Raw genomic sequence first — 144,179 nt, 5'->3', positions numbered from 1 at the left:
ATCCTTTTGTCTCTTTTTTCTTTTGCCCTACCCAGGTACGTGGGGAGTTTCTTGCCTTTTGGGAAGTCTGAGGTCTTCTGCCAGCGTTCAGTGGGTGTTCTATAGGAGCAGTTCCACGTGTAGATGTATTTCTGATGTACTTGTGGGGAGGAAGGTGATCTCTGTGTCTAACTCTTCCGCCATCTTCTCCTCGATTCGCCTCATTTATTTTTGAAGGATTTTTTCCTGCTAATTGTTGAATTCTAGGTTGGCAGTCTTTTAGCTCTTTACATTATTTCACTGTCTGCTAATATATTATTAATCCTCTAATTTATATGCATGTTTATAGCAGTCATTTTCAAATCCATGTCTGTTAGTTCCAACAAGTGAACCATCTGTAGGTCTACTTCTATTATTTAGTTTTTTTCCTTATCAGTCACATTTTTATTTGTCACATTTTGATCCTTCATATCTCAATTTTTAAGCATATTTTGGACATGTGTATGAAAACTATGAAAACTGAGTTAGTATTATTTTTGTCTCAGAGAGGGCTTACCCATTCTTTGTTATGCAGATAAAGTGGGGGACTGATTATTCAATAAATAATTGATCTGGGTCAGGGCTGGTTTGGAGTTTTAATTAGAATGGATATATTTTTTTTTCATTTCAAATTTCATGAGTGTTAGACATGTCAGAGTTTACTTCGGGCATCTTCCATGATTTGGGCTTCTAAGCTTCAAGAGACTATAGAAAATTTTATTTTGCCTTTTCAGTTCAGTCCTTCCACCTTCCTCACTAGCCTAGCCCTTAGAAAGATTTTCATGGGTGAAAGTGGCTCTATGTTTGAAACTCCTGCAGATTCCAGCTCATATGTCCAGCCCATGCAGACATAAGAAGCTCTGCTGGTCTCTTTTTATCCAGCAGAATTCTTCCATCAAGCGTGATCGTCACCCTGTGCTCCGACTCAGTAAATTTCCCCAAGGTGGAAAACATCCCCCAATCTCTGCTCACCTAAGAAACCCTCACTGAAATTTAATTTTTGTAAACGTCTTTGCTTTCACAACTCTTTTTTTTTTGGCCATGCCACGCAGCTTGTGGGATCTCAGTTTTCTGACCAGGAATTGAACCCAGGCCACTAGGCCACCAGGGAAATCCCTCTTTTATGTCTTTTAAGGATGTCACTTTTGTAATTTATTTGATTTTCCTTGCTTTTATGAGGTGAGCAATGATCTGTCACTGCTTTCTACATGCTAACCTAAAGTGCAAGCCCCCTGTCTTGCATTTTAAGTGGTTTTGAGAATGGAAATCATATGATGAGCTTGGAAAAATAGAAAGTGTGGGAGGCAAAAGAGTGTCACCCCTCCCCATAAGCAAAACCGTTATCCCTATCCCTGCAACCTGTGTACATATTCAGTTACATGGCAAGAGATTTTGCAGATGTGATTAAGTACCTTGAGATGGGAGATTATTCTAGATTACTTGAGTGGGTCCAATGTAATCACAGGTATCCTTAATCGTGGAAGAGGGAGGCAGAAGAGGAGGTTGGGGTGATAAGATCTGAGACATACTCAACCCACCATTGTTGGCTTTGAAGATGAGGAAGACGGCCATGAGCTAAGAAATGCAGGTGGCGGGCTTCCCTGGTGGTGCAGTGGTGGGAGTCCACCTGCCGATGCAGGAGACGCGGGTTCGTGCCCCGGTCCGGGAGGGTCCCACGTGCCGCGGAGCGGCTGGGCCCGTGAGCCATGGCCGCTGGGCCTGCGCGTCCGGGGCCTGCGCGTCCGGAGCCTGTGCTCCGCGGCGGGGTGGCCGCAGCAGTGAGAGGCCCGCATACCGCAAAAAAAAAAAAAAAAAAAAAAAAAAAAAAAAGAAATGCAGGTGGCCTCTGGAAGAAACAGATTCTTCCCTAAATCCTTCAGAAAGGAGCACAGCCCTGCTGACACCTCGATTTTATCCCAGTGAGCCCTTGCTGGACTTCCAGGATACAGCAAGCACTGTAGAATAAGAACGGTACTCTTCTATGCCACTAAGTTTTTGATAATTTGTTAAGGCAGCAATAGGAGTCCATTACAGTAAGATAGGAGCCCAGGACCCTGATGACAGTCTTCCCTAGACCACCTAACCCTGGACTTCTTTTACAGGAGAGAGAAATCATCTTCTGTTTTGAGCCACTGGCGTTTAGGATACTCTGTGTCAAACAACTAAAGCTAATCCTAACTGAACAGTGGCCTCCTTCTCCAATCCAACCCGCTGTATCACTGACTCTACAGTCATGCTCTGAGACTTAGCATCATCTTCCATTCAGACTCTCAAAAATTTCACTCTCCGTGCACTCTCATGTTATTCCAGTTTTGTCTATTCAACTTATGACACTACACCTGTTATTCAACTGCAGTGTGACTTCCAGTCCACTGAATAATTGACTTTTCCCCCATCCACAGGCCTCTTCTTTCTTTACGTCCCTTTCTATACAGCTTGACTTCAACATACAGACTTCTTAATCGCCTCACAATATCTTAACTTTTTGCCATTATTTTCTGTTATTCCTTGGTAAAACCCCAACCATTGCTGAGTCCAAACTTCCCTGTTTGATCTGGGGCTCCAGAACATAGCTAGAGAAAAAAATCATACCTTAACAGATCGGGGCGTGGGGTATGTGTGTGTGTGTGTGTGTGTGTGTGTGTGTGTGTGTGTGTGTGTGTGTTTGTGTTTGTGCCCATTTCTGTGGTCCAGAGCTGCATATCTATCTACCACTGTAGCATCTCCACTTCGATGTCTCCAGGTCACTCATACTCAAAATGCCCAAATTGAATTTGAATATGTATCCCACAGACCTGCTTCTCTGCTATTGTTTCCTATATTAGTAACCAGTACAACCGTCCACCCAACTGTTTATCTAGACGCCTGGGATTTAGTTACCTTGACACCTCCCTTTTCCTTCGTAACTAATCAGTTCACCAAATGCTGTTGATTCTACTTTCTAATTATCTTTTGCACATATCCATATATTCCCCTCCTTATTGCAAAACCTTTAGTCAAAGATTTCCACATCCTTTGCCCATGTTTCTGCTGTAGCCACTATTTCGTATCTCAGTATCTCCTCTTGCCACCCAACTGCAACCACTATTTACCCAGAACCTAGGTGGTTTTCCTTAACTTCTTATTACCAAAAAATTAAATATGGAGAAAATCAAACAGAATAAGAAAATAAAATTAAAACCATATATACAACACACAGGTGTATATGTATGTCATACTTTGAAATTTCCAGAAGAAAAATTACAGACATCATGCTGTTTGGTCTCTAATTACATCTCCACATAACATCTCCAAAAAAATAAGGATATGCTCTTACATAACCACAATGCTATTTTCACACCTAAGAAAATGAAAAATAATACCCTAATATAATTTAGTCGCAAGTCTATAGTAAAGTTTCCCATATGGTCTCTAAAATTTCTGTTATAGCTGCTCCTTATGAAGCCAAGGAACAAATCAAGGCTCATACTTTGCATTTGATTATTATGTCTCTTAACATTCTAAAAAAATCTAGAATGCTTTCCCCCATTTCCCCCCCACAGCCCACATACACCTTTTCTGTGATGTTGAATTTCTAAAGAAAATAGACCAGTTGTGTAGTATAATGTTCCACATTCTAGATTTTCCTGTTTCCTCACGGGGATGATTTTTTAATGCAAATTCCATCTGCAGCACTCTCGCTCCAGTGGTTCCCAATTTCTCTCAAGAGGAAGTCCTTAAAACTTGGTGAAGTCTGCAGAACCCACAGTGACCTGGCTCAGGCCTTCTTCCTCCCCCATCCCAACCCCCACCCTGGCCTTGTTCCCCTCTCTTCCTGTTTTTTCTTTTCCAGACCCTCTGGCTTCCTCTCTCTTTTTTGGCAAATGCACGTGTCCTTCCATCCTCACTAAACCAAACCTCATTTCTCTGCCTAGAAAACTCTTACCACCCTTTACCTGCTTGGTTTCTATTCATACTTTGGGTCCCAAATTAAATAGTACTTCTTCAGACAAATCCGTTTTGACCCACCAAATGAGGATACACCTTCCTTTTTACGTGTTCTTAGAAATCTCAGAAGTTTCCCTCAGTGGCACTTAGCACAGTTTCGTTTAATTTTATGTTACTAATGTTTTCACGACTATGTCCCTCAGCAGACTGTATATTCGACCAGGGCTGTTCCTAGCTCGTTACCTCTGTAACCTCAGCATTCATCACTGAGCTTAGCTCGTAGTAGCTAATCAAAAATACGAGCAAGCATGGCACAGGGATATCGGCTTGGTGCTTTGTGACCGCCTGGAGGGGTGGGATAGGGAGGGTGGGAGGGGGGGAGACGCAAGAGGGAAGACATATGGGAACATATGTATCTGTATAACTGATTCACTTTGTTATAAAGCAGAAACTAACACACCATTCATTGTAAAGCAATTATACCCCAATAAAGATGTTTAAAAGAAAAAAAAAATACGAGCAAGTTTTTACTCTCTCTATGCCTAAGTTACTTTGCCTGTAAAACGTGACTAATAATAATAACGACAATATTTGCATTACAGGCTTTTAAGCAACAAATAAGATAAATCCTGTAAAGCCTTTGACTCAGTACCTGGCAAATCAAAAGAGGCAAGGAACAGAAATTCATGATAATGAATTTAGTAATTCTGAAAAAATGCCATTTTTCAGAATTACTAGAGGTTGAATATGTAGATATCATTTCCTTGTGTACATGAACAATTTGTAATTTAATAGAATGTTTACAATCTCTTACTCAAAGTTGCCCTTCAACTAAAACGCGTATTTCAGTGTCTCTTGTTTGATAGGCTCGGCTGTCACACACTCTTTCTTTGGTCAGTGTTTCAGAAGAAATACCTGTAATTTGTGTTAGGAGAATAAGATAGAGACAGGAGAGTAGGAGATGGTTTTCCATGGCACAATTTAATTAATTTGTGTATTTATTTGATTGCCAGGAGCATTGTTTTCATGGCCGTTCATCACTGATTGTATTAATTGATTATTTTGACACGTAGTTGACTTACCTTTTGGAGAAAAAGAATACATTTCAAACTTAATTTCCCACTGTGTCAAAACCTCTTTCAAACCTGGGCGCACAGGGACAAATTATCTACTTCTGAAGAGAGACATGCTCTATGGTACAGAATTGCTTCCCTTGCTTTGTCCCCTCCTCAGATCACAGTTTTGTAAGTAGCCTGATGCTATCGCTTGGCACCAGGGTACAGAATCCCAAACACATGGAACAGTTAAAAACTAACTCCCATTAATGATTTCATTGCCTCAACTCCATTTGTAATGTAAATCCTTCAGAGGTGCTTTCTATTCTTAGAAGAAAAGTCTCAAGCTGGAGGGTGCGTCACCTTCGCAATCAGCACCCTTTTAGCTTCTAATGTGGACCATCTGGTAGTTGAAGAGGTTACAGTGTTATAGAAATGTCATTACAGAATTTCTGTATGTTCACATGTATCATCTGTCACGTAATTGTTTGTTTTACAGCCCATACCTATAATGGGCTAAGTGGGGACTATTTATATCAGTTAACAATGAGTGCCTTTAATTAGTATTTCATGCAACTGGAACATGTTAAGAAAGCTGACACAAATCTGGCTGGGTTGGGAGATTCCATGTGAATTTCATTATGGAATTGCTAGGATATTACAGTTGCACAGGTACCAAGGTTTCTTCAGCTGTCAGAAATGCTAAGTTCAACACGTGTGAAAATGACAAACCCTCACATTGGGTCTCAGCTGATGGACAGGCAGAATTTGTCCACTTTGTACCCATACCCCAAATTCCTCACGATAGCTCACCCAGGGACCTGTGTAGACATGCAGATGATATATCAGAGAGCCTGTGCAAACCTTGGGGAAGAATGCCGGGAAAAGGAACAATGGGCAAAGGCTTCGTGGTCCAAATGCTTAATGCTAAGTGAGAGGTTGGCAGTTGGATCAAGTATTTTTGTTAACTGGTGCAAATGGTTTCATTTTCCCCATTCTCACCTTTAGACACTTTTATTGATTCAAAGACATCTCTTCAATATCCTAGCTGCACTAAAGCAAAACTGGCTTTAGTAGACAATGAAGACATAGTTACATGTCTAGACCCATAAGAAAGCATCTCCAGTTAAAATATTGAAGATAGTCATGTCAGCAAACCATCCTTTAATTCCTTTGAAAACGGATCCCCACCTATGACTACAATAGAGGCTGGCAGTCCATTCTGAACAACCTCTGAGCAACTCCACGTGATGGGCCCTCTCTCTCTTCTAGGTTTTTGTAAGGTATGCACAGTATATTCAGTCTGTCATCTTGGTTTACAGAATCAGACAACATTTTCACATGTTGACCTCAACTTCAGAAAGAATACTAATTGCTTTGTCAAACCAAAATGAAGTTTTTAAACAGTGAAGTTTTATAATTTTGTTGTGTGATTTATTACCTGGTGGAAAAACAATCCTGTATTTTTGACAATGTAGTCAGTGTTACAGAAGTTACTAATAGCGTTTACAATGTTTTCTGTGAAATCTTTAAAATACTGTTTAGTAACGATTTAGGGAAGTTCTGGTGGCTATATCTTGCCGTCAGAGGCTGTTTGTGTATCTTTGCTTGATACCCCGGATCACCAAACATCTCTTTCCATCACAGAAAATCCTGGAATCTGAACCACTGGGAAATTACTAGCAGGTCTCTGCTTCTTGTTACCTATGTTAACCCAAAGTGCATAGATTAGTACCGTAGTTACTGTTGAACAGGCATCACTCTTGCCTGACAACAAACTTCAGGAAGGCTTACTTGTCACATTCCTCCTCAGTTTCATTTCCTTGTGGCAGTAAGAGGACAAACACTTAGTGCGCATGTTCTTACCATGTCTTTGGCCGTGATTGTCTCTCTGCAAGTATTTTGCTATGGAGTTTATTCATTCCCAGAGAAAACCATCAGCTTCTCTGTCTATGTGAATAGCTGGATCTTTATGTGTAACTGTATCTACTGCCACATCTACCGGGTCGACATTGTCTACATGCACATAGTTATAACTGATCTCTGACCACACATTCACTTGGGTTCTTTATAGGTCCCAGAACTTTAACTGTATCTCACGTAAGCAATAGATAGTTGCTTGTGCGTTTTAAATACAACCAGCAACTTCCTTTTTCTTACAGAAGTCTTGTCCCAATTATATTTGCTATTGAATTTGAATGATGGTTTTCATCTTTCAATGTTCTGTATTTGTGTATGGCACGATTATTATATTTCTCTTTTTACCTAAATAGTATCCATAGTAACTTTACACTTTCCATTTCAGTTGAAATCAGGTGTGAATATAACCTTCCTTTATTTTTGTATTTTTAAAATATCTTTAGTATTAGCACTTTAACACAGATGCTCTAAGTATTTCCTCTATTGAGTCATACTGAAAGGTTAAGTCAGTTTTGAAGTGCTATTAAGGGGATGTATAGCATCTTGCTTGCCTCCAAGTCAGGATACAGAATGTAGAAAAAAACAAGATGAAAATAAAAGAATATATTCAAGGTCTGTACTGAGCTTTTGGAGGCTCTGGGGTCACTTTAAGTCCCTACTGCTCATAAGAGTCTCTGCAGGGTTCATCTATCCTCACAGGAAATAAGACCAGGTTTGCAGTCTGCACAGGATGTTATCTGAGTTTTATTGGGTTTCTGGGGACATCAAAATAAATGCCGCTGTCAAACTTGCTGACTAGATGCATGGAAGACAATCCAAATGAGGGAGAGGGAGCAAATAGTAACATCTCTGAGCTGGGAGTTCCTGTTCCAGTGGAGGAAAGCCCTTACTGGACAAGTGGACATTGGATTCAGATGGGAGCAGGAGGCAGAAATGGAGGCTCATCCAGGAAGCAGGTCCAAACCACTAAACTGAGTGGCTTACGGGAGATGAAAAGGGAGATGAGATATACAGTGGGGGCTATGGCTTAGGAAGATGAGTGAGGCAGGCTAGGAATTAGCTCTGCTGCTACACTGAAATGGTCTTCTGACCACCTGAGTCCATTGTACCAAGCTAGCATCTTTACTGTATGCCAACCCAACTCAATGAGAAAAATTATCAGGATGGTTTGTTGGGAATCCTTAGGCAAACTAGAGGATCATGGTACCATGAAATGGCCTTCAATAACTATTTGCTGAATTGAGTTTTACTCCATTACTAAGTTCTAACCAAATAAACTATCCTGGGAGAATGCTGATCAGGACAAAAATATATGTCTAAAAAGAATTTATAATAATTATGATGGCACACAGGATTAACAGATCTTCTATCTGATATGTCATCTGTATCAATAGAGTTCATCTGTATTAATAGATAATAGATATCCACATTCTAATTTAATTCTGGAATCACTAAGAGTTGGATAATGGCCAAGTCTGTCTTATGTGTAAGTCAAGAAGGGATTAGGTTATGGCTAATCCCTTCAAAGTCTCTTACTGAATAAAAAAAATTGAGCCAGGAAGAGTTGAAATGCTATGAAGATAAAACCACTGTAACTTGTCTCTTTTGCTTGGGTTTGCAAGTGTGCATACACGTCAACTAAGTCAAATTGGAAGGAAGACGTTGCAGTAGCTACCAATAAAATCCTCTGCCCCAGATAGCCACTAGAAATACAGTAGCTTGTAAACTAAATACGCTTAAAGTAGCGGAAAGCTATGACAACCAATGTATTATATGAGGTTGTGTGATTAAATCTAACTGTGTGGATTCAATTATAATTGCAGATGTAGGAGCCGGTACCTTGGCAGACAGACTTGCTAAGCTCAACTTGCAAAACAGAGTAACAAAAGCTGGGACCACACCATGAAAAGTCTCTCTATTTGATAGTGTGCTGCCCCAGGAGAACAGTTGTTGGGAGGTGGACAGGGTCTAGAACAGATTAGAATATGGTTAGATGTAACGATTAAATGATTCCTTGTATAGTTAAAGGAGTGCATAACAAATACTTGAAAGGCTGAGTACAGCAATTTCAATACGTCAGTGCCATGCAGCTTAGTTATTCGTGTGCTGCCTTAGGACAGCAGAGCTCACCAACCCGCTGGAATAATTTATGACACTCCTGAGGGCAGGGAGGTGGGGGGATGCGTGTGTGCCGGCGTTGATAAACTGATTCTTGGATGGTATGCCCTCTTTTGACTGGTAAAGCCAGGGACCAGTTTGGGTTATCGAAAAATTGGTTTACTTATTTGAAATCCAAAAAAGGCCAAATAAGTTAAATAGGCTATCAGTGCAGCACCATTAAAAGTCATTTTGTTTCTTGAAGTGTCAGTAGGCCACGGCTAACAGATTTTGAGTGCTTACTATGTGCCAGGCATTGAGTTAAATATTTTACATTTTCAATTCATTTATTTCTTTCATCAACCTTAAGAAGTAGACACTGTTATTATGTATTTAATTTTGTAGATGAAGAAAATGAGGCTTAAAAAAATTAACTTCCACAAGGTCACACAGCTAGTCAGGCAGAGTCAGGGCTCAAATCTAGGTCTATGAGACTCAAGTCTGGGTTCCTTCCTACACTCCTTTGCTTCCCAGTAGGGATCTAAACAGTTTACCTAGATAGTCCAACAACCATGAAATTATAGAAAAAATTCATACAAAAAATATGGTGGACAGAATGATGGCCCCCAAAGATATCCACATTCTAATTCCCAGAACCTGTGAATATGTTTCCTTACATGGCAAAAAGAACTTTGCAGGTGTAACTAAATTAAGGATCTTGATATGAGGAGATTATGCTGTATTATCTGGGTGGACCCAGAGTGTAATTACCAGGGTCTTTATAACAGGGAAGCAAAAGCTTCAAAGTCAGAAATAGGAAATGTAAACACAAAACCAACGGCTGGAGTGATGGCTTTGAAGACAGAGGAAGGGGCCATGAGCTAAGGAATATAGGTGGCCTCTAGGATCTGAAAAAGGGAAAGAAAGAAGTGGGTTCTCTCCTGAAACCTCCAGAAGGAATGTAGCCCTGTGGACACCTTGATCTTAGGCAAGTGAGACCCATGTTGAACTTTCTAATCTATATATAGAATACAGGAATGAATGTGTGTGGCTGTAAACCTCTAAATTGATGGTAGTTACACCAGCAATAGGAAGCCAATACAGGAAACTTCACTGCTGTTAAAATGTCAAAGAGTTCCATAGAACAAAGTCCAGGCTAAGTTTATGCTAATGACATTTTAGTACTGATGCATTGAGAAGAATACTCTTGGACTTCATATCCTCTGAGAAGTAGGTCAGATAGTACACAATCAAAGATCATAGCTTACCATCGCCACATGTGCCTTCCTCTGGGTTGTAGAGATTGATGTGACCAGGACAAATAAATGACTGCTGAGCCAGTCCTGTGCCCTAACCTGGAACTCTAGCTCAATCAACTCTTTCCCCACGTGGACTCAGTGATGATAATTACCAGCTCATGAAGTAATGGGGATGGTGTAGGTGTAGGATAGAACTCAGCACACTGTGTTCTGAGATGCTTTGTTATCTAAAGAATTCAGTAAATTTCACACGTATAAATAATAACCAGCTACAAGATATAATGAAGGAGAAAACCCATCTATAATAACAGCAAAAAATACGAAATACTTAGAAATAGATTTGGGAAGAAGTGTTCAAATCATGTATTTAAAAAGCTGTAATAGCGCCTGAAAGATACAAAAGTAGTCTTGAGTAAATGGAGAGATATTGCTTGTTTTTGCTCAGAACATCTCGATGGCATCAAGATTTTAGTTCTTTCTAAATTAATCTATAAAATGGATGTAATCCCAATCAGCCTTGTCTAGAACTAGGCAAGTTGATACCAAAATTTGTGTGAAAAAACACACATGCAAAATAACTAGGAAAGCAGTGAAAAGGAAGAGTTATGAGAGGGGACTAGCCCTCCAGATATCTAAACATATTACAAAACCTTGATAATTAAAGCAGTATGGTAATTGTGCATGAATAGACATAAAAATCAATGGCAAGAATAGAAAGTCCAGAAACAAATGGAACCACGTATGCTACGTATTGTAATCTAGAATATGATAATGGTGGTTCCTGGGATCACTGGGGCAAAGGTGAACTTTTTATATCATGTTGTTGGGAAAATTGGAGAGTCATTTATAAAAACGTAAAACCAGATCCATTTTCACCGTATACACGAGTAGTTTCAAATGAATCAGAAACCTAAATGTAAAAAAATGAAACTATACAAGTATAGACAAAAACATGGGAGAATTCTTTTATAACTTGGGTGTAGTGTTTCCATACTGTGCTTTTGTTTATCCTTTTACTTTTAATATTTCTGTAATCTGTTTTAGAGGCTTCTTTTGTATGCAATATATGTTTGGATTTAGTTTTTGTGACCCAATCTATAAAACTTTAATAGATTATTTTATTTACATGTATTAGTATAATATAAATATAATATACATACACACACATATATTTGTTTGTTTTAATTCTGTTATCTTATGTTTCTAGTTTTTGATGCTTCCATGAAATCCATTACCTCAGTTGGCTATGGCATAGATTCAGTTGTTCTGTATTTGTTTTTCTTCACAGATAATGTGACTTCCAGTCCATAGACTCAGTATTTCCTCAGTCCTTTGAATTTTTTATGTATTAGGACTTCAGTATATTGTTTTATTTATGGGATTCTTCACTTCAGAGACTCCAGTCATCTTTAGGTCAGACCATACCACCCCATTACTAATTGCTTTAGTATCTTTTGTTTTGTTTTGTTTTGTTTTTCTTTTTCTTTTTTATTTTTTTAAACATCTTTATTGCGGTATAATTGCTTTACAATGGTGTGTTAGTTTCTGCTTTATAACAAAGTGAATCAGCTATACATATACATATGTTCCCATATGTCTTCCCTCTTGCGTCTCCCTCCCTCCCACGCTCCCCATCCCACCCCTCCAGGCTGTCACAAAGCACCGAGGTAATATCCCTGTGCCTTGCGGCTGCTTCCCCCTAGCTATCTACCTTACTACATTTGTTAGTGTGTATATGTCCATGACTCTCTCTCGCCCTGTCAAAACTCACCCTTCCCCCTCCCCATATCCTCAAGTCCGTTCTCCAGTAGGTCTGCGTCTTTATTCCTGTCTTACCCCTAGGTTCTTCATGACATTTTTCCCCCTTAAATTCCATATATATGTGTTAGCATACGGTATTTGTCTTTTTCTTTCTGACTTACTTCACTCTGTATGACAGACTCTAGGTCTATCCATCTCATTACAAATAGCTCAATTTCATTTCTTTTTAAGGCTGAGTAATATTCCATTGTATATATGTGCCACATCTTCTTTATCCATTCATCCGATGATGGGCGCTTAGGTTGTTTCCATCTCCGGGCTATTGTAAATAGAGCTGCAATGAACATTTTGGTACATGACTCTTTTTGAATTTTGGTTTTCTCAGGGTATATGCCCAGTAGTGGGATTTGCTTTAGTATCTTAATCCTTTTTCCCCCTCCATATTCATTAAGATTATTTCAATCCTTTCCTATGTGCCAGCAATTCAGTTTTAAGTAGTCAACTCTGTTACAGTCTGTTTCTAATTAATTATATTTTCTGTGATATAGAATATATAATTAATTAGTGTCAAGTGGTGTTTTGGTCCTTGGTTTGTTTTAGCTCTAAAAACTCCCTTTTCATCTCATTGTGTTGTTTGAACATCTCATCTCTGAGATCATCTTGACTGTATCTTTTGTCTTTCTTTTGCGTGTGGTGTCCCTTTTTTCTCTCATCTATTAGCATCAACTTATCCTCATCTATTTCTACAGTGTATTTGCAAGCTTCTTCCAACCTTTCTCAGGCTTAAAGTGGGCATCTCTTTCTAGCCCTTTTTTTCATTTTTATTGATGCAATGTGAGTAAACCCCCTTCAAGTCCCTTTCCATCTTGGCTGAGAATTGTCTTTGTCCTTGAAGGTACAGTCCAGATGGGGTTTTCTGTATCCAAAGACCAGAGGAGGGAGAAAGGGGGCCAGCCGTTTGAGAAAAGCCTCAGCCAGGACTATCTGTAGCCTTGGTTTGCAGTTGATGCTATTCTCTCATCTTGGATTTTGTTAAACTATCCAACAAATCCCACAGATAATTTTATATAGGAATATCCTCCCAGTGTTGTTTTAGCCATTAAGCGTTTCAATGCTCCTTGTAAAAGGTTGAAGCATGAAATTATTATTTGTATCCAAAGGACAAATAGAAAACTGAAAGATCAAAAGTAATGGTTTGTTAATGGATGTCTGGAAAATGTCACATGATGCCAAATGTTTTCATTGTTAAATTTGATATTAGTAAAAATAATCCTTGAAAGGAATTGTGTGTTCAATTTTCTTGTTTTGTAAGAATTCCTGAGCTTGTGTGATGCTTGTGAATTAATCATTATAATTTTTAAATGCAATAAACTACCTGAAACAAAAATAGTTTTAAAAGGAAAATTATGAAGGAATTTCCAAAAAATGTATGGGCAACATTTATATTTAATAGGGCATGTGGGTGAATTTTAATACATTTGTTATACTGAGGTGGAGATTCCAAAAATAAGAGTGTCTAGGAACTATAGGCATCATAAATGTCCCAGTATTCTTGGGCCGCAGATGTTTTCTCACTTCCAAGGGCCCTGGATCCTCTGCTTCAGAGAGTTGCCTGGCATCATTCTCTTACCCAACTTCACCTTTCTGGTGCCAGCAGTCATTTCAACATCTTCCCAAGCAAAGCAGGGAAAAGAGATGGTCAGTGTGGTTGTGGTGGATCCATGTCATATTTATGGTGGCCCTGAATCTTTAGAAAGTCTCTCTCGTAGTTTGGTATTTTTCCCACATTATGGGTCCTGCCTCCCCAAGGTAGGAGCTAAAAACTAATTTTTCTAGTCTTCATGCAGCCAGGGCACAGGAATGGGACCCCAATTGCCGTCGATTGTACTCACCACCCAGGCTGCAAGAATGAGAGATGGACTTGTTCTTGAAATCCGTTTTTGCCCCATCTTTTGCATGCTGGTGAAGAGGAAGTCCAGTGTGGAATCTCTTCCTGCACTGGGAGGCTAGTAGAGCCCAGTGGAGACACAAGGCTTTCAGATGCAGTGATGGCAGAGGTCCTAGCAACAGCATCCCTGGTGCAGGGTCTGTGGGGTGCCCCACAGCACCTGGACACAGAGGTGATGAAATTCCCGTTGCAAGTTCTTCTGTGATGTGCCTGGGTGTCGTTCTAGGCTACAAAGCAGCTGGTCTGATTCTCTGGCTCTCCTAGAGTTGCTGTGGGTTTCCTTTAGGAAAGAATGTTTGTCCTTAAACTAGCCAGAGTGACTGGCTGCACTTGGCTTTGGTGCCTATGATAAGAGACCCAGTGTGGTGAGGAGAAGCACCTCCAGGTTCTCCATGTGCCACTTTCCCTATCGGCTGCCGCGAATCTACTTTCCCTTTATATTCTCTTTGGTTAAAATTATTCATTGCTCTAGGCAATTGGATCTGGGCGAGGGCTGTCAGATGTAGAAAATAAAAATACAGGCTGCACCGTGGATTATATGATTCAATTATATGAAATGTCCAGCTAGGCAAGTGTATAGAGACAAAACATAGATCAATGGTACAAAATGTAGATGAGTTTTTGCCTCGGGCTGGGTGCATGGATGTCAAGTAACTGCTAATAGGTACTCGTTTCCTTTTGGAGCGATGACAGTGGTCAAAACAGGGACTATGGTAATAATTGTATAACTGTGAATATACTAAAAACCCTTAAATTTTATAGTTTAATTGGTGAATTTCATGTCATATGAATTATTACTCAATAAAAAATAAAAAAAATTAAGGCACCTAGTTAAATTTGAATTTCAGATAAACAAAAAATATTTTTAGTATGTCCTATATAAGATTTGGAATACACTAAAAACATTTTGTGTTTATCTGAAATTCCCATTTAACTGGTATCCTGTATTTTCTGTGGCAAACCTATTGTAGATGTTGATGATGTCCTTGCTTTCCTCTCCACTTCAGGTAAGGATCACCAGAATGGCAAACCCCAGAAAATGTTTTATTTAGTTTTTATGTTTTTTTAAAAAATGTCAGGCTCTTAGCTGCACCATACAAAACCATGTAGACGCTTGGAAACTTACGTCTTAATCTTTCAGTGGCCTCTAGTCTTCCTTTCTATGATTGTTGTAATTCTCTGAAAATATCTGGTTTAAGCATACTCATCTTTTTTTTTGCATCTCCATATTCCTCAGTGTTACTGTATGTAGGGCTGAAGAAAATTATGTTAGAGAAAATGTGCAGTTAACTTACAAAAAGTGACTAGTTACTATCAATCAGAATATTTTCTCAAGAAAACTTCCTTTCTATAAAATTAGCAATCTTTTTTTTTTAAATAAATTTATTTATTTATTTATTTATTTAATTTTGGCTGCGTTGGGTCTTCGTTGCTGTGCATGGGCTCTCTCTAGTTGCGGCGAGTGGGGGCTACTCTTTGTTGAGGCGCGTAGGCTTCAGTAGTTGCGGCACGTGGGCTCAGTAGTTGTGGCTCGCAGGCTCACTAATTGTGGCGCACGGGCCTAGTTGCTCCGTGGCATGTGGGATCCTTCCAAACCAGGGGTAGAACCCATGTCCCTTGCATTGGCAGGCAGATTCTTAACCACTGCACCACCGGAGAAGTCCCCAAATTAGCAATCTTTATGTATGAAGTAGGGAACAATTGCAGTGATACTTCAATTACAGAATGAAAATCCTTCAGTGGAGGTCCATGAGGCAGTTGCAAAGGTCCACCCACGTTCAGGGGGAGGGGACACAGGCTCCACTTCTTGATGGAGAAGTGACAAGGTCCTATTGTACAAAAGAGCGTGTGGGATGGGAGATATTTTTGTGGCCATCTTTGGAAAACACAAGCTGACACAATATATTTAGTCATCAGTCTTTTAATAGAAGGCCAAATCTTTTTAGTTAAAATATGGGTTCACTAATTGGAATTCCTATTGTTTCACTTAGATAAACCGTGCCAATGCATGGCCTAAGGTTTTAACTTAGACAAAAGAGTTAACTGTGTTAGGTGATGGATGTGTCAATTAGCTTGATTGTGGAAATCATTTCACAATGTATGTGTATATCACATCATCCTGTTATACACTTTATACAATTTTATTTGTCAATTATTCCTCAATAAACCTGGAAAAATGAGAATCACTAAATTTTTTTCCTAGAACTAGATGAGTTGATTATAAAATTCATTTGGGGGAATAAATAAGGAAGAATGTAAGGAAACCCCTAAAAAAAAGAAGCAATGCAGGAAGTTAGCCTACTAAATATTTGAAACATATTATGCAGTATAACACTGGTGCATGAATAGGCAGACCAGTAGAAAGACATTAAAACTCCAGAAATTTTTTTTTTAATTTAGTATATGATAGAGGTGGCATCTCAAATTGGGGAGGGGAAGGATGGATTCTTTAATAAGTGGTGGTGAGAAAACTGGATAGTGACATGGTTAGAGATAAAATTGGATATATTCCTTACCCCGTATGCTAGGATAAATTATCAGGATAATATTTAAAATGACCAGGTATTTAAAATGTAAAAAAATTTTTAAATGAAACCATGATAAGCACTAAAAGGAGAGAGGGTAAATTCCTTATATTATGTCCATGGGGAAAACTTTGCTAGTGATGACTCAAAATCCAACAGCAATAAGGAAAAAAATTAGTTTGATTACTTAAAATTTTAAAAAATAATTTGCTTGACAATAATAAGAAAAGTAAAAAAGACAGTAAACAAATATTGGCCACATATCACACAAGGATTATATACTTAATGCTAGGGTTCAACCATGCAAAACTCTTCACTTGTCAATGTTCAAAAATGGCAATTTTATATTGATTAACATAATATAGAAAGAACAGCTGAAAGAGAAAATTAAAAATTTAACAACCCTATAGAAAAATCGTCTAGAAGTATGAGCACACAGTTCACAGAAAAGAAATACAAATGGTTCGTAACCCATACGGAAAAATGTTTAACCTCACTCATTGTAAGAAAATGCATACTCAAGCTACAGGGAAATATGCCATTTCTCACGTATTATATTGGCCAAAATCCCAATTACTGACAACATACGCAGTTGTTGAGGCTGGGGAGATTGGCACTCTCATGTTGTTGTTGATGGGGATGTAAATTAGCCCCACGGAGAGGAGGAATTGGTAATATCCAGCATGATTACATGTGCATGAAACCTTTGATTCAGCAATCCTACTTCTAGGGACACTTGGGAGGGAGTTCATTATACTTTTCGGTTTGCTTTTGAATGCGTTTAACATTTTCCATAATTAAAGATTGGTGAAAATTACAAATGAAAACAGGAAATGAAGGGTGTTCATTAAACTGGTCACCTGGTTAAAAGGATGTCAGTTAAGAGACCTTCCACTCCATTGTACTGCAGAGCCATCTGGATTTGCAGCTTCATGACAAATATACTTTGACAGGGTTCTTAACAAGCTAAGAGTAAAGAGGGACGCCAATATGTACTTTTGATTACTGGAATAGAAACTAGGGTGGTGGATATCAGTGTCTGCAGTTGAAGAAGGGGCAGGCCAGTTTGGTGGGTAGAAGAGATCCTGCTGGCTCTGTCACCAAAACCATCTAGGCAATGTCCAAATGCAAGCCTTTTGCATCCACACTGGCTTTTTAAAATTTTTTTGTTTATTTTTGGCTGCGTTGGGTCTTCGTTGCTGCTCGCGGGCTTTTCTCTAGTTGCGGCGAGCGGGGGCTACTCTTCGTTGCGGTGCACGGGCTTCTCATTGCGGTGGCTTCTCTTGTTGCAGAGCATGGGCTCTAGGCACGCGGGCTTCAGTAGTTGTGGCTCACGGGCTCTAGAGCACAGGCTCAGTAGTTGTGTTGCACGGGCTTAGTTGCTCCTCAGCACATGGGATCTTCCCGGACCAGGGCGTGAACCTGTGTCCCCTGCATTGGCAGGCGGATTCTTAACCACTGCGCCACCAGGGAAGTCCCCACACTTGCCTTTTTAATGCAAATTCAGTTATAAGGAAAACAAAAGAGAATCCACTAAAACAGAGAAAACGGGTAAGAGCATATTTATGTGCCTCTGCTACGAGTAGACAAGCAGACCTCTGTGATTGGGAACAAATCACAGCTGTGGATCTCCATTTTATCTCCTGTAAAGCAAGGGGTTTGGTTAACATGGCGTCTAAGGGTCCTTTCAACTGTAACATCTGCAAATTCCATGCAGCTGCATCTCTAGAGGCTTGCCTCCAATGCATTAGCACTTGGCAGCTACAGCAAAGAGGGACTTGGGATGCCTACTGTTGAGACAATATTGGGTGACATGCTGTCCCTACCTAGACCCTCAGTCATTGCTCTGACCAGCTTTGATAGTCTGCCCCAACTTAGAAGTTGCCCCACTCTTGAGCTCTGCTCAGCATTTCTTTTTATGAAGACCATTTGAATGTTTCTGTTATACATCTTGGTTGCCATGCAAACTTGGCTCGCAGAAGCCTGAAACAAACCCCAAACACCTCCTTACATGCTTGCTTTATGACATTTTATTTGAATGCCAATATAACAAGTTTATAGTAAATGGAGGATATAGCAGGAGACTAAAATAACACTGTAGTCTTTGAACACTCTAATCTGAGCTTAATAATTTTAAGATTCTTAGACATTTGTAACTCAACCTATGGGCATAATCTAGTAGTAATGGTACTTGGGTAAAGATGTTATGCTCAAAAAGATTGTACTGGATCAAATAACACAGTGGTTCCAAAGGAAACTAAATCTTTTTAAAACCCTCAAACATCAGTTTAAACTGTTAACTTTAATTTTATTTTAAATTCATGTTAAAGTAATTGCATCAAGCTGGGATTAGGTACCGTCTCTAACTCTCCTTCTACAGAGTTAACTGTTTCATGTATTAGAAATACAAATATAGTTATTTGAAAGGGGGAGGAGGTGAAAAATAAGCTAGAGGTTTCTGCCTACTGTGGTTTTGCATAAGCAGTACCTGTAGATGCTTCGCCCCCAGCCTGGACATCAGTCATCCATCTCTCCATCTGTTGGAAGACAAAGCATTCCTCTGAGCAAATTACCTAGTGGAGAGACCACAGAACAGTTCTCAAGTCCTTGAGCAAAGGGACATTTTGGCCAGTACCTTGCTCATTAAGAACGTGAATGTTCAAAGTTGGTTTGATGATGCTTTTAAGGCAACAACTCTTTGAAGGTGCAGCCTTTGGAGTAGAGGGAACACTGGGCAGGGAATCACCCAGACCAGGATTCCAGGGCCAGCTCAGCCTGTCACTAGCATTCCAACTTTAGAAAATTTCTCTCTCTTGGTTTCAGTATTCTAAATTATAAACTTAGAGAGTTAATAAAATCTCAAGAGTCCCATCAAAGCCTAATGTTCTGGGATTTTTCATTTAGCAAAGCTCTTTGGATGGGAGCAGCAAGAAGGGAACCAACCACAGGGAGTGCTGTAGAGTGTTATTTCATTTCTTTTTGTTTTCCTGTGACCACAAACTCAGCCACATCAAGAAGGGGCCAGGAAATGCCCAAGTGCACTGATGTGGGCAATCTCAGGCTGTTGTGGGGCAGTATCCATGTCATTATGTGGGGAAAATAGGGAAGCAAGGAAGGCCTTTAATTCAGCTTTTTTCTTGACAAAACAGTACTCCAAATTCCCATCCATAGTGGGGCACTGCACTGTCAGGAAGGGCTAGGACCCTCTAGCAGAGGACTGCTGCTGAGGTCATCAGAGCCTCCTAAGAGCAGACCGTCCAGCAAGAAGAGTGTGTGCAGGCCAGCTTCAGGATGGACTCACTGAGGTCAGCTCTGAGTGGACAGAGGGCGGCCAATAGAGAGTGAGGTCAGGACTGTAGGAGACCAGTCAGGGCTGATGGTCAAGGGACAGCCTGAGTCAGAATAGAGGGACACTTTCTAACATTGGCCATTTGGGATCAGAGTCCCATTCTTCCCCATGCATGTCATCCCACTGCCCAGTGACACAGTGTAGACATGATCCTGCTCCCAGAAGGGGGTTCAGAACACGATGTTTATACCCCATCGTTCCAAGTTCTTAGTAACGTCCACCTGCGCTGATCAAAGATCACTCCTCAGAAACCAAGTGTCTATGACTCCATTCAGAAGAATTTCCACATGACTTCCTTTTAAGCTCTTAAAATTTAAGTGCCCAGATGTGATTTTGGAGGCACTGAGTTACTCTGAGACTTATGCTTCACACAGAATCCAAAGTCTTTGATTTTCTGTTTTTGAACATGAACATAAAGATTTCACTTGGTAACTTCCCAAGCTGAGGGCCCTCAACTTCATTTTTCCAAATAATTTTTCTTCTGCTAAGTACAGAGCAGAGTCACCTGTAGAGTAGCTTCAATACTTAATTTTTTCAATGTATAATATCTAAAAGGCATGGAATAGAAGTCTCATCTCAATGTCCTTGTTTTGATTAGGGATTTAAAAATACAGCCATGTCAAAAATAAGATGAAAAAATTAAAGATATATGGTCATGATAATTTTTAAAATGGCATATATGCCATGTATCTACACATTTTTCCTTACTTCAGCAGGAAAAATGTAAAATTATTAAAATTAGGGTTTGTTTAGATTAATACTCAATATAATCAAGTGTAGTCATGTATTTTGGTTAAACTCTTCTTCCTTTGCTAAAATAGGTAATACTTATCTCACAAATTATGTATTTGAATTTCTTATGAGCTTGTTTGAATTTCTGCTCCTGGTGTAGCGATCCAGGTTTAGACACTATTCTGTATGAATCACTGTGATGAGATGTGAGACCTCATTTAAGGAAGGATTGCTTTTGCGATGCGTTTGTGGACTTGTTTAATTTTACTCCTTATTGTAGAAATTAGCTGTTTTAGGGTCTTTAAATATTTTATACACCCTCGATAGAATAGAGTTCTAGACTATTCTAAAAGAAGGAAACTATTCTTCCTTAAAGAGCACAACAGATATTTCAGGAAACCATGCTCTTGAGACCTAGGGGCATTGTCTGTGAATTACTCAGCATTTAGTCAGCTCAGCCTTGGGTGGATGGGGTGTGTGTGTTCGGGGGGGTGGGGCGGGGAAGGAAGGTATGGTTGCGGGGGGCAGTTCTTGCCCTAAGAGAACTTTAAGTCCAATTGAGAAAATAAGAATCAATCAAGAAATAGTAAAAATTAGAAGAATTACTTGTGTTTGGGATACAAAACATCCCCAGAAGTAACCCCTGCTCCTACCCAGTCTTCACTATACCTACACTGATTGATATCATTCTTGTTAAAGGGTGAGACAGGGTATTCTCTGTTTCTCGAGGCCCTAAAAGACCAGTTTTACATTTTCCCTCATTTTCTTCTACCTGTTAACACTTTCCAGGAGATAAAACAAACAGGGGATGGAGTTGTGATAGTTAATTTTATGTGTGAATGTGACTGGGCTACAGGATGCCCAGACATTTGACCAAACAGTATTCTGGTGTATCTGTGAGGCTATTTCTGGATGAGATTAACGTTTGAATCCTTAGGCTGAGTAAAGCAGATTGCTCTCCCCAGTGTGGGTAGGCCTCATCTGGTTAGGTGAAGACTTGACTAGAAGAGAAAGGCTGAGTAAGAGGGAACTCCTCCTGCTTTGACCATTTGAGTTGCGACATTGGTCTTTTCCTGCCTTCAAACTTGAACTGAAACATTGACTCTTCGTGGGTCTCCAGCCTGCCAGCTTTCAGACTAGCACTTATGCCATGTGTGCTCTGGTTCTCAGACCTTTGGACTGAAACTATACATCAGGTGTCTTGAGTCTTCACCTTGCCAACTGCAGATCTTGGGACTTCTCAGCCTCCATAATCCTGTGAGTCAATTTCTTGTAATAAACCTCTTTTCAGGTAAATAGATGATAAAGATGATGATGATGATGATAGGCAGCTAGGTAGATAGATGGATACATACATAGATACATAGAGATAGATGCATAGGTACATAGATACATAGAGATAGATAGATAGTCTGGAGAACCCTAACACAGGGGTCTTACCCTTTAGTTTATTAATGTCCAAAGCTCATTACAGGTATTTGTCCAAAAAGAACAAAATTAGAGCGACAGAAGGGTATCTTTCTCTGCAAACAGCCAGCCAATCCCAGTGTGAACTGAGCTTTACCGCCTCTGTCTCCCTCATTCTTTCCTGAGCTGTTGCTACCCTGGGTCTCCAACTCTAACCTCCTAGAGAATGTGACTGTTCCTCCCTCTGTGAGCGCACAGGCTGGTGTCAGGTGTTGTCTGCGGCCTCCCCAAGTGCTGCGCAGACCCCATCTCTCTGCCATCTGGGAGTGGTCTGAAGTTCTTCAAAGGCATCCTCTGCCTGATTTTGACAAGCATTTGCTCTTCTCCTACCCTTTGAGGTCCCATACTGTCCCCATTCTATCCTAGGTTCCCTCTATGTTCTCCACTTCACTTGAGACACTTTGCCCAAACAGTTCTCCTGGCTACGCCAGCTGGCACCCCAACCAGCCTTTTGGTATCTTCACCAACAAACCCCTCCCAGTAGATAACATCCTTCCTGGGGACCCTAGGCTCCTCAGGCCTTTGAGGATTTCCCTCAGGGTTCAGTTCATGGGTTCAGGAAGCCAGGGGCTCTCAGCCAGTGGCGTACAGCCCCCAGAAGAAATGCAAGCCTCGGGCACTGGTTTTGCACAACGATCAAGAAGTACAACCACTTATGGAGGAACTGTCAATTACAACAGAAATGAGTCCCACCAGTTGCAAGAATATACCTGGTCAACCAGGGTGGATCTAGGTTTGGAAAAGCCTGAAGCTTATGGGATTTGGGTTGCCCTCCTTAAAAGGAAGAATTCAAAATTACAAAAACAAAATTAGGTATGAAAGTGAATATCTATTTAGAAAGAGAAAAGAAATCACAAAAAATCATATATTTTAAAGAACTGACAAATATCATGTACATCACAAAATCCTAAATCATAACTTAACATTTTTAATAATTAATTACCTAATACACCTCTGTAATGGATTGTCCCTACACTTTTGGCTATAATCTCCTTGATGACCATTTCATGTAAAAATAAAATTGGGTATAGAGAGAATTAAAAGATAACTTAGTCTTTTCCTCCAGTATGATTGATCAAAATTTATTTTTTACCATTTTTAGTTTCAGGAACTTTATTTCAGTTTTATAATTTGTTATTGGTAATGTAAATTTTTTAAGATTTAGGAAAACCTCTATCAGGTATCTCATATAAGCGTGAGTACAGTTGAAAGAATTTCCTATAGACTACCTGCCAGCTCCATCCATGTTTTTTTTTCCCCCCCTCTACTCACATACTTCTGGTGGGGGCACCTCGGAACACATGCATGTCCCTGTATCACCTCCGATCTTCACCTTCAAGGTCATTTTGCAAGGTGAGTGTAGGAGTCTTCCTGGAAGCCATGCTTACATGAAGGAAAGGATGACTGAAGGAAAGTCAGAGTAGAAAGAAAAGGCAGTCTTAAGTAATCTCAGTTAGTATCTTACTTTTTCAGAATGTACAAAATCACATAACAATATTGTGCATTGTTAGAGGCCTGCCAGGGTCTTGGAAAGGACCCGGACAAGTAAGGGGATCTGAAGCTTAGCTTTGTCAGTTTCACAGGAAAGCCCTCCAGTGAAGTGAGGCCTCAGGTCCTTGCTCTCAGGCTTCTTATTATTTATTCCTTATTTGCCATCTGCATCCCTGAGTCTGATGTCACCTCCTTGAACTCCCAAGACCAAGCCTGGTGCTCCCCTGTATCCTCCAATAGCACCCTGTACTCCCCCTTTTTATAATACCTACCACTCTGCATTTCCATGCCTGTCTACCTGTCTGTCTTCCCCAGTAGATTGGAAACTCTAGTAAGGACAAGGACTGTGCCTTCTCCACCACTGCCTCTCTGGTGCCTTTCACAGTGTATGGTACTCAGTGATGCTTGTTAAGTTAACTGTACTGGAATCAGCAATTGCTGTGGTTGCTCCTAGGGTTTGGCCACCGTATGGATGATCCGTCCTTTGGTTTCAGGCCCCCTTAATGAATGCTTTGTCAGTGATACTCATTGAATTCAAACTTGGCCTCCATCTCTGGAATTCATTCTTCCCAAATTTGTTTGGCCTTTTGCAACCGGACTTTGCCTCCTGCTGCCACCTTCCTCCTGAAGGCAGCCAGGGTCTATGAAATAAAAGCATCGACATCCCTTCCTTTCCAATCACCACCTTAGCTCTCATACACTCTGTAGTCTCCGCCACGTTTTCACACACATGTCAAAGAGATCCTCCCCATAAAACTGGAGACACGGCATGACAGGTGTTATTTTGTCCCATCTCCTAAAAGAGGAGGAAGCAGGAGGAGGAAAAGAATAAAGGGGAGAAGGAAAAGGATGAGGGAAAGAAAATATAGGAGGAGGAGGAAGAAGAAGGAGCAGTGGGGGAGGAGGGAGACGAGAGGAGGTTAGGGGAGAAATACTCAGAAATGTGAAGTGATTTAGCCAACGTCACAAAGGGACCTGGAACCGGTATGTGAGCTTTATAAACCCTAGTCCAGGGCTCTTTACACTAAACTCTTTTTTAAGACAATGCCATGAAGCACTACACTGGGAGCCATTCATCTTTGGAGCTTTAAGAGAGAGTCCTAGAGGCCAGAATGGTTGATGAAGCTTTTTAGAGGAGGTGGGATTTAAACTGAGCCTTAAAGTTTGGAGAGGGTCTGCAAAGGACACATTCCTGGGGAAGCAGGGACAGCAAACACTTGGGGACCGTCAGAGCGCCCACTGGGTGTTGTCTGCACCCAGTACTCACAATCATATCAGCAGAGCAAACTAGCCAGTGTGCAAAGTGCACTTTGGAGTAACAGGTTGTCTGAACTGTGTGTGACTTGTCTTTGCACAGAAACAGTGAGTAATAGTGCAGGGCATGCTAGTCATGAAGTGGGGTGATGACGAGCGATGAATATGCAGGTTGCTCGTTGCCCTTGACCCTTGCTTTCCTTTACATGTCAGTCCACAGCAGTCGCCTGCCTGCATATTTTAAAGGAAGATGGAGAAACACAATCTGCAAGGACAGTTGAGGCCCCCACGGGAGCATAGAATTGCCTCGAAGTACAAGGGCTCATGAACATTTTACATCCCCTTTGGAAATCCTCCTAAACTCTCTGCCTCACTGGTTTCCTGGTACAAGATCTAATAAATCTGTACACTCAGCTTAAACTTAGTGCCAGGCCTCATAATGGAATGATTACATGTGTTTTGTGTGTCAGAGACCTGACAGAAAGATTATACAGCACAGTGAAGCAATCGTTGGGGTTTTGGCAGGGGAAGAAGGAGATAAACATGTGTCCAGGGGAGAAAAATGGCAGCTCACGGATTTGCTGCATCGATGTCATTCAATCATTCAGCAAAAATGTATTAAGTTTAGGTCAACACACATTTATCAAGTCCCTCCTATGTGACAGGCATTATGTTACGTCCTGTGAGTACAGAGGTGCACAAGACACATCATTTATCCTTGGAGCTTATAGAGAAGACCATCAGAAGAGACAGGCATCTAAGAAGCGATTTCAGTATAATGTGGTAGGTGCAGCGCTAGGGGCTGGGACAGGGCACGGTGGTAGTAGAGAAGGAGGGGACTTAGCTCAGCCTGCAGTATTAGAGGAAGCTTCTGCAGGAGGAGGCTGGAGGGATAAGTTGGGTGAAGGGGGCAAGAACTCCAAGCAGAGGAAAACGTGAACAGAAATATCCGGTGACATGTCTGAGTTTGGAAGGCGTGGGGGATGGATGTAAAGGGACTCGGTAGAAGAAGTTTCATGTTACTAGAGTGGAAATAAAAAGACTGATATGTGCTGTGAGGGATTCAAAGATGAAGTATAGGCAGTTCTATCAAGGAACTTAGCATTTGATCAGATTGACATGTTAAGGATGCATTTAAAGTTATAGCAATATAAGATCCCAATGTAAGAGATACCAAGCCCAATAAGAAGTGATCAAGTGCCAAAAGTGAGTCAGAGAATTACATGGAATGGGTTTGTAAGAGAGCAGAGACACTCGCTGTGGGGGAAGGGTTCAAGGAGATGGTGATACTTGAGCAGAAGAGAGGATAATCCATGAGGAGTTTGAAAAGAAGGAGAATGTTATTCCAAGCGAAGAGAATACCTTCATCAAAGACTCAGAAACAGCGCTGATTCCAGTCATTTTAGGATTGCATAGAAAATGAGACCACGGTGTGAAAAAAATTTCAAAATAAAGTCTTTGCATATAAAGCCTTTTAAGTGGGACAGGTCACTTCCCTAGATTGGGCTAGGAAGGGAGCATGGAGATAGCCACTCATGGGCTAATTTGTAGAATTACAAGATGGAGGTTGCATGAGCAATGCTTTTGTAGCTCCAGTACTAAGCTGTGTTCTGGAAGCCCCCCTTTAAAGCCAATGGGAATGCTTGTTCCAAAGTAGAGATGACAAATATGGCTCTAGATCAAAGAGGAACAATAGAAATCTGCATTAGAAGCCTAATATATGCATGAGCTTCAAGCCCTTGCCATGTGGCCTGTCAAAGGGGACAACTGTGTCTCCAGTGGTCTCACGGAAACCAAGACAATTGTGTTTGGGACAAACGCTAAACAAGATAAGATGGCAGGGAAACTAGTATAAATCAGGATAGTCTAGGCAAACTGGGACATGGGGTCCCTGTAATGACCAGTCTTGCAGGGAAAACAGAAATCATGTGAGGCATTTCAACAGAGAGAATTTAATAGAGAAAATGGCTTCAGTGGGCAGGGGTGTCTATGAAAGCACAGTGGGAACAGCACAGGGACGCCAAGGGAAAAGGGGGAGGATACAAAGGCAAAGGTTGGGGTTCTCAGGAGGACGGACCCTGTAGAGCTGGGGCTCAGCCCTCTGGGGAAGCAGCACTTCCCTTCTGCTTCTGGAAGACTCAGGAGCTCAGAAGGGGAAGTCCATGGGGCAGGGGCTCAGCTATCTGAGGGGAGGGCACTTCATGGGGCCTGATGAGGCTGGTGCTGGGAGCGCTGGATGAAGCTGGAAACTGGAACCACCCGTGATGCTGAGTGAGGTGCAGCCCTAGAGCAGCACTGAAAGCAGTGAGCAAACTGCCTGCCAGTCAGTACCCACCCTCGCCCCGCCCCTACCTATTCACAGCATCGAACAGCTGGGAGAGGGAAGCTGTAGTTCACAGGGTCCCAGCCCCAGCTTCACAGAGCAGAGTGTGGAAAGGTGGGCTGGAACTGAGCACAAGTGGTATAATAACTGGCACAGGCTTGGAAACAGTCCTGATTTTTGAGGTGGGAATTCTCCTAAAAGACATCTCAGCTCAAGAAGTGATGAAATCATAATCTGGTCCCAGCAGAAGAAGGAGATAACAATTGTTATTCCCTTTGTACCAGGAGCTTTACAAATATTGGTTCATTAATCACAACAATCCCATAGAACAGGTGTTCATCCTGTTTTTACAGATGAAGTGTCAAGCGATTAAGCGGCTTTGCCCAGAACAAATAACTTGTAAGAGGCAAGGTCGGGACTAGAAATCAGTTCTATGTGATCCCAAAGCCCAGTTCTTTCTGTGGTGGGAGCTGTTCCTTCACAGGACTTAGGCCCAGGATCCTGGCTGGGGGCCAGCGGCTGGACCACTCCTGGAGACTGTGGACCAAACGAACTCTGCCACCACTGACCTCCTGAAAGCTCAGGCCCAGGAGGTCGTCCATCCTTTGAGTGCACATCTCGCCAGATTCTAGCAACACCAACATGATTTCCTCTTGCCCAGAGCTGGCCTCACTCCCATCTGGAGGAGCCAGAACCTTGAATGAGCCCGCCACCTCTTGGAGGAAGCCTCACGACGCAGCCACCCTTAGCTCCCTTGTGTGGTGCCCGGAGAGTGTCTGTGTGCCTGTCCACGTATGTGCCTGTCATATAAATTCAGCTTTACCCAGCAGGATGACATTCTTGGATAATAGGCTCTTCAGCTCGAGAGCCAAAAACTGCAAAGGCAAGCGTTATTTTTTTGGCTGAGTCAAGTCCCCAGTCTTTGCTCAAGATGGAAGCAAATTGGGCCTGTATTTTCTGGAAACGCTGATGCCGAGATGGGACCTTGTTGAGGAATTCACCAAGGCCCAAGGGAACTGAGAAGATAAATGCTACCAGGCGGCTGCAACTTGAGCGAAGTTCAAAAACAATAGCATGTCAACTTAAGATCATAGAAGGCTATGGCGAGGGTGACAGAAAACAGGGGAAACGACTTGGTCCTGAGACAAACGAGGACGTGGATAATGGGTGATGGCACTACAAACGCTGCTTTGAAAGGAAGCCGGAAGGGAAGGAGGCAGAGTCAGCTCTCCCCACCCAGGGATTCCAGCTCATCCCCGAGGGGGAGGGAGGTGCGGTGGTGGTTTGGCATCCTGCCTGCCCAAACGCCTCGGTGCCAGCCTCCACTGTGCTCTCCGGAGCGGCTCAGGAGGGCCAGGTATGGGTTTCTCCTGTCACGCCAGTGTTTTTGCAGAGAGGGCTTTGGGGTCTTTTGGGAAGTGACTTAGCTGGAGCCACACGTCTGCCAGCATGACAGCTGTTACCACTTATACCAGGAACATCTGGCCTGAAGATTGCAGTAAAAGTGACACTTGTCTACAGAGAGAAAATGTTGAAGTATACATTTTGGACATGAAGAAATAAGTAATGACATTTAATGTTTTCATAAAGCTGCTACATCATGAGCAGCAATCATCCAAACCCCAGGCCCAGGCATCCACGGGGGCATCTTTATACCGCAGCGTGCCTGCGGGGTTTGTAGAGGGCCTCTTACCCAGAACACCATTCCCTCATACGGGCTTTGTCCTCTGAAGACATAGGACAAAGGGAGACCCTCGTAAGACCCCCTCCTTTCAAGACTTAACTCACAGGAAGGGGGAGCAGGGAGCAAAGTGTAAGGAGCCCCCCCTCCAGATGTCAGGAAATCTAGCTCCGGGTTGCAGTTGTGTCACCGGGTAAATCGTATCTGGAGGTTCAGATTTCTCGTCTGTGAAATGGAGGTGTCAAAGATGATATGTTTAAGGTTCCTCCAAGAGTTTATCCTCTGTGCTTTTTGGAATAGAGGCAATTCTACCATTTCTATGCCAATCCCGTAGGTTACACATGATTCTTTCCAGACCCTGCTCTTAAAACGCACAGTTCCCTTGATGTGGTGATTCTTGCAACCCCTCCAATCTCAGAAGAAGAGAGAAAGTCGAACAGGGCCAGTGTGAAAGCCCTGGGCTCCTGGAGAAGAAGACAGCACGTGGAGTGGGAGACCAGACCGCCAGCACGGCCCGACGTCCGCACGTGGCCCTGCGGATGCTCCCAGCACAGCTGGCCCCGGGCCACTGCGCCTCAACTCCGGCGTCCTCTGTGTTGGATTTCAAAGAGGGGAGTTGAAGAGAAGATGAAGCACACTTGCTGAGACCGGGTTCCTTTTTGTTGGTAGCGTTGATGAGGAGGGTACAATAACTACGCTGAGTTTGGCAGAGATGTGGGATAATCAAACAGGAAGGCGTATTTAAGAACTTGGTGATTTGTAAGCGGTCAGCCCTTTGCATAATTTTAACATGCAGTCACTTATCACGAATGCCTTTTGAATTCAAAAATGTTACCTGTGCCAGACTGACCCAAGAGCAATGCACTATTAATGTACAAATATCCCGATTAATATGTACGTCACTGTGTAAGCTCGTGCCTCGCCAGAGAAGATCCCAGGAGCCCCTTCTTATTTTCTCTTCTACTGGGAGGAGGGAGGCAGGTACTACTGCTCCCCAAACACCGTTAGGCTCTTCTACATCGCTCATCCCCCATCTCCTAAAGCAGACTCTGAAGCCTACCCTTTCTTACGGAACGCCTGTGCCCTGCGTACTCTTCTCAGTGGATTCTCGGCTCAGTCAGTCTAACCTCTGGAGCCAGGAGAGGAGAAGAAAGGAAAGGCCAGGGTCAGGTTGCTGGCTAGTCCACAGTGCTCACTCTTGGGCCAAAGCAGAGTTTATGGGTCCCTGGGTCACATTATAGTTGGGTGATGCGGTTTTTCTAAGCTTTAGTCTGTGGGCCTTTGATTTTGTACATCTAGCAGCTTCTAGATGTCTATTCTAGAAGCTGAGATTAAATCCTGTGTTTAGGGCTAAGACCCTGAGCAGGGCTAGAGCCTGGGCCTGGGGATCAGAATGGGGTCTGCAGCTTCCAAGTCAGTAGGTCTGAGGCAGGGCCTGAGCTTCTGCATTTCTAACAAGTTCCAGGTGAGGCCGATGCCACCAGCAGACACACTTTGAGCACTGCCGAGGGAGGCTGCCTTCATTATGAACTTGGGCTTTGGAATCAGATGCTTGCGGGGTTAAGTCATGGCTCCAGACTTACCTAGCTACGTGACTTTGGGACAAGTAATGTGATATTTCTAAGCCAAATCTGCTCAGACAGAAAGTGAGAATAATCATCTTGCTGACCTCTTGGGTTTGGTGTGAGGACTCGGGCCGATCACGCAGGAGTGCAGGGCCCGCGCGCTCAGGAGAGGAGAGGACCCTGGGAAGAACTGTGTGTGGCTCTGCCCTCAGAGGTTTCAGCCCATTTCCACTTCCAGGACTGCACTCGTGAGCCTCGGCCCAGCCACAGGGAGGCCCCTGACCTCACGTCTCTGTTAATAAAACAGGGGTGACAGGAATAATGCCGCTCTCCTGGAGGCGTCGCACAACAGCTCCTTAAATCACTCCGAGGGTGTTAGTGATTGAAATCACTGTCCTTTCCATCAAGCCAGGGGCCCTGGGAAATCAGTATAGACACGAGGAAATCAGTATAGACACTTTCAAAGAGATGTTTACATTACCTCATCTATACACCATAGGTGACTAAAATTGATCGTACTCATCTGGAACCCTTTACACTGCTTTTAAAATTAATAAGACATGTAAAGTGGCATGTTTATTAAGAGGCATGTAAATAGACATGTTTTTACCAAAACAAAATTGGAAAGTGCTGTCAAAATAAAAACATAAAAAATTCCCTTTTGGCCGGCACCAAATGTCATGACCCCAGTAACAGGGGAATAATCAGCCATCCTAGGGTTTCCGTTCAGCTGTCTACACTGCTTATGTGTGAATAACCACCCGTCAAACCTATTACAAGATCCGGGATGTGCAGGGTGTGTGGGCAAACCCAATCTCACCATGTAGCCCATTTAGCACCTTCCTCCTTCTCGAAGCTTCCAGTAACACTCATATAATGAACTATGGATTGAAAAACAAGAGAGGCCCACCAGGTTAGATGTTAGAGGCCTCTGTTCCCTCCCTTTACCCCAAATGTGATCAGCTTCCCAACACAGAAGCTAATTCCCACGTGCCTGAACCTACACATCCCTGTGGCCTCTGTTTGACCTAACTTCCGAGGGCAGCTTTGCTGGCTGGTTCCCTCCAGGGCCTCTGTATTCCCAAGGGAGTTCTGCAGAAATGACTTTTTTTCCTCTGCCGGCAGCCTCCTATATGGTGTGGGTGGAGGAAACCCAAGCCCCGCCCCCATTTCACTCATCGTCCCCTGGCACAAAGTGGATCCTACAGTTTTGGAACCGAGAGGCTTTTGATGATTATCCAGTCCAGACCTCTTCTCTTACAGAAAAGGAAAAGATAAAGAAGAAACACCTACTCAACTGCTTTAATGAAGAGCCTTTTCTTTGACTTTGGATAAATTTTCAATCCTCAGAATCCTCCTTAGCAAAACCCAGATACCACGGGGCAGAATCATTCTTTACCAACAGCTCTCACCCTGCATGGGCTCGAAAGACCACCGGCATCTGAATCATCTGTGGAGCTTTTAAAACAAGCAGACTCTCAGGGCCCCCTGCCAACCTCCTAAATCAGAAACTCTGAGGACAGGGCCTGGGGATCTGCATTGTGAAGACCCTCGGGGTGATGCTGTGGCTGGGATTTTGGAAAGCACTTTCTTAAACCATTAACCTGCTAACTGTCAGTTACCACTCCAGCAAGGATTAGCTGAGGACCAGCTCTTAAGCTGAGCTGAGGGGTGTTTGTGGGCCCTCCCTTTCCTCAGTGGGTGGCCTTTGTACCCAGTGGCTTGAGATGGAAATGCCCTGAGGTTCTCCACGCTCCCCTGCACTTTGCTGCCCATGCAGGACCCTGGGCATTGAGAACCCAGCTTTTTCCATTCATGTGGGCCCCGTGGCCTTCTGCAGCTCCCCCTGGCTGTCTTCTCACAATATTAAGAAAGCACAAGCCCCTCTACCCTACATGGCTTATCCTTTTTAAGATAAATCTCCTGAAATGTTTGTGACAGACAGAATTTTTGGCAAACCAAGCCATGATTCCAGAAATTCTTTATCTGGAAGACATTGATAGTCATGCTCTAGTTTTAAGTTTTCTCTCCATTCCCTTATCGTTGACATGTGATATGCAAACGAATACCCAAGTATACCGAAAGCACCCAACCATTAGTCATTTTGAAGTGAAAAATCCTGTGCTAATATATGTCCCTGTTTTGTATTTTGTATTTGCTCAGAGTGTTTCAGCAAATGCTCTTCTCTTCAGAGGAGAGGTTCTCATGTAGGGGATTGGAGACATGACCAGCAAATGGATTTGCCTGGAGTCACCTGGGAATAAGGGAGCTATGGTGAGACTGGCATTTTAAGTGCCAGCTGAGACCAGGGAGGAAGGGCACCTGGCCCTTGATGGCGGCTGAAATAGGGAGTGTGGTTTCCTGCTCTGTGCAGGTGTTCAGCTGTACTATGACGTGGCTCAGGTCCACGAATACCACTCCTCCTCCCGAGCCGAACTTCATAGAAATCACAGAAACGAAGGTTCTTCTAGCAGAGGGGTTGGTCCTTTCCTAGCTTGCTGGTTACTCTGGATTTTCCCAAGGGGCAAATATTACGGAGCATCTTCAATTCCAATCTCTCAGCCCACCTCACACCTACCTCCTCAATGCCAGTGCTTGGGTCGCAGTCACACCTGCTGGATGGACACCACTCTTAGAGCTGCATCTGGATGCCTTCCAAGTTCCACGGGTGGTTGCTTCTCTCCCGGTTGGGCCACCACTTCGGGGACCCAGGACTTCTTCAGTGTGACAGTCTGAATGCAGGAAGACCCCAGTCATAAACACTAAAGAGGCAGAAGCCCCCATCCCCTTCTATCCAGTCAGTATCGTTATTCATGCATGCGGGAGGCACCCCAGGGCTTCACATCACATAGGGAGCACCGGTGGCCTTAGTAGTTCTTTGGAATGTCTAAGTCAGGTCCCTTCCCTTTTCCACTCCTCATTGCAAGCACAGAATAAGGAAGTGGGAAACCCTACCTCTTGCTGGAGCAGAGAGTGATGGGTGGCAGGAAGCAGAGCCCTCCTCCGACAGCCTGGAGCACGGGCAGGGAGCCTGTCTTTCCCTCGGCCCTAGCTTGTTTCCTCTGCACATGATCTCAAGCCTTTGCTGCAAAGGGTGCTGTAAGAGTCTTGGAATAATTGGTCTTGGAAAGCAATTTCAGCCTCTGTTTTCTTCCTTATTAGAAATTGTGCAATTGCAGCTCTAAACTTCCCAGGGTGCCTGCAACGAGTTTTATAAGGAAGTTGGATAGAGGCCTGTGAGAGCAGCACAGCCGAAGCCCCCAAGGATCTCCTACACCCTGTCTTCTTCTGTCTGCAAAAGACAGACCAAAGAGCATGTTAACAGGTATAGTTTTAGGACTTCTCCCTTCCGGTCTCTACCCTGAAAGCCGGAGCTTTGATAACAAGGAAGAGAGAGCATCAAAGACCCAGCTTTGCTGAACTTGTAAAACGGAAAGTAGAATGGTAGTCACCAGGGGCTGGGCGCTGGGGATTGGGGGAATTGTGGAGATGGTGAGGGCACAAACTTGCAACTCGTAGGTAAGTTCTGGATGCACAGCATAGTGATCATAGTCAGCAATACTGTATTATAAACTGCAGAGTTGCTAAGAAACTAGATGAGAATCGTTCTCACCACAAAAAAAGCGATTATAATCATGTGAAGTGACAGAGGCGTGAGCTAGCTAGCACTATGGTGGTGGTAATCATATTGCAATATATAAATGTATCAAACCAATGTCAATTACATCTCAATAAAATTTAAAACAACTTTTTTTTTTCTTTTTTAAGTTGCAGCTTTGATGCCAAGGAGTAGAGAGGGTCCAGCTAAAATATCCTGTAGGGAATTCCAGGAAGGGAAGGGAGCAGCAAAGGACCTGGAATCCAGTGGCCTGCCTGGGAGGAAGGTGAGGGTAGGAGGAGGCATGGCGTGTTTCAGGGAATCCGATTCGAAGAAGCAGGCTCTCCCTCTCCATTCCTTTGGTTCTTCAGAAAGCCCGACTGGGAATCGTGGGAGGGGCCCGGGTCCAGATGCTCCTCCAAGCTGGGGAGGGAGGGAGGAAGTGGACGCAAGAGCCAGAGCATCCTCATCTCCAAGGAGCTACCTAGGAGGTAGCGCTAACCCAGCTCGGAGAGTCCAGAAAACTTTCACAGTAGATCCTGGTTCATCGTTTTTCCCAGGACCAGAAACTAATGGTGGTAGAAAGTTGCCAAGGATTTCGGATTCTTAAAAACAAAACCAAACCAAAACTACACTCACAAATCTGGAGCAGGGAAAACAGAATCCGTGTTTGTTCTTTGGAAGGGCAGTGTGTAGTTTTACATGCGTAAAGGCGAATTTCGTGACTCAGAAAAAGAACATTTAAAGGAAAAAAAAACCCTCCCCGGAGACAACTGGATGTGAGACTTTTCGAGGAAGGGGCACCGGGAGATGTCACTTGCTCACCAGCAGGTGGCGCGTTTTCTTTAGGATTGCGTCCCCAAGTCTGTCGATAAAACATCGCAGCCAGACTTGCTCCGAGTTCCCTCGCCGGAAATCGCTATGCAGATAATAACCCTCCAGTGTCTGGAAATTAATTACCTCCAACGCTCATTCCTCCAGCGCCGACCGCCGCCTGTGTAGCCCGTCAACGACGTAGCGCCGCGGGTGTAGTAAGGTAATTCTGTCCGCAGGGCTTCCCCCTGACTATACGCGATTCAGTTAAAATAACTTTTTTTTTCATCATCCACAGTTTGATTAGACACTGCGTCGTTTCTAATACATTTATTTCCACCTTTGAATAAAAGGAAAATTCAGTAATCTTAGAACGTAGATCCGTCGAAAATAATTTTGACAACTCATAGTCGTACAAAAAGTAAAAACTCCCCACAATTTCTGCGCACATTTTGCATTTTATCTTCACAATTTAAGACGTGATTTTCGTTCCGTCTTACCGGCGCTAGTATGCCCAGAGTTTATGCAATTCCACATGATGTTCGTGCTTCATACATCTCATAAACTAAGGATAGACATATGCATGCATGAATTGTTTTATTTATTAAGGTGACAAATAGTTACAAGATACTTACGTGCTCATAAAGCACTTAGGAAACGGGAACTGCCTGGAAAAACAGTTCAGTTTCCCTTTCAGTTTTGATACTGTAACTTGCCTGTCGCTGTCACAATAAACACCGGCTCTTGGGTTCACCTGTGATCTATTCTCCTAAGACCCTGGCGTTGCTTGTACCTTATCAGAGCCTGTTATCTGCACAACGTGTGTGGATGTCGTGTTGCCTACCTCCCGTGCTTAAAAACTTTTCCCCAAAGCTGGATTTTGACCTGATTGATCGTAATGGTTCCAGAGGAACTATTGAGCCATTACAATCCATCATCTAAATGATTACAGAGGGATACCTAAATCTCCCGGTTATTTGAAAGCTCTGTACATGCTTAAAGGGGGGTCAAATGAGCAGACCCCCAATTGTCCACAAAGTAGTTACAGGAAAGCTTGCGTTGGAAGCAAAAGCTCACCTAGTACGAAGTAAATTTCATTTTCTAAAAAAATGAGGTCACTTTTGTGTGGTTAGGAAGTGAGGAGAGGTGGGGTTCATTTTTTATCCAAAACCCCCCCCAAGCAAAGTAAGCCACGTTCTAGTTAATTTTCTGGAAGCTGCTCAATTTTCACTCCGAAGGCAGGCTGGGGCACTGTTCCTTCCGAGTGAGCAGGGGTCCGGAGAGGGTCTGGGGATGGGGTGGGGAGACCAGCAGAGGCTGTCACCACCCCATCGTGCCCAGGAAACGCGGCGGAGGGCGGGCGGGGGCTCTCTGCGGGACTGGGCTCAGGGCGGTCCACGACCCGGCGCCACGGGCTGCCTTGGGTATCGCTTCCTGCTGGACCCCAGCGGCACTGGCGGGGAGTAACCCGGACCTGGAGGCCTGGTCGCTACTGTGGGACCATTTCCCCGAGACTGCTCCGTCCCAGACTCGGGCGCCCGCGGTTGCGCCGGGCGGGCGGTGGGTGGGCGAGCGAACCAGAAGGACCAGCGGCGGGGTTTGCGCGGGGTCTGGTCCCCCGCTGGTGCCCGCGGGTTCTAAGCGAGCAAAGCTTGCAGACACGGGGGCGGAGTGTGCGGGACGCCCAGGAATGGCATGGGTGTCCAGACAGGAGTTTCTCCACCTTCACTGAGCTCTGGGGCCATAGGGTGGTTGGGTACCCTATAGTGAGCCCGTTGACCATGTTTGAGCCATGATGTCCTTGCAAGTTTTAAACGAATTTGCCTTCGCTGTAAAGTAACTTGGTTGCCCTTACGTGTCCTGAGTCCTGCTCTGCTCAGTCTATCCAAGCTGCAGTCCAGGCGCAGCGTGGCGACCTAGCCCTAGCTTAGTGGGATCAATTTCTCTTAAATGGGGCGGGGGGAGCCCCCTTTGTTCCCGTTGCATAGAGAAGCCGAGGGGTTCTTAGCTTCCAGGGTTTCTTCCTGCGGTGGGTCCAGAGGGAACTAGGATCTGGTTGGTCTCCACTGGAGACTGAGGCCAGGGTTTGGGGGTCATCCCCTTGGGTGCTCAGATTGAGTTGGAGGACTCGATGGCAGCTAGCAAATCTTGAATTTCATTATTCCAGCTTTCTGGGGGTGTTCATTGGCCAAGACCTAGAAAGAATGGCGTTGAAGCCAGGTGTCTGAAACGGATCTGAGGCTGGGCAGTGCCAGTGTCCTGCACCTCTCTCGCGCCTTGTCCTGTCCTAGGAAGCAGCTGGAGAGGCAAAGCCTGAGATGCTGGGCAGCCCCATCTTGCCCCACACCAGCTAAGTTACAGGATTTGACCTGAGTGGGGTCGGTTTTCCAGATAACCTGGCAAAAGCAGCATTAAACAACTGGGTTGCATGGCCCTTTCTTTAGGATCCCTAAAAACTTTCTCCAAGAGCTCTTTAGGGATCCTACTACCTGGAGATTTTCTAGAAGTCTTTGAAGCAGGTTGGCCAGGGGCCCTGATTCAGGAGAAAAAGGCAAGTGAAAGATGGAGGAAGCACAGTTGCACTGGGTGGCGTTCTGAGCAAGAGATGTACACCCCAGGAGGCTCCATCCTACCTGAATGTCCTCTTCCCAGGGGCCATTTCCTAAGTGGCCTGGACAGCCAGATGGCCCACTGTGGAGGCCTCTATGGATTCTTTCACTGCTGGTAATAAAAGGTGCCAAGCTTGGTCTCCTAGGAGAGCCTGAGCCTTGCGCACACAGATTCCCTGGCCCAAGGTGGAAGCCGGTGCAGTCCAGGAATGCCCTGCTGGACTCGCCCGCCCAGCCTTCCTTGCTCTTGGCACTTGCTGCCTTGGAATCTCAGGGGACGGAGTGACCTCAGCTCCTTCTGCTCCCAAGGGGCCTCCCAGGGGGCCCCCCAAGGGCCAGAATGTCGCTCCATGCTGGAAGTTGCTAGGATTCCAGCTGCACAGACAAACTTACATGGGTCCCTTACTCTAGCACTAACCTGCAGGGGGTGAATGCAGTCCCTTGGGGCGAAGACTGCATCCCTTTTTCCTCCTCCCTGCCCAAGACAAAGTTACCTGGGGGCTGGAGGCCAGGTTCTGTTCTAAAGGCCTGGGGGTAAGACCAGGGTGTCCTCCAATTATTCCTTTTTGGGGGGCATTTCCACTACCTTTTTCCTAGGTCAGGGAACCAAGAGTCTTAAAAAAAAAAAAAAAGTCAGCTCAGACTTGCAGACTGAATCTGGACAGAGTGGCAGCTTCTTCCAGAGACACAATACCAATATGCTAGAGACCCACTGAGGCCAGGATCCAGTCTCCAGACCTCAGAGGGGTCATTCAGCAGCAGTCTTGGGGCAACCTCCAGGAGTGTAGTGGTGTGAATCTGGACTCACCCAAGCCCCAGAAACCAGCCCCTCCTCCGGACCCAGGGCTGGCTGTTCCAGAGACACGGCGGGGAGGGATCTGGGCTGGGGTCAGCTGGAGGTCAGCTCTTAGAGCCAGGCGGTGAAGAAGGTACAAGTACTCTCCTTTTTAAAGCATAAGCAGTGAAGACAGAATTTCTTGCAGCCAGAACCCTGACCCTCACTTAGATCACAAACTCCACCTGAGCCAATCCCTTGGACTCAAAGGTCCTGGAGCTGAAGAACTTCTCAGCTTGAATCGCATGCCTGTGCGGCTCATCCTCCAAGCTCTCATCCATCCTCCTAAAATAAATGAATACATGATTAGAGGGTGTGAATCCCAGAAGGTTTGGGGTCCTAGGGAAATAACTTTCTTGACTCCTTGCCCCATCCTCCGCCTCTAATCTTTCTAGCGAACTCCGTAACACAGGGTTTGGGGTCACCCGTAGGCATCGGGGTCTGGGTTACCGCTCTGGCGCTGAGCACTCTCGGGTGTCCAGGAGATGCTCCACGCCAGAAGGGATTCTGGGAGAAGAGGCTAGTCAGCAGGGGCCAAGGTGCGCTGGAGCCCAAACAAAGGCGCCAGGATCCCGACGCACCGCCCCCGCCTACCCCGACCTTGCACAGGCTGTGTCCTAGGCTCCGAGGCAGGGGACTGCGAAATGCGCGGTTTCAGCCCGGTTTCATCAGCTAGAGGTTGTTTTTCCTCTAGCGCGCCTGGGGGGACCTCGTGGGCCTAACAACGCAGAAAGGGTCGCACAGGACTGAAGAACAGGGGACGCAGCTCCCGGGAGGCCGGGGCCAAGCGAGCGCCTCTGCCACAGTCGGCTGCCCGGGTCAGCAAAACTTTCTCTCTCAGTGCGCATGCGCAGGGCAGGATGGTTAGGGGGGCAGGGGAGGGAGGGGAGGAATCCTGAGGCAAGGGGAGGGGGGAGGGGGAGAGGGGAGGAGGAGGAGGGAGGGAGGGAGGAGGGAGGGTGGTGGATTAAAATAAGTAGGCGGCTCGGTGCTAAGGGGTGAGTGAGTCGGAGCTCGGTCTCTCCCCAGTACGTTCTCAGCCGCACCGGGTTCAGACCCAACGTAGGAGCCCCGAGAGAAGTTCGCCATCCCTGGGCGGACAGGACTCCGGGGCCGCTGAGCGCTCCCGCGTGTCGGGCGCTCGGAGTCCCCGCAGCCGGAGAGGGGCCAGGACGCTGTGGAATCTAGCGCCTCTGGCTTCCCGGGTCCCCCGCAGCGGGAGCCCCAGAGACGCGCGCAGCGCCGGGACCGCAGCGGAATAAGGTAACTGCAGCCCTGGGCGCCCGGGCTCGGCGAGGGGAATGCCGACAGGACTCCCGGGTCCCCTGTCACCGATCGGCGGGTGTCTCCTCTCTCTCTATGTCCCAGAAAGAAGCTCCTCTCGCCAAGCGAAGGCTGCAGGACCATTGTGAAAGCGAGAGCAGCTGCAGTCCTGGGCGGTTGTGGGTGCTGGCTCAGGGGCTTCGCGTGAGGGGTCCTCGGCCTCTGACCCCGGGGGAATGAGGGGGCGGGTCCCCACTACTGCCCCCAGCGCGGCCGGGCTTCGCGGAATCCCAGGCGAGGTGCTCGCGGACTTCGGAAGTCAGCCTGTGGCCCCCCCCCCCCCAAGAAACCGAAGCAACTAAAGCGGGCACAGACTCTCCCGAGACGCGCGCCGAGCCCAACCTGACCTACCTTAGCTGACGAAGAAGGAAGAGGGAGCGGATGGATGGCTACAGCCGCAGGCGCCCGCGCCAGGGACAGGTGCATGCCCCCGCCGGGTCGCGCTTTCGTGAGCGTTTGTCTTTCGCCGAGTTGCGCTCAGGTACGAGGCCGGCCCGACCCGGGAGCGCAGGGCCGCGTGCCTGACGCCGCTTCGCACTTGCGCTCTGCTTTCGGGGTGTTCTCTATCCGATTATTGCTCTGTGTGGTCAAGGCCTGGAGCGTAACCCGCGACTGTCCCGGTGCAGGGGAGCACGCAGGGGGCGCGAACACTACTTCCCAATCAGAGACCCGCACGCCGCAGTAGCGGAAACACTGTGGAGCCGCGGGTGTCCTCAGTTTCGGGCTTGGAAGGGAAGGATTCGTTTGCTCCCGTGCCTGTCTCCCTTCAGGAGAGAAGGTGGGAGCCGGAGAAGAGAGGGAAAGATGTGACGGACTGCCTGCTGAACTAATTTCTCCCCCAAAATTTCTCTGATAAGAGGAATGAAAACCCACATCCAGTCGTTTTTCAGCATCTCGGCCAGTAGCGGGGTAGGCTCTTGGAGTATAGTGTAGCTGCTGAGGGTTTCTTTGTTGCCACAATTTGGTAAATTTCACCCGGGTTAAGAGCTGCGCGCTGGCTCTTGGGAACAGAAACCACGTGCAAGGCTAGTTAATCTCTCAGGTTCATGGCCTCCTAGAGAAGAGAGGGGCTGGCAAGGACGCGGGGGGCGGGGGGAACGGATAGAGGGCGACCAGTGGGTAGATGTTCTATCCGAGGTTCCAAGAAGTAATTGCGATTTCAATAGGACTGGGGAGCAGATCGCTGAGGACGCAGCAGGCGTTTAAATGCAGGGGTGATGGCCGCGTAGCTGAAGGGTTCGTTCGATCTTGTTCGTTGCGAGAATTAAACAGAAGTGTCCCGTGCTGGTCAGTCCTTTCGCCAGGGGTCCGGACGCCGGTCACCACACGTGATGGGGATTCTGTGTCAAGGATGATTTTCTGGGGCTGATGCTAGACTCCTCCAGGCGCAAGCTCATGGAGCTCGCTCTGTCCTCATTAATGCAAGCAGTTAACTCGCTCACGCTCAATTAGCCCCGAATAAACTACTTTAATAGACTCTGCACACTTCATTAATGCCCAGCATAGGGTTGGCTGCAGACCCGGGACTGGCGTTCTACCGCACGAGGGAAACAGTGTCTGCACAGCGCGGGGATCCGGGCTGGGAAGCGCGAATGGCGTTTGATGCGCGTGGTCAGCACCCTTACCCGCACCTCCAAGGTCCCGAGGTCCTAGCTCCTTGCCGAGTGGATGCCTGGCCTGGGGCCTGGGGAGAGGTGTTTTCTCTCGCTCTTAAAGATCTAAAGCCTTCACGCTGGGGTTCCGGTGTCAGGGCAACGGGAGCCAGCGGGGCCGGGCGTTTGCTCATCCTCTCTGGCGGGACAGGCGAGTGTGAGACTGTGTTTTTCTCTTAGCTGACTGCCTGAAACCGAATAGTGAATTCGGCCCATTCTTGGGACTACTAGTGTAGAGAGCCACGTTTCGAACGAATTTCGTCCCCGGGAAAAGCGTTGACGAGGGCCTGGGGAACCCTCTGCCCTCGGAATGTGGCAGAAAATAAACTGACTGCGCCCCTGAGAAAAAGAAATTGAGTGTCGGGGGAAGCGAGACTGGGCAGATAGCCCGTTAAGGTTGGCTCCCAAGAGCAGTGTCGGCTGCAGGCGCCCGCTCCCCTTACCGAGCCCAAGGGCTCTGCTCCTGGGGGTGGGCGAGGAGAGGCCAGGTTAGTACACGAGGGATTGGTGGGATCCCCGACCCTGCACGGAGCCGGTCCGGGCTCGGGTGCAGCCCAGAGCTCTGTCGCCATCGCCGGGGGTAGGCCGAGCACTAGGGGAGCAAGTGGAGGCCCGGGCGGCGCCCTGCGGGCCCCGGGGAGCCAGAGATAAGGATCTGATTTCCAGCGCAGGGAGGGGAAGGAGAGGTGACAGCAAATCAAAGAGCGCTCACCTCGCCTAACTCTGGGCAGACCTTTGAAGTCGGCGAGTCGTCTCCTTTCTCCCCCCTCCCCCTTCCCAACCCAAACAGGCTCCAGCTTTCTCTCTGGCCCAATTCGTATTTTGCTTCGCCGTGTCTCAACGCCGTAGGAGGGTCTCGGGTTGTCCCTGGCGCGACCCGTGATCGACGCAATGGAGAACACTGCTGCGGAGGCCAGGGCTCCGCCGCCGGGGTCCTCGCTCCGCACTCCCACCCGGATTTGTGCCTCCCTGAGCCCCAGGCCCAATTAATTGCTGCGGTCCGACTTGGTTTTCATTCGATTTAACCTGCGCGAGGACATCTCTGCTGGCTCTCGGTGTTTTGCTCCCTCCACCCCCAGCAGAGCCTCTTTCCTTAGGGCCCACCACACCGAGAGTGACCTTCCCCAGCTTCGAGGGGGAAGGGCTTCTAGGTCAATATTGTCCTCAGTTCTCCTGGGAACAGCACGGCACTGCCCTCACATTAAAAGCTTCCCTGTAGTGAAAGGCAGCCTGAGCCTGAGGGGCCTGGGCTGAGGGTAAGCTAGGCTTCAGAAGCTGTCTGGGTGGTTGTCAGTGTGTGCTGTGAAGGAGGGAACAGAGCAGGGGCCTGGGAAGACCAGGGATGCGGACCTGCTGCAGGTTGGAAGAAAGATCTGAGGAAGAGGAGAGGGGAAATAAGGAGTAAAGGGAGAAGGGGGAGGCAGGGGATTGAGACAGGCAAGGAGAAGCGAGTCCCAAGCACCCTGCTCCCCAGTGACTTCTTGAGATGGAGTTCGGCACTTGAGCCTCCCAGGGTCTTCTGTGTAATTCCACCTTTTTTTCTCCCTGTTTTTGCCTCCACTGGACAGACCCGAGTTAGGAGTGTCTGGGAGGCACAGACATAAAAGGTCTGTCTGCTGAGTCTAGACCTGTCCACGGAGGCTAGGGACCCTGACCAAGAGTCAAGAAGGCCAGGAGACTGCTTGTCACAGCAGCATGACTCCCCTTTGGCTTTGCTCAAGCTCCCTGGCCTTGCATTTGGAGGGTGCGTAGGCCACAGCAGCTGAGGCCCAGCCTCAATGCTCTTACTCATAGGCAAACCCATCTGCTGGGGAGGGGGTGCTCACCACACGCAAACATCCCGAGAGCCCCAAGACCCTGCCCCCCTTTCCTATGGGGTAGGGAGGGCACTGAAGCCCCCTTGTACATGACGGCAGATGTTGGACTGAGTAAATAAATGTGGCTGTTAGCGTCCTCGCTGAAACAAAGGTGATCCCCAAGGGCTGCGGAAGGGAGTCAGTCCGCAAGGAGCTGCAGAGAGGGTGGTGTCAAAAGGGCTCGTTAATAGTGGTACAGAAAAGCAACTTTGAGGTCAACGTTGAGAGTTGTAAGGAGAAACATGACATGGCTTCTAGAAGCCAAATTGATGGTCAGCTAGTAGAGCTTAATGTACAGGAGCTGGGAGATGTGCAGATTCGTGGGCGTGGGTACGTGTGCTGTCTGTGGAGCTCTGTAGGTGCGGTGTGATCCCGTGTGCGCGAGCGCTCCTCCCTGCATTTTGTTTAGTGGCACAGTACTGCTTGTCGCAGTTTATCTTTGCACCTTGTTGTCAACTCTGCTTCAGAATGTGTGAGTCTGTGTTTAGCTGTCAGCGTGCATTTCTGTATTTGTTTATCTGCACGTGAATGTGTAAGTGTGCTTCCAAGTTTCTGTTATCTTTACAGGAGAGTGTAAGTCTCTGTTGACTCAGGCTTGCCTGGATGTAAGTCTTTACAGGACAGTTGCCCTGTGCTTATGCCTTTCTCAGTGTCATGGACACTGTGGACTCATTTTAAGTTGGTCGCATTGCATAGGATTTAGTTTGGTTTCTGTATCAAGTTGTGTGTCTCTGCTGGAGGCCATTGGGAAGGAGTCCTGCAATTTTGAGGGTTCCTGTCTTCTCGGTGAGGGCAGTGAGCTCCATGGGTGGGGTCTTAGGTTCCCAGCTCTGGCTCTGGGGGACAGAGAAGGTGTGGCTGGGCTGGAACTCAGAAGGAGGGCACTTACCTTGAACTTGTCTGTTCCTCTCCCCTCCCCTCTTCTTTTCCTTGCAGATCGAGTTTGAGAACATACTGCAACTACGGCCATGGGCAGCAAAACCTTGCCAGCACCGGTGCCCATCCACCCATCTCTGCAGCTCACCAACTACTCCTTTCTTCAGGCAGTGAATGGCCTGCCCACAGTGCCCTCGGACCACCTGCCCAATCTGTATGGTTTCAGTGCGCTGCATGCCGTGCACCTGCACCAGTGGACGCTGGGCTACCCCGCGATGCATTTGCCGCGGTCCTCTTTCTCTAAAGTGCCCGGCGCCGTGTCCAGCCTGGTGGACGCGCGCTTCCAGCTGCCCGCCTTCCCCTGGTTCCCTCACGTCATCCAGCCCAAGCCTGAGATCACCGCTGGAGGCAGCGGCCCCGCGGCGCTCAAGACCAAGCCGCGCTTTGATTTTGCCAACCTGGCCTTGGCGGCCACGCAAGAAGATCCGTCCAAGCTTGGCCGGGGAGAGGGTCCCGGGTCCCCCGCCGGTGGGCTGGGCGCCCTCCTGGATGTGACCAAGCTGTCCCCAGAAAAGAAGCCCACGAGGGGACGCCTGCCTTCCAAAACCAAGAAGGAGTTCGTCTGCAAATTCTGTGGCCGCCACTTCACTAAGTCCTACAACCTCCTCATCCATGAGCGGACGCACACGGACGAGCGGCCCTACACCTGCGACATCTGCCACAAAGCCTTCCGGAGGCAAGACCACCTACGAGACCACAGGTGCGTTACTGCGGGTGGCCCAGAAGAGAGCTGCTGTCTGCTTCTGTCCCACCAGCCTCCTCCCTAATGCCGAGTTTCACGAGACCCACCCTCTACCAAGTCCAAGCCTCCTAAGTTTCTGGGATTCCCCCAAATCGGGAAGGAAACCAACAAAGCTCAGGGATGGGTTCCTGGAGCATGGGTGGAGAGAACAGGCAAGGAATAGGACCCAAGCTCCAGACAGGCACGCACAGCTTCCTCCGTCTGCAGCGCTGTGCAGTAGAAGTTTCTGCGATGATGAAAAGTGATACGTGGCACACATGACGATCAAGCGCTTGAAATGGGCAACTTAGTGTAGCTGAGAAACTAACTTCTCAGCTTTGCCTAATTTGAATTTTAATAACCACATGTGGCTGGTGATTACTGTTTGGGACAGCACAGCTCCAGCAAATTGTCCCACCCAGGGCCCTTCACTCACCTTCGGTGTTGACGCAGGCCTTATAAGGAGGCCATGCTGGCCCCTGGTTAGGAAGGCAGGGGCCGGACTAGCTGGATCTGTGCACGGCTCAGACGGAGGTGTCTCCTTCACCTCCCTACTCCATCCCCAAACTCGGCACTGCCCTGCTCCACACTAGGTACTCCCAAACCTCTTTTCTTCTGAGGGCACGCTCCTCATTGCAGTGGGAGGGGATCTTGGATAACTATTTATAATATTTATAACATTGTGTCATTTTGCAAGGATTAATTCTAGGTCTGTTTTTGCCCTCAGATATATTCACTCCAAAGAGAAGCCTTTCAAGTGTCAAGAGTGCGGGAAAGGATTCTGCCAGTCCAGGACTCTCGCTGTCCACAAGACGCTACACTCACAGGTGAAGGAGCTCAAAACCTCCAAGATCAAATGCTAAACAGAGCCTCCGGGGCACCCGGACCCTGGGTCACGCCGCCCCCTCTTCCAGAGGGACCAGAAGCCGAAGGCGACTCTGGCGGGCAGCGGGAGGGCCTCCCGGGACCTTCCCCCATCCCAAACGCGTCCCCCGGGGCCCGGGCGCACGCGGAACTCCAGAGCCCCGCCCCGGGCCGTGACCCCGGCCGCCCGGGCGGCTCCCCCAGGACGCGGCTAAACTCTTGGCCAAAAGGAGGTACTCACGTGGCGGAAGGGAAACTGCATTAAAAAAAAAAAGAACGAAAGCTTCGCGGAGCCGCAGCGGCGCCTCTCCCAGAAGTATTACTTTTTCTATTGTTATTTTATACGTTTTCTTTATTCTTTATTATTTTTTTTCTTTGAACATATAAGCTTGTAACTCTGACTGCGGAGAGAGAGGGGAGAGGAAAAGAAGTTCTGTGCTCTCTCGCAGCCTCCAACCCCTCCTCCCGCCTCCAACCCCACCCCTGGGAGCCTGCAAAAGTGTAATCCCTGTATCTGCTTCAGCCGCCGGGCCCCAGGATCGCGGGGCCGGGGAGCGCCCCTCCCAGCTCCTGCCGCGCAGCGGGCCGTGGGCTCCCGGACTCCGACGGCGGGGCGAGGGCCTCGGGCCGTGGGGCTGGAGGGGGCCCGGCCTCCGGCTCCCCGGCTCCGCTGCCCCATCACCGCGAGCGGGCAGAAGGCTAGGAGCAGGACGATGTATTGCGATTGGCACTTTATGCTGACCATCGGTAACGGACATTTATCACTGGAGTTTTTAAAAATATTAAATAAACGGTTATTTTACAGGCATTGCAGGATGGGTAATTTCCCTCCCCAAAGTAGGAAACTGGGCGGCTCCTTTCTTTGAGAGGAGCGGGGTTTCGCTGCCCAAGCCGACCTGTCCCACTTCAGCAACTTTCCCCTAATTAGCGTCAGCGGTTTGGGATGGGTGGAGCAGCGCTCCTCTCTCCCGGTGCTGGGCAACCGCGGACCCCGCCCGTATTTATTTTCTTACTTTTCTCCTCCACTTTGGCCTTAGGGTCTCAGTATCCCCAGTCCTCATCTCCGGAGGGCTCCGAGTTTACAAAGAAGCCGAGCCTGCGGCCAATACATCGGCCGTGAGAAATCCCAACATCTCCGGGTGTCGGGGTCGCTTAGGGTCCACCAAGGGAAGAGAACGTCACCCACATCCCCAACGAAAAGCCTCCCTCCTGGTCTCTTGCTGCTGCACTGGGGAGGGAAGGAAGCGCCCTCACGGACTGCCTTACGCCAGTAACCGTCCCCCGAGCCCCCATACGCGGCTACAAATACATAATCACCGCTGCCTCCCCAAAGCCCCCAAGCTACATCCCTCCCTCTGTTAGGAGCCCCCTGACACAATTCTCTGGCTGGGGCCTGTCCCCTGCCCGGATCCCGGCTCCACGCCCGCAAAGATTACTGCCGTTTTAAAGCCTCGTCAGGAATGGCGGGGGCGGGCGCCCTGGGAGGCCCGGGGAGTTTCGGAGGAGAAATCTGAGTCCGCCCTCCACAAGTTGAACCTTCCCTGGGGCGCCTAGTTTTCCCACAATTAGAGGCCAGGCAGCAGGGGGCTCTCCAGCTTGGGGCGGGGCGGGGCTCCCCCAGCTCCAGCATCCTGACCGCGCGGCGGCTCTGGCGGTGGCGCCCGCGGCCCTTCCCGAGCCGAGCGCAGCCTCTCGGGCTTCTGTGCCCGGCGCTCAGCGACCGCGGAGACAGCTGGGCCGAGCTTACCTGCAACAGGGACCACCAATCCTCGGTCTGAAAAAGTGTGCCGGGGTTGCAGGAGTTAAAACGCTCTAGCCTTTCGCTGCGCCATCCTCACCTCCTCTGGGAATGCTTCCCCGCCCTCGGCGGGCTTGAACTCGGCGGTGCGGGAACCCAACTTATCTCTGTGGCCTTGGCCGGGACGGCGTAGACGAGTCCTGCCCTCAGCATTCGGAGCCACGCTGCCCCCTGCTGGACAGGCCTGGAGGGGCGGCCGAGGAATCGGGGCACCTCGCTGTGTCCTGCCCGCAACCCCGAGTAACTTCCGCCGCAGGTCCTGTCTGCATCTGGTCTTGCCCTCCAAACCTTCTTGACCGGTCCCAGGACCCACTGAGAACGAGGGGCGGGGCGCTGACGGTTCTGGACCGGCCTATGGGATCTCCGCTAGTCAAGCAAGAGCCCAAGCCTTCTTAACCCTCGGGTCCAAAAGGACTCGCCCCAGGAGAGAGCGGAGCCCATATCCCAGAGAACTGTGACCTCTGGGCATCTGGAGGGAGGGTGAGTCAGTGGGTTTTGGGCTTCGACGGCTTGGGCCCAGGCAGCGCAGGCTGTGGTATGGGTCGCGCTTCACCTCGACTTGTGTTAGCACCCCAGGGGAGAAGCCACATCTGTTCCTTTACTCGCCCGGTTAAGTGATAGTTCCAAGATGAGGACAGGGCGTGGGTACACACACACACACACACACACACACACACACACCACTACCGAGAGCTTTGATCACCTCTGAGGACCTGAGAGAGTGCCTCACTCGGTTCCTTTACTCTTTGAGGGAGTCCATTTCTCTCAGGGATTGACTGCTGCTGCCCCCTGTCCCTCACATTGCACCACCTCCCACCTCCCCAGGACACAAAGAACCTCTGCCCCAACTCAAGGACTTAGTAAGGACTGTGAAATGGGGAGGTTTGCCAAGGAGGGTTTTCCTTTCTAGCCCACCCACCTCTGATACCATGAATCCCCGCCCCTCCATCCCCAGGCCCTGCCACGGAGAGACTTTCAGTACCGAGTATGCGTCCTTGGAAGAATGAATTCCTAAGCGCAGAGGTTTGGGGGATGGGGTGGGAGTGAGACAGGGTGCTGCCCAGAGACCTCCAGCCTGTTCTCAATGCCTCTATCATCTTGGTGGATGCAGAAACCACTTAGCAGCGTAGCTGGCTGCAGTCTATCCTCATGGCAATGATTTCATAGACTGCAGTCACAGCGACTGCAAATGGAAGGGCAAGCCTGTGTCGCGGACCACCAGACCCCACACAGGCTACAATTCCCTGATCCTACTCTGTGGGTCGCATGAAAAGGCAACGAGATGGTCAGAAATGCTGGGTGTGCTTTATTGCCTGTCCACTCTATAGGTGGCCAATTTTTTCCTGCTACACCTCTGGAAGATTCTGAACCACCCCGCAACACCCGTTTTCAGACATTAAGTTTCCTTTGGCCTCACATGCCCAGCGTGGCTCAGGCCGGTTTTCGAGAGGGAAGGAGATGAGAGTCCGGCTGGGGCCCTTCCCAAAGTTGCTAGGCCTGCGATTCGTCTGTAGCGCAGGAGGTGGGGCAGCTGCCCGGCTGGACTTCTCTAATAGGCGGGTAGAAGGCGCGAGAGACCCTCGGCGCAGCCTGGAGCTTCCTAGCGCTCGCTCTGGGAGGAGAACAGGAGCGCCCTGGGGGGAAGAACAGCCCGCTGGGTCTTCTTCCTAGAGGAAGAGTTCAGGTTCTACCCCGTCCTTCCGGAACGTAGCTAGGGGTTTGGGGCGCACGAAGGGCCTTTTTTCCCCGCCTACTTCCTTGTCTCGGGATTCAGGGCTAGTATAGGGTCCTGGGGGGAGGGAGAAACGCAGTAAGATGGTCTAGGGCTCCCGGACGGCACCTCATCTGCAAGAACGTGGGACCTGTGATATCATCCCCACCCCCTCCCCTGGAACCTTGGCGTCCGTAGAACCGGCTCAAAGGCGTCCCATCCCACCTCCCAGAACATTATGGCGCTGTGACGTCAGGGCATCCTCCCGGTGACACAGTGATGTCACACAGGCCTCTGGCAAGAGCGCAAGGGATCCGCGACGTCTACATCGGTATCTCATTTACGTACTTCCATGACGTCACAGATGGGCCACACCTGGAGCAGTGACACTATTGCTCCCACATTTCCCGGTCCCGCCCCTCAAATCCTGCCCACAGGTGAGCCAAGAACCGGTTCGTCCCCACCGACAGAATCCGCAGAACCGAAGCTTTGGCAGGTGCCGTTAGTGAAGGAGGGCGCCCAGCAGCTTCCGCCTCCGGGATCTGGTGGTTTAAAACAGTCCCCATGCCCTAGGGTTTCAAAGCACCAGCTGCCGTGGGGTACTCGCCCCGCCCACCTGGCCGCACCCGTCCGCCTCCCCGCCCATTGCGCAGGCCCGGCGCGCAGGCGCAGCCGGAGCTCAGCAGCCCGAGCGGTGGGCGCGCGGGCGCGGTGTCTCCAGGCGGTCGCGGGCTGTCGCATCCGACTTCTGTTTCCCACTTTAAGGGATCACAAACTCGGGGTAACACTGGCCCGGCGGGCACATCCAGCTGTTGGCGTATGTGAGCGCCAGAGATGCCGACGAAAAGAGGGCAGCTCCGGGTTTAATGCGGGCTGGAGACCCTTGGAGTTCCTTTGGCGTCTCGAATCCAGCGCAGCCGTGGTCCGACGGAGATCCCTGGGATTCGACCTGTCAGGGTTGGTGCGGCCGGACCCTGCCCTAGATCAGAAAGTCCCGTGCGTAGCCAGCCTTTTCGGGCAGGGTCTCTGAGGCAGAGGTCTCGAGCCCCCGGCGGGGCGGAGCTCCTAGAAGCGCAGGCTTGGTCACCCACCCTACGCGTCCAGCCCGGCTTTTGGGGCCACCTCTAGGGCCACACTGATGCTTGGGCCCAGTTTGTGTGTTTCAGATGAAAAATTCACAAGGGACATGAGATTCATATCTCATGGGGATCAAACCTCATGTCAGTGGCACAGGAGGAATTAGAAGCTGTGTTTCCTTTGAGACCTGAAGATCCAGTTCTAGGTTTTCCTGCTGCTCCCAAGCTTTGGGCAAAGTAACTACACTTCTCTGAGCCTCATAATGGTGATAATACTCTTCCCACTTACCTCATTCAGTTAATGCAGAGGTCAAAGTCATACATGTTTTCTCAGTCATTTATTAACTGCTTGAACCAAAAGCTGGACCCTAATGTGTTGCAGAACAACTTGGGCATTTTGGAAGCACCATGTAAAAGTATTATTAGAAAAGCTTCTCTCAGCCTCCTGAAGTAACCTGCCTCCCAAGCTGCCTTATTCCTAGGAGAATCTTCTTCATCTTCACTTTATCATAGCCCAGGGATCCTGAAGTGGGATGGAAGAAGGGTATCTGACCTGGACTGGTGGTCTTGAGACCTTCCGGAAAACTGGAAAGAAGACTTTTTTTTTTAACTCCATGGAGACAAATGGACTAATCAGTTCACAGATTATCATTATGTTTGGTTGAGAGAGGAAGTCTGGTGACAAAATGTAAGTGCCGCATTCACACCACTCGTTTGAGGCATATGCTTAGGGAGAAAAAAATCACCCCGGGGGCAGACTGAGGTGTGGGGCAGGGCAGGGGCCTATGTATGTGGCAGGTGTCACTGAATAAGTAGCAGGGGGTCTTTCACTCTGCAGACACCTCCCTCTGTAGTCTCCTTTGGATCTCTGCTTCCTCTGACTTGTCCTAGCCCACAGAAAAGCTGGTCACACAATACTATCACATGGACATATTTGCAGGAATGTTTGTGTCACCCCCCAGCCGCCTAAGCCCTGGCATCTGCTGCCTTTTTTTTTTTTTTTTACATTTTAAAAGATTGAACTATAGTTGATATACAATGTTGTGTTAATTTCTGCTGTATAGCAAAGTGATTCAGTTATACATATGTATACATTTTAAAAAATATTCTTTTCCACTATGGTTTGTCATAGGATATTGAATATAGTTAGTTCCCTGTGCTCTACAGTAGGACCCTGTTGTTTATCCATCCTGTATATAATAGCTTACATCTGCTACCCCCACCCTCCCACTCCATCCCTCCCCCAACCCCCTCCCCCTTGGCAACCACAAGTCTGTTCTCTGTATACGTGAGTCTGTTTCTCTTTCGTAGATAGGTTCGTTTTGTGTCATATTTTAGAGTCCACGTATGCTTGTTATCATATGGTATTTGCCTTTCTCTTCTGACTTACTTCACATAGTATGACAATCTCTAGTTGCATCCATGTTGCTGCAAATGGCATTTTTTCTTTCTTTTTTATGGCTGAGTAGTATTCCGTTGTATATATGTGCCACATCTTCTTCATCCATTCATCTGTTCTTCCATTCTTGGCCATTTTTCCTGGCCAGTGCTGGTTCCAGCTCCAGCAATAAGAATATAGAAGGACTAACCCAGAAAAGTGGGATGGTTTGAGATGGATGAAAGATGGGATGAATCGGCTGAGAGTTTTGTTTTTCCTTTCCAAACACTTAGCTGGCTCATTTAGCTCAGCAATCTCTGGGGAGGTATAAAGCATAATTAATTTATTTTTAATGATGGGTGTGATTGAACTCTTTTGCTGGGGAGATAAGATAAGGAGTTTTGTCATGACAGGTGCAGGGATGGATTGCTTTTTGTCATTCACAGCAGTGGGTACCACTTGGAGCCTGTAGGTAGGTGGTGGCATGAGATGAGAAACTTTACAGGGGACATGAAAGAAAACTAGAGGAAATGGGGTAGGAATGGCTAGATCCTTTGCCACTCCAAGGACCAGAGAGGGAAAATGAGCTTCCGGAGAATACGGGCCTTGCCTTAAATAATGAGATTTACTTGGAAGATTGGTTCACTTCTTATTGACCTGGGTCAGAAGCTGAGCGTCTTTGTGCAGTCAGAGTTCAGAATATCTTCAGTATCTCACAGCATACGTAGCTCCTCCTGTAGGTCTGCAGTAGGCCAAGAACCAGAGCAGGTGTGATGCTGTCGCTATCAGGAACAGTCTCCACGGTCTTGTCATTTGGAGAGATCATTTGACACTGAAATTTTTGTTTTTAATTTTTATTGGGGTATTTACAATGTTGTGTTAGTTTCAGGTGACACTGAAATACTTGAGCAGTTACTCTAAGGCGGGTGGGACGGCTTGAAGAGTTCTTGTCAACTGTTATAGCGATCTATGTATCATAAAATCCATCTTTTTTAATGATAAGCTTCATATCTTCTATATTTTTAATTTTTCCATTTCTTGTCTATTAATTCCTAACTCTGGTACTTAATGTGTTATAAACTCCCACCATGATGGGAGTTGTTTTCTTATTGTAGTTCTAATATATGTATTTCTCCTAAAAGTAAATATACCCCCAATATAAGCATATTTTCAACATACATATATAACCCAAAATTCGTTTGGGTCTTCACCACCACCAACATGCTTCTCACTACTCCTCAGCTGCTCGCATAAGGGGCATTAACTCCTTTAAATTTTGGATACCTTCTGGGAAAACCAGATTATCTATAAGCCCAGGCTGGTCTTGTCCGGGTTTGTCTCTCCTTGACAATCGGCAATACTCAGAGGAGACTTCTCAGTTTGATGGTGTGGACAATGGCGCAGCCTGGGGCTTTACCACTATGGGAAAAGTGTAAGGCATTGGTAGGGTTTCTCCAACCAGGAAGCCAGGCAAGCTTTTTCCCGTGACAAATGATAAGTTTTAGTTTAATTATGATAAGTATGTATTTAACTGGGCCAGGGAGGATTGGGCGTGCTGGGGGAGGGCGTGGGTTTTGATATGTTCCCTCAGCTTCCCCCTCCCAGCATTTTAAGTTAAACATTTCCAGGCATACAGAGAAATTGAATTTATAATGAATACCCAGTTACTCATCACCTAAATTTCACAATTAACATTTTACTATACTTGCTCTTTCACATATCTATCCATCAACCCATCCCTCCAACTTTTTAAAAATGAAAATCTACAAACATACCAAATAATTGAAAGAATAGTACAGGGAGCACCCTCATACCTTCCTCAGAGGGTCAACAATTGACAATGTTTTATTTGTTTCTCGCTGTCTTTCTCCTTGAACCATTTGAAAGCTAGTTTGATTATATTTCATCCCTAAATACTTCAGCACACATCTTTTAGGAATAAAGGCATTATTCTGTATAACCACAACATTGCTATCACACTGAAGAAAACTAACAATAATTTTATCTAAAAATCATCAAAAATATCCCATCTATATTAAAATTTCCCCAAACTTTCCAACCTTTTGAATTTAAAAAAATCATAATCCAATCAAAGTAGATTTTTGTTGCATATATGTCTGTAGCATCTTTTAATCTAGAACCATTTCCCATTTTAAAAAACCTTTTTATTTTGAAATAATTATAGATACACAGGTATTGCAAAGATAATACAGAGAGGTTCCATGCATCCTTCACCCATTTTCTCTCAATGGTTACGTCTTGTGTAATGATTAATGCAGTATCATAACCAGAAAAATCAATGTTGGTACAATGTGTGTATATTCTTATGCTGTTTTTCACAGACATAGCAATAGTAATGGGTAGATTCCTGTGACCACCACCACAATCAAGATATAGATTTATATCATCACCACAAAGATCTACCGGTGTCATCATTTTACCACTTTGAGTGAATATAGAAACCTTACCCCCTGTTATGGCCTGAATGTGTCACCCCCAAATCCCTGGGTTGAAATCCTAATCCCCAGTGAGATGGTATTAGGAAATGGGGCCTTTGGGAGGTAATTAGGTCATGAGGCTAGAGCCCTCATGGATGGTATTGGTGCCCTTTCAAGAAGAGTCATGAGAGAGCTTGCTTCCTTCCTGCCTGTTCTCCACCGTGTGATGACACAGCAAGAAGACAAGATGGCCATCTGTAAAACAGGAAGATAACTGTCACCAGACGCTGGATTTGCTGGCTCCTTGATCTTGGACCTCCAGCCTGTTGTTTAAGCCAACAAGTCCATGGTGTTCTGTTATAGCAGCCCAAACTAACTAAGACACCTCCTTTTAGTCTCCCTGTTTATGTCACAGTAGTCTTAAATATTTACTCTGTCTACATTGAGATGCAGGCCAAACAATGCTATGCTTTTTGCTTCGACCATCAAGCATAGTTTAGACAACTCAAGAGGAGAGGGAAGGTTTATTCTATGTAGCCACGTTTTTGCTTTTACCATTGTTCTTTCTTTCTTCCTGATGTTCCAAGTTTCCTTTTTTTTAAAATCATTTCCATTCTGTTTTGAGAACGTTTTAAAGCCATTATTTTAGAGTAGGTCTGGTGTGGAAAATCCTCTTACTTTTCCTGTATCTGAGAATTTTTAAATTTCTCCTTCATTCCTGAAAAATAATTTTGCAAGGTACAGAATTCTGGGTTAACAGTTCTTTCTTTTCAGCACTTGCAAAAGATTGTGCTAGAACCATCCAGCTTCCATGGTTCTGATGAGAAATCTGCTATCAGTTGAATTATTTCTGCCCTTTATGTAAGGTGCCATTTCTCTCTTGCTGCTTTCAAGAGATTTTCTTGGTCTTTAATTCTTTAATTGTCTGAAGTTTGATTATGATGGTTCATGGTATGGATTTCTTTGGGTTTATCCATTCGGGGTTTTGGCCAGATTTTTAAATCTACAGGTTTACAGCTTTTTCCATATTTGAAAGAATTTCAGTTATTCTTTCTTTTCCATATTTGAAAAATGTTCAGCCATAATTTCTCCAGATACTTTTTTCAACACTGTTTTCTTTCTCCTCTATTTCTTAGACTCCAATGACACAAATATTACATCTTTTGTTATCATCTCACAGCTTTTTGTGGTTCTGTTCACTTTTTTTCAGCCATTTTCTCTCTGTTGTTCAGCTCAGGTAGCTCCTATCGTCTCTTCCACTTCACTGATTCTTTCCTGTGTCCCCTCTGTTCTGCTGTTTTTAAAACGTTCAAATGATTATATTTTAAAAAATTCTAAAGTTTCCATATGGGTTTTCTTCATATATTCTATTATTTTACTGAGACTTTCAGTTGTTTCAGGGGTTCATAATTGCCCACTGAAGTATTTTTATGATGGCTGCTTTAAAATTCTTGCCTAATTCCAGCATCTGTGTCACCTTGAGGTTGATGTCTGTCGATTATCTTTTCTCTTTCAAGTGAAGATTTTCCTGGTTCTTGGTCTGACTTGTAATTTCCAATTGTACCCTTGAAATTTCTGGTATTATGTCATGAGACTCTGGATCTTATCAAAATCTATTTCAGCCTGTCTCCTCTGACTTGCTGCGCTGGTTCGGGAAGAGGGAGGTTATGCTTTGCTACCATCACGTGGGGGTGAAGGTCCTTACTACTTGGTGGAGGTGGGATTTCAAACTCCCTGCTAGGCCTCCGCTGACGCCTCCTAGGCTGGGGGGAGTGAGGCCCAAGTCCCTTCTTGTTGCTTCTGCTGGGGGTAGGTAGAAGGCCTCATTACCTCTGGGTAATGTGTAAGTCTGGCTTCCCTCTCAGCCTTCTCTGATACACCCGGGTAGGGCAGGGGGGAGCACCTTTTTATAGCCAGGCAAAGACGGAAGTCCAGGCTCCCCACTCAGTCTTTGCTGTCTGGTAATCGGTGGCTTTTTGGATATCGTGTTGCTTAAGTGAACCAATATTGGCCTTACAGAAGTATACACTGAGTGACAGATTTCTCCACAAATTTCCACTTCCTGGGATTGCTTCTCCATTTATTGTTCTAAGATGATCCTGGGTTGCCACTCTAATATATTGTGGTGTTTTACACTTCCTAATGCAAAATGATCACCCTATGTTTTGACATAAAATGCTCTGGAGTGGTACTTTATTATAAAATTACAAAACTTTTGCCTGCTCTCAAATGTTGGTATGTAGGATCTCTGTGGATAAAAACAACAATTGATATTTTTAGATTAGTTGTAACCTCTTGAGTTTTGATCCAGTAAGACTGTGTTTTATTACATTGTTTATGAAAAGAAAAAGATCTAATGTATATAGTGGCTGGGAGCATGGATTTGTTTTTTGCCCTACTCCCTTGTCTGGATTTCAGATCATAATTTTAAATATACATTTGTCCATAGAATTTTTTTTTTTTTTTTTTGCGGTACGTGGGCCTCTCACTGCTGTGGTCTCTCCAGTTGCAGAGCACAGGCTTTGGACGTGCAGGCTCAGCGGCCATGGCTCACGGGCCCAGCCGCTCCACAGCATGTGGGATCTTCCCGGACCGGGGCACGAACCCGTGTCCCCTGCATCGGCAGGCGGACTCTCAATCACTGCGCCACCAGGGAAGCCCTGTCCATAGAATTTTAAGCCTCGTTTAATTTTGCCAAATGGAATTTCAGTAATCTATCCAAATTTTCTAAAATATTAGGTTAGTTTTCTTCACTGTCAAAGTATTTCCTAAAGGGATAGGAGTTTTTTTTTCTCTTCCAAAATTGTGCCTTATAGATTTCTTACTGTTGCCTTGGTCAGGAAGAAAAATAATTATTAAAACAAAAACTTCTCTTCAGTTAATATTGTTTACTGATTAAAGTCTATGACTTGCACTAGAGAAGAGGCTAAGTGTGGACATTATACAAAATGAGATCAACAGTCTGTGCTTTTTCCAGATACAGGTGTCACAACCTGACGTTTACTTCAGTCAGTCTGTCAGATAAGCCACATAAAAGGAACTGGGAAGCAAGAGACCTTAGTCTCAGCACAAGTTCATTGCTGAACTTTGCTGTGTCACCGTAGTCAAATCCCGTAGCATCCCATGGTCTCAATTTCCTTACCTGTCAATGAGAATACAAATACTTATCGCTTCTAACTTCTACAGTTTTTGTCAGAGAAAATTTAAATTTGTGCCATAAATATAGATAATATTGCTAAAGATTATCTACCTCTTTTTATTTTTTCCTAAAAAAAGTGTCTGCAAACGCACCTAGCTTTTCAGCTGCTTCTGGTCTCGAAAATGTCTTAGAGCAAAGGGAATCAGAAAACTGCTAGGATACATTAAAAAGTTTTCAGACTTCATCTGCAGGATTGACTATGTCCACTTTTGCTAGGAGTGAGAACCAAATTTATTTCTCTCTCCTGGATACTCTGATTCTTTAGCTGTTGGGCATCTAGTTATGTCGCCCATGCGGATTAAGGCAGAAGCCTCGCACATGGTTTGTAGAACTGTGTAGCAGACGTACGTGGGTTGAAATAGTTGTAATTAGAAAGTCAATCTCACCTTTAGGAAATATGCTGAAGCATGTGGATATTCTGACTTGTCCCAGAAGGACAATAAAAGTAAACCAAATGCTCTCCAAGTAAGAACAATTATAAAAATACAAAATTTGAAATGATGAACTCAAAGGTTTGAATCATAAATATTGATTTCTAGAGAAACAGTAAAGGCAAACTCATTTCCTGTTTCAGGGGAAGAGGGCTCAGTGGTAGTTGGACCATACCAACAGTACTGCTGTCTCGAAATGGGATTTTCTGCATGAGGCCATTTGTAGGGGGCAAGAAGCCCTGTCGCCACCCTCATGGCGGACAGGATCTCTCTCCCTGCATCTCTGGACTGGTTCTTAGATGTGATAAGAAACTCACGAAACGACCTTGCAGATTTCATCTTCTATTCATAACTTCGGAGTCTGAAATAAGGGACTGAGCCAAAGCTAGGTATTACATGGACTTTAGCTGTGGATGTTAAGGTCATTTCACAATTGGCTGCAAAGCACATTTTTGACTGGTAGAAAAAATGCAAAGCAACATTTAGAGTTTTCTTTACGTGTCTAATAGTGGTTTACTTCCCTGCCATGTAGCTCACGCTGAGGAGTGCAGTAGGTACGGGCCAGGAGGCCATGGGGAGGGAGGATCCGTGAGGCTCTGCTGGTGTAGCCGCTGAGGAAGCCAGGTGCAATCATTCTGCCCTTCCCAGCTTGTAGGTTTCATTGTTTTACACAATGGGGTGATCGTCCGCCTGCTTGGCCAACAGCAGGCTCTTTGAGGTGCCCAGAAAACCCCCATGTAAATGCACAGCTAGACAGTTGTGTGTACAGCTGACTTTGTGCCTCATGCGGCCCTCGGGGCACGCTCCCCTCTGGCCCAGGAGGCTTGCCTCTAGGTTGTACAAAGAAACTGCCTTACTTGAAAGCATTCCCGTGGGCAGGGTGATTTCAGAGACACCTGTGAGAGTCTCCCTCCCTTTGAAAACAAACAGACCCCCTCACCTGCTTCCCTTCCCTTCTCCCCAGGGACCTCGAATCCCTCACTTTCTCATGAAAACCCTTCATTCCTTAGAGCTCATGTTTAGAAAGCAGGCCCAGGGGAAGGAGCTGTGATCGCTTGAGGCCTTACCATATAGAAAACCCTGTGCCGGGAGATTGACATCCAGAGATGTTATTCTTATTTTTTTTAGATGAAGAAACAGTGGCTCAGAAGTATACCTTTGCACAAGGTGACAACGTATGTCATAGAACCAGCCTTCAAACCCAGATTGTTCAGACTCCAAAGTCCCTGCACTCTCTGGGCCCTCTCCTGTCTCCCTGGAACTGAGATTTACTGAAGTTCCCACATTCCGGTTCACCTTGCCTAGAAGGACACAGAGTGCTGGGCTTTAACGCCTCCTGGAGAGGGAGAGAGCAGCTAAGCTTTGTGGGCTGAGAAAGCTTTGGGCCTCCCAAGGTGTACGGAGTCCAGGCCCAGAAATGATGACGGCTGGGGTCCTAGCTCTGGCCTCCAGGCACAAGGCAGAGACCCTGCTCCCTGGGGTGACCTGCCAAGGTGTCTCATTCAGGCTGGAGCCCCTTGTGGGAGAAGGGGGAGAGGGTATGTGTGGCTGACTCCTGCCTACACCAGGGCTCTCGTGCCCTTGTTCCATCCGGAGGGCTGCAGCTTGCCTGCGAGGGCAGTGTGGGCATAAAAGGTTCCTGTGCATTCTGTTCATTTCACCAGGTTCCTGTGCGTTTCTGTTCATTTCACTAGCTAGGGTATAAGCTGTGAGCCTGAGTAAGGGCGGGGCACCTAAGCTGGGCTTGGCAAGGGCTGATGGCAGAGCAGAGTATGAGGCCCCAGAGGGCTCTCTGGGGCTGTCCTGATGGGACGTGCCTGTAGCTTTCCACTGCCCTTCAGAGGTTCATCTTGTAGTTGGGACACTAATGATCAGTGTGGCTGACACACAGCTGGAGAAGGCAGTCGGAGTCACTCAGACTAGACCCCTCACCTTCACGGTCTGGTCCGGGGATCTCTCCCATGTGCTGCTATAGAAACCTCAACCTTCTAAGACTGTATTATGATGATCTGTTTACTTATTGGTGGCAGTTTCCTTGAAGACAGAGGCCAGTTGTGCTGGTCTCAGCACACCCCGTGTCTTTTGTGACACCTGAATGTGAGGAGATGTTCCTAGCTAAGCTGGAACCGGACAACAGCTTTGACCCAATTACAGGAATGAGGAGGATTTCATCGGGAATGGGGAACAGAAGGTAACTGGTTAACTGTGTTTATGGAAAAAGTCTCCTTCTGCTCAGTGGGGCTGTGAACGAGAACCATGTGTGTGAACTGGAGTAGGAGGCACTGACCGCGGCTGCCTGGACCCTGGCTCCAGCCGGGGAGATGGGGCTAGCTAGGGGGACTTTCCAGAAAAGGGAACAGCAAACTTGCTCTGGGACAAATCCTATAGTGCTTTTTTTTTTTTTTTTTTTTTTGTGGTACGCGCACCTCTCACTGTTGTGGCCTCTCCCGTTGCGGAGCACAGGCTCTGGACGCGCAGGCCCAGCGGCCATGGCTCACGGGCCTAGCCGCTCCGCGGCATGTGGGATCTTCCCGGACCGGGGCACAAACCCGTGTCCCCTGCATCAGCAGACAGACTCTCAACCACTGCGCCACCAGGGAATCCCCCTATCGTGCTTTCTCAGGTAAGTGTAATCTGCTAGCATGAAGGCTGTACCTATTATTTCCATTTTACCTGGTATTTAAAAAGAAACCCTTGAAAATTCAGAAGGCAAGTAAAGCAATCCTGCCAGTTTAATGAAGATGAAGCTGTAAGAGTGTCAACCGCTCGCTGAGGAGCCTGGCGGCCAGAGGGAAGGAGGGGCACGGGTGTGCTGTGACTCATCCCACGAGGCCAGGACTTTCTCTAGTTTCCTTTTAGCACGTAGGGTCTCTGAAGGGGGCGTGGGGGGCTCTCCGCTATGAAGGAACCATCCAGGAACCTCAGCCCTGTGAATTTTCCCTTCCACTTGCCTTGTTTCGTCTCTCCACGATGAGATGGGAGGAGTGACATGGCTGTCAGAAAACCCTCATCCCTCTGGGTTGGTGAATGTCTCCCTCTGGTATCTCTGAGCCGAGGGGTCCATCCTGAAGACAAGCCTCTGTCCGGTGCCCTCTGAGGCACGCAGCCTGTCTACAAAGCTAGTCAGAATGCAGGGGAGGGAGGCCTGTCTGTCCTCTCAGTAATCCGCACGTCACCGCACCTCCAAAGGCTGCTCACCCTGACAGAGGGGATGTGATGGGCGGCCTGTCAAATAGATTGTGAGTGCGTTAGCGGGATTAGCGGTGAAGGCGAATATTTCAGCCTTTCCAAAGTTCATTCACAGCCTCTGAGACCGGCCTGCTCAGCGTCTCTGTATTTTCATTCCACAACAGAGTTTAATTTATAATATTAGTATACAATGCTATCTGAGATTTCTTTTCCTTCTTACCGATAAGCCAGCTGAAATACTTTAGCAGCCCCGCAAAACCAGATGCTTCGTTCTTGGCAGGGACTGAAGTATGACTGATTTTATTTTTGCTTGTCAAAGTAATATACCCTCATTGTGGAAAAATTGCATCAGAAAAGTATAAGGGAGACATTTAAAATATTCAGTCCTTTCACCAGATATTACCTCTGATGCCATCTTGTGTCTTCATGCAGTTTTTCATCTATGCATAGATATTAATCAAAATTGCGATTATATTGGATTTGGTTTCCTTTTTTAAAAAAACAAATATATCAGCAACTTTTGCCAGTTTTCTTGCACTTTTAATGAAAACACCTGTGAAATATTTTATGTGAATGTTTTTGCAGTTCTCTATTGATGTGTAACAAATTACCACAAACTCAGCAACTTAAAGTAATACCTGTTTATTAGCACACAGTTCTGTAGCTCAGAAGTTGGGGTCTCTGCACAGGTCTCAGAAGGTCAAAAATCAAAGTGTCAGCTGGGCTAAGTTCTCCTCTGGAGGCTCTGGGGAGAATCACTTACGAGCTCATTCTTGTCATCAGGTTTCAGTTCTTCGAGATGGTACGGCTGAAGTCCTCATGTCCTTGCTGGTTGTTAGCTGGGGACTGCTCTTAGCAGCTGGAGGCCACCTGTCTTTTTTTTTTTTTTTTTTTTTAAGAAGATGTTGGGGGTAGGAGTTTATTAATTAATTAATTTATTTTTGCCGTGTTGGGTCTTTATTTCTGTGCGAGGGCTTTCTCTAGTTACGGCAAGTGGGGGCCACTCTTATCACAGTGCGTGGGCCTCTCGCTGTCTGTCGCGGCCTCTCTTGTTGCGGAGCACAGGCTCCAGATGCGCAGGCTCAGTAGTTGTGGCTCACGGGCCTAGTTGCTCCGCGGCATGTGGGATCCTCTCAGACCAGGGCTCGAACCCGTGTCCTCTGCATTAGCAGGCAGATTCTCAACCACTGTGCCACCAGGGAAGCCCCTCTCTTCCTTTGACATGTGGCTTCCTTGATCTGCAAGCCAGCAATGGTGCATTGACTCCTTATTGTGTTTTGAATCTCTGGCTTCTCTGATCAACTGAGAAAATGCTTTGCTTTTCAAGGACCCATCTGATTAGATCAGGCCCACCGGAATACTCTGTCTCAAGGTTGACTGTGTCCTATAACAAGACCTAATCAGGGGAGTCAACTTCATCATATTGATAATTGCCAGGATTATGCAGGGCATGTATCTCTACTTAACACAATATTATAATTTACTTAATAGTCTCCCTGTTTTAAAAAGCTGAGTCATATGGCCACAATTTCATAGTTATGTCTGCCAAAGCACTGGTTCCTGGATAAAAAATGAGATACATTGCCTCTTTGGAGCTTTGTTTGGGAATCCTGCTTTTGGTGAATCAGGTGTGGGAGTGGGGCTATTGCAGTCTTTTGCTGTACAGTTGGTGTATTAGTTTTCTAGGATCGCCATAACAAAGTATCATGAACTGAGTGGCTTAAAACAGTAGAAGTTTATTGTTTCACAGTTCTGGAGGCTAGAAGCCTGAAGTCAAGGCGTCAGTAGAGCTATAGTCTCTCTGAAATCTGCAGAAGAATTCCTTCTTGCCTCTTCTTGGTCCCTGGTAGTTAGCCGGCAATCCTTGGGTTTCCTTGCTTTGTAGCTGCATAACTGCAGTGTCTGCCTCCCCCATCAGTGCCATTGTTTCTGTGTGTCTGTGTCTCCACGTGGACATCTTCATAGAGGGACACCAGTCACATTGGATTAGGGGCCCACCCTACCCCAGTATAATCTCATTTTAACTTAACTAATTATATCTGTAACAATCCCATTTTAAGATAAGCTCACATTCTGAGCTTTGGGTATTAGGACTTTAGTATATTTTCGGGGGGATGGATACAATTCAACATTTAACAATTGGTATAGAACGTTAGGTGACTAGCTTAGTGGAAACTGAATGGACACCTAGAGTGGTAGGTCTTGAATCAGATGCCACAGGTGTAGTTATTTCAGCAAAGATTGGGTAAGCTGGCTAGGCTGTGGGGTAGCATGCTAGCAGGTGGTGCTGGGCCAGGTTTGACTACTAATTCCTGCGGATAGGAATATAGTGATATCAATATCCTGGGGTTAAGGCCATGCCTGAAATTTCCTGTTGTAAAATCCTTTGCCCAAGTTTTGACTAGTGGCCCCGAGGTTCAGTGAGCTGAGCGCTGTAGACAAAGGGCAGATACAGCTAAGGCTTCTCTGAGAAGTGGTCCTGGAAGCAGTGACTATGTATAATGTTGGAAAATGTATTTCCACCTCTTTTGCTTTTGCTGTTGACTTAAGTTTGCACAGATCTTTTTAGTTTGGAATGTGATTTCACAGTTTATTATCTTTTGTAATTTTCACATCCACCCTGTGAAGTTGAAATGACTATTTCTTTTTAGGTATAGTGAAATTAAGTAGTATTATATGATAACTGCCAACACAATGGAAAGTAGATAGTACTGTTTAATTTTACAGATGAGAAGCTAAGAAAGGTTAAGGGTCACTTTGTTATAAAGCAGAAACTAACACACCATTGTAAAGCAATTATACCCCAATAAAGATGTTAAAAAAAAAAAAAAAAGAAAGGTTAAGGGACTTGTCTCCTGGTGCTTGTAAGCTGTAGAACTGGGACAGGGACTCATGTCTGTGTCCTTCCTAGGCTTGTGCATTGTCCCCACGCTGTGCTACCAAGCTGACCACTGACTTGGACCTGCCCAGAGAATGTCAGCACCAGCATAGCACAGGGATGCCAGAAGTCCCACTTTCAAAAGTATTCTCTAGACTCAACACCGTGTGACCTTGGAAGCTTAGGTTAATTTTCCTTGGCTTCATTCATTCAACAATTTTTTCTTACAGTTTCTTTTTTTTTTTCCAGCTTTATTGAGATAAAATTGAAATATAACATTTTGTAAGTTTAAGGTGTGCAATGTGATTATTTGACACATGTATATATTGTGAAAATGATTACTACAGAAAGATTGGTTAACACCTCCATCAACTGACATAATTAGCTTTTGTGTGTGTGTGGTGAGAAGATTTAACTTACTCTTTTAGCATCTTTCATATATACAATACAATATTGTTAACTATAGTCACCATGCTGTGCATTAGATCCCCAGAACTTATCATAGAACTAAAGTTTGTACCTTTGACCAACATCTCCCCACTTCCCCCACCCCCAGCTCCTAACCATTCTACTCTGTTACTACGAGTTCAGCTTTTTTAGATTCCACAAATAAGTGAGATCATATGGTATTCTTTTCTTTGTATAATTTCTTTGCTTATTTCACTTAGCGTAATGCTCTCAAGTTCCATCTACGTTTTTACAAATGGCAAGATTTCCTTTTTTTTTTTTAATTTATAAATTTGATTATTTATTTATTTTTGGCTGCGTCAGGTCTTCGTTGCTGCACGCGGGCCTTCTCCAGTTGTGGTGAGCGGGGGCTCCTCTTCGTTGCGGTGTGCAGGCTTCTCATTGTGGTGGCCTCTCTTGCTGTGGAGCACGGGCTCTAGGTGCGCGGGCCTCAGCAGCCGTGGTGCACGGGCTCAGTAGTTGTGGCTCACAGGCTACGGAGCGCAGGCTCAGCAGTTGTGGCACACGGGCTTAGTCGCTCCGCGGCATGTGGGATCTTCCCAGACCAGGGCTTGAATCCGTGTCCCCTGCATTGGCGGGCGGATTCCCAACCACTGTGCCACCAGGGAAGTCCCAAGATTTCCTTTTTTTAATGACTAAATAATATTCATGTATTTACATTTTTATCTATCTATCTAATGTATGTATATATAAAGTGACATTTTACTTGTCCATTCGTCCATTGATGATCACTTAGGTTGTTTCCATCTTTGATTATTGTGCATAATGTTGCAGTGAACATGGAAGTGTAGGTATCTCTTCAAGATAGTACTTTCATTTCCTTCAGATACATATCCAGAAGTGGGATTGCTGGATCATATGGTAGTTCTATTTTTAATTTTTCAAGGAAACTCCTACTGTTTTCCATAGTGGTTGTACCAATTTACATTTTCACTAACAGTGCACAAGGGTTCCCTTTTCTCCCCATCCTAACCTACAATTGTTATCTCTTGTCTTTTGATAATAGTTGTTCTAACAGATGTGAGGTGATATCTCATTGTGGTTTTGATTTGCATTTCCCTGATGATTAGTGATGTTGAGCACCTTTCCATGAACTTGTTGACAGTTTGTACGTCTTCTTTGGAAAAATGTCTATTCAGGTCCTCTGCCCATATTTTTAATCAGACTATTTGTTTTTCTGCTATTGAGTTGTATGAGTTACTCCCCTTCATCCCTGACATTTTTTCTTTTTGATGTCACGATTTATGTCTTTTTATACTGTGTGTCCATTAACAAATTATTTTAGCAATCATCTCACTCTCTCCTGACGTGCAAAGTTTCTGCTGAGAAATCCTCTGATTAGCCTTATGGGGGTACCCTTGTACGTGAAGAATTTTTTTCTCTTGCTTCTTTTAAAATTCTTTCTTTGTCTTTGATTTTAGACAGTTTCATTATAATGTGTCTTAGAGAAGGTCTTCGGGGTTGAAGTTATTTGGAGATGTGCGAACTTCATGAACTTGGATGTCCAGATCTCTCCCCAGTGTTGGGAAGTTTCAGCCATCATTTCTTTAAATAAGCTTTTGCCCCTTTCTCCCTCTCTTCTACTTCTGGAACTCCAGTAATACATGATTTTTTATCTTATAGTTCATATAGGCTTTCTTCAATCTTTTCATTCTGTTTTCTTTGTTCTCCTCTTACTGGATAATGTAAAAAAATCTGTCTTCTACCTCACAGATTCTTTCTTCTACTTGATCCACTCTGACGTTGATGCTGTCTATTACATTTTTCATTTCATTCATTGTATTCTTCAACTCCAGAATTTCTGTGTTGTTGTTGTTTTTGATAATGATTTCTGTCTCCCTGATAAACTTCTCATTTTTTAATTGTTTTCCTGATTTCATTGAACTGTCTGTGTTTTCTTGTAGTCACTGAGCTTCCTTAAAATGACTATTTCATATTTTTTATTGGGCAGATCTCAGATCTTCATTTCTTTGAGGTTGGTGGTTACTGGAAAATTATTGTGTTTCTTTGGTGGTGTCATGTTCCCTTAATTTAAAATTTTCCTTGAGGTTTTGTATATATTTGAAGAAGCAGTCACCTCCTCCAGTCTTTACTAACTGACTTTCAGAGAGAAATACCTTCCGTTTCTCTAAATATCATCTGTGTTAGGAATTCTGAGCTTTTCTCCATCTTTTCTGATGGAACTCCTGTTCCACAGTTCTTGTTCCCTCTTGGTGGGGGAATTCTGAAGATCGCACGCCTTCTCTCAATCCTGAAAAGCCACACTTGGCGTTAGCGCGCTCCATTTTGCTTTCCGCAGGACCCTACTGATGGCTCACAGTTGTGTGTTTCCTCACAGCTCTGAAGATTGGGGCTGGCTTTCTGCATGTGTGCACTGGCTTCCTGCAAGGGCTTGCTCTTGCTGACATAGGGGCAGCTGACCACAGGGTGGGGCGAGGCTGTGGAGCATTGGGGGTGTCTGTACCAGTTGGGGGGATCTGTGGGTGAGCCCAGTGGCTCATTGGTGGGCTTCCTGACGGAATGTACAACACAGTTAGTAGGATCCATGTTATTTATTTATTTTTTTTTATGCGGTACGCGGGCCTCTCACCGCTGTGGCCTCTCCCGTTGTGGAGCACAGGCTCCGGACGCGCAGGCCCAGCGGCCACGGCTCACGGGCCCAGCCGCTCCGCGGCACGTGGGATCTTCCCGGGCCGGGGCACGAACCCGTGTCCCCTGCATTGGCAGGCGGACTCTCAACCGCTGCGCCCCCAGGGAAGCCCAAGATCCATGTTCTCTTGATGCTGCCCCAGACCCCTAGCTGCTGTTCTCCGAGCCCACGACCAGTCGTGCAGCACACCTCAGTATTCTGGGTGGGGTGGGAAACAATTGGGTGTCTTTGGTGGTGTTGTGCATAGCTGGGGAAGCTGGGTGCTCACTCACATGCTCACATTTTCCCTCATCAGAAGAATCACAGGCTGAGGAGGTCTCTCTTGGCACTGAGCTGTGCTGTCTTGGGGAGGGGTGATGGAGGTAAAATGAAACTGATCCTCTTACCCTCTTGATTGCATCCAATCTTGGAATATTTTTTTCCTCCAGCCACGTGGTGGAACTTCTCTGCTAGACTTCTGGACTTCCACGAGGGCACCCTCATCTGTAGGTGATGATTTAAGTAGAATTCTTTGAGAGGAAGGTGGTAGAAAACTCTTATGCCACTGTGCTGATGCTGTCACTCTTTTAACATTTACTTCTTGAGCACTTATATGCCAGGCTGTATTCTAGGCCCTGGAATTATAGCAACATAAGATAAAACGCTTGAGGAGTTTGTCTTCTAGAATTGCATCAGTTTCATTATTTGGAAAGTGGGGGTAAAAACAATTATATGCCTAATTAAGTTGTGAAGAAAATCATTCACGTAATGAGTTTATCCCAGTGCCAGGCACATCATAATTTGCAGTAAGTGTCAGCTATTTATCTAGCGATCACACACAGTGGGAGGTGGGTCTAAGTCTTGACTCTTTGGGAACTTCAGTGCACGTGGTGTGGGCACACTGAATAATCTGGGGGAAGGTGGAAGTTTGGATCCTCGGAAGGCACACCTTTTCCAGATCTAGGATTGAAACACAAAGCTGGAATACAGTGTTGTCTTGAGGGCAGTGGCAGGGCCTCCCAAAGAGCAAGGTTTGGGAGACATGCACCAAGTTCATCTACTCATTCAACATATGCTTCTCCACCCCAGTTGCTCAGAGCTGTGGCCAGAGGTGAAGGATTCCACACTGCAAAGGAAGAATCAGTGAGAACCAAAAGCGATGCAACACCAGTCACATTGTGTAGAGTGCATTGCTGGTCTTACATTTTGTTTTGCCTAAGTGGCCCACTGTATTATTAGATGCCTGTCTTAAATTCCTACACCTCAGTATGTGGTATTAACTCCAGTAGAAAACATGCGACCCGCCCAAAGCTAACACAGTTTAAGAAATGTAATATTTTATATGCATCACATTTTAAAAAGCTGTTTTTTGTTGAGGAATGGGGTAACCACTACCGGACATTTTACTTTGCCTTAGGGATACAACTCTGAGAGTTGGAGTTTATACTATAATTTAGCTAATCTGCTCCGATTCAGCATCTGTATTCCTTTAAGTAGCATTTAATATTACAGCAGGAAATCTTTACTGTTTTTCTATGATAAAGAAACATTACTAGACTCTACTGTATTATGTGCTCAAACTGGCTTGCCATCTCTAGTGAACTGTAGACAAAGTGGAAACAGATAGTGAGTGGAGAGGAGATGCTTGCATGACCAACCCACAAGGGTTGCATCCCACAAGGGTTATAGGTCTGCAGCATGCCTGTCGGGTCCACAGAGCAGGGCTCAGGTCTTTCTAGAGCCCCCTGAGAGGGAGAAAGTGACGTCTGTCTCTCAGGTTGGTTGTGATGCTTATATGAGATAGTATGTACAATAAACCTCATCCACTGTGGGTATTCAGCAAAAACAGTTTACTCTCCTTTTTTGTAATCTTCTGCTTTATGAATTCAGTTTTCTTGTGTATCGTTTCAAAGCAGTTATAAATTAACCCACATTAATTTCCTATTCCTAGCTGGAGGATCTGGCACACAGAAGGGATCAGTGGGAGTTTGTGGGGCGAGTTGTTTGTGGCATTTGGTGTAAAGGTGTTTCCTGTCCAGGTCCCCTGTTGGCAGCAATAGGGGAGGGTTTGGAGATTCGGTTCTGCCTCCCAGCTCTTGAGCAGCCCACATAGACAGGTTAGACATAGCTGGTTAGGCTCTTTCCAGGTAAAGCTCATGGGAGAGTTATTCCTGTCTCCATATTTGAGCTATGTAATACATATGCCCTGCCTTTAAATCTGCCTTTCAAATACCTGGTCACATTCTATGCACCTGGAACAGTACCAGAGTTTGCAAATTCAGGGAAGAACTAGATAGCCCCTACCCTTAGGAAGTCAATGATTAAGTAGCAGAGAGAGTACTATACAGACAGACAGATACACACACAGACACACATTCATGCATACATATACATATGTGCTTGTGTGTGTGTGTGTGTGTGTGTGTGTGTGTTGTGAGTATTTTGGGAGGTAGTGTTCTAAAGTAAGGGGAAGCACTCAATGTGAGAGATTCAAAGTTGTGAGTGTGGGGACCATGTTTTATATGTCACAATTAGGATCCATCGTCTGATAAGAACATAGGTCCATAGAAAGTCAAAGGAATAAGGCTTAAAGTTGAAGTAGTCCCAGAATAAGGCTGCCTCCTTAAGAGGTAGTTCTTGTTCTCAATAAATATACAGTCTAGTTAGAGAGACAGTCACGTGCACATCCCTGGATAAAAGGGAGTGCAGCTCGGTGAGATGTGTCATAGAGGCAAGAGGAGGACCCAGAGGGACCCATGGCTCCTCAGAGCTATGGGAGATGAGGAAGGAGAGGGAGAGAGTTTAGTGTCAGTGAGTGTCAAAGGGCTCCGGGAGAAGAGGGAGTGCTAGGTCTGGAAGGATGCTGTAAAAAGGCCTGGCTGCAGTCTTGTCTAAGCAGGGAGATCAAAGAGCCTTTACTAGATTTAAGGCAATGAGGCACACATCCTTGGGGAGCCAGGTGCTTCTGTGGCCAAGGACTCTGCAGCTTGTCTGGCTGGCTCTCAGTAACATGGTTGAGAACAGACATGCGGGACTGATTAGAAAACTGCTATGCTCGGGAAAAAAATGTAGACATCAGAGACATGAAAATGAAAACACACAAGCAGTTGCAAATGGAATGTGCCTATCTTTGTGGTTTACGTACCCAAAGACCTTGTGAGCAACCTGTAGATACTGCTGGGGAAAACATGTCTTCGGAGGCCCCTTCTTTCTCCCTTGTACACCGATGGCTCTCCTTGGATGGCACCTGAATGTCTTGGATGGCACCTGAATGCCTATCATAGTTTCTTTTCTGAGGTAGGACCTTCCTCTCACTGATTGTTACCAGGAAGTGAACTGATAACCCACTAAACTCGGGCTTCATCAGACTCTCAGGAGGAAATCTGTGTGTGTGTGTGTGTGTGTGTGTGTGTGTGTGTGTGTGTGTGTAAGTGTAAAACAAAGGGATGAAGGACCCACTCTGGAGACCTATTGTTGACATCTGGAAAATTACCTAAGCTTTCTGAATCTTAGATTCTTCCTTAGTAAATGGAAATAATAATCCTATCTTGACGAGTTCTTGAGAGGACTAAATATAGTAACAAATCAAATAGGTTAGTACAATGCGTGGCACATATTAGGTACTCAGTAAAACTCACCTGTTGCTATTGCTATTTTGAGGGGTACACAGTGCTCTAATATGGGTACATTCTGGGTATCGTTAGAGCAGACTTAACAGTCGTTTCGGTGGGGGTGTGGGCACAGGCAGACACATTGCTGTCCATAGTGCTGAACCATCCTTGCCTAGGGCATGGCTGTGGCTCCCAACCCCAGGCCACTGTGGATGCTGCTTAGTCTCTCCCAGGAATTCTGAGCCAGGAACGCTGAATGAAGAGACCCAGATGGTAGAGAAGCAAACTAGCAGTGGCTTTTGGATAAGTCACTGAGAAATTTCTATGGAGAGAAAAAGAGACATTTTAATCCCTTTTAGGTACTTATATGACCAAAAAAAAGAAAAACCCATCATCCTAAACTGACATAGCTGAAAATGCTGATACTAGTAAGACATGCATGCTATGTGATGGAAAGCTGTGCACGTTTTAATGTGAACGGTGAGTTTGGGTAGCTAGCAGAATCGAGAGGGGTGGAGATTGTTTAAGGGAGGCATCATTAACAACTGGGTTAAAACAACACTTTAACAGACATTTAAACATTTTGGCTCAGTAAAATATTTGTAATTTTCACAATGTCACAGAACAAATAAAACCAATATTTTATAATGTACCTTGTCAGTTTCATGTAATGTTGAAAATTTAAGCACGCTTCTGGGCGTAGTACATTTTCTTGGAGAATGGGAAGTTTTGAAGGGCAGGTGTCTCCCTCACATTCCTTCCCTGGGGTACTCTGGTGATGATTCTGGGTGTATTGTTTTCTCTGGGGCCTCTTTTTCCATTTCCCTCCGCTTCTCACAACAGTCAACAGTTGACCTGCCTCCTAATGTCTACCCGCTAGTCAATTTATCCTTTCATCCATCCATCCACTTCCAGATAGTAAGATATGCAACTATTGAACATCTACTGCATGTTACATATGCTGGTGCTTTGTTGTGTATTTTGCACCAAGAAAGTAGCTCAACTAATCTGCGTGTTATCATGGCAAACCCTGACCTTGGACCCAGCCCCTCCAGAATCCACTGGTACTGCGTTTATTCTTTCATTCAACAACACTCACTAAGCACTTATTATTAGCTAGCTACTGTTCTAGGTAGTGGGGATACAGCAAAAAATAGTGCGATCCAAGGACTGGATTACTGAAATGGGCTTTTGACTGATTCCGTTTTTGCCATCGACCTCCTGCAGTTCACTGTCAGTACAGCCAGAGGTCCTTTAAAACCTAACTTTTGTCATCATTTCTCTGCTCAGAGTCTCCCAATAGCTTCTCATCTCGTTTAGCTGGGGGGTAGTGGTAGAGGTGATGAGAAGAATTTGTATTCTCTCTCTCTGTTTTGAAGGCAGAGCCTATAGGACTCACTGACAGATCAGAAATTGGGTATGAGCTGAAGAGTGAAGTTAAGAACATCTCCATCCTTAGCAAATGGGAAGAGAGAGCTATCCGTTACTGAGCTAGAGAAGAGTGACAGGAGCAGATTTGCAAGTGAAAATTCCAAGTCATGGTTTGGACACGGGAATTTGATGTACCTATTTGACGTTTAAATGGGGAATGAGTATGCAGTTGAATACAGAAGTCTGGATGGAGTTCAAGCTGGAGATACATATTTCTGGAGTCATTAGCATGTAAAGGGCATTTAAAGGCATAAGTCTACGTGAGACTCACAGTATAGAGAAAAGTTCACAGGACTGAGTTCTGGAGCACTCATCATTTAGAAGGTGGGAAGATGAGGAGAGACAGGATGGAGACTGAGTAGGGAAAGGTGAAGAATTTGGAAGGAAACTCAATTTGGAAGTGAGTTGTATCAAGGGAAAATATACTTCAATAAGGAGGGTGGGGTGAGGGCTAAACATTGACTTCTGGAAATCACAGGAGGTCTTGATAAGAGCTGTTTTGGCGGAATAGTGGAGTAAAAAGCCTGACTAAGTTGTGTTCACAAGAGAATAAGAAGAGAGGACATGAGAAAAAGTAATGACAACTCTTAAAATAACTTGAAATATGTCAAGGTATCTCATGATTTTCAAAGGGCTAAACACGAATAAACCTTGAGTAGCTTTGTCGTCGCTGTGTTGTACTAACGTTTCCAAATACCGCATTGGTCTAAAGTGAGGAGCCATCAGGCTGTGAGTATCTCTGAAAAATAGCTGGGAAAGTGCTGAGTCAGCAAAAGGCCGCACCACCTATAGCTTCTCTAGAAGTTACTCAAGGCTTGTCATACAGAGTGACTTAAAGCAATAACAACAGCACCAGCAATAATAGCAACAGCTTGGGCTTCCCTGGTGGCGCAGTGGTTGAGAGTCCGCCAGCCGTTGCAGGGGACACGGGTTCGTGCCCCGGTCCGGGAAGATCCCACGTGCCGCAGAGCGGCTGAGCCACGGCCGCTGAGCCTGCGCGTCCGGAGCCTGTGCTCCGCAACGGGAGAGGCCACAACAGTGAGAGGCCCGCGTACCGCAAAAAATAATAATGATAATAATAGCAACAACTTGTAATAGTACATTAGAGTTCTTACTCTGTGCTGAGCATAATACTAAGTATGTGTCATGGATTGTCTTGTTTAATGCTCACAACCCAGTGAGGTCGGTATTGCTGTTACTTCTCTCTCACAGACTTGGTGGCTTATAGGCAGAGCTGTAGTCCTTTGGAATATTTAGTAAGACCCTGATTTTTATTACTTTTTAAAATATAGGCATTATTTCAAGACTTCGCCAAAGAGCAATGATGTGAAATGATTTTTTCAGAAGCGATGTAGGGAATAAGTAAAGACGGTATTCCTCAAAGACTACTATGTGGATTCCTACTTCATTTCTTACTCACGTCTTTTGGAAATAAAGGTGCCCTTTTTAATGGATGCTGCCCGGCCATTAATAGACAAAGCGTGCCGTCTTCAGGGGCCTTGTGTGACTGTGAAAGCGGCCTGTCCTTCTTGCTCTGGTCCATCTCCTCTCTGATTCCCCCTCTCTGATGCCTGTGCCTCTTCTCGCCCCATGTAGAGTGAGGGATTTGCTTCACTCAGAAGGAAGCAGAGTGCAAAGTGAGGTCACTGGTTCCCTCTAACTCCTAAGACCTTAACTTTCAGAAACATTTCAGAAATGTTTCCTAAACATTTACAAGAAACAAGAGGTATTTTGATAGGCTTATAAACTTTATTTAGTTTTAACAAATACTAAAGTTACTGGTTTACTATACCGATAGGAATTAAATGTTGTGCTATAAAATTAAAGGCCAAAATAGTTCAGATAGCTATGGCTCTAATTAAGATTTCAGTGCATGGTGGAGCGTGGGGAAAGTAACATTGCACAATCTATGGTCTATTTTTTAAAAAACAGTGTAGCTACTCAAGTTCCATTTATTTAAAAGAGCCTTTTATGAAAAACTTAGAGAACATTAGATTCATTAACAGCACTTGTAGGTTTCCATGAACAAATATGAATTGACCATGACCTCCAGAAATTAGGAGTCTGTTTGGAACCTATTAGTGTAGCAGAGTTTTGTACAGTAGCTTTAATCTTTTTCTCCTTGGATACAATTAAGTACTCAGTTTTCCCTTTTTCTTTTTTACTACCTCTTTCTCCTTAGTTTACTTGCACACACAACTACACAATTTCATATTGTATTCCCAAAGTATAATTTTCTCTTTACTCATATTTCAATATATGTTTTTGTTTGCATGATTTTATCCTGCAATAATAATAATATATTTATATTATATTTATGTATTATAATTATATATAAATATATTATTAATACATTGTTTTATATATTAATAATATATCTATATTATATTATTATTAATGGAAATGCATTTGTAGATATTGTGCATTTTCCCCCAGCTTTACCGAGGTATAACTGACAAAGTGTATATATTTAAAGTGTACAGTGTGATGATTTGATATACACATACATTGTGAAATGATTATCACATTCCAGCTAATTAACACATCCATTGCCTCACTTAGTTACGTTTTTGTTTTTTTGCTGTAAGAACACTTAAGATCTACTCTTTTAGCAGATTTCAAGTATGCAATAACTATGGTCATGCTGTACATTAGCTCTCCAGGATTTGTTCATCTTATAACTGAAAGTTTGTACCCTTTGACTAACATCTCCCCATTTACCTACCCCCCAGCCTCTGGTAACCACCATTCTACCCTCTGCTTCTATGAGTTCGACTTTCTTAGATTCCATATATAAGTGAGATCAAACAGTGTTTTTCTTTCTGTGTCTGGCTTATTTCAGTATAATGTATTACAGTTTCATCCATGTTGTTGCAAATGGTAGGATTTCCTTCTTTTTATGGCTGAATAATATTCCATTGTTTGTGTGCGTAGTGTGTATATATATGTGTGTATTGTGCGTATATATATGTATGTTGTCACACACATCACATTTCACACATACCACATTCTTTATCCATTCATCTGTTTATGGACACTTAGACTGTTTGCGTATCTTGGCTGTTGTGAATAATGAATGCTACTGTGTGTTAACACTCCTCCAAATGGTCTTACTTCACAACCCTTACTAACCCCATAGGAACAAATCGGAAGTTAAGTAAGATATTTAAGGAGGATTTTCTTTACTTTCATTCATTTTGAAGTTTTTGGAGATTAAAACAATGAAAAGCATCAAGGAAATAAACAAGCTGTGTGTGATTCTGGTTCCCCATTATGTAATCCTTAAGGAATTTTCAGGGGTTGTTAAGTGTTTGTTATGAAAATTATGAAATACATTTTATTTTAGCACCATTATTTTCTACTCCTCATTCTTTTCTCCTCTTCTTTTCCTTTTCCTCTTCTTCCTCCTCCTCTTCATCATCAGCATCATCATTATTATTTAATTAACTTATTTTAGATACGGCTATCCCACTTTTTAAGATTTACTTAGCAGGCCCCTGACTTCAAAGGGTCTTGGGTGAAAGTCTCTGCAGAGTTGTGAATGTCTTTGCTGTTTCAGCACGTTAGTGTCAGAAGTCTTTTTTGGCCCTTGATATTGATCAAACACATTTTCCACTGCATCTCACAAGCTCCCTCAAGTAAGGCTTACTATTCTGTGTGTGTGTGTGTGTGTGTGTGTGTGTGTGTGCGCGCATGTGTCTCCCTGCCCAATTCCCATTAGGAATGTGGATTTGAATCTCTTCTCTGCTACTTATTAGGTATTTGAACTTGGGTAAATCATTTAATCTTTCTGAGCATCTATTTCCTTATCTATAAAATAGGGATAATAATATCTACCTCATATATTGGTGCTGATCAAATGGGATAAATTTGACAGGAGAAAAGCTCATTGTAAACTGTGAAGTTCTATTTAATATTAATATATAAATTAGTTATAGTAATAATTTAATTGGAAAAAATTAGGGACTAGAGTTGAAGACTAGAGGTTTTTTTTTTTTACCATGACACAGACTATTTTAAGTGGTATGGTATAGTTAGACCACACTTTACATAACCATCTTCTAAATTGGGCAATTAAATTGTTTCATACTATTTGGGCCTGTAAAGAACACTACATTTGCCATGCTTATGCACAAATTATTTATCTCCACTTTTGAATATTGCTTTGGAGTTCGGCTCGAGAAGGCCAGTCACTTTCTCGCAGGGCCGCCATTGCTCTGGTCTTCTGTCTTGTCAACACTGCTGCTCTGCTCTTTGGAGAGTTCCCTTTCCCTTGTGTTCTCTCTGGATCCTAGGAGCGACTTCAGAAAGGCCTGGACAAGAGTGAGGTTGCTAAAGGATGGGCTTTGTGGTGGTTTGTTGGATGCCGAGGCTGGACTAACGATGCCCCTTTGCGCTGGGGGATATTGGTGCTGGGAAAGAGTAGGCTCTGCCTGGAGACAGGGTGGGCACCACAGAGAACAAATAGAGCGAGGGCACATCAGGTCAGGCCCTGGGTGCATGTTCCTGCCTAGAGCCCCTGTTGGGTCCCCAAAGCTCTCCCAGCTGGGCTTTATAGGATTACAACTGAATTCGCAGCTCAGTCTCCGCCAGAGAGAGCAATTCTGTCTGCAGCAACCCCTCACCCTCACGATGTGGTATCCAAAGTGAGGGGCGTGGGGAAAAGCCTCCAGGCTGCTAGCAGCTCTGCCTTTGAGTGAATGGCTTGTGAAATGTTAGAGAAGACCTGAAACCCTCCTCCCTGGGTGGATATCACCTTCTTCCTTTGGATTTTGTGAAGAACCTGATCCTCTTTGCCTGGATGGAGCCAAATAAACGGGCGTCTCCGAGGAGATGGATGGCTCAGCCATAGAAGTCCCCCAGCGACGTCTGGTTTTGATGTGTTGCTGATGGATATGATCATGCTCAGAAAAGGAGATCACTTGTGCCAGTTTGAGAGAAAGGTCATGTTTTTAATTTAACTTAATTTCCCACACCAAAGAGAATTTTCAATAGGATATTCGACTTTTGCACCTTTAATGAGACCAGATGCTCTGGGGCCTGCAGCCATGAAGAGAAAACACACTTTCTAGTTTACACTTCCACTCTGAGCCTTTTCTAAATTGGGCATGTACAGTTCCCTTAAGGGTGCCCCTCCTCACTGGGCTTTCTTTCTTTTCTTTCTTTCTTTCTTTCTTTTCTTTCTTTCTTTTTCTTTCTTTTTCTTCCTTTCTTTTCTTTCTTTCTTTTCTTTCTTTCTTTCTTTTTCTTTCTTTCTTTCCTTTTCTTCCTTTCTTTTCTTTCTTTCTTTTCTTTCTTTCTTTTCTTTCTTTCTTTCTTTCTTTTCTTTCTTTCGTTTTCTTTCTTTTCTTTCTTTCTTTCTCTCTCTCTTTCTTTCTTTCTTTCTTTCTTTCCTTCTTTTTTCCTTCTTTTTCTTTCTTTCTTTCTCACTTTTCCCCTGTTTCCATTTCTCTCTCTCTGTCTTCTTTTTTCTCTTCCCATCCTTCCTTCCTTCCTTCCTCTCTCCCTTCTGCTCCTTCTCCTCCTTAGAGTTATCGTTGATTGAACACTTAACATGGGCTAAGCAATATGCTTAGAGCTTTACAAATATATATTCAATTTCTATTTTACAGATGAAGAAACTGAGACTCCGCAAGGTTAAGTAAGGAGTCTGGAATACATGGTGTAGTAGGATGATAGGCTGAATAACATAGTCATTACAAGCTCGGATACTGAAATTAGATCCTCTGGGTTCAAGTCCAGGCTTGGCTGTTTATTTGTAGTTACTTGGGAAAATTACTTAACCTTTTAACTAAATTTACAAGTTTAAATTGTCTTAAATTTACAAGTTTAATTTTATTTTTAATGATGACAGTTAAACATACAAAAGGGCATATGTATAGTTTATAGGCTAATAAAACAAATACCTGGATACCTTTCAACTAGATTAAGAAATAGAGCATCATCCATACTTTTGAAGTCTTACATGTGTTCCTCCCCTATGCAACCCGCATCCTCACTTAACCTCCAGAGCTAACCATGATCTTGGATTTTACTTTTGTTTTTCTCTACAGGTACTATATATATACACACACACATGCCCCAATCAATAAACAATATATTGATTAGTGTTGCTTGCTTTTGTACTTCATTAAACTGAGAAATACTGTAATGTATTTTTCTTTGACTTGCTTTTTACACTTTTAACTATATTTATGAGATTTAATCATGTAGTTATAGTTCATTTATTTTCAGTCCTAAGTGGAAAGCTGTTATACGACTTCATCTCTATTTAGTCATTCTCTTCTCAGTGGGTATTTGGGTTGTTGCAGCTTTTCGGTATTACAAACAAGTCTGTTATGCACATTATTAGACTTTTTTTTCTGGGGCACATCTGCTGAAGTCTCTTTAGGGAGTAAACCTAAGAATGGGGTGACCAAAGTCATGTATGTTCAACGTTATCCTCAACTGCTTTCTACATTTGTTCTAAAGCCATTTACTGACTCTCAGACTAGAGATTTTCCATTTCTCTACTTCTTCACCAGCTCTTGGTATTGTCAGATTTTAAATCTTTTGCCAATATGGTGAGTTCAAAATATATCTTAATGTTGTTTTAACTAGCAACTTTCATTTCCAATGAAATGGAGCAACTTTACATATATTTATAATTATTTGCATTTTCTCTTAGGTAAAGTGCCTGTTTACGTTTGCTTGTTTATTTGTTTGTGCTTTTTGCCCATTTCTCCTCTTAGTCTCATCTTCCCCATCTAATGGGAGGACTATTCTGGAAGCTCTTTAATAGCCCTTACAGCTCTCTGCTGTGATTCAAAGACTGAGAGTTTGTTGCTGCTAACTCTCTGTTTTCACGTGTTGCACTCTCCTCTTTGAAACATGCTTGTATTGTATGTCTTAGGGATTGATACCAGCTCATGGCCCTGTCTCCTAGGTCAAGGACAGTATAGAATAAGTCTTCTGTAGAATAGCCCAATAAGTCTTCTGTATAATACATTGTGCACTTTAAATATATACAATTTTATTTGTAAAATAAAATTATTTTACATTATAATAATTATACCTCAATAGAGCTGGGGAAAAAAACCAAGAAGGAAAAATGTGATGTAATGGGAAATCAGAAGGTTCAACGTTTGGCCACTTATTAAGCATCAGCATTCCTCTCATATTATCAGAGGCTCAACTCAGTATAAAATTGCCAAGTGGCTGGGATGAGAACTTTTGCATCATAGGTGAATAATAGAGAATATTGCCTGATTGGGTGGCAGGTGGTGGTAGTTATAGAAGTCTCTTGAAAGCATGTTGCCTTCCTGGAGTTCCCATCTGACATCAGGTCCATGGTGTGGAGTGTCTTGCCTCTGCCTCTTGTAGGCCTTGGAACAGAGCTCAGGATCAGAGCAGAAAATTGGGCCCAGTCTTCAGATGACTGGATTATTGAACTCTCTGTCCCGAGGAGGGATGTAAATGCACTGAAAATGGTGGCAGTACTTGTGAGGGTACCTGGCTTTCCTAAGGAAGTTATAAGAGATGGTTAAAATGACTTGGGAACTAGTAGCCTCTATTTTATTTCCACAGGGCTGAGCAGCATGGAGCTGGGATGGGCAGGGAGTGTGTGTCAGTTGGCTGAAGACAGTGAACTAGAATGTTTGAAGAGCATGCACAGGTTTTGTTAACTTCATTGTTTAAAAACCCTGAAGGTTTTGTTGAATCCTGTCAAATCTGGAAATAGAAGGGTTTGGAGGCCTAGGGCATTTCTCAAGCAGCTTGCTTACCTGTCTACTATGCATTTTTCTTAACAAAGTTATATTAGTCTGGGTTCTCCAGAGAAGCAGAACCAATAGGATGTGTGTGTGTGTGTGTGTGTGTGTGTGTGTGTGTATTTACATATAAAAAGAGATTTATTATAGGTAATTGGCTTAAGTGATTATGGAGGCTGAGAAGTCCCAAGATTTGCAGTCTGCAAGCTGGAGACCCAGGAGAACTGATGGTTTAAGTTCTGAGTCTGAGTCTGAAAGCAGCGGAAGATACTGATATTCTAGCTCAGAGCCGGGCAGAGAGAGAGAATTATGTCTTACTCTGCCTTTTTTTTCTGTTCAGGTCTTCAACAGATTGGACGAGACTCAGCCACATTGGGGAGGGCCATATGCTTTACTCAGCCTACCAATTCAACTGTTAATCTTCTCCAGAAATATCCAGAAATACCCTTATAGATATATCTAGAATAATGTTTAACCAAATATCTGGGTGCCCTGTAATGCAATCAAGCTGACATGTAAAATTAAACATCACAAAAACGTTCCAACATTTAAAAGCAGGAAAAAGTGAAAATCCATGGTTCGCAGCAGTCAGATGGTAGTGAAGGTTGTGTGGGTGTTGTGTAAATTGTGACCGAGGCCTTGTTGGCCAATTTTCCCAACCACACAGTGATAGTTTACCCTCTAATTGGTGAGAGGTCTTTGCATAACTTTATATATTAACAATGTCTAATGTTTTAGGAAAATATCCTCACGCATAATCTCTGTGATTTTCCAAGACTTTCTATCAATTCTTCCCTTTGCTGGTTCTTAACTGCTACTCGCAAATGCTACACCACTTCTACCACTGAATGTCATGACCCTTTGCTACACTGCACTGGCAAGTCTGTCCTTTTTGCCTTTCTTCCCTGACCCCATGGAAAAATCAGGTTGAGTTGTTTTGGGGAATTTATTGGCCCAGAATTGGTTTTCGGTTTTGTCTGTATGCTAGATCATTGCTTCTTAACGTACCACCTGGCAAGCTCTTAATACACGGACTCCTGGGCCCTATTCCCAGATGACAGATCAGGCGCAGGGGTCATAGAATTGACATTTCTAGCAAGATACCAGGTAATGCTATTGCTGCTAGTTTGAGGACCTTAATTATGGTGGCGCTCTTCCAGATGGTACTTGCAAAGCCAGCAAATTGTTTACATATAGTGTAATGCACGATAGCCGTTTCATCGGTGTCTTTTGGTTTCCAAATACATCATTTTTTCTGATTTGAATCATTTTTCATCATTGGTTACTTCTCACTAAGTCGTTGACTCTTTGAAGACCATGTCTCACTCAGATTTTGATCCATCGTAAAGTCAGTTTATACCACGCTCAACAAGTATATGTTGATTGAATTGAAAGAGAAGGAAGAAATGATCAGTTGATGGAAGCCCACAGCACGCAGGGCTCCAGGCTCACCCCTCACACGCTTATACTGCACTTCCTCCAGACCCTGGAAATTGTGGTCTCTCTCACTTCCTGTAGCAACTCACTGGCAGCCCCGAGACCACCCTGCCTCAGGCTGAGAAGTGAGAAATTCTGAAAGCATCGAACACGGTAAATTTTCACAGCAGTTCAGCTGGAAGCTGTTGGGCACAGATGTTTCTGTAATTGTGATATGCTGGGAACATTCTCCGGGCTCCAGGCACGCAGGGCCTCAGCTTCGTTCTTCCACCTGGGTGCCCCAGTAGGCGAGTCTCACTGTATTGAGGCCGTAATGGGAACCAGGTGGCAGCAGGTATCTGCCTTAAAAGAGCTGAGCAAGACTCATGTCCCAATCTTAGTCACTCGTTCCTCGGGGAGCTGGCTTTGGTGATGGCAGACCTCTCTGCTCACTGCAAAGTGGGGTGGTTCTCAGCCCCTTGTCCAAGATGGAAGTGGAATCTCATGTTTGCTGTTGGGTGGAGCCCCAGAGGCCTTCCAGCTGCTCTTTGATAGGCTGTAAGAAAAGAATCAGGAAAAGGCTTTGATGGCATGAAGGAATATGACGCTTCCAAATGATCACTTCCATCATTTTAAAATCCACAGAAGGATTTTGAAACTTGTGACATATTCCTTCCAAACTGAATTTGCTTTTAGCATATAGTGTTCCTGCTTTTAATTAAAGATAGCTCTCATTTGCTTCAGGTTCTTCCTGCTTGTGGAAACATGAAGAAGGCTATGAATAACACAGGGGAAACATCTGCCCCTGCTTGAAATGTACCCAGCAAAACTGACAAAGGTTCAATGAACTGGGAGCATTCTTCACGATTGTTTCCAGGTGGGATAACTTTAACCTCCTCATACTGTAGCCAAAGGTGTAAAGAGGACAGGGGATGAAGGATGTAGAACTGGAGACCTAGGAAGAGGAAACAGACATTTCTTGGGAAGACCACGTGCAGTAGTTAGCTTCCTGCCCCGGTAACTCAGGCTAAGTGACTATCCTTGTGCTTACAGCTGTCAGTGTTGCTATGTAACAAATGTTCTTCCGTTTCTTTTCACAAGACACTTTCTTAACACAGCTGTTGAAAGATGTGTTTTTATAAACCCTCGTATAACCTTTATGTCTTAATTTATCACATTATCTATACAACTGTTAAAAAAAAAAAGTTTACCCTAAACAGTATTCTCAAATCTTCTAAGAACCAAGAGGAGTATTTACTTCCAGTTCTAACTTTTATGTAGAACATGTTCCATATTAAAATAGAGTTAGATCTTTCTTCTTGGTTCCCATTATTCACCATGTTGTTATTTCTTTAAAAAAGTACCTTGCTCGGCTTTTTAAATCTATAGCCTCCATATAGCTAAAACAAACAAACAAAAAAAATTCCAAGCAGGAATATCTGCTGTAACCGTAGCTCAGTGAGGTAATTGGTAAGATAAAATTAAAAGAAGCTTCTGTAAAAAGAAAAAAACAAATTAGAAGCAATAGGAAAGTTCAACAAGTTTGCTGTCAGATCAGCTTACATATATATAACATTATTTTTCATCAGCAATAATCAACTAAAAACATAGTAAGAAAAGAAGGTAACCTTCATAATATCAATAAAACCTATAAGGTATCTAGGAGTTAACTTAAGAGTACACAAGATTTCTATGGGAAAATGTTAAATTTTATTGGAGTACATGGAAGATGGTTTATTTAAATGGAGAGACATTCCTTGTTCTTATATGGAATGAGTCAATCTTATCAAGCTCTTTCTACCCAAATTAATTTACAAATTCAATACAATTTCATTTAAAATTCCAGTGAGATATCTTGAAGGACTTGATAAAAATATTCTAAAAATATATGGAAGGATTAAGATCCACGAATAGCTAAGTGAATTTTAAAAAAATAAAAAGAGGGAATATTTTTCTTGCCAGCTATTAAGACATGTTACAAAGAGTGATATTTGTGTAAGTCTCATGCTCTGCTGGGGTAGTGTAGACTGGCGCAGACATTCTGGAGGGCAATTTGGCAGTATTTGGAAGTATACTCATACTCTATGATTCAGCACAAAAGTGCTCACATAGGTCCATAGGCAAACTGAATAAGGGTGGACATTGCAGTGCTGTTTGTGGTCGAAGGCATTGGATGCGAGCCAGTGTCCATCCCTTGGGGAGTGGATCCTTAAAATGTGGGGCAGCATCTTATGGGGTACTGTGCTATAAGTCAGAAGCAATGGACTACATATGATGGGCCTTAAAATATAGTGCATAATTAAAAATCAGGAAATAGAATGAGATTACACAAAGCAATGCATATTTTATAGGGACAGAGAGAAACAAAAAGATGTGGATTAAACACACGAGAATGATTAGGGTTAGGGTTAGCATTAGAAGGGCAGTGAGTCAGAAATAGGCTTTAAAGGGGAAAAACAATAAAAGGAGAGGGTGTACAGAATAATGACGATAATGTGCCCTAAACTGAGAAGCATGATTCATTTAAAAGTTTCAATCTTAAAAAATGAAGAAGGAAAAAGTAAAAAAGTTTCCATTTAAAGATGCCAACTTCTCTGCTTTTCTGTCTTTCTAGGTGATATCAAGAAAACAGTTTGGAGCAGATCTTATTCTTTTCAGAAAAAACAACGCAATAAAAAACAACTTTTGAGGTACGACTTTACGTAAATGTAAGGCCAACCTCATGGCTTCACCAAGTCAGTCTCTCCCAGAACTGGTGGATAAGGCTAGGAGCTCCTTCCCTTAACCAGCCGCTTCTGTCCAGGGAACAATAGCTGAGCATGTGAGGGGAAAGCAGAGACCTTGGGAAGTCAGGCTGGGGACATCCTTGGCCAAACCGAATTCTTGAGTACGTTATGTGGGGTTGTTTCTCTGGAAGAAAATGCTACTGTTAGCATAGGGGTCCGGACCAGGAAGAGTGTTATCACCTCTGTGTACCCAAATATATCTACTTCTGACAGAAATCGATGTGGCAAAGACCTGGGGTTTTAGTTTTGGACAAACCTGATTCTCTACTTCTCACTTTACTTGGAGTTTGAAAGTTAGACTAGCCCCTTTGGTTTGAATAAACATTGGACTCATAGGCAATTCTAGGCCAAGGTAGAGAAACTGGATATCCTGATAATTTGGATAGAGATGTAAATGGTTAATTCGAATGTTAGGAAGAAAGGTGACAGTGTCTTGGTGAAGTGGGTAATGCCAGTTTCACAACCAGGTTCTAGTACTTCAGTAAACAATTTAGAATACCCATTATGTGCGAGGCTTCATCCTAGAAAATGAGATGGATTCACTATGACTCACACATGACTTTCCTTGAGATCATAATGAAATGATTTTTTTTTTCATATAGCAAGCAATCACGCTCCTTGGGGCTCATTGTGACGTTATTTGCCAAGTAAGGATAAGGAGTGTATTTACCTGTAGTTTATTGACCCTCAAGAGGGGTTAGCGTGACCATGCATTGCGCTGTGGATATCCTATAGGCAAATCAAGAACACTTTAGAAATAGTACAGCCATTATACCGCAGCCTCTCATTTAATTGTGGCTATTGTGGAGCTCTGTGCTTGACGTTCTGAGATGCCTAGGAAGGTCATGTGGACGGGCACTGCTTAGGTCCTGCTGTAGCACTGGGTCAGGGCAGTTGTTGGAAGAGCATCTCTGACAGAATTATCTTAACCTTCTGGGAAAGAAAGGCTTCACCTCGCAGAGACCTCTGTGGTTCTTTTTCTCTCTGGTCTGTTTGTTCTCTCCTTGCCTGTCATAACCATGTTTACGTACCACCCAACCCTTCCCATTAAAAATGACAGAGATGATGGGGCCCTAATGAATCACTCTCTAAGCATCTAAGTCACAGTAATCAATTACAGCTCCCTGTCACCAGGACAATGATCTCTGTGAATCGGTGATCTTTACGTAAGCTTGTTAAGAGATCCATTAGGAGGGGGTGTGGACTCTCTCTCCTCTTTGATATATTGTTCCAACAAGAAGCCACATGCCTGTGAGGCCCTTCACTCACAGGACTTGAACCTTTGAGTCATAGATTGGCAGTGTGGGAATTAAGAGGACCTTTGGGATTCAACAGATTCTGCCTAAGAGAAGGTATCAGCCTACGTTTAAGGGTGCTGCTTTCTTGCACATTGTAGGGAAGGCTGCAGTGTTTGGGGCTTTACTTTCTTCGTCTTCCTGAAGAATCTACCCTCTTATCTCATCTTGGCCCATATCTAATCAGGGATTAGATAGACTGACAGAGCTGTAGGGTGACTAAGGGAGTTGGCTAGCTATGGTGGTGGTAAATCACCCAGGGCAAAGGAAACATTAGGATTCTGTTTAAAGAGACCCCAGTGGGGTTGAATATAGGAAGAAAGTTCTCCAGAAATTATATTTGTGAATGGGGGCAGGCAGCTATTTTGGGAAGGGATCAAAGAACTCGGGCCTTTGATGCCCAGAGCTTCCATTAATAAAGTGGTGAGCTCACGGTATATGTGTATTCAGGGCACAGGGTTGGCGTTGGCATCTCCAAGTAGCATTGCCCTGGTGTGCCCCCTTTCTGCTTGATCTGCTGTAGAGTCTGGCATGGGTGCTGCCATCTCTCCTCTACAGACTTTTGGGAGGAAAGTGAATAGGGGATGTCTATTTGCAGAAGTCTGCATGCAGAGGAATCCCAGAAGAGCGATCACTGGAGCACAAGGGTCCTCCTTGCATTTGCCGTGTTTATAGTTAGCATCTCCTGGTCTTTGTGGCCCTCAGCCTCTACCTTCTACGGCTCTTCATTTGGGCTCTATTCTGTCCCCTGTAACAATCCCCATGGAGGCGGGAGGAACCAAGTGAGCCCCCCTTCCCTCCCTCCCCTCTCCACCTGATGAAGGCCTGCTCCTGAGACCCTCCCAGGTCTGGATCAGGTTCCCAAGACAACCACCAGGCTTCTGTGTCCCCCTCCCTCAGGTCACTCTTGCTCCATCCTCGTTCCTAGTTACTGAGTGACTAAACGGCCAGGCTTGTACACACGGCATCTCATTTAATATTTGTAACAATCCAGTGAAAGAAAATTAGTATCCCAGTTTTATAGATAAGAACATTTAGGCTCAGAAATTTTAAATAATTTCCCCGGAGTCACACAGCTAATAAGTGATACGTCTGGGGTTTTGTCTTGAGCCTGTCAAACTCTTTTTTTTTTTTTTTCTGCTTCTAAGCTATTTGATGCTATGGACTATAGGTAGTTTCCTTCTTGCATTCTTGGGTTGTTCACCAGTTCCCCACCAGGGGCCTCTTTGGCTTCTATGTCCACTCCACACAGAAAGAAACTTTTAACACAGGCCAACTGGGCCCTGTTTCCAGTCCATGAAATCAGGGGGCCAATGTTAGTAGATGTTCTTGGCTGGGGATTTTTAAACCAACGGAATCTCACCTTTAGTGATTATGCAAATTTGAATTGTTCTTCAAGATGTTTGGGCATCTTTTTGCAAATTCCAGAATAAAGCTTTCCCTTTTTCTGCCTAATTGAAGATAATCCTGTTGCAATGCAATTATTTATCATTTCCAGCAACTTGTCTCTGTGACAGGGAATTATATTTTCCTTGGAAACTGTAGAACCAAGACAAAATACTGAAATAAATTAGATGCTGCAGGTGAAAAAAAACTGCCACTGCCACTGTCATCCTCTGTTTCAAATTTTCATTCTAATACAATTAATTCCATTGTTCTTATAGTTAGTAAATGTATTAATTTACTAACTGGTTTTTAAAAAATTGTTTATGTGTTAGGGTTGCATAGCTTTCATTTTAAAAAGAGAGTTCATCCGTTAAAAATGTTTGAAAACCACTGCATAGACAGTTGCTCTGCTAGCCCTCATTTCTACTTCACTTTCACTAAGCCCATCTTTGTAGACACCCCCTACCCGCTTGCGTGTGCTCCAGTCTTCATAGTTTAGCTTTGAGCCCTGGGTTTGGGGATTTCTTTGATTCCCTTCTTGCTATTTTGAAACTTGCATGAGGTTTTCAACTTTGCAAGTCTCTCAGCATCTGCCATTTTCTCAGGTCAGGACTCTGCTTTTCAGTCCAGCCTTGCAGAAGCAGCTTCGTCCGAGGCTGATTCCTACACATGGGTCCTGAGCTGGCCCCCCATTTGGAGGTGTAGACTAGTCTAGCTCTCTGCTCATTACTATCAGAGGGGCCATCTGGGAGTCCCAGAGATGAGAGCCCGAAGTTTACATTGTCCCTGCCCACACGGCAAGTCTGCACATGGGATGAGAAGCAGGATTCTTGGCAATGGGACCTACCACTCACTGCCCAATCATTTTGGGGGCCATTTAAAACCCCAAAGTTTGCACTCTTCCAATTAAGCAGTATTGGAGGAAACACAGAGTTCCTGAGTCCATGCCATGCGATATGCTAGGCGGTTCCTTGTGCATTTTCTCTTGTTTGCTTCTGGCTTGAACTAAGTGGAATAAACAAAACAAAGAACCCATTAGAGAGCACTCGTGAGATTGGGTTGGAGAAGTTAGGTTTTATAGGGGAAGAAGTAAAGGGAAGTATTTGCCACCAGGGCAGGGATTTATTTATTCTGCTGGTGGTTCTCAGATTACACCTAAGGGCTCCGATGCCTTTGGAGAGCACTGAAGGATCCTGTGTACGTGGGTGGGAGCATTGGCACTTTGAACAGAGCCAGAGGATGGTTTCTGAAAATGTTCAGGACACCCTCATTTGCCAAAGGGCAAACAGCATGGGAAGGCATGAGCTCATAAGCTGGCTGGGAAGAAAAGGCATGATATGTACAAAGTCATTAAAGATATTAACAGCATGTAGTCATGTGTGACACAAACCTCCAGGGCCCAGGAGAATGAGAGATTCGGACAACCCAGGGGTCTAGGCAGCCACTTGGGACTAGGCTGATCTGGGCCACGTTTGATGGGATGCTTCTTCGTGTCCTCTCCTTTTCCATGTCTCATGTGCAGTCTTTGTCTCCACGGTATTTTCTGCTCCTGTAGTTACACAGAGAGGAGATCTACCCGTGTTACTTCAAGTGATGGGCGGTGGGCATAGGGGTTAGAGTGAGGGTTTCTTATAAGGGATTGAGGGGCCAAGAGGCAATGGGAGATTATAGCATTTAACCGTTCTGTGACTCAGTTTCTTCTAATGGGACTAATAATATTGACCACTCATTGGGTTTTTGTAAAAAAATAAATTAGATAATCCATGTATTGCTTAGCTCAGTGGGTGGCACTTAGTAGATCTTCAATATATGTAATTTTTATGATCACTAATAATTTCTGGCTTCTCAGAACTTCTACGTGCTGTGGGCTCCCGTGCTCCAATTCTATGTTCCCTTCAATCACTCTGTCTTGATTTCAGGACTTTCAAACTCCTTTCAATTTCACCTCTTATTGGCCTTGCTGGATTTTCTTGTTTCCAACAATGTTCTTAACAGAGACTCTGACTGTCTTAGCTCCTGTTTTTGGTTGGGCCATGTCATGTGTGCCTGGCCATTTTATTAGCAGGCTTCCATTAAGTCTGTGTCCTCTTCTGGTCCAATCATCAGGGACTACTGGCAGGAAGAAAACATACTTAGAAGGGAGTATGGACATGGCATGTTGGGTAGGTGGGTCTTGGCGTTGTGCTGTTTACCCTGCAGAGCCTAACTCTGTACAGATATCTGTCCCGTTCAGATCTATACACAATCTCATATGCCCAGTGCTGAGAGGACACACAGATGAGGAATATATAGTCCTTGTGAGATCTCTCCACTGGGGCATGGTTTGGGGTGAAGAAAACTAAAGTGCCCAGAAGACTGTAATGTATGTCAGCTTCTGAGAGCAGAGTGAGGGGACAGGCTGTAGAGGTCAGTGGTGAGAAAAGTGATCCTGGGTGAGGACTTCGGGAGTCGTGCAGGCAAATGGTAGCAAATATGCCAGGTCTGGTGCTAAATGCTTTAGTTAGTCTTTACGGTGTTCCTACAAGTACTATCACTATTTAAATTATACATATTAAGAACAGATGTGAAGACAGTTTAAGTAATCTGCTGTAGGTCATACAGTGCTCGTAAAAGCATTGGAAAAGGAGTGATTCAGACCCAGGCATGGAGGTTCCCACAACAAGAACAAGGGCACAAGGGGAAGAAATAGTTTAAGCTCATTCTGTCAGGAAAGACCCTTCAGTCTGTTCGGCTGGAGTTCAGCGTGCCTGCTGGGGAGTGTTGGGGAAAGACTGGAAAGGTGTGTTGGGAAAAGACTGCGGCGGGTCCTGAATACTGAGTAGATGGGGGTCGGGACCAGAGTCTCAGTTGCAGCCATTGGCCTGGGGCTTGCATGTTGTGGAAGTTCAGCAGATGCTCTTTGAAGTGGAAAGGGACTTAAGTGCCAGGCAGAATGGTTATTGGGTCATTTTCTTGTCTTCCATCTTGGATACCCAAGCCTTGTTCCTCGGTCCTGCTTTCCTTTTCTCTTTAGTTCCTGCTTCACATGGACACCAGAGTGATCTTCCTAAAATCTAGGCCTCTTCACATCACTTTTTTGCTCTACATCCTCCAATGGCTCCATGGAGCTCTCAGAACAAAGTTCAACTCCTTAGTCCCTCATTCAATAAACTCCCAGTCTGGACTCATCCCACATCCTTGTCCTCTTCTTGATGTTCCTGAAGCTGCTACATTGAACTGCTCACCCTTCTCTAAACAGCCCATCTGTTTTGAAGACTCTGTGTGATTGACAGGCTCTCACCCCTGTTCTGCCTGGAATGCCATCTCTTACTAGCTAGCGTTGTCTGCTAAACTCCTTAACAGGAGCTCATTTGTTAGCCTCCACGGCAACCCTGTCAAGTAGACTCTTAATTCCATTCTATAGATGAGTAAACAGATTCAGAGAGGTTAAAATGCTTATCCAGGGTCATAGAACTAGTAGGATCAGAAGCAGGATTTCAATCTGGCAGCTTGTACTCTTCCCACCATCTTATATGGTCTCCCTCCTCTATTTTTTCACTGGGTGGATTATTTCTTATTCTACCTGGATCAGATCAGATGCCTCTTCTATGGCATATTCCTTTATTACTCCCTCACCCCAAAACCCCTCTGTCAGATGAGTCACTCCACAGTTCTATAACAGCATTTATCACCTCTTATTAGAGTTATTTTTTAGAGCTCTGTGATGGACTGAATGTTTGTGTCCCTCCCAAAATTCATACATTGAAGCCCCAACCCTCAATGTGAATGTATTTGGAGATAGGGCCTTTATGGAGGTAATTAAGCTTAAATGAGATCATAAGAGTGGGGCCCTGATCCAATAGGATTAGTGTCCTTATAAGAAGAGACACCAGAGAGCTCACTCTCTTTCTCTCTGCCATGTGAAGATACAATGAGAAGGCAGCCATCTGCAAGCCAGGATGAGAATTGTTATGACTTTGTTAAATTAACTTTTGTTAAGTGGAGCACAGAGTCCTGGATGGTGAGCCACAGTTCAACAGTCATCCACAAGGGAAAGTGAAATGGAGAAATTTATTCCTTATGGGTCCTGGAGGAATTACCCAGCACATCTCAAGTGGCCATATGGGGAGGCGAAGCAGAATGCAGACAGAGGGTGGGAGGAGGACCACCTTGGGCAAATCCTTTATTAGGGACTGTGGGGTACAGGGCTTTGGGATTCCCAAGCTAGGGCTGGATTGGCTGATTCAAATGGAAAGAGCAAGGTTTGGGTGAGCCCCACAGGGATGCAATAAGGCAAACAGGCACTGGAAGGCAGGGGGACTGTAGATCACAAGGGTTGCTGGGGAAGTCCTACTGGGAACTTACATTTGCTTGTGACTCTGGGCTGCTATCTAGGGCATGTGCTTGCATGAGAAGGCTAGTGTCAGTTTAAGGTCCCCGAGGTCTGTTTGGCCAAGCAAAACGGATGCCGAGGCAGCAATTCCATGGAGTAGCTTAGCTCAGTTCTCCACAAGAGCCCTTATAAGAAAGTGCCCCTGTGGGATCTTGATCTGAGCCTTCCAGCCTCCAGAACTGTGGGGAAATTCATTTCTGTTGTTTAAGCCTCCAGTGTATGGTAGGTATTTTGTTATGGTACCTCGAGCAAACTAATAGAAGCTTTCTTTCCTGATTGGGTCTCCCTCCTGGAAAGCAAGCTACTAATTGGCAGGGGTCCTCTCTGTCAGTGTCCCTGTATTCCCAGCATCCGGTCTGGTGCTTATTGAGGGAAAGCGCAGCCCCCTGGAGGCTCTGGGAAGTTGGTGGAATCCTGCTTCACTGCACCTCGTTACCTTGGTCCCCAGGATCCCACAGCTACAAGCGACTAAGAGCCCTCCCTCCTCTCCCGCCCGGTTCACCTGTGCTCCTGAGACTCTGGGGGGCGGGGCAGCCCCTTGTGCGCGGAGCCTCCCCTGGCTGCTGATTTACTAGCTTCTTGCAGAGGGCTTGGCGGCCTGCTGTCTCCTCTGGTCCTCGTAAAGCAGCCCCCTCCCCTTCGCCCCGTGCCAGCGGCCGCCCTGCCGACGGCCTGGGCAGAATTTATGACAAGTATTCATCAGATTAGGAGGGACGGGGACACGGGACTTCTCCCACTGCGTGCAGAATGCGGTTGGACGGCATTGCAGGCCCCTCTGCCTGCCGAGCAAACCCACGCGGTAATGCTTGGCATTTTCCGACCTGAGGAGTCATTTGGAAACGTTTTGATTTGACAAGAAATAACTTTAAAAATGTTAGGGAGCTGAAGAGAAATTTAACTCTTTGGGGCCCCACTGGTGCAACCTCCTGCCAGGCTCTGGGACCTCCCAGGGGTCCGCTCACCCCGGTTTGCTCTTTACCAGGACCCTGCGGCAGCCCCCAGCTTGAGCCCAAACTCCACTTTCTCTTCCAAGAATGAAACATTCTCCCCAAGTCCTGAAAGCCGCTCATCTGCCCTCTTGCTAGTAGAGTGTCTGTGAGGCAGGGGGCCCCACAGCTGCCTCCTGTCACCCCTATCATAGTTTGACCACTTTGCTTCATAGAAAGATCTTCAAAACTTAAAAAACGTTTCACCTAACCTCTTATTTTTTGCATCCATTGATCTGCCATTTGGGGCAACAACTAAATTAGTAAAAAGATCTGCTTCGTCTTTTAGACAGCAGTTTTTCGCCAAAAAATGCTACTTCTGTAGATAGCAATGGGTCTCATTCACCAGACATTTATCAAGAGGCTGCCCTTCTGGGCACCGTAGAGGAGAGATGAGCACAGGGCTTCCATGTGCGATTGTGAAGCCGTGACCCGCGCAGCTCCAGGGAGCTCCATGCACGCGGTCCACCATCACCTGCACGGTCATAGGGGGCTGTCCTGCATGGACACTGCATGCGTCTTGCCCTTGAGACCCTCACAGGGATCTGCCAAGTCCTCTTTGCCCAGATGACCCTCCTTGGCTTTCTTTCAATGATTCCCTCTTAATCATGACTTTGAGTTTATCTGCCACCTTGTTCTTCGTCTCCTGAATACGTTCTCATCTGTCAGAGCCCTTCTGCTAGTGCGGGGCCTCCAAGTATAGCCTGATCGTATCAGAGTGATTTAGGACTATCACCTGCAGTTTGGACTTTGAACTCAGGAAGAGCTATTTGTTTAAGGTTTTGCTTTAGCGAGTGATTTCTAGAGGTCAGTAAGACTTAGAGATCATTTGACATGGATGAAAGAAAGAGATATATCTATTTTTCCTCCACATCTAGCATTAACACGTGCCATTAAAATCCTAAAAATTAGGATTTTAATAATGTATTCATGTATTTGTCTCCCTTATTAGTTTCTTCATAGGAGGGGCTACATTTTATTTTCTGCATCTTTAGAGACGGCAGAGTGCTGGGCCCAGGCAGCTGCTTGGTAGAGTGGAACAGATGACAGCTGCTGTGTTCAGGCCTCATGCTACGTGTCCTAACAGAGAAAGCATGGCTTCTGGTCTCACAGAGGCTTCGACATCATCAGTGGCCGACTAAGTGGTGCGTTTTGAGGAGTTGCCTTTGCGGGAGACCGTGCTCTGAGTAGGCTCACCATCTCATGGGATTTGCTGTGCCCCAGTGGAAGGCTTTGGCTTCTCAGCAGCATGAGTGCCCTTTTTGATCTCAACAATGACACACAAGCAGGGGAGGCAAACTTGTAGCTGTTTCTGGCAAGTCTGGATTTTTAGGGATCATTCGAGGCTGTGAGAGGAAAAGACTTTGCAGCACTCAGCTTTTGATTGAGCCCCAGTATTCCTAGGGACACCATTATCAGTTTTTTGAAGTTGTAAAGGTCTGTGGGGGGCAAGATGAAAGTGTGATTGGTCTTTCTTGGAGGCCACAAAGCCTGGTCCAGGTCACCTGCTCAAAGATATTTGTGTGGGCGCCTACGTGAAAAAATTAAAAACACGTGAAAAACTAAAACACATCAAAAATATCAGAATGAAATAATGAGACAGGAAAAGCATAGAGGCTGAGACTTTGCAGAGAAGGGAGGAAGGAGGGAGGGAAGATCAGCCCTTGAGTGAAGGAGGCGTCAGCACTGCCTGCCGGCCCTCCTTGGGGAAGGCTGACCAGGTCACTGGATCCCACAAGTGCTGTCATGATTTCTCAGTGTCAGCTACAAGCCGTAATAGCTCTCCCTCCGCCATTCCAGCTAATTCCTCCCTGGTGCTCCAGAGACCAGGAGAGCCAGGCCTGGACTTCAGCTCTCCTGACCCTCAGTCCTGTAGTTTCCCACCGCAACACGCGTGGCCGCAGTTTTCACTCATTCACTGGTGTCTATGCCATGATGTTATACAGCTCTAATCAGGTCTTCCTAATCATTGGGCCAAAGAAAGGCCACTAGACTCAACTTCAGTTTAAGACAACAAACTAAAGCAACCTCAGTTTTTGGTCGACCTCCACACCTCCCATCTCTCTGTTTTGTTCCGGAATACCTGTAACTCATCGCTATGACATTTTATAAATTTAGCTTGAGGTTGAATTCATAAAAATATTTGGAAACTACCTTAATTTTATAATTAAAGATTAAGTGGCTCATTCAGCCTTCTCTTTCTCTCCCCACAAATAGTCTAGCTGTAAAACAAATCTCTTCTGTTAAGTGGTATTTATTTAATTGCGATTTGCTGTAGAGCCGTTTAAGAGTGGGTCATTAGGTTAAAATCATTGTGCCTGTCCTCTGAGCGGAGGATGTCCTGCACTGGCTTACGTTTGGGTGTGCTTTCCCTGAAGCTGAGCTAACACAGCCGTGTTTACATTACACACATTCTCTAGTTGCTGACATTTTTTGTTTCTCCAGAAGGAAAAAGATGCAACATAAACAAATGACCTTATTTGATGTAATGCATCAGGTCATGCTGGACCAATGGTTGATACTTTCCACTTGCATTTAACTACATTTTCTTCCCATCCTTTCGAATCTTCCTCATCCCCAAATCAATATTGAAGAAGAAACCAGTAATTTCCGATGGTCTGAATCCTTCATGGCTTGTACCGAGAGTCCCTGAAGCTGAACAGAGTCTCGGGGGCTAATGACCCAGTGGGCTTCTTATGCCCAGACATAAGAAAAGCACTTGAGCCCCTGGTTTTCTCCAAATGAATAGGAGTTTGGAAACCCCCAGAGAACCTTTTCTTCTTCTTTTTTTTAAATGTGGAAATAAGGCGGAATTTACATACAATGAAAAAGGATGTACAGGGAGGGCAAAGCTCCCCACAGCCACCCCTGTCCCCCGCCCCGTCCCCCCGGAGCCTTTCCTCTAATAGTTTTTCCAAAGTCCCTCACCTTCTTCCCTCTTGGCTTTGCATTTTCTAGGCAGATGTGAGAAATGTCACCACATTTCCTAAGAGGAATGGAACAAGATAGATGGGCTCTGCCCCAGCAGGACACCTGGATGGCAGCCTTATCTAGAGCCAAAATGGGACCGCATGTGCCTGCTGTTTATTTATCCTCCTCCTGTTTGGAGACTTTCCCTGATTAATTACTTTCTAGTAATCGAGGCTGCTAACTAATGTCTCATCTGATTAACCTGTAGTGTGGCCCGGGGTCCCAGAGGGTGGGCTGGTCATCCCGCCTGGAGAATGAAGGAGGTCATTGGCCAGGGGCCCCTGGGATGCCAGTTTGGGGCTCGTTTATTTGCTCTAAGTCTTGTTTGCTATTCCTGCTGCAGTGACTGGCGACAGCTCCCCCCCAAGTCCCATCCAATCTAATTGGCCTGCTGAAACGGCAGTGAACACAAGATTTAAGAAATGTTTTCTTTGAAAACTTCTGGTCGGACAGACACTTTGAGATCATATTTCACCCTGTTTCAATTGCACACCATTCCCTGGGACTTTCAGGAGAAATACTGTAAGTGAGTCTTGCAGGAGAACTGCTGCTCTGTGGTCTGGGAGGGGGGCTGATGAGCTGGAGGCTGGAGTGGAGGCTGTACTGAGGCAGCCCGGCATCTTCAGAATCTAGAGACCCTGCCAACGTTAACACATCCGAGGAGGTATTCAGTATCAAAGTCTCTAATATTTGGCTCCATAAACACGATACCGGTTGCAAAAACAAAGCTAAGGAGCTCACGCTGATTGCTTCAATAAAAGCTGTTTCATTATGAACGTTTGGGAAATGAAGTTACCAACAGGACCAGGAGAGCTTTGGTGTCCGGTGTTCCTGCTCCCAGCATCCCACTGTTACACCACATTGTCCACTCAGCTGAAAAGCCTGACGTTGAGCAGGGCACACCCTCCGCCCTGTGGGATGCTACTTACTTGCCAGTAACACTCCGTCTTTCTGCAGTGGCAAATTTAGGGGATTGATTAGTGAAAGAATTATCAGATGTTATCAGTACCATTTACAGGCCATCCAAGGGTTACTTGGGGTGGTAGTCAAAGCTCCCAGAAGACCTGCATTTGTTTCTAGGTAGCAGGGTTCCAGGACTAGGCAAAGTAGAAGAGAATTCTGAGCAGGGAGCCAGTGGGTCATTGTGACAATACATTCTGGAGTCCTTAAATTAGTTTTCTTAATAACTGTTTAGGAAACGTGATCGTCTTAACGCTTCTGGATAATTCTTCTCTCTCTTTATGTGATTATAGCCAGTTATTTTATGTCAAGTGGAATAGGTAGAAGTATCCATGGAAAAGATTAATGAACAAAAATGAGAGTTGAATCTGTGTATGGAAGGAAAGAAATCTGGGGAGATACACATTGTCGAGGAGTGAACTCTTCCTCAAAAGTGACTTTTCCCATATATTGTTGATTATTTCTCCAAAAAACTTTTAATATTTTAAACATTTTTGGTAGAAATCTTTAAAACTTGCTCTTATTCATCTGCAGATATTGAATACAAATTGACTACCCCTGATCAGTCCTGATGAGTCCACGCTGTGATACACGGCAACATGCAGAAATTGCTGAAAGGCTCCTCCATGCACTGAAACATCATGGCAATCGCTTCGTTTCTTAAATGCAAAGCTGGGGCAGTTATAACCGCTTCGTGGTGTCGTGATGATTAACAGACACGATACATGTGAAAATAACGGAAAGAATATAACATGCAACACTAGCTATCTGTATTTTTTCTGTCTTGTGTATTTTAGTTGTTCCTATGCAGATGCTTTGGCTGCTGCCCGTAGCTGCGCAGGCTTAGCGGCCACGGCTCACGGGCCCAGCCGCTCCGCGGCATGTGGGATCTTCCCGGACCGGGGCACGAACCCGTGTCCCCTGCATCGGCAGGCGGACTCTCAACCACTGCGCCACCAGGGAAGCCCAGCTGCTTGTTTATTTTATGCTACACAATTTAGGGGAAGACTTGAGGGCTCCAATCAGAGTGATTTATACAGATTTTAGACCGCTACCTATCACTGGAGACGTTGCATGAAACAGAGAAAAGAGCATGGAATTTTTATCCAGAGAATCCTGAGTTCAAATCCTAGGTCCGTCTTTTATAAGTTATGTGTCCCCCGGCAGTATTGCTTAACGTTCCTGAGCTTATATTTCTATTCTGTAAAGTAGGAATAACAACGAGTATAACGAAAAGTTTGTGAGGTCTATATTTTGCAGGTTAGGCACCCAGAAAAATGCCTGGTGCAACTGGGCATTTGATATTTTAAGTCCTTTTTCAGGAGAATTTTCCTCTGTTAGATTAATAGCTGTGCCCTGGATGGTTTGGGATTCCTGACATTCTGAATAACTATCCAGTAATTCATGTTTATGGCCACTCGTGTGTGTGTGTGTGTGTGTGTGTGTGTGTGTGTGTGTGTGTGTGTGTGTGTTGGGTCTTTGTGTCATAAGGATGTTCTGTGCTCTTGTAATGACTGAATATGTTCTTGATTTTTATTTCTCCTTAAATAATAGAGTAATAATTCTCTTTTTTCAGTGAACGAGACAAAGACAGTAAGTCAGGAGAGATTCTGAGTGTCGGGGCCAAGTTCTTGCTTTAAATTCAGAGTTCCTGAAGAAAGTCTGGAACCTCACAGGTGGCTGGTGAGATACAGTGAAGGGGAGGGGAGTTTGTGGGAGAGGGGGAGGGAGTAGGGAACCGGTTACCCTGGTGTTTTGTTGGCTGTCCTGGAGTTAAACTTCAGGCCCTGGGGCATTCACCTGGAGAACATGTGCCAAAACTTTTCTTTTTCCCAACTTATATTCAAAAATTCAAGTGAAAGGGTAACTTTTTATGCATGGTATACAAAGTTAAAATAACACCTTAAATTCCTCTGTGTATGGGTTTGTTTTCTCTCCAAATGGTCAGAGTTACTGAAAGAAACTTAGAAAGAAGGTTATTTAAGGTTCACAAGACCCTCTGGGAAGAGCCCACTTAAACAGACCAGCCTTTGGGACTCTGAGAAAGACCAGTGTAATGTTGTTACCTGACATTAGTGAGAAAGGACCCCCACTGGTTCCCAGGAGCTGCCCGTGTTGTTGTTAACTGCAAACACCAGAGTTCCTAGGGCAAAGAAAGGAGACCAGACTGGGGATCAGGATGCCGAGCTCCTGGGCCTGCTATTTGTGTGACTTGGGATAATTCTCTCAGTCTGGTTCCTCATTTGTTTTGTAAGGCTGATAACACCAATTCCGTAGAATCAAAGGTGAAGGAGATATAAACCATCTAGGTAATGAATTGTACAAGAATTTTGCAGAGATTACGATATGCTGTACAAATGCAAGGGCTAATTCATTCTGCATAATTTAGCCACATTTAAATCCTTCCAGACTCCATATGTGGTATAATGTGTTAGAGCAATGATGGTCTTAGAGGTCATCTCCTTGAGTGCTCTGATTTTACATATAGGAAACTGAAGGAGAGAGGCAGAGAGAAAGGGACTTGCCCCCAACATAATATGGTATGTTAGTGCCAGGGCTGAAGCTGGAGCTAGGAGGTCTGTTTCCCTTTAGATGCCTCTTTAAAAACAGCGTCTCTTCTAGAGAAGGCACATAATCAATAATGGTTAAGTTCAAATGAAACAACTTTGGGTGTTATGAAGCCATGAAATTCAAGGAGAATCAGGTGGGGTGTCAAGAGAAGCAATGGTGAGGCCATGCGGCCTTTCGTGGCTTTGTCTCCAGATCATTATAAGCTCTGTCCCCTTAGGGAATAACACTCTTCACGTTTCCTTTTTCCATCTTCTAAACTCACACGTGACTGTAAGGTTTGGGGACTCTCAGCACACAGCTGGTCACCTGGTCGCTTGTAGACAGATGCATGTCTTACCTCTTTGTTTGGGAGAAGGGAGTGTGACTGAGGTCAGCACATGAGGAAGGACCGGCTTTCTAGGTGAGGGTCCTAGCCCAGGAGGGCTAGTGTACATATTATGTCTTTTTCCACAATAGCAAGGCCTCTGAAGAGCAAAGGTGGGACAATTTTCTGTTGATTGCCCTTCCTTTCACCCCAGATTTTGTTATTCATAATGGATTGTGGGGTAGGCCAGCCCCAGCCTGAGAGTCCCAGATTCAGACATCCTATGAAATGTAATCAACAGTGACCGGGCGGTCGAGCTTTTACGGGGTAGCCATTAGATATTTTGAATTTTTGATGCTTTAAATTTCACTTTACACTGAAGCTTCTCCCCTTCCTCAACTCACTAATACCTCAGGCAGGGAAGCCTTCCATTGGAGGTGGGAAACGTCTCTCCCCCCACCAATACCTGTCCCTAGTCAGCTCAGGGCCTTTAGGGCTGCAGAGGGTTTGTGGGAGAGAGTTAGGGAGCAAGAAAGGTGTGGCTTGATGGGGACTGTCATCATCAGTTATTGTTGCCCTGTGGGTCTGGTGGTAGCTCCACACTCATACTGGGGATCAACTGCTGTTCCTTTAACACAGTCAACGCCCCTTCAGACTGGCCACTTCCGACTCTAGATATCAATATTTAGCCTTGCTTGGGGTTATCTAGCTGCCCAGCTCTCAGGAGGATTCCTGGGCAGAATTTTTCATAACGTGATATATTCTGGTATCTTTATACAGGATCCTTATGGAACCCAAGGGAAACTCCAAACCCAGGCTGTTTCCAGTGCAGCCTGTCTCCTCCCTCTGCTTTTAGGGTGGCCCATCACTGCCCCGTCTGGTGGCTTTCTCCAAGCTTGCAGCCAGTGCTAGTCTCTGTGCCTTTAGACCCCAGGTCGAGCTCTCCAAACTGTAATCCTGAAGCCTCCCACAGGTAAAAGGGATGCTTTCCCTTTCTTTTCCTTGTGGAATGTGTGTAGGGGTGATGTAATTCTTAGCATTCTTGCCAAAGAAACCCTTTCTTCTTGGTCTCTTCAACCTCAAAGTTTCTCAGAGTGGATTTTGGACTAATGATTGCAAATGTGATTTCTGAAACATTTCCTTTGCAAGTCCTGCATTAGTGGGTTAGCACCTCATTTTATAATGTGTTATTAGGAAGAATCTCATTTTAACTCCTGTTACCCTTCCACTTGAGGTGCAGGCAAATCACATTGGAGCCTGCTTTGTCTGCCTTGAGGGCAGGTTTGAGGGATTTCAGAAGTGGTCACGGAAAGAAAGAAGCTTTGCAAACTCTAATATCCTGTAGAAATGTTGGGCATTACTCTTAACATTATCCTTTTTAATGTAAATCAGAAAATCCAAATGAGTAGATAAATCATGTTTCGATCCTTTCAAATAAATTTGTTGAATCTTTAGTAATACTGACTGGCATTTTTGGTCACTGAGGTGATTCATTAACAAACAGTGCTATCCGAGATCAGCCAGGTTCAAACCACGTGTCTCTCTCTTTAAAGGAGAAACTATCTTTATTAATGCCTGACTGTCCTCATGTCAGTGGAGTGGTGGCCTTTGGTTACTCAGAGGCACAGACCAAGAATATGTCACTGTAGCCTTTGGTATGAACTCTTGGTACCCCACAAAGAGGAAATATGTTTTTGCTGTTTGCGAAGGAATTCAAGACCTTTATGGTTACCAAGAACTCATAAAACCAATGAGCCATATATTCGAAAATGATCCCTCGGTCCAGTCTTCAACAAGCCAGTGTCTGCTAATCAGTTTGGGGAACACATATGAGCAACTAGGGCTTTCGAGCTGAGAGTGTGGTGCGGGGGGTGAGTGGGATTTCTCCTGAAGGCATCTTGTCTCTCTGTATGCTTTCTCTATGGAAGAACGTGAGTGTTTCAACAGGTTTATTTTATGTTTTCATATGCTGAACAACAACTACAGCAAGTAAACAAGCAAACAAAAAATAGGTAGAGCAAAAGCAGAGAATCGAACGTATGTTTCCAATCCCCAATTTTTTTGTTTTGTTTTGTTTTTTGGGTTTTTTTTGCGGTACACGGGCCTCTCACTGTTGCGGCCTCTCCCTTTGCGGGGCACAGGCTCCGGATGCGCAGGCTCAGCGGCCATGGCTCACGGGCCCAGCCGCTCCACGGCATGTGGGATCTTCCCGGACCGGGGCACGAACCCGTGTCCTCTGCGTCGGCAGGCGGACTCTCAACCACTGCGCCACCAGGGAAGCCCTCCAATCCCCAATTTTTAAAGTTTATTTGAAGTTTTAAGTTGTAACCAAACGATGCATCATAGCATTATGTACTTTCACTTTTACCTATCCCAGAGGTATAATCTCTCAGGAGGAGTGAAAAACAGAATCAGAAACTTGGGTCTTTCCTGACTTTACTAAATTATAATTTCCAGATATAATACCACGTCTTTTATTTCTTTATCTTTGCGTATATTAGCCTAGATGAGCTGATCACGAGTGTGTCTAAGTGTATGTGTGTGTGTTTGTGTGTGTATGGATATTGAGAGAGGGAGCGAGAGCATGGAGTATGGGGTTTAATTCTATTCGAAAGTTGGCACCCAGGATTTATTATGTAGCCCCCAGTGTTGGCTAAGTCTGACATTTAGTCTTTCAACAAGTATTTATTATCTCCCATGTTCCGGGAACTCTGATAGTTTCTGGGGGTACACAGTTAATTAAACCCTGTTCCCTCAAGGTGCTCACATTGGAGTTGGAACTCTTTCACTACAGTATGTGGAGCACAGAGCTTGAAAATTATTCGCTGTGATACACCTTTATTCTTTATGTGGTGCGCAAACAACGAGACAATCCTTGTTTAAATACGTTTTAGAACTTTAATTTGAAAGTGCTTTTTCCATAAAGGATTCTTGTGTGTAGAGATCATAGTTTTATGAGGAGTGGGGATTTTTCTTAGGCAGATTTTCTTTATAAATTTGTAGTCATTGATGAAGTGGCAAGAGTGGGAGATTTAGTGGGTGGCAGAGAGATCCACATAACATCTTTGGAAGTTGCTAAAATCAACACGAACAAGATGTTCACTATCGTAGCTTTCAGAATTTGGACCCATAAAGGTATTGTGCTTTTGTCTATGGACCAAGAGGCACTGATTTTTATTTTGCTATAATATTGCAGATCCCACCACTGGCAACAGAACTTATCATAGCATCCTTTTGGCAAGATAAAACAAAGTGGTTACACTTCATTCTGTAGTAGGGTTGCCCATGGATCTGGAGAAATTAACTCAGTTGATGGGAGTCTGGGGCCAATGGGACTGGGTTGCTCTTCTGATTCCCAGTTAGACATCAATCACCTTCACAGGAAAGAAAAGGGGATTCTTCTTTGCCTATGGCTGCCACATAATGCCAGCTACCAAAGCTAATCATATGATGATTAGAAGATATGGGGAGGGTGTGAAGACTTAGTTTCTCCAATCACATCTCCCAAAGGAATAGTTCAACATACATGACTTTATCAGTCCAGTTGCTAAGGTTTTGGCAAGCACTGCAGATTAATACCTACCAAAATTGAGCCCAGGTCCGTTGGCAACTTCTGTCAGTGAAGCGAGCAAGTCTGCTTCCAGGGTCTAACTTTGCCTTGATTTTTCCTGAGGTGAGAGGCCTTAGTTCCCATACTGCCAGAACTAGTTCACTCTTCAGCAGGATATGGTGCTAGTTAGTGTTTGAGTCTCCTAGGTATCCTGTGTGAACTAGACCTCTTTATGTGGAGGACAGAACGGAAGTCTGCCTAAGAAGCAGGCCTCTGGCTTCTGCTTTTCCAAATGTTACTCAGCATCGTGGACATGCTCTCAGGCATCGTCTTGGGTTGAGAAAATGACATCACCCAACCACAACCAGCTTCTTGCCAAAATCTTTCACAAAATGCACAACAAAGCAGCATTTTAAAGATGAAACATTTCTTGTTGATGGAGCAGTCGCTGAAGGTCCGAATTTTCCAGGAGACAGGAGGGTAGTGGTCTAATGGCTGCACTGAATTGAGGTCGGTGGAGAGAACTGATAGATAGTAGAGCTCTGCAAAAGGATGCAGTTGGCTGTTGGCACTGAAGAAGGAATAGGGGACAGATGAGAAGTTGGCGTGGCATGTGTCCCTAGTCAAGGCAGTTCTACGGTCCAAAGCTGGGTGCCCTGGAGAAGAGGTTGAAGGGTGGCTCGTGATCATGGAATATGCATTGACTTGGCATGGGCCAGGCCTTCTAGGGGTACAGTGGATGATGGAATAGTGTCGGCCATGCCTCACTATAACGGCTTGATATATATGTATAATAAACTTTCCTCATTTTTCCAAACTAAATCACATGCTGTGCACTAAAGAGTAAATGTCCTTAGCTCAGACCTTTTCAGTATGACTTACTTTGCAGCCATTCTTCTGTAGCTGATTATAAATTCTTATCATCTTCTAAAAAATAACAATCATGTCCACATCCTTTTGAGATCAGGGTGCATCCATGGGTATCCTTCATACTGTTCTCCAGCCTGGGCTTGATCCAAGAGCGCAAGCCACACTGACAGTGGTATTACTTAAGAATTACACTTGGCATGTGGAATCCCCCTCATTAATAGGTGTTCCCATTGCCCAGAATCTTAGCACAGGGGAATCCCCTGAAGGCTTTGGGCCCATTCTTTCTGATATGACCTCATAGATCCTGCTGTGAATCCATTGCCTTCTCCTCCTCATCTGTCTCACCGACAGGCCTGTAAATCACACACATTCAGAATGAAGGCTCTCAGGATTTGCTTGTACCAGATGTATGTTTACTCTCGCTCTCGCTCTCTGTGTCTGTGTTTGTGTGTGTTTTTAAGTAGCTTTACCATCTGGCTTAGCTGAGGCCACAGGAGAAGGGAAGAACATTATGAGGGAGCAGAGGTAAGGCATTGTCTGGAAGAGCTGTGGCCTCACAGGCAACCCCAGTTTGTCTCCTGGGCATCTGTGCACATACACATGCATGGATGTCATCAGTGTGCACTCTTGGGGCGTCCATCACTAGGTAGCCCAAAAAGAAGGTCTGAAAGTTTCTTGTCACCCTGAGGACACATTTTGCCTTTAACTCTTAAGTCCCGGTTAACCTGCCTCATTAGTACAATTGTGTTCACCTGGGGTCCAGTAGGTCACTTACTTAGCTCCTCAGCTGAGACTCAGCAGGCAGTGCTGGCTAGGCAGGAAGTCCCTGAAAAAGCATGGTGAACCAGTGTGATGAACCCCGGGCCTGAAGACGTAGCTCTCAGTGCTCACTCTAAAGGCAATGGGAAGGGTGTAGTGTTATCTTAGTATTGGGAGGCCTGGGCTTCTCGACTTTTATGTCCACGGTCCTTTGTAATCCACTGGGGAGAATGAGAAGGGACCAGTGGACATTAGGCCACTTTGGATGACACAGGTGTGTGAACTAACTCTTTTCCCCCTTCTTTCCTGACCTACCTGTGATCTTCTTGGGCATATTATGTAGGAAGACTCCAGAGGGTTAAGTGGAAAGTCCACTTTTATAGTTTAATTGCAGTTCTGGAACCTCTCCATTCTGCATTTGCTGTCACAGTTGGCATGATTAAGACCCACTAGAGACTGCCAGTGGCCCAGTGTATAGTTTCTAGTTTTTCTTGAAAGAATCTTTTTGCATATATCATGGGCAAGCTCTTCCAGCATGGTTGCCTCGTTCATTGTTCAAGTGTTCTGTCCCTTTTGAACAGATATTGCCTGAAACACAGGCCAAGCTTCAGGAAGTCAACCTGCAAATTATAGGTCAACTTCTTATTTGAACAAAGTTGTGCTTAGGAAAAGCACCATCCTTGCCCGTCTTCTGCCCAGGTACCCGTGGGGGAGAAATGGGGCCCAGTTCTCATGGGGCCCAGCCCCGCCCTACCCATTCCACCAGAGCTGAGTCTACCGTGTGCACTGGTTGAGAGGGGGGGCAGGAGTGAAGACTGTGGCTGTGTCAGTGTTAACACACACCCACACACACGTGCACGGGGGATGCCTTGTGGACTCACGTTCCAAATAACTGGACCCTTCCTCACTCCTGACCCCAGCAGGAGTTTGGGAAAGTACGTCTTCTCTTCCCTTGGACTAGGACGTTAGGAAGCAGAAAGCGCTGCTTCTGCACGGTTGATCCTCTTGGGATCAGAGCAGTGTGTGCTGTGTGGAAAGTACTCATAGCTCTGGACTTGCAGGCGTGGAGGATGACCTCAGTGACCTCGCTTATTCATCACCTACTGTACACAGAGCAGTGGGTGAAACACTGTGGGGGGCACATCGGTGTGAGGCCCGGGTCTGCCCTCCAGTGGATCAGTCTGGAGAGGACACAAGTGAAGCAGTGATGTGGCGACTGACGGGATGGATCAGTGGAGACAGCAGTTGTCAGAGGAGGTTTCAGGCGGAAACTGGGTCTGCGGGTGGTAAAGATAGGAAATAAGGGTGGTGGTTCCCGCCTTCCCGTGTGGACAGGTGATGAAGGGACATGGAGGGGGGCTGGGGTTCTCACCTGAAATCCCCACAGGCACCCAGATTTTCCAGGGAGAGTGTTCAGCTCAAGGCTACCTCCCTGCAGTGGCAGAAGGATAGAGTTTAAAGTAAACGTCCGCTGCTTCAGCTGGGTGCTCTGCCTCTGGGCCTGGAGGATTCTCGGAGATCTAAGACACAGGGGCCACTCTGGGCTGCTCGCCCTGAATGGCCACTTTTTGATCTCCTCAGGGTTTTCTTTGACCATTTAAGTGACAAAAGGGAATTTCTTGGAGGGGGAGTGGGGAGATAATTTTAGAATGAAGGGCATTAAAAAAAAGAAAGACAACTACTGCAAGATTTTGAAATCTGACAGAAGCAGATGACGTTTTCCATCCCCACCATGAAACTTTGCCCAATTTCTTGGACCTTTAAATACCACAGATAAGCTTCAGTTTCTGGCTAGGAGGAAAGGGGCTCATGCAGAGATCTGTGGAGGCTCAAAATGACACCTGTGCAGGGGCTGCCAGTGACTCTGGTATTTCAGGCCCAGATTTCCTTCTTTTCCCCTAATTATCTGGATGCTAACCCTCTATGTGTAGGATTTGGCTTCAGGACGCTGAGTTTTAAATTCCAGCTTCAACCGTTTACTGGCTGTGTGACCTTAGGTAGGTGAGTTCACCTCTCTGAGCCTTATTTGTAAAATCAGGACAATTCCATTCTAAAATCACATAGGTTTGGGGAGGCTTATTTGCTTTATGGGAGAGTATTGCAGGCTGAGTGCAGTGAGAGATGCTGGGCATATAACGTAGGGCTTGCAGCTTAATACGAAGACAGATGATCAAAGCAATAATTCTAATATGACATGAAAAGTGTGACAACGTGTTAAAAGTGATATAATAGGTGAATGTGTGTGCAGAGGTCAGTGAAGGCTGAGAGAAAAGGGTGGTGGAGGCAGAGGTAATGGGTCAGGAAGTGCTGTGTGACTGGATATTTGACCTGAGACTGGAGGGTGGGAGCCAGGGAAGCATGAGTGGGTGGGGCAAGGGCAGCCTTAAATAGACGATTCTGTCCGAGCAGCGAGGGCACGGAAATGTGGAGGCGGCCCGCGGGCTGGGAGTCATGACTGGGTGGGACTGAAGCCTGTGGCCTGTGCCAGGTGCGGGCTGGCTGAGCGGAGAGAGCGTGCTGACGAGATCCACACCGTGGAGGCAGGTCTGACACTTTGGATGGAACGAGTGTCTTCTTAGTGGCATCTCTCACAACTGGCTTTTCTGAAATAGTGCTGTGGTCCTGCCCTCAGCCACTCTCTAGCCCACTTCTCTGCTTTCTTTTCTTCAGAGCAGTTCTCACTATCTGTAATTCTTTGTCCACTTTAAAATTTAACTTTTAATTTAAATTAAGTTCTTAACTACTCTATCTTCAGTGTTGATACATATAGTTGGCGCAACCTAGACACAAGAAATATTTTTTCAAAGGATGAGTAAGCAGCAAATGATAATGCATCTGAAGACAGAATTAGCAGCAACCTGCATCACAGAATCTAAGAGATGCCCTAAGAGATGTGGCCGATTTTGTGGGTGAGGAAGGAAGAGGTCACCTGTGCGGCAGTGTCCTCCGAGGCTGGGAAACTGAACATGCCTCCCATTATTTGGGAAGGACGGAATGAGTGTCTGTGCCCCTTCTGGTTTCTGCAGAGAAGAGAGGCAGTGGCCGACTCAGAGAAGCTCAGGAATAGCAAGAAGGGATATGTCGCCTCCACGTTTCTGCCCCAGATGCAGAAGCCTTTATGATCTTGGTCATAGGATAGGTGTCTGCTTTGGGCTCCTGGTATGTTCTGAGGTTTGACACCCCCTCGGATACTCTGCCACACTGTAAAATGCATGATGTGTTGGGTAACTGTGGCTTCATAAAATGCACCCCAATTAAGCTCATTTCCATGATCATCGACAGTAGCTGCTCCTGTCACTTTTATGTTTCCCCTGAGAAAAGATTTTCTGAAGAACTCATGAGGCCATTTATGATCTCTGACTCCTCCTAAATTGTCAAGTAGTGATGAGATAAGAAGAGGAAGCGTTGGACATCTTTACTGCTCTGAGAAAGTTGGTTGCACATACTCTTGTTGAAAGCACCAGATTCAGACCATACATGCCTTTTATAACAACCATATTCCTGCAACACCGGTTAACTGAATCCTCATTTTTCTACTGACGTTTTTATTCAAAAATGCCAGACATGCATTTTCTCTGGCCCTAATGACTCTTAAAGTCAGATAGTAGAGCCTGATATTGACTCCACTTCAGTCTGGCCAGATAGCTGACGGCTTATGCATCAGTCCCAGGTGCAGGGGCAGGGAGAGGTGAGCAAAGGGACTGTGCACCCAGGCTCTAGCCACCATGAGAAGCCGTTAGACCTGAGGGGCAAGGCAAGGGAAGGGGCCAAGAGTGTTACTGGACCCTGGTGAGACCTGGGTCCCTGAGAGTGAGGCTGCAGCACAGCAGGTGGGACTAACTAGAAAGCAGCTAAAGCCGGAACTGAGATGGGATGCAGCTGGGAATCTGATGGGGAGTAAGTACACACCCCAACCTCTCTTTCTTCCTGCCCTTTGCTTTCCTGTTGGTGCCTCCCATTGACCAAAATAAAATGGAAGCTCCAAGGCATAGAGCAGAGGGAAGGGCAGAAGACTCTTGGAAGATTGTGGCCAACAGGCTAATCAACGTAGAACATGAACAGACATAAACGTACCCAGAAGGTTCTTCTTCCCAGAATCTGGCAGTGAGTTCCTTTCCGAAGTGAAGAGTCCCAAATATCTAAATAGATAAATGTCTTCTTTCAAGAAACAGGCATCAAATGCCTTCTGTGGTTAAGCTCTATATTTGGTGCTGGTGATTTTACTTTGAGTTTTCTTCAAGCGAGGTACTTCCCTATAGAGCCACCCTGGATAATTTACAAAAATAACAGTCAGTGAGTCTTCTGGGATTTCTTTTAAAAAGTCTGGCCCCAGGTTTGAGGACTGCTTTTTAACTTCTTCCTACACCTCAGCTTGGGCCAGATCTGAGCGTTGTTTTGGTGAGTGACCGAAGTCTTGCTACATCCAACCGGGTCTTGAGTACTGGCTGGATTTGCACTCAGTTGGGCCAGTCTTTGGTTATCTGTAGAGACCTCTATTCTCTAACTGGGGAATCATGTGTAATTTCTGTGACACAAAATTGGGTGAGTGGAGAGCTAGGGAAAGGTCTGGCTAGAATGTTTCTAAGCCCACCCGTGGCCTGGGTGGAGCTGCTTGACCAGCTCCAAGGAACTGACTCAGAATTTTGAAGATTCCATGTCCCGTGTTGTGTGTCTGCTTTGGGTGTTTGTCATTTTAGGTTAAATAATTTTGATGCAGTTACTGGGTATTTCACAGAAACTGCTTAACATTTCTCCATTGCTGTGCATAAGTTTCTGTAGTAATGGGTGAAGGTTTCTTCACATTGGAGAGAGATTAGCCAAGTAGGATAATCAAAAAAAAAGGTTAAGCTGGAAGAGACAAAGGGATTATTTCAACCACTCTCTCTTTTTATAGGTGGAGAAACTGAGGACCCCAGAGGGCTGGGGATGTACTCAGGGTCATACCATGAAGACAGGGACAGAGCCAGGGATACAAGGGGGCGGGTCATGCGCAGCTGAGAAGCAGGCGGGCCATGGCCAAAGGCTAAGCAGCATCGCCTTGGGGGCTCCTGCCCCGCTTCCTGGGACATTCTCACTGGCAGGTGAGGCTTCCCTAGCGCAAGCAGCCAAAGCAGTTGCTTGTGCTATTCTCACAGGTTCTTTTTTTTTTTTTTTTTTCTAAACATATTTATTGGGGTATAATTGCTTTACAATGGTGTGTTAGTTTCTGCTTTACAACAAAGTGAATCAGTTATACATATACATATGTTCCCATATGTCTTCCCTCTTGCGTCTCCCTCCCTCCCACCCTCCCTATCCCACCCTTCCAGGCAGCCACAAAGCACCGAGCTGATCTCCCTGTGCTATGCGGCTGCTTCCCACTAGCTATCTACCTTACGTTTGGTAGTGTATATATGTCCAAGCCTCTCTCTCGCTTTGTCAAAGCTCACCCTTCCCCCTCCCCATATCCTCAAGTCCGTTCTCCAGTAGGTCTGCGTCTTTATTCCTGTCTTACCCCTAGGTGCTTCATGACATTTTTTCCCCTTAAATTCCATATATATGTGTTAGCATACGGTATTTGTCTTTTTCTTTCTGACTTACTTCACTCTGAATGACAGACTCTAGGTCTATCCATCTCATTACAAATAGCTCAATTTCATTTCTTTTTAAGGCTGAGTAATATTCCATTGTATATATGTGCCACATCTTCTTTATCCATTCATCCGTTGATGGGCGCTTAGGTTGTTTCCATCTCCGGGCTATTGTAAATAGAGCTGCAATGAACATTTTGGTACATGACTCTTTTTGAATTTTGGTTTTCTCAGGGTATATGCCCAGTAGTGGGATTGCTGGGTCATATGGTAGTTCTATTTGTAGTTTTTTAAGGAACCTCCATACTGTTCTCCATAGTGGCTGAACCAATTCACATTCCCACCAGCAGTGCAAGAGTGTTCCCTTTTCTCCACACCCTCTCCAGCATTTATTGTTTCTAGATTTTTTGATGATGGCCATTCTGACTGGTGTGAGATGATGTCTCATTGTAGTTTTGATTTGCATTTCTCTAATGATTAATGATGTTGAGCATTCTTTCGTGTGTTTGTTGGCATTCTGTATATCTTCTTTGGAGAAATGTCTATTTAGGTGTTCTGCCCATTTTCGGATGGGGTTGTTTGTTTTTTTGTTATTGAGCTGCATGAGCTGCTTGTAAATTTTGGAGATTAATCCTTTGTCAGTTGCTTCATCTGCAAATATTTTCTCCCATTCTGAGGGTTGTCTTTTGGTCTTGATTATGATTTCCTTTGCTGTGCAAAAGCTTTGAAGTTTCATTAGGTCCCATTTGTTCATTTTTGTTTTTATTTCCATTACTCTAGGAGGTGGGTCAGAAAGGATCTTGCTGTGATTTATGTCATAGAGTGTTCTGCCTATGTTCTTGAGGCTTTCCTTTGCCTGTATCCTTCTCTGTGAACACTCAGAAAGAACAGAAAGCTTCTCTCATATAGTGTAGAAATCGGTGTTGGAAAATGATACAGTTTTTAAACCCTTAAAATGTGCAGAGCTTGGGACACGAGGGCCTGAGATTCATGCCTAGTTAGTCATGCTGCTGCGAGGTTTATGAACTCTGCCACCAAACTAGGATTCTTTGCTTGCAACACTGAAATAAGAGCTAATATTTAGTGGGTACTTACCACGCACGGGTCATTGTTTTAAGCAATTTACATTATTAACTAATTTAGTTTTTACAAACATCCCATGAGGTAGATACTCTTTTTATTCCTATTTTTAGATAAGGAGGTGGAGCTCAGAGGTCATGTGACTCGCTCAAGGTCAGAGTCAGTCCGTGGCCACAACAGAATTTAAATCTCAGTGTTTTGACCGCTCTGCCCGTATTCTCGACCAGGGAGCTATAGAGCCTTTCCTTTTTAGTATCACCACTGCTACATCCATGAGATGTGGTTTGTTTTCTGAGGACCTTCCATCGCAGAGCCTCAAGTATTTCTGCCTGCTTCAAAAAACAACCGGAATAAGTTTTTGCATTACTTATGACTGAGTATTCATGATGCCACAGCAGTCTCCACCTAAAAGGCCTCCAAGCCAATATACCGGCTTTCTCTGGCCCCCGAACTGGACAGCCTTATGCGGGAACAAACTGTATGTCTGAACAGCCCAGTTCAAAGTATTCTGGTTCAGTGGCACAAGTAAAGATTACTCAGTGTTCTTAGATTTCCAAGAATCTTTCCATGCGTTTTTAGGAAGAACATTATTTTGTTATTATTAAAGTTTTGAAAAACCACAGATAATAATTATAGCAAAGTGTTTTCTCACACAGCATTAATGTACAATGTTGCAAGACCACAGTGTTATTATTTACATTTTATAGCTGGAGAAACAGAGACCCAGGCTCATACTCTACAATGATATGGACAGCAATGCACTGCGAGCCCCCAGGTCCCTTCTTGACTCTGCCTCCACCTTGATGTGTGACTTTGGACATGTACTTTTCTCTCTCTGGGTCTCTTCTTACCACTTATTATATATGAGCCTAAATATGATTTCTGAGTTCTTTTCCATTTCTGAAATTCTATGACTTACTAAGATCAAAGCAAGTTGCTTGTTAATTGATGTGTTTTATAGATGACATGGTTCAAAAAAGGAGTTGAGGTGGCTTATAGGATTAAAATGCACTTAAACCAGGGTGGTTAAAAATAACAAGAGAATTGAAAATAATAAAAAGCGATGCAAAAGAGATGCTTCAGTCACCAAGACTGAGTGAGTCCCTGAGGGTCAATGTTATGTCTGGAGTCCCATAATCCAAGGATGTTGCTGCTGAAATTAACTCAAGAGACTGTGGCTTATCTGCATACATCCCGGCTTCTTAAGTTTCTTCTGCAGAGCGTTCTGCTAGTAAGCGTATGTTATTTTCAAATGAAGCAGACTTGGAAATCTGTCTTTCTGACCCACAGAACTGTAAGTCCAGAGCCTCTTGGCTGTTATGACATGAAGAGGTTTGGCAGCTCAACCAGGAGTGGACCCCAGGTCTCCTGACTTTTTCCCAGTGCTCTGTCCATGGCGGCTGCCACCTCCTCTAGTGACAATGACTGTTCGCCATATGGCAATATAGTACAGGCAGGGATTTGTGGTATATACGGTTTTTCCATAAACAGGCTCTCTCTGATTCTCTTAATCTCCTGAAGGGTAGGCAGGAAAGGTTCTATAATTCCCATAGTATAACTGAGAGAACAGGCTTAGAAATGTTGAGTATCTTTCCCAAGTTAATGGAGAACTGTACCCGCCTTGTTGACTCTTTGAGTGCCCATTTCTGGCTTTGTGCCATCGCCATGGCCGGGCTCCTGGGGACTCCAAGTGTTCTATGTAGATGTGCCAACAGTACATGTCTCAGGAGGTAAAGTCAAAGCAGCTTGTCTAAGCCCAGCCCACACATGGCCAAGTGACCATCAGGGAGAACCTTGGGAAGCAGAGGATGGGGGTCCCCAGCGTTGAACCCTGGCGCCAGATGCCAGGGCTTAAGTTTGAACTCTGTCATCTCAGACGTTGCTTTTAAGCTCTGTAAGTACATAAAACATTGTGCTATGTATTGCACAGGTCTTGGGACTGAGACTAATGATATTGTGGGAAAGCCAGAGTTTGAAGCAGGTTAAACCTCTCTGAGCACAGCAGGAGCTTTTCATCAAATTCAGCTGCAGGAAACCCTTGAACTGGACCACATTGCTACTGAACGTGTCATCAATCAATCAACAAATATTTCTTGAGACAGCAATGTGAGACTTCAATGCGATCACCTAAGTGACAAGTTAGGAGGGTAGCATGGTACAGAGCAAAGACATGGGCTTTAGAGAAATTCAGAAGTAGGTCTGAAGACGGGCCCTGTATTTTATGAGCTATATAAGCCAGACCAAATCACCCGACCTCACTAAGCCTCAGTTTATCCATCTATAAAATGGGGAAAATACCTACCTCATTAGGCTTTTGGAAAAGCACTTATTTCCTACGAATTTCCTCTCCTTTGTCTAACATTTAAAAACTATGAAGTGACAAATCATTGATAGTTGCCAGTTAATTATTCCTAGGTACTTGACATTGTACAAGACAATAGGAGGGGTAGGAAAGAGGGCGACATGGTCCCCTTTCTCCTTAGAGAGACAAGACTATCCAACAAATAAGGCAGGGTGTGGGGAGGGGAGGTGATTGAGGGTTTCTGGGCTTAGCAAGAACTTCATGGACAAGGTGGAGATGGATCTTGTTGGGTGGATGAGAGCATGAAATAATGAGGGAGACAGGGATTCCAGGTGAGAGGGACAGCTGAAGCAAAGGCTGGGATGTTTGCAGGACAGCATAAAGACTACTCTGAACAGAGTAGATAGGAAATAAGGAAAATAATGATAAACAGTGCTCAGTGGGTGAGGCAGCAAGAGAAGTTAACACATTTAGGTCTATTACACTACCTGGCACAGAATGCTGTAAGCTTTGTCAGTAGAAGAGTGATTAGGACTGGAGGCTGGAACTGTCTTCTTTTTTGTATCAAATTTCCATAAAATTTTTAGCAAAGGGCTTGATGTTTAAGGATGCTCAGTAGTTATCTGTGAAGTAATAAACAGGTGTCTATGGAAAGTCAGTCTGGCAAAGATGTGTGTGATGCTGACAACCCTTTCAAATGTAGACCTTCACACCAGACACCAAATGACCGAACTCAGCCAATGGAAGGAACTGAGAGGCCAAGTTGGATTTGCGTTTCCACATTGATTCGGGCTCACTGCAAATGACTCCGTTTATTTCATTTAGATTTTTATCTTGTGCTTTCTAGAATACAAGAAGTGTACATGCTGGTTGAAAAAATACTAACACTACAGAAAGTTCCCACTCATGCTCTCTTCTTCTGGGCTTCTGCCACTTTGAAAGCCTTCTTGTCTTCCTTATGGACCATTTCGTTGGCCTGAAAGTACATAGCATCCACTATCATATACACATGTAGTCCTTTTAATAAATTTTATTGAGGTATAATTTCCATAAAATAAAATGTACCAAATTTAAGTTTAGTGTTTCTTATGAGTTTTAACAAATATATGTACCTCTCTTCTATATGAATGAGCTCATACTGTACATACTATCCCGCAACTTGTTGAGGCATTCAGCAGTGTCATGACCATTTTTTTCATGACACTGACTTCTTTTTAAATTATTGCACAGTCCTCCGGTATGGATACCTTTAATTTATTGAACTATCTCCTTACAGATTGCTATTTATATTCCCTTCATATTTCACAATTCAAATGGAGTAATGAGATCGTTTTACACTTGTCTTTGATACATTAACAGGTATTTCTATAGACCGGATTCCTAGAAGTGGAAATTTTGGGGCAAAACCTTTAAAACTGAAAAAAAAAGAGAAATTGGAAGCATCCTTGGAGATATTGAGGGTTCAGTTCCAGACCACTGCACTATAGCAAATATTGCAATAAAGTGAGTCACACAAAGTTTTTGGCTTCCTAGTGCATATAAAAATATAGTCTATTAAGTAGACTATAGCATTATGTCTAAAAAAGTACATATATTAATTATAAAATACTGTATTGCTAAAAAATACTAACCATCATCTTAACCTTCAGTGAATTGCAATCTTTTTGCAATAATAACATGAAAGATCAGTGATCACAAGTCACCATAGCAATTATAATAATGAAAAAGTTTGAAATATTGTGAGAATTACCAAAGTGTGACACAGAGACGTGAAGCGAGCAAATGCTGTTTGGAAAAATGGCACCTATAGACTTGTTCAATTCAGGGTTGCTACAAACCTTCAATTTGTAAAAAAATGTAGTATTTGTGAAATGCAGTAAAGCAAAATGCAATGAAACGAGGTGTGCCTGTATTACAATTTAAGCTCCCATAGGGTAAGAAAATGCCCCTTTTCCAAAGTGTTCTCGATTCGAAGATTATCACACGTTACAAATTTCAACAATCGGACAGATGAAAAATAATAATATGTTACTGTTTTAATTTGCATTTCCTAAATTGCTGGAGAAGATGAGCATTTTATGTTTATGTTTATTTGCATTTCATCTGTGAATTCACTGTTCTTATATTTTGTCTTTTTTTTTAACCTGTTTTTCTTTTTCATATTGATTTGTAGGAACTCTTTATATTAGGTCTTTTTTTTCCCCTACTAAGCACTCAAGTTAACATGTTGAAGTGTATTCTAGAGCAGTGTTGCTCAAAGTTTAGTGTCCTGAAGCATCACTTGGGGATATTGGTTAAATAGAGTCTGATTCAGAGGGTCAGTGAATTGGCCTGAGAATGTGCATTCCTAACAAACTCCCAGGGGCTTCCAATGCTGCTGGTCCACATACCATACTTTGAGTAACAAAGTCTTCAGGTTTATGAGGGTTTTTTTGGGTGGGGGTAAGAGTCCATCATACTCAAGGAACAATGTGTGGCAGGTTTTTCTTCTGTTAAATAAAAGCACTAGCAATGATCTAATGAAAATGATCAGTGTGGAAAGAAGGCAACTGTAATTGTGGAAATGATTGGCGTCATAGCCTTTCTAGGGAGGTGATGGGTGCTGGTGTGGTGGGAGGTTGGCCTTTAAGGCCCACCTCTACTTACATGTAGGCCAGTTGGCTTTCCGATTCCACACTGAGAATTAAAAAAGACAGTAATCCCTGCTCAGATTATTATACAGAGCTGTTTTGAAGTTCAAAGGAGAAATATTGATATGCTTTGTGACCTGTAACAAGCTAGAACGCAGTAGGCATTGTACCTGTCCAGGCACAGCCTCTGGGAGCACATGAGCATCTAGTCTGGACAGTGTCTACAGTGAAGGCAGAGTGCTTGGCAAAGTTCTTTTTTTTTTTTTTAACATCTTTATTGGAGTATAATTGCTTTACAATGTTGTGTTATTTTCTGCTGTATAACAAAGTGAATCAGCTATATACATACGTATATCCCCATATCTCCTCCCTCTTGCGTCTCCCTATCCTCCCTATCCCACCCCTCTAGGTGGTCTCAAAGCACCGAGCTGATCTCCCTGTACTATGCAGCTGCTTCCCACTAGCTATCCATTTTACATTTGGTAGTGTATATATGTCAGTGTTACACTCTCGCTTCCTCCCAGCTTACCCTTCCCCCTCCCCGTGTCCTCAAGTCCATTCTCTACGTCTGTGTCTTAATTCCTGTCCTGCCCCTAGGTTCGTCAGAACCATTTTTCTTTTTTAAGATTCCATATATATGTGTTAGTCTTTCTGACTTACTTCACTCTGTATGACAGACTCTAGGTCCATCCACCTCACTACAGATAACTCAATTTCATTTCTTGTTATGCCTGAGTAATATTCTATTGTATACATATGCCATAACTTCTTTACCCATTCATCTGTCGATGGACACTTAGGTTGCTTCCATGTCCTGGCTATTGTAACTAGTACTGCAGTGAACACTGTGGTACATGACTCTTTGAATTATGGTTTTCTCAGAGTATATGCCCAGTAGTGGGATTGCTGGGTCGTATGGTAGTTCTACTTTTAGATTTTTAAGGAACCTCCATACTGTTCTCCATAGTGGCTGTATCAATTTACATTCCCACCAGCAGTGCAAGAGGGTTCCTTTTCTCCACACCCTCTCCAGCATTTATTATTTGTAGATATTTTGATAATGGCCATTCTGAACAGTGTGAGGTGATACCTCGTTATACTTTTGATTTGCATTTCTCTAATGATTAGTGATGTTGAGCATCCTTTTATGTGTTTCTTGGCAATCTGTATTCCTTCTTTGGAGAAATGTCTTTTTAGGTCTTCTGCCCATTTTTGGGTTGGGTTGTTTGTTTTTTTGATATCGAGCTGCATGAGCTGCTTGTATATTTTGGAGATTAATCCTCTGTCAGTTGCTTCGTTTGCAAATATTTTCTCCCATTCTGAGGGCTGTCTTTTCGTCTTTTTTTATGGTTTCCTTTCCTGTGCAAAAGCTTTTAAGTTTCATTAGGTCCCATTTGTTTATTTTTGTTTCCCTTTCTCTAGGAGGTTGGGTCAAAAGAGATCTTGCTGTGATTTATGTCATAGCATGTTCTGCCTATGTTTTCCTCTAAGAGTTTGATAGTGTCTGGCCTTATATTTAGGTCTTTAATCCATTTTGAGTTTATTTTTCTGTATGGTGTTAGGAAGTGTTCTAATTTCATTCTTTTACATGTAGCTGTCCAGTTTTCCCAGCACCACTTATTGAAGAGGCTGTCTTTTCTCCATTGTATACTCTTGCCTCCTTTATCAAAGATAAGGTGACCATATGTGGATGGGATTATCTCTGGGCTTTCTATCCTGTTCCATTGATCTATATTTCTGTTTTGGGGCCAGTACCACACTGTCTTGATTACTGTAGCTTTGTAGTATAGTCTTAAGTCAGAGAGCCTGACTCTTCCAGCTCCGTTTTTCTTTCTCAAGATTGCTTTGGCTACTTGGGGTCTTTTGTGTTTCCATACAAATTGTGAAATTTTTTGTTCTAGGTCTGTGAAAAATGCCATTGGTAGTTTGATAGGGATTGCACTGAATATGTAGATTGCTTTGGGTAGTATAGTCATTTCCACAATGTTGATTCTTCCAATTCAAGAACACGGTATATCTCTCCATCTGTTTGTATCATCTTTAATTTCTTTCATCAGTGTCTTACAGCTTTCTGCATACAGGTCTTTTGTCTCCTTAGGTATGTTTATTCCTAGGTATTTTATTCTTTTTGTTGCAGTGGTAAATGGGAGTGTTTCCTTGATTTCTCTTTCAGATTTTTCATCATTAGTGTATAGGAATGCAAGAGATTTCTGTGCGTTAATTTTGTATCCTTCTACTCTACCAAATTCATTGATTATCTCTAGTAGTTTTCTGGTAGCGTCTTTAGGATTCTCTATGTGTAGTATCATGTCTTCTGCAAACAGTGACAGCTTTACTTCTTTTCCAATTTGGATTCCTTTTATTTCTTTTTCTTCTCTGATTGCTGTGGCTAAAACTTACAAAACTATGTTGAATAATAATGGTGAGAGTGGGCAACCCTGTCTTGTTCCTGGTCTTAGAGGAAATGGTTTCAGTTTTTCACCACTGAGAATGATGTTGGCTGTGGGTTTGTCATATATGGCCGTTATTATGTTGAGGAAAGTTCCCTCTATGCCTACTTTCTGGAGAGTTTTTATCATAAATGGGTGTTGAATTTTGTTGAAAGCTTTTTCTGCATCTATTGAGAGGATCATATGGTTTTAATCCTTCAATTTGTTAATATGGTGTATCACATTGATTTGCGTATATTGAAGAAACCTTGCATTCTTGGGATAAACCCCACTTGATCATGGTGTATGATCCTTTTAATGTGCTGTTGGATTCTGTTTGCTAGTATTTTGTTGAGGATTTTTGCATCTATGTTCATCAGTGATATTGGCCTGTAGTTTTCTTTCTTTGTGACATCTTTGTCTGGTTTTGGTATCAGGGTGATGGTGGCCTTGTGGAATGAGTTTGGGAGCATCCCTCCCTCTGCTATATTTTGGAAGAGTTTGAGAAGGATAGGTGTTAGCTTTTCTCTAAATGTTTGATCCTTTGAAGCCATCAGGTACTGGGCTTTTGTTTGTTGGAAGATTTTTAATCACAGTTTCAATTTCAGTGCTTGTGACTGGTCTGTTTATATTTTCCATTTCTTCCTGGTTCAGCCTCAGAAGGTTGTGCTTTGGAAGAATTTGTCCATTTCTTCCAGGTTGTCTGTTTTTTTGGCATATAGCTGCTTGTAGTATTCTCTCATGAGATTTGTATTTCTGCGTTGTCAGTTGTTACTTCTCCTTTTTCATTTCTAATACTGATGATTTGAGTCTTCTCCCTTTTGTTCTTGATGAGTCTGGCTAGTGGTTTGTCAATTTTGTTTATATTCTCAAAGAACGAGGTTTTAGTTTTTTTTTTTGTTTCCTTCATTTCTTTTTCCTTTATTCTGATCTGATCTTTATGATTTCTTTCCTTCTGCTAACTTTGGGTTTTTTTAAAATTCTTCTTTCTCTAATTGCTTTAGGTGTAAGGTAAGGTTGTTTATTTGGGATTTTTCTTTTTTCTTGAGGTAGGATTATATTGCTATAAACTTCCCTGTTAGAAATGCTTTTGCTGCGTACCATAGGTTTTGAGTTGTCATGTTTTCATTGTCTTTTATTTCTAGGTATTTTTTGATTTCCTCAGTGATCTCTTGGTTAGTTAGTAGCGTATTGTTTAGCCTCTGTGTGTTTGTAGTTTTCTACAGTTGTTTTCCTGTAATTGATATCTAGTCTCTTAGCATTGTGGTCAGAAAAGATATATGTTACAATTTCAATTTTCTTAAATTTACCAAAGCTTGATTTGTGACCCAAGATATGGTCGATCTTGGAGAATGTTCTATGAACACTTGAGAAGAAAATGTATTCTGTTGTTTTTGGATGGAATGTCCTATAAATTTCAATTAAGTCCATCTTGTTTAATATGTCATTTAAAGCTTGTGTTTCCTTATTTATTTTCATTTTGGATGATCTGTCCATTGGTGAAAGTGGGGTGTTAAAGTCCCCTACTATTATTGTGTTACTTTCAATTTCCCCTTTTATGGCTGTTAGCATTTGCCTTATGTATTGAGTTGCTCCTGTGTTGGGTGCATAAATGTTTACAATTGTTATATCTTCTTCTTGGATTGATCCCTTGATCGTTATGTAGTGTCCCTCTTTGTCTCTTTAATAGTCTTTATTTTGAAGTCTATTTTGTCTGATATGAGAATTGCTACTCCAGCTTTCTTTTGATTTCCATTTGCATGGAGTATCTTTTTCCATCCCCTCACTTTCAATCTGTATGTGTCCCTAGGTCTGAAGTGGGTCTCTTGTAGACAGCATATGTGCAGGTCTTGTTTTTGTATCCATTCAGCCAGTCTATGTTTTTTGGTTGGAGCATTTAATCCATTTACATTCAAGGTAATTATCAATATGTATGTTCCTATTCCCATTTTCTTAATTGTTTTGGAATCATTATTGTAGGTCTTTTCCTTCTCTTGTGTTTCATGCCTAGAGAAGTTCCTTTAGCATTTGTTGTAAAGCTGGTTTGTTGGTGCTGAATTCTCTTATCTTTTGCTTATCTGTAAAGGTTTTAATTTCTCCATGGAATCTGAATGAGATCCTTGCTGTGGAGAGTAATCTTGGTTGTAGGTTATTCCCTTTCATCCCTTTAAATATGTCCTGCTACTCCCTTCTGGCTTGCAGAGTTTCTGCTGAAAGATAGCTGTTAACCTTATGGGGATTCCCTTTTATGTTTGTTGCTTTTCCCTTGCTGCTTTTAATTTTTTTTTCATTGTATTTAATTTTTGATAGTTTGATTAGTATGTATCTTGGAGTTTTCTCTTTGGGTTCATCCTGTATGGTACTCTCTGTGCTTACCGGACTTGATTGACTATTTCCTTTCCCATGTTAGGGAATTTTTCGACAATAATCTCTTCAAATATTGTCTCAGACCCTTTCTTTTCTCTTCTTCTTCTGGGACCCCTATAATTAGAATGCTGTTGCATTTAATGTTGTCCCTGGTGTCTCTGAGACTGTCCTCAATTCTTTTCATTCTTTTTTCTTTATTCTGCTCCCCGGCAGTTATTTCCACCATTTTATCTTCCAGCTCACTTATCTGTTCGTCTGCCTCAGTTATTCTGCTATTGATTCCTTCTAGAGTATTTTTAATTTCAATTATTGTGTTGTTCATCACTTTTTGTTTGCTCTTTACTTCTTCTAGATCCTTGTTAAATGTTTCTTGTGGTTTCTCCATTCCGTTTCTGAGATTTTGGATCATCTTTACTATCATTACTCTGAATTGTTTTCAGGTAGGTTGCCTATTTTGTCTTCATTTATTTGGTCTTTTAGGTGTTTACCTTGCTCCTTCATCTGTAACATTTTTTTGTCATTTCAATTGTTATTTATTTATTTTTGATGCATGGTGCTGTATTCCTGTCTCATACGTTGTTTGGCCTGAGATGTCCAGCACTGGAATTTGCAGGCAGTTGGATAGGGCCGGGTCTTGGTGCTGAGATGAGGACATCCGGGATGCCTCACTCTGATTAATATTACCTGGGGTCTGAGGTTCTCTGTTAGTCCAGTGGTTTGGACTTGGATCTCCCACCATAGGAGCTTAGGCTGGATTCTGGCCTGGGAACCAAATCCTGAAAGCTTCGTGGCATGGTTAAAAAAAAAAAAGAGAGAATGAAAGGAAAAAAGAAAGAAAAAAAGGAGCAGTACAATATCAAAGAATAAAAAACAGAATAAAATCCGAAAGATAGAAAAATGTATTATGAAAAATAAAACTATAATTGAAACAACTGCAGCAAGGTAAAATAAAACCACAACAGAAAAAAGAAAAAAAACAGGGGGGACGGGCAACAAGCCAAAAGAAGAGAACAATAACAAAGAATAAAATTAGAAAAAAAAAGATTTATTAGGAAAAGTACAAATATAAAAGAATTAACAACGAATCAAGAAGGTAAAACAGAATCCCAATCTAAAAGAGGAAGAAAGAAAAAAAAAAAAAAAAAAAGCCTTGGCTATGGGGGCGGAGTTTAGGCACAGGTGGAACTTAGGCAGGGGTGGGCTTTAGGGTGGGGTGGAGCCTAGGCGGTGGGGGGCGTGACGTTTGAGCGTGGGGCGGGGCCTAGGCTTCGAACCCATGTAGCCGGCAAAGGCCCTGGGGGCGGTGGGCCTAGGCGGGACGTTCAAGCGTGGGGCAGGGCCTCTGCTTAGGTCCTGCGCAGAAGCAGAAGCGGGGAGGCAGCACGTGGAAAGGAGGCCTGCTGGAGCATGGAGTTCCAGAGTTGGGAGGTAGGGCCCTGCGTGAGGGCGTGTGGATGGGGTTGAGGCCCGGCAAGTTGGAGGGGGTCTCCGAGTGTAGAGGTGGGGCCCTGGGTAGGGGTGTAGAGGTGGGGCTTGGCCTCTGTGCGGCAGGAGGAAGGCTCTGAGGGCAGAAGATTAGACAGGGGAGCCCAACAGGCTTCCCGGTGCCTAAGTGGACAGGGAAAGGCTGGCCACGTTCCCTTCCGTTCCTGCGCGCCCCTCCCCCACCATCTCCCCCAGGGCCTCCCCTGTCCCCGCTGGATCCCTAACCGTGGGTGGGTCCCACTGGATGTAGGAACTCCTCCCCTCCCCCAGCCCCCTCAGGGGTGCTGGTCCCCTAGGTCCGGCCTTTAGTTTTGCTCCCCCTTCCCTCCCAGTCCCTCAGGACCCTCATGGCTGGAGGGGGCCTTGGTGGGCAGAGGATTAGACCCGGGATGTCAGCAGGTTGCGGGGGGCCCAAGTGGGCAGGGGAAACCTGGCTACGCTCCCTTTTGATTCTCTGCCCTCCCAGTGGTTCCCCAATTTCCAACCCTTCAGGTGTGGGATCCCTTCCCCTCCCCCAGCTGCCCCTGGGGGGCGCCAGTCCCGTCCCACCTCCACTCCTCCTCCCCCTTCACTCCCCCCACGCCCCACATCCTACCCCGTCGCTGGAGGTTCCTCCCATCCCCTTCGGTGTCTGTGGTCCCCCACGGGTGCCGGGTAGGTGCCCTAGTTGTGCAGAGCGGCGAATTCCCCGGCCTCCTAGGACTCCTATCTTGACTCTGCCCCCCTCGGCAAACTTTTGTATCGCTCCCCAAATTCTTACTTAGACAAACTCTCTGCCTTAGAGTTTGGATCATCGTAAGTGTATCTGAATCACTTTGGACTCCAAGTTTTCAGTAGGGAACCATTTTAGGATTCCCTGAATGTTTGTCTGTGGCAAGTGTCAGGTTTTGAATTTGGCTATAGGCCATCATAGTCCAGTTATCTGGGTCACACACGTGTGTGCGTGCTCGCACGTACACACACACCCTGAGCCAAAATATAATTCCCAAGTTACCATGATAATTAGAATACAATATATGTATAATATAACACAAATACAGTACAATAAAGTGTGGGTTATTAGAGTATGGGTTGTTCCAGTTGGCTGTCTATGGCAGACAGTGGCTAGCTTTTTATCAGAAGTGCTTTCTCTTCTTCTGAAGACACAGCTAGACAGTACTCTGACTGCCTTCTTTGCAGTTAGGTGATTAGTGTATCATGAGTGGGAATCACCTGTGTCTGGGTTGAGGTTTGTAAGAAGTGGATTTAGCTTTTCCACACTCTGATGCTCTGTCTGCTGGCTGAACACAGGGGATTCCATGGTCCTAGCAGAGAGCTGAGCATATGACAGAGAGATCATGGGTCCCTGAACCTCATGTGGAAGGCCTGCCACCAGTCTGTACCATCTGTTTTGGACTTTATGTGAGCAAGTTATTTATTTATGGTGTTTGACACATAATACGTTATGGGGCTTGTTCATAGTAGTAGTTAGAGTTACCTGTACTAATGCACTCTAATTCACATAGATCATTGAGATACTTTTCAATCAATACCTAGCATAAACATTAGTGATTACACAGGACAAATAAGTAGAAGAGAAGAGGTAAGTGCCACAAGCTGATGACTATGGTTGGAGAGTCTTTGCGAGGTGGAGCATTTGACATATGGGGAAACTTCCGATTGTCCTTAATTTCAAAACTTCATTAACTTTTCATTAGTAATTGTCATGAAGCTTAGAAATGAGACAGTGAGAAACAGTTAAATGCTCCATGTGACGATCCCCCGCCCCAGCTCCCTTTAATTCCTTTCTTGCTGCTCAGGCCTGGAACAAGATGGCTATTCTTTGGAGAGTGAAAACTGAGTGAAAGTCCTGTAATGTTTCTGTTTGATGTTTTTGGCAGTGATGATGAAAATTCTAGACTGAAACGATATTGTAGGAAGTCTGGACCAATTGCCTTGCTAAAGTCGAATGGATTTCCTCTCTTTTTGCTGTCTGGATCAATTCTTGGAGGAGTTAGTCAGAGAATTTGGTCTCTCAGTTGAAGCAACATATTGTACTGATAACAGGCGAGAGCACAGTCTGATTGGGCTCCCCAGGTCTTTCCAACTCACTGCTCTTGTGAGCGTTAGAAGGGCTTTTGCAAAATAAATAGAGCTCGCTGAGGTCTGCTAAGAAGGGTTCCAGATTCTGTTGACCAAAAGTGGAATGTTTCATACGCCACAGTAAAATTTTAAAAAAAGAAAAGAAAAAGAATCATGGAATTCTGAGTTCCACCTGTTAAATTATTTGTCCTTCTAATAGAAGCGGGAATGAAAGGCGTATGTTCAACATCATTTTGGACCCGTTTTCTGTGGCGGGAAACCAAGGTAAACACATTTTTCCTGATGTAATTGTTGATGTTAGTTCAGCTCATATGATGCAGGCAGAGCTGTGTGAACCATTTTATTTGGACCCATCCTCGGCTGGAGTTGGACATGCTGGTGGGAAGCCTGGAGTCTGGAGAACCCACAGTCTGGGGGCCCCGGATTGTTTAGGGAGCACCCAGGCCCAGGAATTGCTGCTATGAAGGTGCCGTTTGGGTTCCTGGCCTCAGGCCTCATTTCTTTGCATGTGTGTTTGGGAACATTCAGCTCCTCACTTGGGTTAGACCTGGTTTCTTATTAGGATTATTTCAAAGAATTATCATTCCCCTTTTCTAGTTTTACTTAGATACATATACGTGGTTCTATTATAAGTAATAGAGTTTTTTCTTGTCATTCTCCCTTTTTCTCTTTGGCTTTCTCTTCTTTTCTCTTCTCTGCCCCTCACCCTTTGCCCCCCACCAATCTGTGTTAACAACCTGGCGTGTTTTCTTTCCCTTTTTCCTGCATGCTTGCGTACTTATATACAAACACATACGTATTTTCATTTTTTGGTGTCATTTTTAACCCTCCTTTTTTTCTACTTCTGGTTTAACAGTAGTTCCCAGGGTAGCCTCCTCAAACACAGGTAGTCTATGATATGGTTTATTTCTTCATTTGTTTTTCCCACAGTCGTGTTTTTCTTTGTTTTCTTTTTTTTGTTTTTGTTTTTGTTTTTTGGGTAATGCTATGCGAAGTCCTGTGCTGGGCATTGCAGATAGAAACGTGAACTGGATACAGACCCTGACCTCAGGGAGTTAGTGCTATTAGAGGAGAACAGAGAGGGACATCTAGAATAGCCTGGAGGGAGCAGACCCTGTGAAGACCCCTGAGCTCACTGCGTGTCTGGAAGAGCAGGTTCTATATCCCACTTTGGGATGATTCAAAACCCACATGTCTGCCCCCAGCTCGGGGTGGGAAGGAGCTCTGGCACGGGGGCAGGGGGAGTGGGGACAGAAATAGTGGGGCTCTCCTGCAGTGGGCGGGGCAATGGAGGAGGTCCTGCCCAAGGGATCTTGGACAGCTGTGAAGGTGAAAGAGGTTGGTTGGATGCGCATCGGCTGTTGCATGTGAGTTGTTTACAAGTCTGTATTTGTACCTGAGGCACCGGTAATAAGGATGATGCCTTAGCTTGTGTGGTTACTTACCATGTGTGACCTGGCCTTCCAACCAGCCTATAAATGCACAGAGAGCACAACAGTGTCTCACATTTCTTATGCTTTACCTGTGCACAGAACACAAGGCTGGTCACGGAGGCATTAATTTATTTTTATTTTACTTTATTTGTTTTTATAACAAGATAGAAAATGAATTACCACAAAATGTTTATTGATGCAATTCAAAATATAATCAGAAGAACTGAGTACTGTGATTTTGGTTTTGGTTTTGGTTTTGGGTAATATAGGTCTACTGAGAGGAATGGAATTCTTTTAGGGGGATAACGTCAAAATTAGTGTTCCCTGTCTTGGAAATGATTGCAAATGCTCTTCTGCAAAATGTATTCGGCTAAGAGGTGGTGAGCCAGATTTGGTCTGTACTCAAATGTCACCTCCTCAGAGAGGCTGTCCCAGGACATCCTCTCAAAAGGTGTGCCCCCTACTCTGCCCTCTCAATCCCCCTTATCCTCGAATTTTCTCTGTAGCATTTCTCACAATCTGAAACACTATACATTTTACTCATATATGAGCTGTCTTCCCCTTCCACGTGTAAACTTTCTGTGGACAGGGTTTTTGTCTGTCTTGTCACTGCTGGCTTCCCAGCACCTGGAACATGTCTGGCACGCGGTAGGCGCTCAGTGAACATCTGGTAGACGGTCTGGGCGGGCCTGAGGAACTGGGGGTGGGGTGGAGGTGGGATCCTAGGTTTTGTCGAGGGCGCTGGTGGGAGGACCGCCACCCGGCACCTGTCCGCTGAATCACCCAGGGCCGTGGGCTGGGACCTGGAAACTGCCTGGGGGCAGGCAGGACAGGCTTTGGAGCAGCTCACACCCGGCTCCAAACTCAGGCCTCGGAGGCATTAATGTAAATGCAGTGCTGCTGACCAGAGGAGTAAAAATAAAATTGTGAATGAACATTTACACATGAAACTACATCTCCAGTGAGCTTTTAAATGTATTTTAACATCCTAGCTTCTACATTTGTGCAGTATTTGTAGTTCACAAAACATTGTCCAATACTTCACTGGATCTTCAGAATCTTCAGAATGAACTTGGAGGCAGACATCTTTGTTAGTAACCCGGTTTTACATTAGTGCAGACACACCTGAAGTTTAAGCTTTTAATTCTTCGAGATAGCAAAGCTGCCCCTGGAAGGACCGAGGACTCAAGCTTGTTCTGCCCACTGTGACTTGCTAACTTACACAGAGGTGGCCCAGAGAATGAGGCATCTCTCATGGCCCTGATTTGGTACAGAGCCCCTTAAGCTCGTAGGACTCAGCCTGTGATCTCAGGGGAGCTAGGCTTCACTGCAGTTTGAGGGGACCCGGAAGGGACGGATGGCCCTGACACCGCATACCTGTCTGGGGTCACAGTGCCAGAAATCCCACTATTAGCAAAGCTGTCTGTTGGGTTAGACGTGGCTCGCCTCAGTCTTCTTTTTAAACCAGAGATGCCTGTAGGAGAGGAAGATACGAGGTTGAAGCCATCAATGAATATCACTGCAGTGTCGGCTGGGTTATCAGTTACTTGGGTTATCCATTACTTGGGAAAGGCCCCAACCCGAAAGTGATGTAAATTTGTTGTGTTTGCTTGCTTGTTTTAGGAAGACTTTGGAGCCTACTGTGTGATTCAGGAGAGTAGATCAGTGGGCCACACTGTGGGGAGAAGGTGCTGGGGAGAGCACAGAGGAGCTTCTCTCTCTTAGATCCTTGTGCTCCTGGCCAGGAGGTGTGAATTCCATCTGGTCCTGGGCAGCTGTTCCTCGGGGCATCCCTCAGACATCACCTCCACATTTCTGAGGCTGCCCTGGGAGGAAGCAAAGCAGGGGACTTCCTTCCTGTTAACCCTCCTGAGAAGGGTGAGGAGGGCATCAGGCAGGCGAGAGCGTCCAGCCTGGGCATGTTCTGGAGAGAAGGAAGCTGGGCGGCATGGTGCGTGGTTACTTTGTGGGAAGCAGTCATGGGCTTTTGATTTTGGAAATAGGGCAGCCTTTCGTGCTGCAGTGACGGACCCTCGGCGTGGCAAGTTCAGCCCAGAGCCAGCGCGGTGGGTATGTCTGCGGTGTCCGCGGGGCAGGGCAGCGACCCTCAGCCCGCTGTGAGTCCTATAGATACACTCGCAGGCTGCTTTTCCATTATTGCATGAAAGACAGTCATTAGTGCTGAAGTTCAAAGCCATGGTTCCCGTGTGTCCTTAACATGATACAGGTGGGCCTTCATTGGAAACACCTTCTGCTTCTCCAGCTCAGTTCTCATAGAAACAAACAATGGTGCCCTTTGCCCAAGTCGGAAGAGGAGGCTGTGAAATCCCCGTGAGCTTCCCCTGCGCGGCACGGCTTCAATCAGATCCTCCTGCAGGGGTGAGGACCCGCACACCCATCCCGAGCACAGCCTGGGCAGCGGGGCAGAGCCCCACGGGCATGGCACTCGCACAGGCCCCCTGCCGTGGCCGTGCTGATGTGGGGTGAGGGGTCAGGGCCCCAGCGCAGGTCAAAGTGCAGCTACAACTGGGAGGTCTGCTCATCTTTGCTGAGGAAACACTCTTCACGATCCGGGCTTCGAGTGATTCCCTCCTTCCCTTTCATATTAGGACTGCAGTTCAGATGTGAGGGTTCAGCGTAGAGCCTTGGAGACAGTGGAAGGAACTGAAGTGTGGAGCCTGACTGCCTGCATGTGGAAGCTCCAGCCACGTGGCTTTATGCCCGTCACTAAGCTGCTCTGCATCTTCACCTCTTCAACGGTGAAGTGCAGGTCACACCAGTGCTTACCTTATAGGGCTCTTTTGAGGGTTAAGTGAATCGATACATATAAAGGACTTAGAGTAAGGTCTGGCACTGATTAAACACTCAGCATTGGCTGTTATTACTATTAATAAAGATGTTCAAGATCTTTTTACTAGGTTTTAGGTTTTTTTTAAGAGAAGTTTTAGGTTCACAGGAAAATTGAGCGGGAGGTACAGAGATTTCTCACATACCTGTGACTCCACCCATGCACAGCCTCCTCCAGTCAACGTCCCACAACACAGTGGTGCTTTTGTTAATGACCGATGAAGCCGCATTGACACACCATTGTCACCCAAAGTCTATACTTTACGTTAGGGTTCACTCTTGGCATTGTATATTCTGTGGATTTGGACAAATGTGTAATGACAGCTATCCACGCTTATAGTATCATACAGAGTAGTTTCACTGCCCTAAAAATCCTCTGTGCTTCGCCTACTCATCTCTCCTTTCCCCTCAGCATTAGTTTTTTTTCTGTTTGTTTTTTCTTTTTGCCGCCCTGCACAGCATACAAGGACCTCTTAGTTCCCTGACCAGGGATCAAACCTGCACCCCCTGCAGTGGAAGTGCGGAGTCTCAACCACTGGACCTCCGGGGAAGCCCCTCTCCTTTCCCCTAACCCCTGGCAACTACCCGTCCTTTTACTGTATCCATGTTACTTGCCTTTTCCAGGATGTCATATAGTTAGAATCGAACAGTGTATAGCCTTTTCATATTGGCTTTTCACATGTAGTAAACGCATTTAACTTTCCTCCATGTCCTTCCATGGCTTGATAGCTCATTTCTTTTTATCGCTAAATTATATTCCATTGTCTGTATGTACCACAGTTTATCCATTCACTTACTGGCAGACATCTTGGTTTCTTCCATGTTTTGACAATTATGCATAAAGATGCTATAAACATCTGTGTGCTTGTTTTTGTACAGAGAAGCTTACATTTTTATTACATTAAACATATACTGGAATTTACATATATGGAATTTACCTCTGCCATCCCAGGATTGATATAGATCAGGATTTATATTCAAATTTCAACTCCTGACTCTTCCACAGATGTCTGATGTAGGTATCTGTGCCCAGGCTGGCAGCGATGCCATCTCTAGGGTACCCAGCTGTTGGCCTGTCCTTCACTCAGGGACAGGCCACAGGCCACACCTTACATCATATCTCACTACTCTGCATTTGTGCCCTTAATGCCAAAATCGAAAAGCTCAGGCATAGATTGTCCCTAAATCTTTACTGATGCTTCTCATACGTTTCGCCATAGCCTTGAGTTTCAGAAAAAAAAAAAAACAAAAAAACCCAAAACACCAGTATATCATTAAATGACTGCAATATAATGTTGTAGAGGGGTTACACAGAGTTTCTAAAGCATAAAGGCAACGTGCGATTGAAAGGGTGGTAAGATCGCTAAAGATAGAGAGTCGGCAGTACTGATAGGAGTGGATTTAGGAAAAAGGCAAAGTTACTGAGGGAGTAAGTAAAATTGCCAGATATTTATGACAGAATTGGCACTTTACTCTTGATTTCACACAGGTTTAAAGAACGTGAAGTGATGATTGCAAACATTCATTTTGACAAATTTGTTTCAGATGATTCATCTGGAGAGGGAAGCTACATTTAAAAAAAGTGTGCGAACAATGCTAAGCAAGAAGAGTAGGAATAAATGTTTAAAAAATTTAGAAAACAAAAGGAAAACAGTAGGACAACCTTATCACCTCAAACCAAATATATTGCATGTAAAATATATAATACTGTGTTCAAAAGTTGAAATTTGGGGAAATTGCCTATATGATGTACAAAAGCTTCCAAGAAGGGAAAAACTAGTGATAAGGATTATTTTCTACCAATTTTCCTTTTGAACTACTTATTTTCAATGAAATTATTAGTGATTTTCAGTGGAACTGCTGGGTAACCACTCAAGGGGGTAACAGTGATGTTACACCTCCTACGCCTCAGTCAGTCTTTGGGAAAATAGCTGGGACTCCCTCTGTTCACATGAGATGTGAGGCCAGCCTAACTCAGTGAACTCCTACCAGCTTTCTCCTTCACTTACTTTGACCTGGGGCTTTCTGAACTCTAATGCCTCTATCTAACAGTTAGGAATGAAGGATTTGCACCGTGAATTCTGCGGGACTCTTCTAATTCTTACCATTTCTGAGTTCAGATACAACTGTGCACCATAGATCCCAAAATACTTCCCCAAGACATAACCTTGTTTGACTGTGTTCCCTTCCCTCCTTTGGATCAGTCAAGGATCATTTTAATCATGAAACCACTAATGCCCAAGCCACCAAAAGTGACAGTCAGGATTCTGGACAGGACACAGAGAGGCTTCTGATTGTGAGCCAGAGAGGTGGCCCTGTAATTAAGGTACTAAAAATAACAAAAACTCTATCCCTACAATAATCCTATATCCTCTGATAACTCCCATGCCAAAGCATAAAGACTGAGTTGTGCCATGCTCTTTCATGCCCAGCCTTCAGGTTTCCATTTTCTGATTGTTTTAGTTTCCAAGGGTCTTTACTACAGCCAATTTTTTCTTAGTAATAACAATTTACCATTGTGGGTGTATGTGTCTTCCTATCTCTATATCTCTTTTTTCTAGGCAATGTTGAATTGTTTGTTCAAATATAATATCATTTCCCTCTCAGTGGTATGATTTAGGGCGATATGCTTGCCATCCATGGGTTGACCCACTTTATCCCTCTCTTAAAAGATGCCAAGCATATTGGGTACATGACTAACAATCACTTTTAATTTTTTTTTCTTCTTTTTATGGCAGTGGTCTTCACCTATCATTTTATGTTGCGTGCTTGTGTCTGAGGAAGGGAGAAAGGGGCGTTTGGGTCTGATGGGAGATATGATCAGTGTGGTGCTCATTTTTGCAAAGAAGGCATTGCATTTGTTTCCCTTGTATCACGTATTGAGTTGTTATTTGCCAATGATGTCCATTTATTTTACAACTGTCTTGTACAGTGAGTAGAGATCATTATCCATCTTGAACAGGTGAGAAAAGAGAGGCTTAGAGGGTTAAATGAACACATCAAGGTCTTGCCTATATATCAGTTGTAGGCATGATTCACTCACTGAATAATTTGTCCTGAAGCACCCCCTTCCCAAGAAGTACTTCCTAATGTGATATATCCTGAAGGGCAGCCTGGAGGCTGAAGTAACTCGATAGCAGATGGCAGTCTTCCAAGGAGTTGCTGGTTTCCCTAGGTCTCAAGTTCCTTACTTGTGTGAATATTAAGGCAAATTGAGTGGATATTGCAACACTGGGTTATCACTCACTTGGTAACTTGCGTGGGAAAATGTCTCCCCTGCACAGATTAATTAAGAACCAATCCTTTGGAATCCTGTGCCTTAGAGTGAATTATGGGTGGTTTCTATGAAGTTAAAGGGACAGAGACTGTTATTCATGGTTGTTAACTGGAAATGTAGAGGAGTGTAAGGGGGCGGAACAGCTGCATTTGTAAAAGCGCAGGTTGTTTTTAATTAACGCCACATCAAGCATCTGCCCACAGCATTCACCCCCAGTTCAATGATGTCTGTAGGCATTGTAGCCTGGAATTCTCCAAATTACTCCCATGTTGTGCTAGATTGAGGACTATTTGCTGGGGGCAGTTGGGGTAATAGGAACCTCATCAGTCAGCTGAGGGGATGTGGACGGCAGATTGAGGTAACAAGCTAAACTCTGATCCCAGGCTGGTTGCAGAGCCCACCTGGCAATAACCAGGGAGTAAGAATTTACTGTTTGCAACTCAGCTAACCGGTCCTCATGGCTTGGACAAACGAGTGCTTCTGGGTTCATATGGCTGGGCGGTGTGGGAGCCTAGAGCCAACGGCACCAATGATCAATCACTTCTCTTCCAGAGACCAGGAACTCACAAGGCACGGGGACATGATACCGGCTGTCTAAGCGCTGGGGCCAAGATCCTGCAGCTGCTGCTCTTGCCTCTAGGAGGATATCTCAGTTGTGCAGTGATAGTTTTACATGGACTTAAAGTAGAAAAGCGTAGTCGATGTCGATGTCAAGCAGAGGAGACTCACTTTGCATTTATCACTGAAAAGTAGAAGGTCAAAGAAAGAGGAGTCGTTAGATAACCATTATACACACAGTAAAGCTCAGTGATTCGAATCCATAGAGTGGGATCAGTCTGATTATAAAATGTCTAACAAGAAGTGCATCTTGGTTCACTTAAGGGTGCATTCAGGGTTGGATAGGTATAAGAAAAGTATATATTAAAAAGTAAACTAATTGAGTGTAAAAAGTCCTTCTCATTGCTTTAAAACGTTTATTTTTAAGTAGATAAAACATATGTCCTGCTAGCTAACTTATACTATTAATTTACTTTACAGGTAGCTAATTTAAAGATAAACTCTAGGCTGGCTTCTGCCCAAATTATCAGAAATTCCTGTTCGGGGAATCTGGATCGAGTACGATATGGTATATGAAGAAAGGAGGGTTTCATTTGAGTGGGTCCAGACATAGGGCTCTGGAATCAAGATAAGCATATGAGATTCAAATCAAATGCTTCCTGATAGCTCAGTGTCAGCCTATGGGGGGGGGGTGCAGAAATGAAGAAAACATAGACCAAGCCTTCATAGAGAATATGTGTAACTGTGTAATACAAGGCATCTGTGATTAGCATAGAAGCAATGGGAGATTAGGGTGATTTGGCCAGCCTTGGATGCTAAACTGAGGGGGTAATGGGGAGCCATGGAAAGTTTTTGAGCAGGGCACTGACACGACCAGAGCTATCTTTTAAGAGTAGCCATACAAGTAGTAATTTGAAGAGATAGTTAGGGAACTGCTGCATAGTTTGAATGAAAAGTATGGTTCAGGAATTATAAACTATGACAGTTGACTGGATGTGAAGAAGAAAAACAAAGTCTCGAGAGGGCCTCTGAGACTTCCAACCTGGGAGGCTTGGAATAATCATAATAAGGTCAGTCTGGTGTGGGGGAACTACTTTGAAGACTGAGTTTTGGATGTGGTTTTGGACATTGATTGTGAGTCCTTGTGGATTGTGCAGTTGGAGATGTTGAGTTGGTATATGATCTTGAGCTTCATGGAGCTGGATTTAAATTACAAATTTGAGTTAACTGTATAGAGGTAAGATCTGAGCGTGAGGATTGGTAGAGAGTATAGATAAAGGCAAATGATTTAAGCTGAACCTTGGGTGATGAATCCTATGGTTTAGAAATTGGCCCAGGGAGGTCAGTGTGTTCTCTGTACCTCCATTTCCAGGGAGTATAGCTCTTGCTGAAGTAGCTGAGAGTAGAGATGGGACAACTGAGTTTTCTTGTAAAGAATTACACCATTACAGTGTGCAGCCAATAACTAGGTTTTTGCTGTGTTGACAGATTATCTTTAAGTTATAATAAAAATGATCCTATTGGTCATTCCCAGTCTTGTCTTGTCTTTGGCTCTGTCATAAACGTACTTTTGCCTCTTGATTCACTGTTAGAAATTTCCGGTGTGGTTTGGGGCTGAGAGTTAGGGGGTCAGGCTTTGGGACCTGAAGCCCAAACAAACCTTCCACTGCTTCCTACAGTAAACTTAAATTAATTTAGGGGTCAGAGGATATCCGGTGACAGTATCAAGAGCAACCTAGCCTTTTATTTCTATGTGGATCCAAAAGAAAAGCACATTTGAACAGCAAGCAGTTCATTTCAGACTGGCCACATTCTGCTGTGGATGGAGAACATTAATGTATCAACCTCAGAATCAATTTCTGAAATAATGAAAATTCCTGAAATAAAACGAAATGAAAATTTCTGAAATAAAAAGAAAGGATAAGCATGTTTAACTTTGCAAAAGTAGTCACAGAATATGAGATGCAGTACAGCAAAACCAAGAGCCCAGATCAAGTATTCAAGCATCAACAAAATGAGAAAGTCTTATTGACAACCAATCCGATTCAACTGATGTTTACCAGGTGCCTATTAGGGGAAAGAATAAAGCATGAGCAGGATGTGGGTGGGCATTCTAAAACGTCAGATGTGCTTCCTATTCTCAGGGAGAGTAGACACAAGTGGGGGAGCTTGTTTATAACAACGATAACAACAATTGCAATGGCAACAATAAAATGACTAAAATGCAAGTGAAGTCACTGATGCCACGGGACAAAGAAGCACACTGGGTATGGGTGGGTGGTGCACTTAATTCTGGCTAGAAGATCAGGAAAGTCTTCGCAGAAGGTGGGGCATTTGAACTGCACCTTTGAGGATAATGATTGTGAGCATTATGGTGGGTCGTGGTGGTGGTGATGAGGCCGAAGAGAGCAACTGCTAATCAGCTGGATGGTAATAGTTTACCCAGCTCTGTATTATTTACTGGACGGATTCTGTGTTAATGTTTCAAAAGGTAAAGTGGAAGGAGGGGATTTCAGAAGACAAAAGAGAACGAGGAGAAACATGTGGTGTGTTGGTGTGTGTGAAATAGACGTTTGATGTGTTCCAGGTCCAACGTGGAGGGTGTAAGATGAAACAAGATTGGAAGAGGAATAGTGACCAGATCAGCAAAAAGCTCCTAATACTGTGAATTACATGAGTCACACCTAGCTTCCTCTGGATACTTGTGTGGGAAGCTGACCCCAGTAGGCTAAGCAGGATGGTCTTGTGGTGTGTGCGTCTGTCCTCCAAAACCCTGGAAAATGCCCTCTGGAATCGCATGGTCTGCAGCAGACCTTTCATCTGAGGTTTCTGAAGGAAAGACCTTGAACCCAGGCTTTTGATGGCTACAGGAAAGATGGATTTGGCGAGGGCCCAGCGGACATCATTAACAGAGGATGGCCAGTGCATCACGGACAAGGGAAAAACTGGGTAATGCTTCTCAGAAGATTTGGTATTCTTTCCCACTTTATTCCATGCCCTCCTCTATTTTTAAATAGGAATTTTATATATGCCTGAAATAACCTCCAAGCACTTCAATGTTTTGCTAATAAATAAAACTTTTTATTGTTTTTAAAACTGATTCTATAGCCTATAACGCAGTGAAAATAAAATAGCCCATTCATGCTGAAGGTGTCTTTATGGGAAAAAATTCAGAGAATTCTGAGAGTTCTGAAAGAGACAGAAAAACAGAGAAATAATGGCCCCTGGAAAGACATTATATTTTTTTAAATGAGTTGAAATATCTTAGAGATATCAGTTGTGGTCTTTTTTTCTGTAAAGTATGTGGTCATTTGGGGAATGAGGAGGGAATGGATGTGTGTGGCAGGAAAGTTTAATCAGCTTGATAAAGTTCATTACTTCATTCCAGTTGGGCTGAGTCCAGTTGAGATTAAGAAGGAACAGAAAGGTTTTTCTGTAGAACAATTAGTGGGTTATGAGGAATACTCAGTTCTGCTTTTTAGTTTTGGTAAATCTCAAGCAAAATAATGAAATGATAATGACAAAATAAACACAGCAAAACCTTAAAAGACCCATATCTGTGTTTTCCCTAGATTTTAGAAGCAGTGAACTCAGGTGGTTGGGACTCACTTCTCTGGATGGGCAATGATGCAAAGGACACTCGCCCTGAAATACTGACTTCAGATTTCTTCCCGGTATCCCTGGGCGTCCTGAGAGCAGATACATGTTCAGATTTCAGGGACCAGACCAGTCTCCTGAGTTTCTAGGCATCCATGAAGTTTGGTTTTTAATGAAAAAGTTCATCTTAAAAATTCCAGGGCTTCCCTGGTGGCGCAGTGGTTGAGAGTCCGCCTACCGATGCAGGGGACACGGGTTCGTGCCCCGGTCCGGGAAGATCCCACGTGCCGTGGAGCGGCTGGGCCCGTGAGCCATGGCCGCTGAGCCTGCGCGTCCGGAGCCTGTGCTCCGCAACGGGAGAGGCCACAAGAGTGAGAGGCCCGCGTACCGCAAAAAAAAAAATTCCAGAGATTTCCAGGCAAGCTGTTAACATGAGAAGCCAATGTTTATTCCCTCTCAGATTCACCTTGGAACAATCAACAGAATGTGCCAAAAAGGGAAAAGAAATCTTTATCGACATGAGTGAACAGTGACTGGTGCCATCCACATGCTAGACACTTGGGGGAATTTGGTTAGAGGCGATGTCTGTGGAACCAAATGTGGCCAGTATATGGTGAAATGACCACTGATGGTGAAATGTTGAAATACTTTCATATTTATTTGTAGACAGCCACTTCCCGGAGCCTCTCGAGTGCTCTCATGCTGTCCTTGTCATCTAGATGGTTCCCTCCTCTGGAAACCCTTTAGTCTCCCTGCAGTCCAGCAAATAACAGGATAATACGTGATACAGTATAGAGAGGTCTCCAGAATCTGGTGTCAGTGGCCACTGTGATTGGCCAAGCTGTATTACTTGTTAAATATTTTGAACGTTAGTGCTGTTGACTCACCTGCTGAATTGGAGTATGAGGGAGGTATTGCTGTTTACTGTTTATCTTCTTAAAAGAGCACCCCCTTCTTTGTGGGAACTGCTTCTTCCTTACACCAAACCTGTGGTTCTGAAGGGGGGATGACAAACACAGCTCCCCATTGCCTTGGCTATTGTGGTTGGTTCAAGGTCAGTCAGCTCATTTGTTTATTATTATTATCATCTTTATTATTTTTTAAATTTATTGACATATAGTTGACTAACAATATTAGTTTTAGGTATACAACATAGCGATTTGATATTTTTATAGATTATATACCATATAAAGTTATTATGAAATATTGACTATATTCCCTGTGCTGTATATTACATTCCTGATATTTATTTTATAACTGGTAGGTAGTACCTCTTATTTCCTCTGTTTGTTATTATTATTTTTATAATAAATGCAGGAGGCAGATGAGCCAGGCATCAGGGTTCAGATCAGAAGGGACTGGGGAGACCAGGACCCTGCTGTCACTGCAGGCTGGCCCCGGGGCTCTGTCCAAGCACCCTGGGAGAATGGTGACAAGCCCTAGAGGGAGCAGACAGAGAGAGTGGGTGGGAAGACGACTGTCCCAGCTTAGTAGCAGCACCAGTCAGCCAGGTTGGGAGCACTTGAGGCACCCATATTTGGAGGCCTGGTCTCCAAGCATGGGCCCGCAGGACGCGGGAAGGGCCAGCACAGAAGGCCCCTCTGTTTATTGTTACCATTTTTATTTTCTTTTAACTTTTTATTTTATATTGGAGAATAGTTGATTAACGATGTGTTAGTTTCAGGTGTACAGCAAAGTGATTCAGTTATGCATATACATGTATCTATTCTTTCTCGAATTCTTTTCCCATTTAGGTTGCTACATAATATTGAGCAGAGTTGGCTGTGTTACATAGTAGGTCCTTCCCGGGCGGTCCAGTGGGTAAGACTCCACCCTTCCACTGCAGGGGGCACGGATTTGATCCCTGGTCGGGGAACTAAGATCCCACCTGCCGCGTGGCATGGCCAAAAAGTAAAAAAAAAAAGTCTGTTTATTATTTTTTAATGGGAGCTGCCACTCTTAGGTTACAGAGTAGAGGATGTTGCCACAACAATGCCTCTGCCACCTGGGGGAGCTTGTCTAAGAGGAGAAAGGCACACTCAAGAGGGGCAGAGAGAGAGATGCTGCGGAGGTCCTCAGGATACTGAGTCCCGAGGTCTAATTGCTTATGAAGCCCGCAGTCTATTCCCATCCTTTCCGCTCTTTACTATCCCCTTCATAGAGTGTGATTTGGATTATTGTTACTTTCAACCAAAGAGCCTTGATTAAGACAAGATGTAAATGAGAGCTAATCCAGGTGGAGGGGGCACAGCAGCGCTGTTCCCATCAGCGACAGAAGGAGGCCCAGAGCTTAGTGTCTGGTAGAAGTGGTAACACCCACCTGGGTCCCAGCCAAGGGATCCTGTGTCCGTGTCTGTGCTGAGATGAAGCTCCCAACTGTCACTAGGGTGTGACTCTTTCTGCTTCCTGACACCACCTGCTCGGGATCCTAGTTCTCCCGATCGTCATTCCATTGTCGGGTTGAGTTGTTTTGCCTGTTTTGGTGTCTTTAACGTGCATGGAGCTTCTTTTGTTAAAGTTTCCACCACGAGGGTGCATACGGGGTTCTCCCAAATGCCACCTTCAATCCTACCTGAATGTGAGCCAATGTGAGGTGACATTATCATGCTTATTCTGTGCTAGATGCTGTAATAGGCTTACGTTGCCTCATTAAATCCATACAACAGTTTTATGAGGTACTGTATTCCAACTGTTCTATAGGTAGAGAAACCAAGGTAAGCAAAGGTCACAGAGCTAACGAGTGGTGGAGAAGTAATTTGAACCCAGGCAGTCTGACTCCTAACTGTGTGCCACCCTATGAATAAAGGACTAGACTGTGGTCCCAAGGGAGCCCTGGTTCTGGAGCTTAGTGACCACAGAAGTCTCCGTTCTAACCTGGTCATTCTGCTGCATCCCCCATGACTCTCCTTAATCTGGTTTGAGGTGGATTTCTGGCCACTTTCCACTTTCAACCAAGAAGTCTTGACTAAGGAGTGAGTAGGAGGAGACCCTAGAAGACCTCTGCGAGTACTTATGTAGGAGACTGAGCGCTCGCTGCAGGAAGAGGGGAGGTTCTGTGAGGCAACCGGACAGGGCAGCACTGCAGGCCCCCGAGAGCGTCCTCCATGTCGGGAAGCGGCTTGGCTGCCAAAGACCCTGACAATTCAGAACCACTTCTCTGGAATCACTTTATTGTCAGAACACAAGAGCATCTGAGAAAGTATTTGATGCATATTCATAAACTCCGTAGGGAGCAGGGCCTGTGGACCACGTCATTGACAAGGAGAAAATTAAGGTGAGTCCATACCTCATCTGGAAGAAGTATTTTATTAAAAAATTTAAAATCATGTTTGGAACAGTGAATGGCTGGATATTGTAGAAGAAATGAGGAGACAAGAGCGTGAAAAAATCTTCCTGAACTCTAATGAAAAACTAAAAGGAAAATGACAAGAGATTGATGAAGAGGTGTGGGAAATAGATCTTGGAGACCAGACAACACACAGTGAGAATTTCTAAAAGAGGAAACAGTAAAGACGCAGCAAGATAAAAATAAACGACCAACAGAAGAAACTCCCCGGTTGAAAGAAATGGCAAGAAAACAGAAAAAGTACAAAATAAGTTACATGACAGAAGCAAGATCAAATATAAGATTGATATTGCAAGGAAAAAAAAGCACTCAAATTGGTTTAAATTAAATTGAATGGTAATAAGAGACCAGTCGAGGCAAAATAACACCAAAGGATTACAAATAAAATGATGAGCAATAGTGTATTGGGGGAAGGAAAACACAGAAGAAATCAGGTGGCTGACACCGATATCAGATAAAGCAGAAATTAATGCAATAAGAGGGCTCAAAGGGTCGTTCTATATTGATCAAAGAACAGATTAATAATGAAAATATGGGATAAATTTGTATGTTATGAATAATGCAGCGTCTCCACAGGTAGTGCTAAAACTTAGGAGTCTGAGGAAAAATCATCAACAGTACCGTCGTGCTAAATTTTAACATAGTTGAATTCTAATACTATATAATGTATAATAGTTTAAGTAGGCGATGATAAGAATGAAACAGGAAAAACATGAATAAGGACCTAGAGTTCTGGGGTAAACAAGCTTGAATTTTTACATTAGTGATCCACTATATGTCCTTACGGATAAGCTTCCTTCTTTTCAAGTGTCCTTGGGACACTTACAACATTGAATTATTCATATTCTATGCCACAAGGAACATCTCAATAAAAAACACCTCCCAGGTCCCGAAAAGAAAGTGCATTGACCACAGTGTCTGACCAAAAAACCTTAATACAAAGTAACTACTAACGCATTCAGTCATTAGTGAGGCCCTACGTGAATTCCTGGTCCCTCTGTTTCGACCATCACAGTTCTGCCTTTAAGGACAGGTATTTTGTACTCTTTGCTGTTATAATGTTCACAACAAGGGGAACAGTATGAAATCTCCCCCAGGAGGGGAGCATAGAAATTTACTGCAGGCAACCTCATGTTAGTTTTTAAAAAGAAAGAAATATATCAAATGATTTTAAAGAAACAGAATTATGGTGTTAGAAAGGTTCCTTAAGCCGTCATCCTGCCCGACGCTCTCATCTTACAGAGGAAGGGATGAAGACCAATGGAGCAGAGAGGATTTGTCCCAGGTCATGTAGCAGAAAAAATCTGGCTGGTGCCCGCGTCTCCTGGTGGGGTCCCAGTTCCATGCCTTTCCGCTGCTCTAGGACTTTATCCCGAATCAAGACCCAGTGCCTACATTGCATATTTGGATCACGAGCTGGTGTCCAGATTTGAAAGATTGCGGTGGGCTCATTTGCCTGGCAGAGCAGAGGCTGGCTGCTCTCCAGGGACTCCTTGGCAGCCAGGGTCTGCTCCTCTGCAAGGAGAGCCTGGGCAATGTGGTTGTTATTACCCAAATCACGGGCTTTCCACCTCTGCCAGGTAACCTGTGAAACAACCTCTGACATCATTAAACGCTGAAATCGCTAAACTGTAAACGTGTGCTGGGGGGTGTTTTCTGGAACGCCCTTCTGACCTCTTTTTGTCGAGGCTCATTTTGTTTTTATTTTTCCCCGGGATGTGGCTGGTCTCCCCCCATCTCTCCTCCATCACTGGCGCCCGGGATGGGGTGCACCCTGTGCCTCCTTTCTTTGGATGGTGTCTCTAAGTCACACCAGGTGGGCACTGCTTTCCCACATCGCTGGGCCAAGTTTTGTGTTCTTGACTGTTGTCCGGCTGAGCTGCAGTCACACATCAGGTCTTATTCACAGGGCGGAGAAAGCAGAGATGTGAAAGTTGCGCTGGCTTTTCAAGACTGCTGAACTTGCTGCTTCGGGGGGACCTTGTTTCCGGCCATGAACTTATGAACCGAAGATTTTATGAAATCCAATCCTCATTGTTATTACAGCGTAATCCGCTTTCAGTTATCCACCCAATTTTTCTGTAACCATTTTACTTTCTTCCTTCCTTTCCCTGTCTGGGGCTCTGGGCATTGAAGTTTAGGATACCCACCTCCTGACCCTCTCTTCCTGGGAGGATGCCAGGGGCCGAAGCTTGGTGGAAGCCGGCTCAGCCACTGAACTCTCCGTCATGCCTGGTGGGATAAGGGCAGAACCCATCTGGGGGGAGGTAGGAGGGTGTCTCTGGAAATAATGTCCTCTCAACTTATCACATCTTAGTTTTGCACTTTCAGATGAGCACTTTGTGCTGAGAAACAATGAGAAGCCACGAATTTTAGGGCAAGGGCTTCCTTGGTGGCGCCGTGATTAAGAATCCACCTGCCAATGCAGGGGACACGGGTTTGAGCCCTGGTCCAGGAAGATCCCACATGCTGCGGAGCAACTAAGCCAGTGCACCACAACTACAGAGCCTGTACTCTAGAGCCCACATGCCACAACTACTGAGCCCACATGCCACAGCTACTGAAGCCCGTGTGCCTAGAGCCTGTGCTCCACAACAAGAGAAGCCACCGCAATGAGAAGCCTGCGCGCCACAACAAAGAGTAGTCCCTGCTCGCCGCAACTAGAGAAAGCCCATGCACAGCAACGAAGAACCAACAGAGCGAAAAATAAATAAATTTAAAAAATAAATTAAAAAAAAAAAGAATTTTAGGACAAGAAGTGGTCTCAGCAATCACCCACTACAGCCTCTCTGTTTCGTTTTTCTATTGTCACATGACAAATCTCCCCAAAATGGACTGGCTAAACAACCACCACCATTTCTTTGCTTCTGACTCGGCGATGGTGTCATGATGCGGAAGCTGGCAGAGTCATCTCTTTCTGGTTCTCCTCTGTGTGGCCATTTTCTCTCCATGCAGCCACTCATCATTCAGTTGTCAACCTGAGTGTCTTCAGTCGGAAATTGGCTTCCGAGAGGTAGAAAGCAGAAGCTACCTGGCCTCCTAGGGCCTGGCCCAGAACTGGTTTCCACCACATTCCATTGGTCAAAGTAAGTCACAGGGCAGCCCGGCATTTAGAGGAGAGGAAGTAGAGGGAAGACGTGAGCTCCCAGGACTGGGAGGGACTTTTGGCACCATCTTTGCAGACGATCCACCACACTCCATGTTTTTCAGAGAGCTGCAGTTGGGCCCCCGCAACACTGAGTGACCCAAAGCGTTGGCGGCATGGTTGGGGTGCTCTTGATTCCCAAGAGAAAAGAACTCACTTTTCCTACCTTTGAGGAGAGAATTGAATTTCCCTCTTAGACTCATCTGAAAATATTAGGGCGTGAGAGGAGCAGTCATGGTGAGAAATCGGAGTGAGATAAGAAAGGGCTATGTATTTTGAGCTCTGCCAACCACAGCTCAGATCTAACAAGTAAGCCAAGTTCCTGTTTCTGTTTGGACTTTGCATAAACCCCCCAGGGCTGCTTTTTATGTTTGTTGAGTGACTACTTTACATCACCTCACTAAATCTGTTTTTGATCTGGAAATGTGTTGGTTACCCAACACAGAAGTGAATCATTGAGGCTTTGCTGTCTCATACTGAAAGGCGAGAATATGGACATGATACTTTAACTGGTAAGAGTGGTAGAAAGATAGGAGAGGAAACCCCGCATTAAAACACCCCTGCAGTGGCATGACAGTGAATTACGTGAAATCTGAGATCAGTCAGAATGACCTCGGCAGCTTCCTTGAGGAGGTGCTAAAGGTCTCTGGCCGTTTCTCTTTCTGTTTTTCGTTGGAAAGAGGTTCAGTAGAAAGTTGATAGAGTTGGCTTGAGAGTAATATTTTGTAGTGTGTATTGTGTTTTACATACGTCTTCAAGCTGCTTGCTTCTGATCCTGGAAAGAAAAGGCATCTGAAGCTGTGGGCTTAGCTTGGAGTAAGGAGGTGAGGTTGAGGCCCTGCCCCCTGGATGGTGGCTCCAGACATGGGTTCTCCCTGTTTACTCAGTCTGGGGACAAGGCTTTATTTGCTGCCTGCTTGGCGGTCTTTGGGGGTAGCAGCAATGCACAGTTTTGCAAGTGTAATGAGTAGTTCTCCCAGATTGGATAAAACTGAGTTTGGGGCCCCGTTATACCTATTATGCACATAATTGATGCTAAGACCTGAAGTCAGTATCTAGATGGACTCCTTTGATCTAAATACTACTCAGTGCCGTACCTTGAGGAATTATTTCACTTGGGGCTTTATATAGTAAGTATAAGGATTTATTCAGTTTATGTTAAATATTTAACAAAGTCCTTTTTGACTGTATTTATCACTCTATTGTCTCAGTCTTTGAGTACCTGAGCATCTGCTATGAGACCATACTGGCAAAACCCTTAAGGTGGCGTGCCCACAGTGAAAAAGCTTTATGCTTCTTCAGTTGAAAACTGAGAGGTGGTGATGGTAAATAGGATAGATGAGGTAATAAAGACTGATGTTGACCTTACTGTGGTGGTTTTACTGTCTGTATTAGTTTCCTATTGCTTCTGTAACAAATTACCACTAAGTTCATGGCTTAAAACAACACAGATTTATTCTCATACAGTTCCGGAGGTCAGATGTCTAAGGTGGGCCAGCAGTTGCATTCCAGCTTTCCATTGGAGGCCCTCGAGAAGAGTCCGTTTCTTTGGCTTTTTCAGCTGGTAGAGTCTGACTGCATCCCTTGGTTTGTGGCCCCACGTGACTCCCACATCTGATGCTGTCACCGTGTCTCTCTCTCTGACTCTGGCACTCTGTCTCCCTCTTATAAGGACCCTTGTGATTAGGTTGAACCCACCTAGATAATCCAAGATAGTCTTCCCATCTTAATATCCTTAGCTTAATCACCTCTTCAATGTTAAGTCCCTTTTGCTCTTTCCTATTATGTCTACCACACAATTGATATTTGAAACACTCACATAGTATTAGTTGCAAGTGCCTATACAGTCCATTCTGTTACATGTTCCTTTTAATAGGAAAAATGGTATCAGTATAATGGTGATTTTTCATAAAACATTGTAATGTTTTTAGAAAGGAGGGCCCATTTGTTCTCAAGTAAAGAGAAAGCCTTTGTGATATATAAAGACCTTAAGAAAAAAGCTGAAAATCCTGCACGTACTTTACTTTAGAGCGAGAAGTGACTAATGTGATGGGTTTACTTTAGAGCGAGAAGTGACTAATGTGATGGGTTTAAGTACCAGTACACATTCTTCTGTTTTAAACTATTTGGGGAAGCTATAAATGCAAAGGGAGGTGCTGCAAATACATTTCCCTTAGTGTTAAAAAAAATTAACTGATGAAGAGGGTTTACACCTTGGATTTTATGTTTCATCTTGATGAAA

At 44.6% G+C, this 144,179-nt stretch overlaps 1 protein-coding gene and 1 long non-coding RNA gene across 3 annotated transcripts; both read left to right on the top strand.

Annotated features, from left to right (window-relative positions):
• Positions 1–34,934: 34,934 nt before the first annotated feature.
• On the top strand, positions 34,935–46,372 carry OSR1 (odd-skipped related transcription factor 1). Its single transcript, XM_032653009.1, is given in 5 exon segments — positions 34,935–35,006; positions 39,257–39,490; positions 43,995–44,694; positions 45,443–45,554; positions 45,556–46,372. Coding segments are annotated over 3 exon segments (981 nt in total). The 5' UTR covers positions 34,935–35,006; positions 39,257–39,490; positions 43,995–44,026; the 3' UTR covers positions 45,757–46,372.
• Positions 46,373–81,777: 35,405 nt separating this feature from the next.
• LOC116764596 lies at positions 81,778–134,596 on the top strand. 2 transcript variants are annotated; one of them, XR_004352941.1, is made up of 3 exons: positions 81,778–81,857; positions 83,595–83,670; positions 134,437–134,596. It is a non-coding gene; the product is annotated as an uncharacterized LOC116764596 (long non-coding RNA). The 2 variants fall into 2 exon arrangements; XR_004352942.1 differs by lacking the exon at positions 134,437–134,596 and adding an exon at positions 97,312–97,412.
• Positions 134,597–144,179: the final 9,583 nt, after the last annotated feature.

Source organism: Phocoena sinus, chromosome 13 (genome assembly GCF_008692025.1).
Source record: "Phocoena sinus isolate mPhoSin1 chromosome 13, mPhoSin1.pri, whole genome shotgun sequence".
Classification (NCBI taxonomy): Eukaryota; Metazoa; Chordata; class Mammalia; order Artiodactyla; family Phocoenidae; genus Phocoena; species Phocoena sinus.
Note: the sequence above shows the minus strand (reverse complement) of the source record. Positions and strands in the feature narration are given on the sequence as shown.